At 36.0% G+C, this 144,179-nt stretch overlaps 1 protein-coding gene across 1 annotated transcript; it reads left to right on the top strand.

Annotated features, from left to right (window-relative positions):
• The first annotated feature begins 48,474 nt into the window (after positions 1-48,474).
• On the top strand, positions 48,475-51,928 carry LOC131032672 (probable serine/threonine-protein kinase PBL8). Its single transcript, XM_057963712.2, has 7 exons — positions 48,475-48,532; positions 48,600-48,659; positions 48,771-49,075; positions 49,154-49,289; positions 51,022-51,158; positions 51,297-51,420; positions 51,594-51,928. Exons 1-7 carry the CDS (start codon positions 48,475-48,477, stop codon positions 51,926-51,928), a joined length of 1,155 nt encoding a protein of 384 aa, XP_057819695.2.
• Positions 51,929-144,179: the final 92,251 nt, after the last annotated feature.

A 144,179-nucleotide genomic window follows, 5' to 3' on the forward strand; every position in this document is an offset into this window, starting at 1 on the left:
GATAAACCAATTACTAAATTACAAACCATGTCAGCTGTAGGCTGAAACAAATATTATCCAACATAGAAGACATCCCAAAAATACAACAATAGGTCCTATCCACACATTACATTAATGTCAATCCATAAAATAGATCAACCAGGACCAAGTATAGGTCCACATGCTTCAGAAATGATCTCCAAATAGCAAGTCTCGAACATGATCACCAACAAAATCTTGAAACTCCATCAGAAGCTGCACCAACACCAATTATGCAATCCATCAAACATGTCCACCAAAAGCTCTATTAGTGAAACCCTCACCAGAACCAGAAACCAATCTTCCAAGTAAAAAGGATATCATTCAATCACCAGACCAAAACCAACGAACTAAATATGAGTATGAGTATCATGAACAAGCCAATTCCATCACCAGATTATACCAGAGTCTACCAGATCATGTCAAATCCAAGTTAACCAAAAACTACTCAACCTACTGGGACCAAAAGGATGTCAGTAAAGCATCCAAATAGCTAGTGTTGACATCAATGACAAAACATCAATGCAACACATAATCAATTCCACGAAATGGACAATAACATTGATGTCAAAGGGGGAGTGATATATATGTTAAAAAGAAAAAAAGGGAGTTGTATATATTAGGGGGGGATATGGAGATCTATGGGAGTATGGAGTATTTTTCATTGATGAATATTCAGCTCAGGAGGAGCAGGCAAGATGAAATTGACAGATGAAACCATGACCATTTTTCACATGAGTGTTGCCATCAATGCCAAAGGGGGAGATTGTTTGCAATTGATATTCAATTGGTCAGTTTCATGATGTTGTCATTGATGGCAACATGGTATCTTGTTTCGGCTTCCTGTTTTGGTTCAGTTGTGTACCGATAGGCACTTCACCGACAAAAATTTCATTGACACTAGTACCAATAGGATAAAAGAATTTCTTTGGTTACCGACAATGCAGGCCGACATGGTCTAGAATATGGTTATTGGTATTGGAGGCCAACATCTCTTAGATCTGGCATTGGCAATTGATTTTGATATTTATGTATTTATGTTATCTAGCCAACATGTAATTTGATATTGTATATATCTTTGTATGCCAAAATAAGGCATGATAAGTTGTATAGGGTTTATAGGTTAGTTTGATTAGATCATTTTGAGAAGATGGTTATAATAGGAGATTATTTAATATATGTGTATGTAATATGATGTGAGATATATCAAAGAGGTCATGTATGTGAGGATATTATTGTAAAGGGTTATTTTGGCAAAAGGTTTAGGATTTCAGACCAGAACAGACAAAGCTTAACCGAAACTACATTCTGGCATAGAAGATTCTATTTTAGTAGTGCACAGACTTCTCCAAATTGTAGTTTGAATTTATATGTAGTCAGTGAGGATTCTTTTGTGATTGAGTAGTGTGCTCTAGGCTGTAAGGCTTCCTGTAGGTGTAGGCCACTTATATTTTGTAATATCTCTTCATTTGGCTAGTGGATTGATATTGTAGGTCACAAATCCCATCGTGGTTTTCCCTCTTTGAGGTTTTCCACATATAATTTTGTGTGTTATGGTTCACATTTATGTGATTTGCTTATTAGTTTCTTTACTTCTTTCAATTTTGTATGTATAGGTATACCGATTGGTGTATGCATGTTTTAATAAGGCTAAAATTGTTCTTTCTAGTATAAAACTAATTTAGCCCCTCTCTAAGTGTTATTGGATTCCAACAATGATGATCGGAAAAACTACAGAGTGAACAAATGAAGAGAATGTAGAACCAATATGTTGGTGTGATGTTATCTAGTAGGACCCCAATCAGTAAATGATATTGTACCTAGATGAAGAGAAGACTAAAGAAAGAATGTTGCATGAGGATTGTAAGGAAGTTGCATCTACCCAATAATAGGGAAGTCACACCATTGGCCAGCAGGTGACATAAATCCTCTCCCACTGATGATTGGTAGATTGTGAGCCATTGTGTATCTACCTCCACCGACCAGATGATAAGTGTGAGCCTCCAGCATGTGAGATTAGAGTTGTGCACCTTATCAATCGAATTAGCTGATGAGCTACCAGAACATATAAGGAGTGATGAGTTTGTCACTTAGACAAATTGGCTAAGAGAAGAACCTATTAGATGAAGGAGAAGGAAAGGTTTTCCATCTACATACAAGAGATTCACTTCGAAATACAGATATAGATTGGTGTAGGATAGTGAAAGATTTATGGAGTGGTGCCATCAAGAATACAACAGGTAAAAGAGCTAAGAGGAAAAGTGTAGTGCTCTCTATGAGATGAAAATACACATGGTGAGTCACCCTAGATACTTGTTGAGGATCGATATGTGTGATGATTGGGCTGACATGATTCATAGACACAAGGAAGGTGAAGGAATGAATGTTAACTAGTAAGGAAAGATATATCGATAGGATTAGAGTGATGATAAGCAAAGATGGACTAGTAGTATGAAGCATACATCGGTTGTGTATTATCGGTCAGTGACCAAGTTTGACTGACATAGTGAGATAAGGTGCATGCTGAGAAATGTAACACATGAAGTCTAGGTGGCCAACATGCATGAAGTGGTAGATGGAGCATGCATCAATGAGGTAGTTACAAAGTTAGTCAATATTAAATGTAGACCTCGTAAATCAAGGGTTGATGGTAGAAGGTTTGTGGATCAAGGTAGATCGAATAGAGGAGATCAATGAGATGCACTGATTGATGTAGAGTGTTCGGGTGCATATCGAAGTAGGTGATGCAAAAAATTGGAACATTTATGGTGATTGACCAAGTGCCAAGCCAATAGACAACCCATGTTTTCTAAGTATAGAAAACATGCTAAGGAAGAAAAGAGACATGGTGGTGAAGTTTGATTGCATTCAGGTTGTTGATCTATGTGCAAAACAAGCTCTGATTGGATCCAGTACTCCTCATGATCAGTGGAAGAAACCCTAGCACACCAAAAGATTGAAGTTGCATTTTGGTAGGAAATCTTGACTATAAATATGTAGACAAAATATTGGATTCATTGATTTTGCCAGTTGGTGTGATGCTAGTTTAAAGAAAAGAGTGCTAACAATGAGTTGATCTAACTATGAGAGTAAAGCAACTGATCATTTGGAGGTGTAATTGGTAAGAAGGTTTAACATGGGATTAACCAGTAAAGGTTTGAGATTCTGGTAAGTTGCAAGAGTGCAGCAGTCAAGACAACTGGTAGTGCTAGAACTGATAGGAAAGTAACAGTAGTAGGCAAGGGTAGAGAAGTGTTTGACTGGTACTGTAGAAGTAATCGATAACTAGGTGGAAAGGTAGGTCCAATTGGTAGAGTCTGAACCAATAAGGGAGCTGCACAGAGGAAGAGAGTGAGAAGAGAGCTGACAAGGTAAAGACAGAGTAGAGGAAGAGTTATAGAAGGTGAGAAGAGAATCGATAGTCAGAAGAACAGAGGTAGATAGATAAAGAGACATATTTGTGAGGTTATAAAATTCATTTGTAACTAGATTTTAACTAATCTATTGAATTCATATCATTTATTGTAATCACTGAGTTGGAGCTCCATGCAGGGGTTAGTGCTCCTTTGGGTTGGTGCCCATAAATCAATAAGAGTTGTTTCTCCTTGGGTTGGTACCCTAGATTAGTAGGGGTGGTGCTCCTTGGGTTGGTGCCATAAATTTTTTAACCAATGTTTTCAATGTGAGGCTAGATTAGAGTAGTAGACTCCGACATCTTTTCTCACTGAGGTTTTTCCCATCTTGGGTTTTCCTCATATATATTGGTGTCATGTGATGTACCTTTGTGTGGTTGCATTGTGAGGTCTTCTTTTATCTCACTCGTAGGTTTACTTAGTGTCTGCATTGCTAATCGGTAATCACTCTTAGGACTAAAAGGTTAAGAGTTTTGGAAATGACTAATTCACTTTCCTCTCTCAGTGGTAAATTGTGGTCACCAATTGGTACGAAAGCCTAGGTTCCTGGTTGATAAGCTTTCTCTAGCTTGGGTAGATTTTGGTATAATGATACAATGGTTTGTTTTGAGTCAATCTCTGCTCTCATGTTTAATGGGTCCAACTATTCCATTTGGTGTTGTAGAATGGAAGTTTATCTATCCTCTTTAAGCTATTACATTTCGATGTAAGTTGTTAATGGTCTCCCTAGTCACCTCAGTCCTCCCACCAGTTCAGGAGCATAAAGAAGATACTGGTGTTATAATGTAGCAATCAATGCCATACTCAATGGACTTGCTAGTAATATTTCTTCATAGGTAGATAAGTGTAGATCTGCTAAGAGCTTGTGGGATAGATTGAAGAATATTTATTGAAATGAGCCTACCACTACTGAATCATACTATCGAAGCAAGAAAAACAACAAAGAAGATACATGTGTATGTGTTGAAGGCAGATCTATTAGCAGTTGCAAAAATGGTGAAGAGAAAACTCATCTCTTCATGGCACAAGAAACTCAAAGTGAGGAGCACACATTAGAAAGTGGTAATGCAAGTGAATCCCACTAGAAAGAATTTTTTGGTAATGATGAAGAAGATGAATAATAAGTCGGCCTTGAGGGTGAGCTGGTAAGTGCACTAGAAGAACTGCAAAATGTTAGAAATAAATTTAACTACAAAAAAATTGTTCATGATGAAGGCAGTCAGTTGAGAACATATCTTAAGGTATCAAGCAAGAACATCAAAATATTGACAACTCAACTTGAAGAGGCAAAAGGAATGGTTGATGATTTGAAATCAGTCTTGGACACCAAGGTAAGAAGATGTGAGGAGTTGCAACTAGAAGTGGAGACAAAGGACAAAGAATGTCATGACCTAAAAGGTGAAATGGAGAACATCAGGAAAGACCTTGAGAAGTGTCAAGATGAGCTCAAGGTAAGGATCTGGTATGATGGAAACACTAAGGCCTTGGACAAAATGTTGAGTAAACAAAAATACTCCAAGGATACTAGAGGATTAGGATATGCTATCAATGAATGCTCCACAAGAAAGGGTGTCTCCCATAAGGAAATTATGTTTGTCTCCTCTAGTGGAGATAAAAAGGGGAAGACCTCCATAGTCTGAAGTGCACCAAGAAAGAAGGTTTACCTAACTACAACCAGTGAGGACATGAGGCTAAATATGAAGACGGTGTAAAAAAAAGAAATAATGTAGATCCAAAAGGAAAAAGAAATTTGAGAGAAGATAGGTTCACCAGAAACAAGAATACAAGAAGGCAGCCTAAAAGATCCTCTACCGATAGAAGACAAAGAGATGTTGTTGTTTCCAAGAATAATCCCTGGAGAAGTAGATGTGGAGAAGCCAAACGAGTAAGGTCACCTCATATTTAGCAGAATAAATTTGTAAATAATAAGTCTCCATTCTCTAGTTACTACTTTGCTTGTAAACAACATGGCCATAGGGCAAAGGAATGCAAAATGAGGTCTAGGAATAGAAAAAGTGTTTTTCCTAGGAATAGCAATTTAGTTTGTAACAGATATAGCATTTGGGTATCTAATATCAAAATGTAGAAACATGCATAAGCTCACTCCCAGTTATGCCAATAAGGATCCATTTTTTTCTCCTAGAAATGTAAATTATGCATGTTATAACTACAATGTATCTAGCCATAGAAGTCATAAGTGCAGGAAGAAGATGTTTCATACACATGGCAACTGGCTTCTATAGAAATGATTCTAGTCATGTTGCAAAGTCATTTAGATTGAAGGAAAATTAGAAAAATAAGACAAGACCTACTCCAAAGGTTGCAAATGAAAGGTGGGAGAACAAACAAGTATGGAGGAAGAAGGAAGAAAATATGACCATGGTCTAGCACTCTGCATTCAATGCATAGGTCATATCTCCTAAAGTTTAAAGGAGATGCATGACTTAGGGGGAGTTACATACTAACCATATCATTCACCCCCAATGTTGAAAATGAAAAGGGTAAGGACGGGTGCCACTAGTATGAGGGAGAAGTTGAGATGACAGAGTGTGTGTAATTACTATCTTGGATGTGACACAGGAAGAAGGGCTAGTGGACAAAGTATACTAACAGAGATATTGGACCAGAATAGTAAATTGACATATGCAGTATGTTGTCATTAGGGATAGTAACCACTATTACAAAATATGAGAGTCAATGTATTCTAGTAACATTACAATAGGTTGGCATTGTGGTCATAAATGAGGATGTCATAGGATTGTGATGGACGTCATAGAAGTGATAGATCATCTACAGATAATAGATACTCAGTTCTACCAGTACAAGGTGCAGATTGGAGCATTGGGTTAGGACCTGATAGGATAAGAAGACCTAAGATCTATGGATCAGTGGGAGTTCACAACCATATCCTTTGATTAGTATTAGACATACTGAACATAGTGGTAGATCAGGTAGTTGTTTGACCATATCGGTATGTTAGTGACTTTGGGAAGGTGCCTATTCATCTAAGTCACTATCAGGTTTCTCGAGAGTATAATAGAACAGGAAAAGGATGTGCTCATCTGTCATTGGGCCATTGGGTGACAGGAAGTGCAATTTGGTTTATAGGTAGAATTACCTACAAAGCAAGAGAAAAGGGCCCACTTAACCAGTTGTGAGCACAAAGAGGGAGAGCTACCTGCATAGAGGGAGAATATATCAGATTGGTACCTAATTGCTATCAATAGATTGGCGTTAGAGAAACATCCAAAAATTAAGAATGTGCCATAGGTATCAGATTAGCACCAATTGGTATTAGTGCCTGCATCAACAATTGGTATCAAATGGAGCAAATGCAATCTGACCGACAGGTAGGTAGTATTCACTAACACACCTTTCAACAATTGGGTGCTTCTACAATTGGTATCGGACTGGTATATAAAATTGGAGTCAGTTGGTGTTTGAACACTCCATCTCAAGTGTTGTTGTTTGAGATGATGCAAAGCATAGTGCTCAAAGAGGAATAAGCAACTAGTAGAAAGGGGGAGAGATAATGTGTAGTGTCCCTTAGTTTATCTTTTGATCTATGCATCACTAGACTTGTTTAGACATGATGATAATACTTGGATGGCTTCTTCTAACTTTACACTTATTGTAGATGATATTTTTTGATGTTGGACACTTTCTCATAGACATATCCTATATGATGATTATTATGGTTGATTGTCCTATCTTAGATCATTATGATAATAATGGGGATTTCTTATTATTGATTATGGGATAATATGGATATATGTGATTTCAGAAATTCTATATGTATACACATGCTTGATGGCTTTATATGCTTCATTATGTTGATGGTTTATGATTGATTAAGCACTAGATGATATTATGGATAGTTTTATATTTATTATGCATTTGACGAGATTATTGACATACTAACCCTATCTCTTGTTTACATATATGATGAGATGCTTACTTGATGTGTTTGTCATTGTTAGACTATCTTCATGGTATAATCAATGTCATATCACTCATTGTGAGAGGGATGTGCCATTGTGAAATTCTACCACATGTCTACCATTTATATATATGTAGATATATGCATCATTGCTTTGTGGTTGTAGGATTTGTAGGTACTAGGCACTTATTCCTCCTAGATTTCTAGTTGTGAGCTTCTCCTGGTTACATAGGTCTGAGTGTGTCTTGATTCCCAATGATATATGTGGTTTCGAAATTAACACAAGTTCCCTCACCAACTCTAGGTCTAAGCCATTACAATGTGTCATCAGAGTCTTGGCGTAGTTTGCCATGTTGGTCAGTCGATCCGGTGAGTATGTTAGTTATTGATGATTTATTTTATTATATGTGAGGACATGATTATTAATGTCTAGATTGATTATTTGATTTATAGTATTTTGTCTATTTGATTATTTGGTATTTAATCCTCAGTGGTTTATTTATTTAATATTGAATTATGATTTATTTAGTATTTATTATTTAATGGATATCTATTATTTATTTACCCCTTTATTTATCTGTAGCTTGCTTATGTCTATAGTTTAATTATTTATTCAGTATTAGTATTTGTTGGTTATTTAATAGTTATGAGCCTTTAATAATTTATTTATTAATGTTCCCTTTAGATTATTTAATTTAAATGATTTTTGTCTATAGTTCATCTATTTAATATAGTTGACTTTATATTCACATGGGATATGTAAATACTCCTTGGCAACATAATAATATACCCCATCAATATATCAATAAATATGTAAAATGCATTCTTATATTTATCCCACCTACCTTTTATCTTCAATGGTGGATTTTGAAATGATGGATAAAATTATATCCCATAGTGGGTAGGTAAAATATATTCCCGAAAGGAATATTTTGATTGGTTGTTGTAGAGGCTAGGGTTTTTTGTTCTTTTGTATGCTTTTTATTCCCATTTTTGAGCTTGTTAATGGGTTACTTCCTAGAAATCTTTCTTTGTAATTTTGTTTTGGAGCTTGTGTCTTGACTGTGGTTGTTTTGTTGATTGGATTTGGTTTGGAGCTCTACCTCAACTCTCATCCATCACTCAGGGTGCAGGTTGGGTTCCTTATCTTTTGTTTATTTTCATCTTTTAATTTTCTCTATGTATATGCTCTGTGTCTGAAAATGCCTTCGAGGAGATGGGTAGCAAATATTAGGTTTTATATAGTGTTATTGTAGTTTTCAGATTAATATGTGGTGGATAAAACTTTATATTATATGGGTGTTTGTATCGTTTTATTGGAGAAATATTTAGTCTCTTGTATATTGTTCTTCACAGCATTGAAAAGTTTGGATTCATGGCTGCTTGTTGTGATTTTCCTATATCATTGTGTGGATTATGTGTACAGTGTTTGTTTAATGTAGTATTGGCCTTATCTATTGTTGGTAGTGTTACATGTGTGATTCAGACTCAAATGAAGTCTTTGTGTGTGAGTTCTGGGTCTCCCAGTTGTGGGACATGTTTTGAAATTTCTCTCTCTATGTTTTATTAAACATTATTCTGATTGTTTCTTCTTACTTGTTGGGTCTAGGTGACCTCATTCATGTGTTTTTTATAAGCTTTCGATCTGAGTTTGATTTGTATTTTTCATGCAAGTTTTTTGTCTTTTCTATGCATGCGCAAAACTAGTAAATGCGCTAACCCTTAAGTCATATGCGCGAACCTGTTAAATGAAAGTGCTATCCTTTTTGATAGATGCACTAACCTGATTTATGTATGCAGGAAATCTAAGATGAAAGTATTATTTTATTAGTTAAAAGCGTGGTTTTTGGTTGCAAAGGCGATGTCTGCATCACAAAGGCACAATTCTACCTGTCTTATGTGATTTCACTATTTTGGCCAGTCAGATTTGGATTTTTGGTTTCAATTTCATTCTGGAGGCATTTTGGGATTTTTGCAGACATTTTCCAGTGATTGTTACTTATCATCTTAATGTGGTGTTTACATTTTCTATGCTGTAACATTCTTGACTTATATATTCTTGAAGATTTGTGTTTTTGTGATATTGAGATGTTGCAGTGGAAAGATGGTATTGTTGTTGAGATAATAGAATTGATATGTTTTATTAATGGAATACTTCATATTTCATATTCTATGGATTTCCACATTGAGGCTCATATTGCATTGTAATGTATTTAAGCCCTTTGCACTCTTTAGCTATGGTTTTCCTTGTATGTTTATGTGTTGTTGGGCTACATGATGATGTTATTGACCTCTTCTTGGAAATTTGAATTAGAGCCTCTTTTCATTGGTTTGTTTTTAGAACATGTAGGGAGAGTGGGCTTTCATGTGATGATTCGAGTCATGAGAGATATTCTTTTAAGTTGATAAGCCTCCCATCTATACTGCTAGGGTACATGGGGGTTTTCCTTTGTTTAAACAAGTGATAACATTAATAATGAATTAATTGGGATGGGTAATTAGGATAAGCATGAGAAGGCCATGAGGATGGTAAGTCAATTTCCCTTTGTTCTATCATAGGGGGATGACTCCACATTTCTATCGGGTGTTGTTTTTCCTCGAAGGGTTGCTTTTGGCTAGTGGTATTTGAGGATACCATGTGATTATAGTCCACTCCTACATATGTTTTGTGATGGTCATTTGAGTTAGTGTTGTGATTGTTTTGTGATGGTTGTTTAAGTTAGTCTTCTAATGTTTCTTGAGATTGAGTTCCCTTGGTAGATAAGTGTCAACCTAGGTCTAGAGTGTGTGTTGGGACCTTGTGTCATCTCCTACCATGGGGTGTGGTTCCTTGTAGGTTACACGTTGCTCAAATGGTTGGTGCTTTTCCCATTGGCATATCTTCTTGTTGGTGTTCTTCATGCGTGGATGAGGACTTATTCTCATATGAATGTATTGTAGCACTTGGATGTATCATATTCCAGATTTATGTAATTGTATCTTATGGCTATGAGATGTAAATACTTGTAATGAAAGTAGTTCAAAACTTTTAATGTATGTAAATGGAATTTTTAAGGAGTTGAGTTACTCAAGATCTAATATTTTTGTGATTGTAGATGTAGATATATGCTAGTTAATGCCTTAGATAATTTATGTAGGAACATAAGTGTTATCATGGGTTATGTGATGAGATTATCTTGTTATGATCATCGATGTGTTTACAAATTAGGTTAATGATGCTCATGTTGTAAAGTTTATATAATTTCATGGTATTATGTGCTTAAAGGGAAACATTTATGAATTTAAAGGATGAAATTGAATAATATAGGAAAATGTGAATTTATGTTCAATAGGAGTGCTTATGTGGTGATCTTGTTGTGATTTACCTTGCATTGCTTTGTAAGAGAAGTAATGTAACTTAGAATCAATATTGTGAAAGTAGAATGTATGTTCATACCTAAGTTAGGATTGGATAAGAAATCTAAGACGGTAGTTTAGATGATAAATGTAGTAAGGATATATGGTTACATATGTAGTTGAATATTGGGTCTAGTTGTATGATGAGATTTCATATGCAATGATGGTGGAAATGATTGTGATAAAATGATGTCTTTGAGATAGATATACAATGCACATGATGTATGAATGTCTTTAATAAAAGTAATGATGGTCTTGGCAATTGTTGATACTAAATCATAGTAATAAATAGGTAGTTATTAAGTTAAACAGATTAGCTTAAATCTTAATGGATGTTTTCCTATGATAGTTGTGAATGAAATATAGGTGCCTTTTGTATTATTAAGGTATTTCTTAATTAATGATAAGGGTGTATTTGGATTCAATGCTAGGAATTCTTAGTTATGTGTTTGTTGTGCTTTCTAGAGGAACTTGTGTGATATGCTTTGTAAATAATACCAAGTAATAATTTGTCTTAAACACAACATCATGGTTGCTAATCATGTTATACTTAGTTAATGATGCTATTGCATAATGAGTTACGTAGCGTGCAGATCTAAGAAAATAATAAGAATGGAATTTAGAACTTGCACTATGCATTTAGAATTCATGTTAAGGAAATGATCATAGTAGTTATAAAAGAAAATATGTAGTTTAGAAGAATGATAAAGAGTAAAAGAAGAATTTTATAATCATGCACTAAGCAATATTTTATCATGTTAGTTGCAAATTCCCATGTGTTTTGTGTTCAGTTAAGGGTTTAGGAACATTTATAGTAAGAGTTAAGAATGAGCTTAGCCAATGGTTTACTCTTTCATTTCTTGTTTTGTGGTTTAATGAAATTGATCGTTTGCATATCATCTAAGAAAGTGATCATTGTGTGTGCATATGCTAGGGTAGTAGAACATTGATAGAATAGGATGCATTGATGAAATTGTGGTTGCCTATCGTGCAAAGTAAAAGTAGAATAGAAAGAGATCCATAAATGCATGTTCATGGATTCAATGGATCGGTAGCATTTGTAGAATGGATAGAAGTGCTTGAATTTATATTGTGTATGTTATAATGGACATGTGACTGATGGATGTTGAATAGGATATCATGGTTTTGGCTGATTGAGTAAGTGATGACGTTAAGATACCCTAGGGAGCTAGATGTAATGTTGTCATGTTATTCTGCTTACATTTTGATTAAGTGAAAAGCTATTTACATGATGTTCACTTAGATTTAAGAATTATTGTATGTTAGTACATTGTTGAGATGATGTTTGTATGTTGCATTGAATGATTCTAAGATAAAATAAAATTATTGTCCTCATTAGTGAGTTAGATAACTTAATTTTATCTAGGGTATTTTGGTGAGCATTACATAATGTCTGTAGTATACCGGATCTCATTTGCGTTTTCCATTGTTGTGAAAGAGGAAGAGAGAATGCATGTAGTGTATCAGATACTACATGTGTTGACATCAATGCCAAAGGGTGAGATTGTTGGCATTGTGTTTTCATTGATGTCAACCGACATTATGGTCATTGATGTCAATGGGTATAATTATCATGGATGTCAACTAGGAGTGTCTATAGTTTAGGTCAACTAGTATGCAACCTAGAGTCACTGGTATTCAGGTTGATGTTAAAAGTGAATAAACTAGTACCTGGTGAAAAAGTGGATGAACAAGTTAGTATAACTATTAGTACTAACCAGAAAGATGATGATCAGTAAGACTAAAGAGTGAACATATGATGAGAATGCAAAACTTGTATGCTAGTGTGATGTTATCTAATAGGACCCCCACCAGTAAATGATGTTGTCCCTAGATGAAGAGAAGACTAAAGAAAGAATGTTGCCTGAAGATTGTAAGGAAGTTGCATCTACCCAATAACACGAAAATCACACCATTGGATAGAAGGTGACATAAATCCACTCCCACTGGAAATTGGCAAATTCTGAGCCACTGTGTATCTACCTCCATCAATGGGATGATAAGCGTGAGCCTCCAGCAAGTGAGATTGGAGATGTGCACCTGATGGGCATAGTAAGCTGATGAGCTACCAGAACAAACAAGGAGTGATGAGTTTGTCACTTACACAAATCGGCTAAGAGAAGAACATGTTAGATGAAGGAGAAGGAAAGGATTTCCATGTAGAGAAGAGATTCACTATGGAAGGAAGATATAGATCGGTGCAGGACAGTGGAAGATTGATAGAGTGGTGCCATCAAGGATACAACTGGTAAGAGAGACAAGAGGAAAAGTGAAGTGGTCTCTATCAGATGAAAATGCACATGGTGAGTCATCCTAGATACTTGTTGAGGGCTGATATGTGTGATCACTAGGGTGACATGATCCACCATCACAAGGAAAGTGAAGGCATGAAGGTTACCCGATAAGGCAAGGTATACTAGTAGGGTTAGAGAGCCGATAGGCAAAGATGGACTGATAGTATGAAGCATACATCACTTGTGTGTTATTGGTCAGTGACTAAGTCTGACCGATATAGTGAGCTAAGGTGGATGCCGATAAAGGTGCCACGTAGATTCGAGGTGGAGAACATGCATGAAGTGGTAGATGGAGTAAGCACCAATGAGGTAGTTACAGAGTCTATCAATATTAAATGTAGACCCCGTAAATTAAAGGTTGATGGAAGAAGGTTTGCAGCTCAAGGTAGGTCGAATATAGTAGATCGATGACATGCACTTATTGATGCAGAGTGTTCATATGCAGATCAAAGTAGGTGATGCAAATCGCCAGACCATTTATGGTGATTGACCAAGTTCTAAGCCAATAGATAGTCTGTATTTGCTAAGTATAGAAAACATGCTAAGGAAGAAGAGAGATATGGTGGTGATGTTTGACTGCTTGTACATTGTTGATCTTTGTATAGAACAAGATCTGATTGGATCTGATACTCCTCATGATCAGTTGAAGAAACCCTAGCATGCCAAAAGCTTAAAGTTGTATTTTGGCAAGAAATCTTGACTATAAGTATACAGACAAAATATCGGATTTATTAATAGTGACAGATGAAAGAAAAGAGTGCTATTAAAGAGTTGATCTAATAGTGAGAGTAAAGCAATTGAGCATTTGGAGGTGAAATTAGTAAGAGAGAATGCATGTAGTATATCAGATACAATAATTCTTAAGATAAAATTGGATGTCATTTCCATTTTCCATTGTTGTGAAAGGGGAAGAGAGAATGCATGTAGTATATCTGATACTACATGTGTTGACATCAATGCGAGATTGTTGGCATTGTGTTTTCATTGATGTCAATGGGTGTAATTATCATGGATGTCAACCAGCAGTGTCTACAGTTTAGGTCAACTAGTATGCAACCTAGAGTCACTAGCATTTAGCTTGATGTTAAAAGTGAATAAACTGATACCCGGTGAACAAGCAGATGGACAAGTTAGTATAAATGTTAGTACTAACCGGTAAGATGATGATCGATAAGACTATAGAGTGAACATATGATGAGAATGCAAAACTGGTATGCTAGTGTGATGTTATCTAACAGGACCCCCACCAGTAAATGATGTTGTCCCTAGATGAAGAGAAAATTGAAGAAAGAATGTTGCCTGAAGATTTTAAGGAAGTTGCATCTGCCCAATAAAAAGGAAATCACACCATTGGATAGCAAGTGACATAAATCCTCTCCCACCGGTAATTGGTAGATTGTGAGCCACTGTGTATCTACCTCCACTGATGGGATGATAAGTGTGAGCCTCCAGCATGTGAGATCAGAGATGTGCACCTGATGAGCATACTAAGCTGATGAGCTACTAGAACAAATAAGGAGTGATGAGTTTGTCACTTAGACAAATCAGCTAAGAGAAGAACATGTTAGATGAAGGAGAAGGAAAGGATTTCCATGTAGAGAAGAGATTCACTATGGAAGGAATATATAGATTGATGCAGGATAGTGGAAGATTGGCAGAGTGGTGCCATCAGGGATACAACTAGTAAGAGAGACAAGAGGAAAAGTGAAGTGTTCTCTATCAGATGAAAATGCACATGGTGAGTCATCCTAGATACTTCCTGAGGGTTGATATGTGTGATCACTAGGGTGACATGATCCACCATCACAAGGAAAGTGAAGGCATGAAGGTTACCTGATAAGGCAAGATATACCGGTAGGGTTAGAGAGCTGGTAGGCAAAGATGGACCGATAGTATGAAGCATACATCGCCTGTGTGTTATTGGTCAGTGACCAAGTCTAACCGATATAGTGAGCTAAGGTGGATGCTGACAAAGGTGCCACATAGATTTGAGGTGGAGAACATGCATGAAGTGGTAGATGGAGTAAGCACTGATGAGGTAGTTACAGAGTCGGTCGATATTAAATGCAGACCCCATAAATTAAAGGTTGATGGAAGAAGGTTTGGAGCTCAAGGTAGGTCGAATAGAGTAGATTGATGAGATGCACTTATTGATGCAGAGTGTTCATATGTAGATCAAAGTAGGTGATGCAAATCACCAGACCATTTATGGTGATTGACCAAGTTCTAAGCCGACAGATAGTCTATATTTGCTAAGTATAGAATACAAGCTAAGGAAGAAGAGAGATATGGTGGTGATGTTTGACTTCTTGTACATTGTTAATCTTTGTACAGAACAAGATCTGATTGGATTTAATACTCCTCGTGATCAGTTGAAGAAACCCTAGCATGCCAAAAGCTTAAAGTTGCATTTTGGTAAGAAATCTTGACTATAAGTATGCAGACAAAATATCGGATTCATTGATACTGACAGATGAAAGAAAAGAGTGCTATTAAAGAGTTGATCTAATAGTGAGAGTAAAGAAACTAAGCATTTGGTGGTGCAATCGGTAAGAAGGTTTAACATGGTATTAACCAGTAAAGGTTTAAGGTTTTGATAACCTGCAAGAGTGCATCAGCCAAGACAACTGGTAGCGCTACAATTAATAGGAAAGAAACAATAGTACGAAAGGATAGAGTTAGGTTTAACCGATACTATGGAAAGGCAAACAACTAGTAGAGTTTGAACTAGTAAGGGAGATATAGTGAGAAAAGGTGAGAAAAGGAAGAGAGTGAGAAGAGAGCAGACAAGGCAGAGGCCTAGAAGAGGAAAGATTTAGAGAAGGTGAGAACAGATAGAAGTGCTTGAATTTATATTGTGTATGTTATAATGGATATGTGTAAATGAATGATGGATGTTGAATAGGATATCATGTTTTTTGTTGATTGAGTAAGTGATTACACTAAGATACCCTAGGGAGGTAGATGTAATGTTATCATGTTATTATGCTTGCATTTTGATTAAGTGAAAATCTCTTTACATGATGTTCACTTAGATTTAAGAATTATTGTATGTTAGTATGTTGCAGAGATGATGTTTGTATGTTGCATTAAATGACTCTAAGATAAAATAAAATTAGTCTCCTCATTAGTGAGTTAGATAGCTTAATTATCTCTAGGTTATTTTGGTGGGTATTATATAATGTCTGTAGTATACTAGATGTCATGTCTGTTTTCCATTGTTGTCAAAGGGGGAGAGAGAATGCATGTAGTATATCAGATACTACATGTGTGTGACATCAATGCCAGAGTGTGAGATTCCTGGCATTGTGTTTTCGTTAGTGTCAACTGACATTATGGTCATTGAGGTCAATAGGTATAATTATTATGGATGTCAAACAACAATGTCTATAGCTGAGGTAAACTAGTATGCAAGGTAGAGTCATCGGTGTTCAAGTTGATGTTAAAAATGAATAAACCAGTACCCGATGAACAAGTGGATGAACAAGTTATTATAAATGTTAGTACTAACTAGTAAGATGATGCTCAATAAGACTCCAAAGTGAACTTATGAAGGGAATGCAAAATTGGTATGCTAGTGTGATGTTATCTAGCAGGACCCCCACCAGTAAATGATGTTGTCCCTAGAAGAAGAGAAGACTAAAGAAAGAATGCTGCTTGATGATTGTAAGGAAGTTGCATTTGCCCAGTAACAAGGAAGTCATACCATTGGATAGTAGGTGAAATAAATCATCTCTCACTAGTGATTGGCAGATTGTGAGCCATTGTGTATCTACCTTCATTGACAAGATGATAAGTGTGATCCTCCAGCATGTGAGATCAGAGATGTGCCCCTGATCAACATAGTAAGCTAATGAGCTACTAGAACAAATAAGGAGTGATGATTTTGTTAATTACACAAACTAGCTCAGACAAGAACCTTTTAGATGAAGGAGAAGGAAAGGATTTCCATCTGTATACACGAGATTCACAATGCAATGAAGATACAGATCGGTGCAGGATAGTGGAAGATTGACAAAGTGGTGCCATCAAGGATACAACTGATAACAGAGACAAGAGGAAAAGTGAAGTGCTCTCTATCAGATGAAAATGCACATGGTGAGTCACCCTGGATACTTGCTGAGGACTGATATGTGTGATGACAAGGGTGACATGATCCACCAGCACAAGGAAGGTGAAGGCATGAAGGTTAACTAGTAAGGCAAGATATACCGGTAGGGTTAGAGAGCTGGTAGAGAAAGATGAACCATTAGTATGAAGCATACACCGGTTGTGTGTTATTGGTCGGTGACCAAGTCTGACCGACATAGTGAGCTAACATGGATGCCGACTAAGGTTCCATGTGGATTTGAGGTGGAGAACATGCATGAAGTTGTATATGTAGTAAGCACCAATGAGGTATTTATAGAGTCACTCAACATTAAATGTACACCCAATAAATTAAAGGTTGATGAAAGAAGGTTTGCGGCTCGAGGCAGGTCAAATAGAGGACATTGATTGGATGCACTTATTGATGGAGAGTGTTTAGATGCAAATAAAAGTAGGTGATGCAAATCGCTAGAGCATTTATTGTGATTGACGAAGTGCCAAGCCGACAGATAGTCTGTGTTTACTAAGTATAGAAAATGTGCTAAGAAAGAAGAGAGATATGGTGGTGATGTTTGATTGCTTGTAGGTTGTTGATCTATTTGCAGAACAAGATCTGATTGGATCTAATACTCCTTGTGATCAGTTGAAGAAACCCTAGAATGCCAAAAGCTTGAAGTTGTGTTTTGGCAGGACATCTTGACTATAAGTATGCAGACAAAATACCTGATTCATTGATGTTGCCAGTTGGTGTGATGCCACTTGAAAGAAAAGAGTGCTATTAAAGAGTTGATCTAAATGTGAGAGTAAAGAAACTAAGCATTTGGAGGTGCAACCGATAAGAATATTTAACAGGGGATTGACTAGTCAAGGTTTGAGATTTTGATAACCTACAAGAGTGCATCAGTCAAGACAACTGGTAGTGCTAGAATCAAGAGGAAAGAAGCACCAGTAGGAAAGGATAGAGTCGGGTTTAACCGATACTATGGAAGTAACCAATAACTAGGTCGAAAGGTAGACAACTAGTAGAGTTTGAACCAGTAAGGGAGATACAGTGAGAAAAGGTGATAAAAGGAAGAGAGTGAGAAGAGAGAAGACAAGGTAGAGGCCTAGTAGAGGAAAGAGTTAGAGAAGGTGAGAAGAGATAGAAGTGCTTGAATTTATATTATGTATTTTATAATGGATATGTGTAAATTAATGACGGATGTTGCATAGGATATCATGGTTTTGGTTGATTGAGTAAGTGATGATGTTAAAATACCCTAGGGAGGTAGATGGAATGTTGTCATGATATTCCTCTTGCATTTTGATTAAGTGAAAAGCTATTTACATTATGTTCACTTAGATTTAAGAATTATTGTATGTTAGTATGTTGCTAAGATGTTGTTTGTATGTTGTATTAAATTATCCAAAGTTAAAATAAAATTATTGTCCTCATTAGTGAGTTAGATAACTTAATTTTTCTCTAGTGTATTTTGGCAAGCATTACATAATATCTATAGTATACTGGATGTCATTTTTTTTTTCCATTATTGTCAAAGGGGGGGAGAGAATGCATGTAGTATATTAGATACTACATGTGTCGACATCAATGCCAACAGGTGAGATTGTTGGCATTGTGTTTTCATTGATGTCAACCGGCATTATGGTCATTAAGGTCAACAGGTATAATTATCATGGATGTCAACCAACAATGTCTATAGTTGACGTCAACTAGAATGCAAGCTAGGGTCGTTAGTATTCAAGTTGATGTTAAAAGTGAATAAGCCGGCACCCGGTGAACAAGCAGATGAACAAGTTAGTATAAATGTTAGTACTAACCGGTAAGATTGCAGAGTGAATAGATGAAGAGAATGAAAAAATGGTATGCTAGTGTGATGTTATCTAGTAGGACCCCCACCACTAAATGATGTTGTCCCTAGATGAAGAGAAGACTCAAGAAAGAATGTTGCCTGAGGATTGTAAGGAAGTTGCATCTTCCCAATAACAAGGAATTCACACCATTGGATAGGAGGTGACATAAATCCTCTCCTGCCAGTGTTTGGCAGATTGTGAGCCACTATGTATCTATCTCCACCATCTGGATGATAAGTGTGAGCCTCTTGCATAGTCAGATAATGAGCTATTGGAACAAACAAGTGATGATTTTGTCACTAAGACAAACTGGCTAAGAGAAGAACCCATTATATGAAGGAGAAGGAAAGGATATCCATCTGTAGACAAGAGATTCACTCTAGAATGAAGATATAGATCAGTGCAGGACAGTGGAAGATTGACAGAGTGGTGCCATCAAGGATACAACTGGTAAGAGAGACAAGAGGAAATGTGAATTTCTCTTTATCAGATGAAAATGCACATGGTGAGTCACCCTAGATACTTGCTGATGACTGATATGTGTGATGATTGGGGTGACATGATCCACTAGCACAAGGAAGGTGAAGGCCTGAAGGTTAACCGATAAGGCAAGATATACTGACAGGGTTAGAGAGTCGGTAGACAAACATGGACTGGTAGTATGAAGCATACATCGGTTGTGTGTTATTGGTCAGTGACCAAGTCTGACCGACATAGTGAGCTAAGGTGGATGTTGACAAAGGTGCCACATGGATTCGAGGTGGAGAACATGTGTGAAGTGGTAGATGGAGTAAGCATTGATGAGGTAGTTATCGAGTCGGTTGACATTAAATGCATACCCCATAAATTAAAGGTTGATGGAAGAAGGTTTACGGTTCGAAACAGGTCGAATAGAGGAGATCGATGGGATGCACTTATTGATGCAGTGTTCATATGCAAATGAAAGTAGGTGATGCAAATCCCTAGACCATTTATGGTGATTGACCAAGTACTAAGCTGACAAATAGTCTATGTTTGCTAAGTATAGAAAATGTACTAAGGAAGAAGAGAGATATGGTGGTGATGTTTGATTGCTTGTAGGTTGTTGATCTACATGTAGAACAAGATCTGATTAGATCTGATACTCCTCTTGATCAGTTGAAGAAACACTAGCATGCCAAAATCTTGAAGTTGCATTTTGCTGAGAAATCTTGACTATAAGTATGCTGACAAAATACTGGATTCATTGATGCTACCAGTCAGTGTGATGCCAGTTGAAAGAAAAGAGTGCGATTAAAGAGTTGATCTAACTATGAGAGTAAAGCAACTGAGCATTTGGAGGTGCAACCAGTAAGAAGGTTTAATAGGGGATTAACTAGTAAAGGTTTGAGATTTTGATAATCTGCAAAAGTGCATCAGCCAAGACAACTGGTAGTGCTAGAATCAACATGAAAGAAGCTATAGTAGGAAAGGATAGAGTCACGTTTAACCGATAACTAGGTGGAAAGGCAAACAACTAGTAGAGTCTGAAGTGGTAAGGGAGACAAAGTGAGAAAAGGTAAGAAAAGGAAGAGAGTGAGAAGAGAGAAGACAAGGAAGAGGCCAAGTAGAGGAAAGAGTTAGAGAAGGTGATAAGAGACAGAAGTGCTTGAATTTATATTGTGTATGTTATAATGGATATGGGTAAATCAATGATGGATTTTGAATAGGATATCATGGTTTTGATTGATTGAGTAAGTGATGAGGTTAGGATACCCTAGGGAGGTAGATGTAATGTTTTCATGTTATTCCGCTTGTGTTTTGATTAACTGAAAAGCTATTTACATGATGTTTTCTTATATTTAAGAATTATTGTATGTTAGTACGTTGCTGAGATGATGTTTGTATGTTGCATTAAATAATTCCAAGATAAAATAAACTTATTATCCTTATTAGTGAGTTAGATAACTTAATTTTCTCTAAGGTATTTTGGTGGGCATTACATAATGTGTGCAGTATACCATATGTCATTTCCATTTTCCATTGCTGTGAAAGGGGGAGAGAGAATGCATGTAGCATATCAGATACTACATGTGTTGACATCAATGCTAAAGGGTGAGATTGTTGGCATTGTGTTTTCATTGATGTCAACCGACATTATCATCATTGAGGTAAACAGGTATAATTATCATGGATGCCAACCAATGGTGTCTATAGTTTAGGTCAACTAGTATGCAACCTAGAGTCACTGGTATTCAAGTTGATGTTAAAAGTGAATAAACCGGCACCCTGTGAACAAGCAGATGAGCAAGTTAGTATAAATGTTAGTACTAACCAGTAAGATGATGACCGGTAAGATTACAGAGTGAACAAATGAAGAGGATGCAAAACTGGTATGCTAGTGTGTTGTTATCTAGCAGGACCCTCACCAATAAATGATGTTTTCCCTGGATGAAGAGAAGGGTGAAGAAAGAATGTGGCCTGAGGATTGTAAGGAAGTTGTAGCTGCCCAATAATAGGGAAGTCACATCGTTGGATAGTAGGTGACATAAATCCTCTCCCATTAGTGATTGGTAAATTGTGAGCCATTGTGTATCGACCTCCACTAACCGGATGATAAGTGTGAGCCTCCAGCATGTGTGATCAGAGATGTGCACCTAATTAACATAGTAAGCTGACGAGCTACTAGAACAAACAAGGAGTGATGAGTTTTTCACTTAGACAAACCAACTAAGAGAAGAACCTATTAGATGAAGGAGAAGGAACGGATTTCCATTTGTAGACAAGAAATTCACTCCAGAATGAAGATATAGGTCGGTGCAGGACAATGGAAGATTGACAAAGTGGTGCCATCAAGGATACAACTGGTAAGAGAGACAAGAGGAAAAGGGAAGTGCTCTCTATCAGATGAAAATGCACATGGTGAGTCACCCTAGATACCTGTTGAGGAATGATATGTGTGATGACTGGGGTGACATGATCTACCAGCATAAGGAAGGTGAAGGCATGAAGGTTAACCGGTAAGGTAGGATATACTGGCAGGGTTAGAGAGTCAGTAGGAAAAGATGGACTAGTAGTATGAAGCATACACCAATTGTGTGTTATTGGTCAGTGACCATGTTTGACCGACATAGTGAGCTAAGGTGGATGCCGACAAAGGTGCCACATAGATTTGAGGTAGAGAACATGCGTCAAGTGGTAGATGGAGTAAAACCAATGAGGTAGTTATAGAGTCTGTCAATATTAAATGGAGACCCCATAAATTAATGGTTGATGGAAGAAGGTTTGTAGGTTGAGGTAGATCAAACAGAGGAGATCGATGGGATGCACTTATTGATGCAAAGTCTTCAGATGTAGATCAAAGTAGGTGATGCAAATCACCAGACCATTGATGGTGATTGACCAAGTGCCAAGTCGATAGATAGTTTGTGTTTTCTAAGTATAGAAAACCTGCTAAGGAAGAAGAGATATATGGTGGTGATGTCTGATTGCTTGCAGGTTGTTGATCTATGTGCATAACAAGATCTGATTAGATTTGATACTCGTCATGATCAGTTGAAGAAACCCTTGCATGCCAAAAGATTAAAGTTGCATTTTGACAAGAAATCTTGACTATAAGTATGCAAACAAATTACCGAATTCATTGATGCTGCCATTTGGTGTGATGTTAGTTGAAAGAAAATAGTGCTATTAAAGAGTTGATCTAACTATGAGAGTAAAGAAACTGAGCATTTTGAGGTGCAATTGATAAGAAGGTTTAAGAGGGGATTAACTAGTAAAGGTTGTAAATTTCAATAACCTCCAAGAGTGAATCAATCAAGATAACTGGTAGTACTAGAATCAACAAGAAAGAAGTAGCAGTAGGAAAGGATAGAGTCAAGTTTAACCGATACTGTTGAAGTAATTGGTAGAGTCTAAACTTGTAAGGGAGATACAATGAGAAAAGGTGGGAAAAGGAAGAGAGAGAAGAGAATAGACAAGGCAAAGGCCTAGTAGAGGAAAGAGTTAGAGAAGGTGAGAAGAGAACCAACAGAGAGTAGAGCAGAGGTGGACCAGTGAAGAGACATATCTGTGAGGTTACAAAATTCATTTGTAACTAGATTATAACTAATGTATTGAATTGATATCATTAATTTTAATCAAAGAGTTGGAACTCAGTGCAGGGGTTGGTGCTCCGTTGTCTTAGTGCCCATAAATCAGGAGGGGTTGGTACTATTGGCTTGATGATGATTGTAATGAATAACTTCATTATATGTTGTCATTGATGAAACACATAGACACTCATATGTTCAAATTGTCTATTGGTGTGACTTCAAAGCTGTTTATACTACAACTAGTATACTAGAAGTTTATATCTAACTGGTACATGGTGACAACTGGTATATACATGGAGACAACTAGTGGATATAATAACTCAACATCTACCTGAAGATCCAGTGGAGATTATCAAAGGAGTATCAAAGGATAAACAATTTATATGTTTAACTCCAAATGGTATTGTTGCTCCAACCGGTATTCATTGATTATGTGATGAGTTATCCTTGCCGACAATTTTTTGGCAGTATTTTTGTGATGAGTTATGATTGTTTGACCAGATATAGTGCACCTAGGAAATTGTGTTATGATTTCTAGAGGATGACATGAAATCTAAATGTCTATATATTGACATCACAATGAATTATTTTTGTATGAGCAAAGGAGATATTTTATATGCAAAGACTGAAGTATTAAGTTGCAGAGTATGTTGGTAATGAAGTATTGAGTGCACAAAAGAGGATCTATACAAGCAAGTTGTGCTACTACTAGATCACACCACCTATCATTTTCTAATCACTGCAACAGTCAAATCCTCTAACTGAGTAAGCTCTAACAAGCTTCATTGTACAAATCATCTAACCAAGTGATCCATTAGTTAGGATTCAAAAATCCTCTACTAAGGTTACTCCTTATAGGGTACTACCTTTAACAAGGTATATCTTTTAACTAAGCTTTGGGATCTTTAACAAGATTCACTCCTAGCAGAGCGGTTTGTAGATCTTAACTAGTCACTTATCTATTACTGCAGATAGTTAACTTGTGAGTCCCATCTCACCATGGTTTTTACCTATTTGGGTTTTCCATGTATAAACACTTATGTTATGGTGGATGTTGTTATATCATTTTGGATTTAATTATTATTGTTTAACAAACTTGTTAAGTTTATCTACCAGTCAGTGTTTAAAGTAGTATTATTTTTAGTGTCACTGATTCATCCCCCCTTCTCAGTGCTTTACTGGTCCATCAATTGGTATTGGAGCCTACCTTCTTTAAAGCCTAATTTCTTTGAAGGAAATCCTAAAGCTACTATTGTTCTCAAATTCTGATTTCCCCAATCTCCTCTATAAGAAAACTTGAAACCTCTATTGCATATGGAGAGGACAACAAGAAAATAGAATTCCAAAAAAACATATAACAATGTTTCTACAAAACCTTCTACACTTTAAGCTTATCCAAAGCTTAGGTGGGTATACCTCTTGTGAATACTTTCACAATTTTAATATAAGACCCATAGCAGACCAATGCTAAAAACCTATGAACCTCATCACCTCAATAATACTGAAACATTAAAAGAAAACATGTGTTCATTTTCAGTCTAGACCCCAAGAAAGATAGAAAAAAATCCACAACTGATATTAGTGCCTTATCAAGGCTACAAAGTCACCCAATTTTAAACAAGAGTTCCAAATATTGACATTGTCATATATCTCATCACTTTGGCTTTCATTAACCTAATATATGCCTGACATATATATAAGTTCTTTCCCTTTAAGCTAAAACCATTTATCAAATTTAAAGCAACAAACAATTGATTTGCTAACAGAGATATTTCACGTATATTTAATTTCTCTCCTAAAGAGAAAAGCCTAAAACATATCTCTAAGACTGCCTTGCAATCCCTATTCAATTGAATAACCCTAAATTATTCAAAAGAAATCAGTAAATTAATTAATGCACACCAGAAGACAATGAAGGTTTAGGCTCAGTAAGTTTTAATCTGTATATTAATATTCATTTTTGAAAGTATTAGATAACTCAAGGTGATTTCAGAAAGAACTAGAAAACCCTAGATATATTTCAGCAGAGTTTCTTTACAAATTCTTGTGATCCCTCTTTTTTCAAGTCCTGGTATCCATTTATAATGATATGGATGCAAACAAGATTCATACTTCCCTTGGAAAAGTTTGTTACAACCATGATTACCACTGAAAATAAATTACAATCATTTCATTCCTAATGGCTTTGAAGTTTGTTGTTCCATTGCAACATCTTCTAACTATTCTTGAACCTCCTCTTCTTGCACTGCATACTTGTTTTTCCACTCTTGGAACATGTCATCACTAGGCTAGGAGACGTTAGCAATTTTCTTCTTCATTTTATTTAACCTTTTCCATGTGTTTCTTAATTGCTTAACCTCTGTCTCCAAAAAACCATAATGTGACTTCATTTTCTCAATTTCTTTAATTGTTTGAATAAATAAAGATGTGTCATTTGTATTGATGACTTCATTTATCCATTCAGACAGGTTATATCCTAGCTCATCAAGCCACACCTTTTCATCTTTCAATTGACTTGAACTAACAAAACCCCCAAGAAACAATTCAAACTTATGGTTAGCATATTCTTTTCTATACAAGTTGGCCTTTCTCTCTATAGCGTTTCTTCCTTCTGCTAACCTGGTCATTCTTTTCACTAACTCACAAGTGGATTTAATATTTGCATCAGCCTCTGCCTCTTCATAAGATGAACACATAAGTTCCAAATCCACCTCTCTAGGCATCCACTTATTCAAAATTGGCTCCAGAGTAGCCTTGTCTTGTTTCAGATCAATCAACATATTCAAAATTCTTTTCATATAAATGTACACAATAGAAGCTCCTACTGTGTCAACAAATTTCAAGATTGTACCCCTGAGCTTTTCCTCATACTTATTTGCAAACAGGGCTTGAGCCTTCTTCAACTTTTCCACTGCATCTTGTATGGTCTTAGTTGGTTGAAAACAAGAAGTCATACGAGAAGGAGGAAATTCAATGATTGGACTGGTGGATGGAGGTTTTCCTAGAGAGGAGGAAATCATTAAAGTAGATGATTCACCTTTTTGGTACTTCCCTGCTAATTGATTCTTAAATTTGGTGATGATACTATCCCTGTGGGCTATCTCCCCTTTTGCCTCCTTATAAGCCTTTAAAATCATCTCTAGTTTTACTTGGAGGTCAACTTTTTCCTTAGCTTCCTTCTCAGCTACTGTCACACTAAATTTTGTTGATTCCAAAACCTTCTACTACCCCTGTATCCTGTGCTCTTTTCACAATCATACCTCCAAGGTAACTAGACCCTGAAGTATCCTTCCTCTTTCTGCTCTCATCCCTCCTTAGAGACCACATGACCAAAGCAGCATGGTCCTTGCTAAATCTCACTCCTTCTAAGGGCTTTGTTTCTTTCCTTACTGCTTCAATCATTAGTGCATGTACTATATCCCACTCAGAGAGAATTAGTACACCAACTTTTGCTACCATTTCTATCCTCTACTCAGGAGTAATGGTTTTGAATTCTATCATCATTTCTTGTTTTACTTCTTCGTCCATAGCAGATGCATCTTTGTGGGGCTGTTCATTTTGCCTCTTCTCACATTTGGCTTTGAATTTCTCTATATTTTGCTTCCAAACAAATTGCATGAAAGATACTGTTGTAACAAAATTATTATCAGTGAGGAATTCTTCATTGGCTTGTTTGATGATAGTGTCTAACTCTTTTCCTTTAAACTCCTCTATAGTCAAATACATTTCAGCACTTGGTGGCTCTTAAGGCATCCCTTCTTGTACTTCTTCATACGTATAGGCAATCTCCAAAAGACTTCCTAACTACAATAATTTCTCAGCCACTCCATGTTCATCTCCCACATGGATTGGGGATTGGGATGGAGAGTATAAAGGCTCACCTATTTGCACCTCTTTTCCCACCCTTTGCCTTTAGGGGAATCTTGGATTTCAACTACATCTTCTATTGCTCTTTTCCCTTTTGAAGTAGAAGGCTCACCCCTGACTGGCACTAGCACATTGTATTTTGTCCTCTTGTGCATCACATATTCACCTAGAGGGATGGCCTTAGAAAAGGTAGGCTTGGCTAGAACGAACTTAGCCTTTTTAGGATCATTTTAAAATATAACTTCCCTTTTCTCCTTTAAGGTCGGCATTAAATCTTCAAAATAAAGTATCAAGAATTTAGCCTTTTCCTCAAAGGGAGTAAACCTAGATAAAGGGTCATAACCAATATCAAATTGGTGGATAAAATCAAGAGCCCTTTTATATGCTATCCAATTTTCCTTTCTCAATTCTTGTTCATCAAGGTTGAACTCATTTCTGATCCAATCCTCAGGAAAATGGAACTAGTGTGGTCTGCCTTTACATACAGCTCTCTTCTTGAACATACCATTAAAAAAGTCTTTAGGGTCAGCAAACCTTGATACTGCAGTAGACAACCTATATGGCTGAAAAAGGTCATCAAAATGTTTCCAACCACCCTTAGTGATTACAAATTGATGTGCAATGGTGACAGTTGGGAAAATTGTCCCTTTCCCCCTATTTGTTAATTCTGCTTCTTGCAAACCTCCGATTTTCCTCAAGACCTCTGCAATTCCTATCTTCAATGGGACTTGATAGGGGAGCAAATATGGAGTTCCTCTGAAACCATAGACTCTGAACATAGTAGAGACATGGTATAAGTATATATCACCCCAGTTGTGAACAATCTTGATATCTTGAGCAAATTCATTAGGCCTAAGGAATTCAAGGATGGCTTTAGGGATCCTAGGGTTTTGTGGGCACAAGAGGATCCTAAGCCCAGATGAAAAACATCTATCAAAATTCAATTAACTTGAATCCTTTCTATCCCAAGACAAAATTATGCTCCATAATTGAACAGGCATCTCCTCATAATCCTTTTCCTTAATAAGGTCTATGTACCTTAGCATTTTTTATCCCCATCAACCCTTCATGAATGGCATCCGTGAGATAAGGTGCAAAGTCAAAAGTTACTGCCTAGGATGGGTTCAAAATTTGTGCTATCATGAGCATATAGTGGGTTGGCATAGTTGTTTCAGTATCTTCCCCAAAAATCTGACATAGGGACCAATACATCCCTTTAGCCCTCAAAGTGAATAAATTTAGAGAGAAAGGTTTTATGGTGCTAGGGCCCACAATAGTCAGTCCTCCTATTTTGATAAAAAATTATTTCAAAGGGCCACTCCTGAGGTGATCTCTCTGCATATTATAGACCTATGCAAGTGTTTCAAAATTGATGGGCTCTAAACAATTTGACACCTCACTGAGTCTAAACACTTTCGTAAACTTATCATCATTTATCTCAATTAAAGATCCCCCATTTACATTTCTAACACACCTAGCAATAGGATCATATTTATTTGCAATCTAGGTCAACAGGTCCACATCCATGAAAACCCCAAGGACTATGAGCTTTCCAACATCTAGATCCCATATACTATTTATTGGAGTAGGGGAATTTATCTAGCCAAATCACACTTTGAAGAGTCCCAGACCTGATATCCCTATCTGTGAATCCCTTAACCAGTTCCCTTTGTCATACAAACTATCACCAATTCTTAGACGGGGGGCATTGGGTACTAATTCTTTCATTTTAGCTGTGACATTAGTAGACATAGTTAATTGTTCTAAAAAGTCATCACAAATGGCTCTCTCCTGGTAATTCACCTTCCTTGTGAAATCTCTTCATGGTGCCATCTTTGAATTACAGTTATTTCAACTAAACTTAAACAGACCTCTAAGAATTCAAGCACCCAGTGATATCAATTCAAACTATAACTATCAAGCAATATGCAGAAACTTGTTAGCCTGAAGAAATTTGCTCTGTGCACCGGTTCCTCTGCAAGACTTTTTGAAATGATGCCAATTTTTCAGCTATTGTGAAGCTTATTATGGCAACTGAGCATTGAATAGAAACATTAAGCCACATGCTTCAGCAATCAATTCACAATTGAATTTGAAAAATGGCTCCAATGGACCACAAAGAATTTTCTAAGTGTCTTGCCTTTTTGCTGTTTCATGAAAGATAAAAACCTCGCATCTTCTCATTGCGAAACAACACCATCCATCAGATTTTGAAAAACATCCACGTTCTTTACCTTACCTGTATCATCCTACATAGAAATGGGCCCCGCCTTCCTTTCACTGTTTCGTGAAGCATAAATCTCATGGATCTTTTCATTGCAAAATACCACTGACCATTGGATCCTCTATCATCTGCTCGACTATTATTCTCCATGGTGACCGCTAGTCTATTTAACTAACTGCATGAAAACTTCACCGCTAATGGTTTTCGTTGTTTCCCAAAGGTTAATCACCTCGCATCTTCCCCATGTGAAACAACGTGCATTGTTGGATCAATTTTGAGATGCGCAGCTTTTAACTCCTTTAACCTTTAAAGTGGGCCCTCTACATGGAATCCACTTGTACTACTAATTTTTGGCAAAAAGCCCCCACGTGTTGGCCATTCATTCACTCAAGAACTTTGTCGGTCTCCACATCTAAACCACCACATGTCTTATCTAGCCGTGGATTTCATCAATATCACCGCTTAATCAAACATGCCCCTCATGATCCATCCAGAGCCACGTGTCTTACTGACATACCACCTTTTGCCATAGCTAGACATCCAGCTGTATTGCCACCTCATCCATCGCATAATCACCAGCTCTTTTTTGCTATCTCACAAAGAGTAAACTTCATGTTGCTTCGGGCAGCAAAACAATGCGCACTATTGGATATTCTCGGAGATTCACTTCTTTTATCTTGCAAGCCACTACTTTGCGAAAGGTAAACTTTGCACATCTTTTCCATGCGAAACAATGCTGACCATTAGATCATGAACAAGATGCATGATTTTTATCTCATTCTTTAGCTTACCTACCAGGCCCATCGATCTTTCACTACTTCGTGAAGGATAAACCTTGGCCATCTTTTCATCGCGAAACAACGTGGACCATCAAATCTACTAGAAGATATTTGTCCTTTAGCCTTCCTTGCTACCGCTTTACCCGGGCCCCCACATTTTTGCCATTTCGTGAAAGGTAAATCTCATGCAACTTCCCTTTGCGAGATCATGTGCACCATTGGATCAATTAGAACTTGCACAATCTTTACGAAGACCAACAAAGGAATAAAAACTTAGGAGAAGGCAAAAAAATAAAACATTATTAAAGACCCACCTAAGGCAAAACTAAAAGGGGGAACCTCTCCTCACGATGGACTGACCCTTCCACTTAAGTGGAAAAAATAACAAGGAAATAGAACACAGGGATTTCAAGATAGAAAAGGGTAAATTGCAAAAACCTTAAACCCTTAGACCAATAACCTTGAGAGGCAAAATGAAGTACTAAGCATAATTTTGCAGATTTTAGTAGATTAGAGAACAAAATCACCCAATAGTCAAAATAGTGATAACAACTACCATGGGGGATATGAGCTACTTTGAGATGGCTAGAGAGCTTGAGGCTAGTAGAAATGAGCTTGAAACCCTAAGGGTCAAACTGAAAGCTTCTCAAGTCAAAAGGAGAGAGCTAACTGAACAATTGTTTGAAATATCTGATAATAGTTCTTCAGATGAGGCCAATATTGATGCTTTAGCTAAGGAAGTTGAAAATCTAAACGGTGAAAAACTAAATCTGAGGAGAGAGTTAGAAAGTCTAAATATCCGCATGAGTCAGGAACTGGAATCCTGGAGGACATCTAAAGATCTTATCAAAGAAAGAGATCATAAGATTGCCAAGATCAAGCGAGAGAATGCTACTTTGCATGAGCATTGGCATACTGAAAAAGAAGAAAAAGAGACCTTATAACTAGATCTTGAATCAGCATCATCCCTGAGAGAGACTATGTCTAAGTACAATGAAGATCTTACCAGACAACTCACCAAAGAAAATGGGAAACTCGAAAAGCTCAAAAAAAGTTCTACCTTGCTAGATGAACAAATTCAATCACAAAGGATGAAAGGTCATACCTCTCAACTTGGTTTTCACACATCTAAAAAAGGAGAGTCTTCTGGTACAAAGAGTAACATTCATAAGAACACAACTGCTCCTAAGGCTAATAAGCCTACCGGTAAGAAGGTTTTCAAACCTGTTTGCTTTGTTTGCCTTAAACATGGTCACACTGCAAATGTTTGTAGAAACAAACCTAATGGAAATGCAAGCTACAATACTCACACCAAGTATGTGTCCAAGAAATTTGAAGGTCATTGCTTCACATGTAAAATGTATGGACATAGATTAGTAGAATGTAGATATGGAGCAAATATTCCAGTACCGCATATGAATCCAAGACCAAATGGCAACTAGATGAGAATTTTTGACAACTAGGTCAACATGAACTTGCAAAGACCCTATGTCAACTAGTTTAGTCCATTTGAGATGGAAAAGGTAACAAATGTCATTTGCACCATCTGTAACAACTTTGGTCATGTGACTATGAATTGTAGGAGAAGGACTGGGAGAGGTAATGCAGGACCTTGGAGATCATCTGGAATGGCCTGCTATCACTATCATAAACTGGGACACATGGCAAAGTTTTGTAGATCCAGAAATAGAAAATTGGTTAATCCTTCTCAAGATCAAAAAGGAAAGCAAAAAGTTAATGTTGAAGAAATCAGAGAAGAAATGAATCGAATATGGATGAAGAAAAGTAATGATTTACCTGGAGAAGAAACTAATCCTTCACCCAATGTGGAGAATCCTGCACTGGTGAGCTAAGCCCTTTCTATATGGCTAAGGGGAGCATAATGGTAAATCCACTTCGGGACCCCTTGAGATGAATGAGTGGTAAGAGAATTTGAATGCATGAAATTTTGATCTTTTGTCAATTGGTTATCAACTAGTTTCACACTTGTTAATACTATATGCATATTTAAGCAGTGTAATTAGGGTTTGTAACCCTAACGGGCAAGCATTTAATGCAGTAGGTTAAAAGGATAAAAGAGAGTTTTACTTTGTTATTTTTACACTAATGCATTCGAGAAAGAATTTTTTAGCACTTGCAGAGCTAAGAAAGGATTTTAGTCAAAGTTGTATTATGATTTGAGTGATCAAGCTAATTTGAAGGTTGGTGAAGACTGAACTAGTGTGCACTTGAGTATTCAACTGGTAAAGGAGGCAAATGCGTGAAATAAGGTATTTCTTTGAAAAAAAAATATTGATTCGAATCTAGTTTATGTGAAATGGCATCGTCTTCTAAACCAGTAGAGAAATTTATGATTACATCTAAACCTATGGAAGTTGTAAAGGCAAAATGAATTGTGTCTTATAATGCTTTATCACAAGTTCGTAGTGGTTTCATAGTGAAAGGAGATTTGTCCAGCTACATTGATTGCAAGATTGAGTATTTAGGATCATTTTTGATATATTCTCAGTTAAAATCTCTTTGCGATGAAAACATAAAGATTCAACCCAAATATCTTAGGGTTTATGAGAAAGGTTTTCATAATGCAGCTTATTTTCTTGAAGATTTTGGAGAGGAACATATCAGAATTGTTCTGAGTCGCATTCATGGGGAAAACATGTATCTAGAAAGGACTCATACTATAACCAAGGAAGATATTCAAGTTGTAATTGATTTTTACTCAACCGATGAAGCACCTAAGTTGAGCCGTATTTCAAAAGAGACAGTAAACACTCTAACTAGATCAACCTCTGATGGGCATGCTTTTTTTGTCATTAACATCAAGGACCCAATGGTTAAGTAGGTAGCTATGGTTATAAGCTACCAAATATTCTATTCTAGTAGAATGAATAGTGTTCCATCTACATCAGTGCATACTGCTTATAAAATGATAGCTGAAAATACTAATTATGACCTATGTGAGGCCATAAGGAGCCAATTAATGTTGAATCTTTAGTATATCAAGAATGATTGCAGTCAAAAGTTTAAATCTGGACAGTTATTGATCGGTCTATTCTTTTATTTCTAGAATTTCCTACTACGAATTGGTGATCTTGGATGGTCTAAGGATCTACCGGTAACTCCCCAGATTAAGAACAATATTAAGGTTGTGAGTAACACCTTCTCTACTGCAATGAATAAATATTTCAATGAATTTCAAAAGAAAATGAGTGTGAGAGTAAGATTGCTTGAGAATGTGGTGAAACACTTTGCTAAGGATATTATTTTCACAGTTACCACTAATTTCTATTTGATGGAGGCTATTGAGCCTAGAGAAGAAGAAATGGATGACATGAGCTATGAAGTCAACTATGACTTATTAATCAGTTATGCCAATAACCTGTTGGTATCTCCTATGGATAAAAAGAAGGCAAAATTGGATATAGTTGAATTTCAAACTACAACAGCTGAAACCAATCTAGTGTTCCATCCATAAGTGGTAAAGGTAAGAGGAAGAAGACTGAGCAAGCACCTCTGGTGATAAAAAGTACAAGAGTGACATAATGTGTCCAAACCAAAATGGAACTGGTACCAAAAGTATATGCAAAGAAGGAGACTACCTCAAAGAAAAGAGGTTAGAAACTAATTCTCTAAGAAGAATCTGAAGGTACTGATACTGAAGAGGAACCCAAGAAAATGAAAGCAACTGGTAAATCAGCCAAACCAATGAAAGAAGTACCAAAGGCAACTGTTCCTATTCATGTCTTAACTTAAAAACCTGAGACTCACTTTGAGAGAACAGTGAAGACATTACAAAGAAACATATTTGATAATGTTAAAGATTATTTGGATTCATTCAATGAAGATGAAAAAGAATAAATTATTCAACGGGTAATCAATTATTTATGTCATTATAATAGATTACCTCATGATCTTGAAAAGGATATCTCTAATTCCTTATATACTATTCTTTTCAATCAATGGGAGGAAGCAATAAAGAAAGAAAAATATATTATAGATGATGTATTTGTTTGTATTTTGATTTTGTTGGCATTTTTCATATAGATTACATATGGTATTTTGTCATTGATGTCAATTGAACCAGTAATGGTATTCATGCTATTGTTGATATTCTTGTTTTTTATATTGGCTAGTAATCGATAAGAAGAGCTTTGTGGAAGACATTGTAAACCTGTATGTAAAAGTTTGTGAGTTGAACTGGTGAACCAGTGTAAAGGGTTAAACCTTTCTATGCAATGTAACCGATAAACCCTATCAGCTGTTAAACCCTAACCAATCAAGTTTGATGGTTTATTATCTGATAAGTGGTAATGACGGAGACACGTGTGATCATTATATGAGGATAAGTTCAAATTGTTTTGGCACATTTTTTTTTATATAGGGAAGGAGAAAAGTGGATTGCATCTAATGGACAGCGTGTGATGAGTTACAAAGTCCAATGAAGCGGTGATCATGGAGCGGTTGGAATTTTTTTGAAGAATGTGTAGAGATTGCCATGATTTCCAACAGTCAAGATTGTACCAACTTGTTTGTAATCTCGATGATGAGAATTGGGTTTTTGTTGTGTTACCGACCTAACTAATTTGTATTTAAGGTCGATGAATTTGTTTGTAAAGGTTGTTGGCAAGATTGATTGAAACCTATTGAGAGTATAGTTGCCTAGCCAGTGAATGGATCTACACTTTGAGTGAAGGCAAATTGAAGCTTAGAAGGATATGTTCAAGAAAATGTATTGCTACAAAGACAGATCAATAAAACCTGTTGTTTTCTAACAATGACAGCAGAAGTTAAATCCCTTAACCAGGTAAGCTCTAACAAGCTTGGTTACTCATTAAATCCTCTAACAAGGTGGTCCATTAGCTTGGATTCTTAAATCCTCCAATGATCTTACTCCTACAGGGTATTGTGGTTTTCATCAATGCATATTTGTAAATCCCCTAACCGGGTGATTCCTAACCAGAAATAATTCTTAATAGGACTTATTGTAAAGCTTTAATAGGCTTGGCTCCTAACAGGGTGAACTTCAGAAGAGTTCAGATAGCTATCCTTATGAGTCTCATCTCACCATGGTTTTTACCTATTTGGGTTTTCCACGTATAAACATTTGTGTCAAGAGGTGAATGCTTTTGTGGTTATGATCTTATTTGTTGTTTCGATTAACTTCTGATAAGGCATGGTAAGTAGAAGCATTGGGAGATGAATATGTTGAGTTATGATTAAGCATTATTGATGTCTACAAGATTGAAGTTGTTTACTGTTAAGTTGTTATAACAATTAAATTAGTTGATATCAAGTATTTTTATGATATTGATCTTAACTAAGATATGTTTACTTTGTGTGACTGAATTTGAGTTTGGGAACTTTGTATTAGTTTTTCAATATACTAATTCACCCCCCCCCCCTCTCAGTATTCTACCAAATACTTATTCTTGTATCATATCATCAATTGGTATCAGAGCATCTCAGGTCCTCTTAATATAAAAGCCTAACATCTTGAGAAAAAGATCTTGTAGATCATGATGAAGAAAAAGGTCCGAAGTTTAACAAAGATAACTATAGAATATGGAGTGAGAAAATGAAGATTTACATTAAGATTATTGGTAGTCAGTACTGGGATCATATAGAAAATAAGTATATTACACCTACTGGACTGTTGACTGATGATTAGAAGAAAGAACAACAAGAAAATCACCAGGCATCAGAGGCTATTATTAGTTCCCTATCTGATGCCACATATGTAGAGTTTCATGGTCTTGAAACTGCATATGAAGTATGAAAGAAATTAGACTATATTTATAGCGGTGATGAACATGTCAAGATTGCTAAAGAGGAGAGTTAAAGAGGAAATTTTGATGACATGAGAATGTCTGAAGGTGAGAATATCCAACAATATTGTCAAAGGATTAAAGAGATAGTTGGTGAGATAAAGAGTGTAGGAGGGAAAGTAGAAGATGCCACAGTAATCAGTAAGGTATTGAGAACCCTACTACCGGTCTATGCTATCCGATTTGCAGCTATTCAAGAGCTGAAATCCATTGACAAGACAAAGATAACTCTTGACTCTATTATTGGCAAACATACTACTTTTGAACTAAATGGCTATGATGGTAGTGTATAGAAATCAAAATCTGCATTCAAAGCTTTTGTCTCTAACTCATCTGTGAGAAGAAATAGAGATACTGGCCATAGCTATGAATCTAGATCTAGCAGAGACACTGAAGATAAAGACAGGCTAGTGGAACTTGAATCATTGTTGGCAAAATGACTCCCTAGAAGCACTGGTAAATATAGAGGTAAGCTAGATTTAAAATGTTTTACATGCAACAAGATTGGTCATATAGCAACAAATGGGATTAATGGTGAAAATGAATACAAGAGAGACAAATTTTAGAAGTATAAGGGTAAAGGCAAGAGAGATTGTCTTGTAGCTAGTGATAGTTGTATTACTGATGAAGAATATGATGATGATGCTAGTGAAGATATTGTGTTTGTAGCTATTAAAGAAGAAATATCAGATCAGAAGGCACTGGTATCTAGAATGGATAACTCTTATGATTGGATCATTCATATTGGTTGTTCACATCACATGACCAGTGATCGGAGCAAATTTCTTTCCTTGAAGAAAGTTGATGGCGGTGTTGTCAGATTTGGCAATGACTCACCCTGTATGGTTAAAGGTAAGGGAGTTATTTCTCTTAATGAGAAGAGCAGTGTTGATGATGTCTAATGGGTTGAAGGACTAAAGCACAATCTTTTAAGTGTGGCACAACTTAATGACAAAGGATACCCACTGGAGTTTAGAAATGGAATGTGCAAAATCTTTGACAACAAAGGTGAATTGATTGCAACCAGGAAACAGACCAAAGGTAATCTATTTCATCTCAATCCTAAAGTTAGCAACTGTTTAATTGCAAAAATAAATGATAGCTGGCTTTGGCATATGAGATTTTTTCATATAAATTTTGACAATATTGTTAAAGTAAGCAAGTCTAAGATAGTAAGAGGTCTGCCTCAGCTAGACAAACCGGTTAATGCTCTTTGTAAAGAATGTCAACTAGGAAAGATGACCTCTTCAACTTTCAAGAGCAAGTCCTTCTTAGTAGAGCACTTGTTAGATTTGGTTCATACAGATTTATGTGGACCAATAAGAACAAGAAACATTCAAGGTGACAGATACTTCACGGTCTTTACTGATGATTGTTCAAGGATGATGTGGGTCATATTCTTCAAGGATAAAAATGAAGCTTTTGGTAAATTCAAGGAATTCAGAGCCTTAGCTGAGAAAGAGAGTGGCAAAAAGATAAAATATCTAAGAACAGATCAAGGTGGTGAATTCACTTTTGTGGAGTTCACTAAGTATTATGATGATAATGGTATCAAGCGACAACTTTCTACACCAAGGACACCACACCAGAATGGTATAGCAGAGAGAAACAACCAGTCAGTGGTTGAAGCTACTAGGACTATTTTCATACAAGGAGGTGTAGCAAAAATATTTTTGAAAGATGCTATAAGTACAACTATTTACACAATAAACTAATTTTTGTTGAAAAGAGGTAAGGACAAGACCCCATATGAGTATTGGTATGGGAGATCACCTGATGTTAGCTATTTTAAGATATTTGGAAGAAAATGTTTTATTAAAAGAGGTGATTACATAAGAAACTTTGAAGATAAGAGTGATGAAGGTATATTTCTTAGCTATTCTAGAAGTAGTAAGGCCTATAAATGCTTCAACAATAGGACACAAAAAATTATTGAGAGTGTTGATGTTCATGTAGATCAATGTCCTGAAGTTTCAGAAGGAACTGGTTCTGAGAAGAAGGATGAAGATCCTTGCATTTTGCTTTTGGTACTTGAAACAGTTAAATCAGAAACCAGTAAAGAAAATCCTGATGTACTTGTTCAAGTGGAACAAATGAATTCAGAGGAAGATGATAATGAAGAAGCTGAACCTGAAGAGAATGATCATGTTATTCCTAGGTATGTGAGACTAAATCATAGTCCTAAATAGATAATTGGAGATAAGGATGCCAGTGTACTATCTAGAAGGAGAATAAGAGAGAACTCTTGCATGATCTCCACCTTTGAACCTAGAAGTTCTAAGGAGGCATTTGTTGATGATCATCGGGTGAAAGCTATGGAGGAGGAGTTGGATCAAATCGAGAAAAACAACACTTGGACCCTGGTACCCCGACTGGTAAACAAGAATGTTATAGGTACTAAATAGGTGTTCAGAAAGAAATTAAATGAAGATGGTGTTGTAGTTCGCAACAAGGCAAGATTAGTATGCAAAATTTATGCGCAAGGAGAGGATTATGGAGAAAAAATTTCACCAGTAGCAAGATTGGAAGGTGTCATAACATTGCTTGCATTTGCAACTCATAAAAAGTTCAAGCTATATGAGATGGATGTTAAGTTTGCATTCTTGAATGGGATACTGGAAGAATAGGTTTATATATAGCAGCCTGATGGTTATGCATTGACAGAAAAGGAAGACATGGAATGCGAATTGCATAAATCTTTGTATGGATTAAAGAAGGCAACCAGAGCATGGTATGAATGGATTCATACTCATCTGATGAAGATAGGCTTTCCTTGAACCAATGATGACAACAACATTTATCTCAAGTCTGAAGGAGATGAAATACTAGTCAATGAAGTATTTGTAGATGACATTATATTTGGAGGTAATGATGACATGAGTAATTGTTTTGCAGATGAAATGAAGAATGTATTTGAGATGTCATTAGTAGGAGAAATAAAAAATTTCATAGGCTTATAGATACAATAGATGAAGAATGGTATTTTCATTACTCTATCCAAGTATGTGAAAGAGATTTTGAAGACTTTCGGTATGAGTGATTGTAAACCAGTTGGAACTCCAATGGTTACAGGTTGTAAATTGTCCAATGAAGATGCATCTAAGTTTGTAAATGAAAAAGAATATAGGTCAATGATTGGCAAATTACACTATGTTGTTCATAATTGAATGGATATTGCCCATGCAGTTGGTATTATTGCCAGATTTCAAAAGAATCCAAAGATTTCAAAAGAATCCAAAGGAGGCACATCTAATGACAACCAAAAGGATTTTTAGATATCTAAAAGGTATTATTGACTATGAGTTATGGTATCCATATGGTGTAAATTTTGACTTGAAGGCATACACAGATGTTGATTAGGCAGGTAATATTGATGACCAGAAGAGTACTACCAATGGCACATTATTTCTAGGAGGAAGGCTAGTTTCATGGAGTAGTAAAAACTAGAGTTGTACTTCACAATCTACTCCTGAAGCTGAGTAAGTAGCAACTTATATGAATTGCACACAAGCTATGTGGATGAGGCACATTTTGGAAGGTTTGAAGATGGAAATTTCAGAACCAACAAAGATTTTGTGTGATGATACAAGTGCAATAAACATTTCAAAAAATCATGTTTTGCATGCAAGGACTAAGAACATTGAATTGAAATATCACTTCTTGAGGGAAAAAGTTGAAAGCAAAGATGTTATCTTGGAGCATGTTTCTACCAAGGAGCAGCTTGCAGATATCTTTACCAAACCTCTGCCTAAGACCACTTTTGAGTATCTTAGAAGTCAATTGGGGGTTGTCCTTCTTCGTGAAGTTAGTTGAGCATGATGTTGATTGCATCAGTCCCTAAACCACTTGTGGAATTTTAGATGGACTGATGAAGAAGTGGATGTATTCGATAGGGGTAGCATCAAGTTGTAGAATGAGGTTGATGCATAGTGAGAGCAGAATTACATGTTTTACTTTCACTTTGGCATTGTTGTCAAAGGGGGAGAAGAATTATGTGATTGAGGAAAAGAATTATGTGTTTGATTAGGTGAACCAACGGCAAGCTGAAGACAAAAAGCAACAAGGTGAATACTTGGTAATGTAAACCAGGATTCCTATTCACCAATCAAAGGCATTGATATTTGTATTTCCATCAATGACAAAGGGGGAGATTGTTGGCATTTTTCATATGTATTACATTAATGATATGTTGTCATTTATGTCAATTGAACCGGTAGTGGTATTCATGCTATTGCTGATATTGTTGTTTTTTATATTGGCTAGTAACAGGTAGGAAAAGCTTTGTGGAAGATGTTGTAAACCGGTATGTAAAATTTTGTGAGTTGAACTGGTGTAAAGGGTTAAACCTTTCTATTCAATGTAACCAGTAAACCCTATCAGTTGTTAAACCCTAACCGATCAAGTTTGATGGTTTATTATCTGATAAGCGATAATGATGGAGACACGTGTGATCATTATATGAGGATAAGTTCAAATTGTTTTGGTGCATTTGTTTTTTGTCTAGGGAAGGAGAAAAGTGGATTGCATCTAATGCACAATGCGTGATGAGTTACAAAGTACAATAAAGCGATGATCATGGAGCGGTTGGAGTTTCACTGAAGAATGTGAAGATATTGTCATGATTTCTAACGGTCAAGATTATACCAACTTGTTTGTAATATTGATGATGAGAATTAGGTTTTTGTTGTATTATCAACCTAACTAAGTTATATTTAAGGTTGATGAAGTTGTTTGTAAAGGTTGTTGGAAACATTGATTCAAACCTGTTGAGTTTGTAGTTCCCTAACCAGTGAATGGATCTGCACTTTGAGTGAAGGCAGATTGAAGCTTAGAAGGGTCATATCAAGCAAATGTAGTGGTACTCAAACAAATCAAGAAAACCTATTGTTTTCTAATAATTATAGAAGAAGTTAAATCCCTTAACCGGGTAAGCTCTAACAAGCTTGGTTACTCATTAAATCCTCTAACAAGGTGGTCCATTAGCTTGGATTCTTAAATTGTCTAGCAAGGTTACTCCTAATAGGGTATTGTGCTTTTCATCAAGGCATATTTGTAAATCCCCTAACTGGGTGATTCCTAACTAGAATTAGTTCTTAACAAGACTTATTGTAAAGCTTTAACAGACTTGGCTCCTAACAGGGAGAACTTTAGAAGAGTTCAAATAGCTATCCTTGTGAGTCTCATCTCATCGTGGTTTTTACCTATTTGGGTTTTCCACGTATAAACATTTGTGTCAAGAGGTGACTGCTTTTGTGGATATGATCTTATTTGTTGATTTGATTAACTTCTGATAAGGCATGGTAAGTAGAAGTATTAAGAGATGAATATGTTGAATTATGATTAAGCATTGTTGATGTTTACAAGATTGAAGTTATTTACTATTAAGTTGTTATAACTGTTAAACTGGTTGATGTCAAGTATTCTTATGAATATTAATCTTAACTGAGATATTTTGACTTTGTGTGAATGAATTTGATTTTGGGAAATTTGTATCAGTTTTTCAATATACTTATTCACTCCCCCTCTTAGTATTCTATCAGATACTTATTCTTTCATCATACCATCAGTATTTGTGCAATATTTTCCTAATTTTTCAAAGGATGAGTTGAATGAAATGGTTGATAAGTACAAAGCTCATTTTTCTTACAAGACAAGAAGATTGAAGCTAATCAGTGGAAAGATGCAACCTATTGAGATTGAGACTCATCACATTGCTCGTACTATCCAATGGATGGAAGAAATTATACATTCTTCTAAGGATTGGCAAGATACTGTTGATCGACCTGAAATGGATGAGGACGAAATTGTGCAAGCTGATATTGTCTATCATGTAAAGAAGAAGGATGACACTATTATCCAATGAGTCATACTTATTGATGATATTTAGGATACTTGTTGATGTATCTGGAGACATTACTACACTAGATATGCTGCCATCAATAATTTCAGAATCACATGTTACTAAAGTTGAGAAACCAACAACTCAACTAGGAGTGGATATTCCACCTGAAAAGGAACATCCAGTTAAACCACAACTCCCACCCATTTCATAGGACACTCAGAAGGAATCTAATGAAAAATTTGATGCACAGATTTCCGAACAAGAGAAGGAAAAGGGACAAAAGAAAGAAGAGATTGTTAAGGTAACATCTTCTTAACCGGTAACATCATTAGTCTTACAACATACTGATGAAGATGATGATGACTCATTAGGCATCTCAGGGCCTATAATTGTTGACAATATGAGTGCATCTGAAATGATGAAGATTACAAATGTCATGCAATCTAGGGAACACAAGAAAATACTTAAACATCAAAGAATGGGAGCAGAAACCATTCAGAATACTATGGATATTTTGACAAGCCTACTACCGAAAACTGCTACAGGGCATCTGACAACACCTATTAGCAAACTTGGTCAATTAGTTGCTAATGCATCTGGCCAAATTAAAACCCTAGAAGAGGCAACACAAACTTATGCTAAGAAGAGTTATAGGAAGAAGCATGGGGAGAAGCTTATGAAAGAGATTCATACATGAAAATTGCTCTATCTCTTAATAAAGATTTATTAAGAAAAGCTATTGAAATAGTAGGGAAATATCTTGCATCTACTTCTAATGTTTCATTCTTTTATTCTAATATCAATAACAGACGAACTGAAACAGAGCAAGAGCTCAAAAGGATATGCAATGCACATGTTCCACTTCAAGATTCTATTTTTTCTTTTACTAAATATGTGGATGATTTGTAAAAAAGGTTAGATACCAATGATCTTGAAAAAGAAAAAAGACTCTGGTCACTAAAGTAATTGAAGAATCTACTCACATCCCAAGTGGACATACTACAGAGAGCTTACAAGAATGCAAAATCTATTTTGGCTATTCCAGAAACATGTACACTTGATTCAATGGAAGAGTTCCATACTCAGATTATGTCTAAACTTGAGTTCATTAAGAACTTGTTGGAGACATGGGAACATGGTCTCTCTCAATTGAAAATAAACTTTAATGCTATTTTTATGAGGCTAGCAATACATGAATCTTAATTCAGTTTTTCAAGTTTTGTATATGTAAAAAATTTTGATACAAATTTTCTATATATATATGTATTTTTCTTTTTAATTTGGCATTTTTGTCAAAGAGGGAGTAGAAATATGTATGTGTGTTGTGAAAAATTTGTATGTTGTATGTATTAAGGGGGATTATATGTATATATGTGTATTTTTTTTTAAGCACACTTAGCGGTATTACTGTAAAAAAATTTAAGTGTTGCCATCAATACCAAAGGGGGAGACTGTTGGCTTGATGATGATTGTAATGAATAACTTCATCATATGTTGTCATTGATGAAACACATACACACACATATGTTCATATTGTCTACCAGTGTGACTTCAAAGTTGTTTATACTACAACTCGTATACTAGAAGTTTATATTGAACTGGTACATGGTGACAACTGGTATATACATGGAGACAACTAGTGGATATACATAACTTAGCATCTACCTGAAGATCCAGTAGAGATTATCAGAGGAGCATCAAAGGATAAATGGTATATATGTTTAACTCCAACCGGTATTGTTGTTCCAACTGGTATTCATTGATTATGTGATGAGTTATCACTAGTCATGATGAGTTATCCTTACCGACAATTTTTGGGTGGTACCCTAAATCATTAGGGGTGGTGCTCCTTGGGTTGGTGTCATAAACGTTGTAACCAGTGTTTTTAGTGTGAGGCTAGATTGGAGAAGTAGACTCCGGGAGCTTTTTTCAATGGGTTTTTCTTATCTTGGGTTTTCCTCATATATACCGGTGTTATGTGATGTTCCTTTATGTGGTTGCATTGTGAGGTCTTCTTTTATCTCACCAGTAGGTTTACTTAGTGTCTGTATTGCTAACCACTACTCACTCTTAGGACTAAAAGGTTAAGGGCTTTGGAAGTCATTGATTCACCCCCGCTCTTAATGGTACATTGTGTTCAACACTTGAGAATTTGTAAATTTGAATTAGGTCCATGTTATGTCATGTAAATCATTATACTGGTCAGGTGGTCGATCTTTGTATCATGTGATATAATTTTGTAATTGTGAGTTGAGGGTTTAGTCGACCTTGTTGTCAAAGTTGATGATTCGTATATATAGGTGATATTGCCATGTAATTTAGGTGTCGTGGTTGTGTTCAGATTTTTAGAGAGTGGTATATGCATGAGAAAGTGATTATTGCTTTGACATTATGTTTGAATACAGATTGATGTTGCAAAGAAGACATTTGTGCTTAACCAGAACTATTATTAGGCATTCGGCGATGCTACTCTTTCAATTCATTTCTTTCAGATTGTAGTCTGAATCTTGTTGTAAGTCAATGAGACTTCCTTAAGGGTTGTAGCCTTCCGAGTCACTATCTATTGAGCAGTGAGGTCTAGGCAATGTGCCTGGATGCATCTACATTCCCCATTGTAATATTTTCACATACTACTACGGAGAATCATCTTACTATGGGTAAGTTCTCACCATTTTTTTCCCCTTAACCAGGTTTTCCATGTCAAAATATTGGTGTTATGTGTTGTGCCTTCAATTTTGTTATCTTTACTATAGCTGCAGTTTATCATATATTTTTTTGTGGTTAAGGTAGTAGATCTGGTGAAGACTGATAGGCACTCTAACTGAGATAGTTGATGAGGTGTTTACAAAGCCATCCCATGACTCATTTTCAACAAATAAATATCTCTACTAATCACTATTTTGCTAGTGACGAGGTTATACATCCTATATTCTTTGGAAATTTCAGTGTAGACCACAATGATACACTTTTCACCCTTTTCATTAAGGTTTTGACTCTTCTCGTTTGGCACATACCACACACCCAAATACTCTCAATTGCCTAATCATCCACTTGCATTTTGTTCATACCTCTTGTGTAAATTTTTAATGTACAACCTTTGTAGGACTTCTATTTATCAAAGAAATTATTATTTTTATAGCCTTACCCCAATAATTGTTCGGGAATTCTTTGCCTTTCAACATACTTCTTTCTATCTCCATAATGGTTTTATTCCTCCTTAGCCACTTCATTTTTCTCTAGAGTATATCTTATTGTCAATTCCTCCTTGATGCCATTATACCTGCAAAAATTCACAAATTGATTGGAGGTATACTCTCCCCATCTAGTTAGCCTTAGGACCTTGATGAAATGTCCACTCTCTTTCTCAGTATAGGTATTTAACACTTTAAAAGTTATAAATGCTTCAAAATTATACTCAAATAGATCTATATCTTACAACTGTAATCATTTATCATGGCCATGAGATATTGACTATTTCCAATAGAAATCCTTTGCATAGGACCACATGAATTAGTGTACACTTGCTCCAATGGGGACATTTCCCTTATACAGTTTCCTGATTAAAATGGATTCCTATATTTCTTTACTAAAATATAAGTTTCACATCTACCACTAGTTTTTACAATAGACAGAAAACCTCTAACGTTGTCCTTCTCAAACAAAATACAAACCAAAATAGCCTAGATGTCTATACCTTAGATGCCAGTATTTGGAGGATTCTTGAATGACAGTCTTAAAGATTGATTATTCTTTTATTGCAATACATATTCAATGTCTAGGAGGTGCACAATTATGGACTGATATGAGAAACATGTCTCTATCCTCAAGGAAATCATTTAGTTCTTATTCATTGGAACTACTACACCAATGGTCTTTCTCCAATTCTTTTTAAAAAATGACACATTCATGCATCTCTATCAGTATTTTGTAACCTCTTTGGATCAGTTGTCCAACGCTAAAGATATCGTGCTTAATGCAAAGGAAAAAAAAAGATATTTTCTATCTCTTGGGTCTTAACTTTCTTGATGTGGATCATTGTAGACCCTTTCCCCACAACTAGAACTATTACATTCTTCCCCATTTTAATCTCAAATTTGACATTTTTACTAACAAAAGAAAATAAAATCTCATTTCTAATCATGCAGTTGTTGCTACCGCTATAAATTACAATACTTTAGTACTACCTTGCTCACAACATTTCAAATAATGAACATTGTCAACTGATCACATTTATCTACCTTTTCATTAGCCACATTTGAACTTTGTTTTGAGTAATTACACTACTTTTTCTAGCATTTACTTGCAAAATGGTCAAATTTAAGACAATAATTATATTCAACAATACTCTTATCATACCTTTGATTCAAGTTATCATTCTTCTTAGTTTCTCTGGAGCTAGATTGTGAGTTTATTACTTTGTCAGAGTTATTTGCTCGTCTCGAGCTATCTACTCCAAAATATCCTCATCTAGAGTTTCCTCTACCTCAGCTTCTTGAGCTCTATTTAAAAATATTTTTATCTGTCCATTTGACTCTTGCATTGGCATGAGCTATGAAAGCTTTTTCTTTAGAAGAAATTGTAGAATTATTTAGGTGCTACTCATGGGTTTGTAGGGAACCCATCAACTCATTCACCATCAATGTTGAGAGGTCCTTCTCCACTTCAATGGCAATCACCATTGCATCAAACTTAAAGGACAAACTTCTCAAAATTTTCTCCACAATCCTTTACTCTTCCATTGTCTCACCATCTGTCTTCAACTAGTTTACCAAAATAGAGACTCTTGTGTGAAAATCTAAAATGGATTCACTTTCCTTTATTTGGAGAGTCTCAAAATCTCTATGAAGCATCTAGAGCTTCACCAATTTGACTTTATCATTCCCTTTGTAAGTGGTTTGGAGGAACTTCCTTTGCATAGTTAGTTACCACTATTCTACAAAAAAATGTTATTTGTCAACGCTATCTCCATTAAACTCCATTCCTTAGTACCTTTCCTCCTTGTCTCCTTCATTGCTTCTTCCCATTGCTTGTGACTTGTCTACAAAGTGAGCTGGGTCAGTCACATTTGTGAACCCTATGACTACTAGCTCCCACAAATCATTTTCAAATACAATAGTCTTCATTTTCTTTACATGTACATCATAATTTTATCCATTAATTAATGATGGTTGCCGCCAACTCTTATTATATTCTTCAGCCATAGTTTGAACTCAACAAAAGTTCAATACCAAAAAAATAAAGACCCAACTCACTTAAGACTTAAGACCTACTAGCTGTGATACAAACTATTAATATTTAATATCCCAAAATAAAGTACAAACCAGTATGCCTGTCAACTGACAATGCGCGCACACACAGAATAAAAAATAAAAAAATATATCAAACGCAACATTTATTCTAATAAAATATTTTAAAAACAATTTATAATTGATTACTAATTAGAATTATGAGATTTAATACAAACAAATTATATTCAGCGATATGGAGCTACAACCAATCTTACATAGTCTAGAGCTCAGAACTCCTTGCTTCTATTTATCTAGAGCTCCACTAAACTCCCTTACTCAACTTCAACCGGTGCTCATAATTGTCATTCACACACACAACATTCTTTTTCCCTGCTGCTGCCATGTCACGTGAGGAAGGATAAAAATCCGAAGGAGATTTTCAACGGAAGTTTCTGACAAGGTAGATAGCTACAGGAGAAGTTAGAGCAATTAATTATTCAGCCATTACAAAATCCTCGTTTTCTTGGAAAGGTTCAACTAGTTAAGAACAATAAAATTCCAACAGTATAAACGCAAGACCTTGACAATCTCAAAGCCTCTAACTTCTACAGAATTCTAGACCTTAAATATTAAAAAAAAAAATCCCCACAAAGAACCTGACGTAAGGAAATCCAAACATTCAGACGTAAGAGTATGATCTGTTCCCCACAAAGAACCTGACGTAAGAAAATCCAAACATTCAGACGTAAGAATATGATCTGTCGATATGAAGACACATGTTTTCAATACCACATCAAATGTTTTCTATTGACAATTAGTCCATTATATAATAGAATTAAAAATAAGGTTTCGAGTGCTTTTTACGTCAAAGATAGTTTAAATTATGATTTAGTTAATTATTTGACCCAAAATTAGAATAATTGATCAGCCCTACTTTCCTCGAAATGACTTCGTCACTCCACGGAATATTTTTTTATTGTCCAATTTCCGTTATTTATATTGAGAAATAATTTTTCGTTTTCTCAATCTTTCCATTTTTAATGAATATGTTTGCTTAAGTATATGGGCGGTTCAATCGAATCTTTTGTACTGTTGTTTTCTTTTTTCCTTTTTATATTGATAATTTTTTGTTTTGTCAATCTTCTTACTTTTAAGTAGATTTTTAAGGAAGTATTCTTAAAATATTTCATAGTTGAACTGTATCTTTGAATAGATTTAAATATTTGGATAGTTTGAATAGATTTCCTGCATTAAATATGTGGATAGTTAGATTTAACTTTGTTTAGAGATTTAATATTCTTAAATATCATCAAATTGATGACTTTTTGAGTAATAAAAATACATAATATTTATCATGTATGAAATTGCTACCCACTGTCTGACCATTGAAGAACATGTTTAAATCAACTTGGCCCGATCCTACTGTTGACTGGCAGCCCTTGACAATCATGTTCAACCGATTATAACTTTTAATCACATAAGGTCATTTAACATGGGTGAATTTTTTCAGGGAAGACGCACAGGAGGATAGAATTATTTATTATATAAGAACTCTGATTAAGCAGAGTCCTGATAAAGTATCAGCGTAAGCTCTGACATCTAATTGTACAGAAAACATTAATTGAGGATTGAATAATGAAATTCTTACAGAGTTTAGCTAAAGGCTGTTGGACACAGGATCAACAGCGCATGTGTAATAACTTTAGCAAACATGAGTTTTCTTTTCTAATGCTTATTAATTAGCTTTTCTTGTTTTGCAGGTTATGATTTTTGGAAATACTTGAATTTCAGTGGTTTCCTGATTGCAGTTTATGTATTAGGCAATGAGGCTTATGGGTGTTGATTCTTTCTTGTTTTTGTATCTGGGCAGTAATCAACGTGGATGCTGATCTATATAACGTAATTTATGCGATTTTGTGCTTGTTTATCAGCCCTACCAGCTCCAATTGAAAAGAAAGCTACAATAGACAGCAGTGTGCGCGGTAATCCCTTGCCAGCCAAAGATAAGATTGAAGTCTGGAGAGAGAATTTTGATTCTAATGTGTATGTTTTCACTTTGAATGACCTTAAAACGATTACAAAAAACTTTAGATTGGAATCTCTATTGGGAAATGGAGGATTTGGCAAAGTTTATAAAGGTTTCATTGACGAGGACATGAAAATAGGGCTTAAAGCCCAGCCGGTTGCTGTTAAGGTCCTTGATCTAGAAGGTTGCCAGGGCCACAAAGAATGGATGGTAAACATTAAACCCTTCTTAATTAAACTGGTTTTGGGTATCCAAGTGCAGAGATTAATCATATTTGGTTGGTGGCAGGCAGAAGTTGTGTTTCTAAGGCAGTTGACTCATCCTCATTTGGTGAAACTTATTGGGTATTGCTCTGAAGGTAAACACAGACTGCTGGTTTATGAGTTTATGGCTAAAGGATGTCTTCAAAATCATCTATTTCGAAGTAAGTTTTTCTTTCCTATTTCTTTAAACACATTCGTCTTCCTTGTTTGTTTCCTGGAGCAATGTAAGGCGTGGACTAGGGAGTAATATTGTGGTTAAAACTTGAAACCCTTCGCACACCTGAAAAGTCTTGAAGTCTACATAGAAACTATTGAGTAATTCCGAGATTTCGCTGATAGAATAATCAAAGGGTTTGTATTGATTCATTATATTTCGATATAGATGATGAAATTGTACGGATTGATGCATTTTAATTTTTTTAGTTTTTTATTTTTCTGGGGTGCCGTGGTATAATTTTGTACCCTTTTTTGGATGTCAAACCTATTTGATTTCATCTGCTGGTTTTATAATTTTTTTTAATGATGCTAGATCAACTTGGCTTGATCCGATTGTTGACTGGTACCACTTGACAATCATGTTAGAACTTTGAATCGCATCATTTAACTTGGACCAAATTTTTAAGGGAAGAGGCACAGGAGGATATAAAAAAAAACAGAGAGCAGAAAACAAATAGATCAAACTGAAAGTAATTTAAAGTAACTTCTATTTCATATATTTCTAAATACAATGGTTTATCCATAAATTACAGGCACAGAGCTGCTTCTCTTTTCATTACACTCAGAAAAATAGAGTTCCTACTTAATTGATAGCTACTGAACTCTTACCACACGAAATTTTTTTTTCTTAGCCTTCTATTTCCTTGCGCCTCTCAATACATTAAAAAAAGGGAAAGTGTCTTCATACAACGCATATCGCCATCAAAGAAATTAATTACATTTAATTTTTCCTCCTTCCATATAGGGAAAATCTGTAAATGGAAATAATGCATGTAAATTCACATTTAAGTCTAGAAATGGAAAGAATGCATAACTATACCCCTAAACTATGCCCCCCACAACTCATTTAACTCCGCCCTCCGCCCACACACGGAACTGCAGCTCTTAATTTATCAGTTCATGCAAGCCATTCATTAATAAACCAGCAATTATAGTACTAAAATCGAGCACCACTTCAACTAGTCTACCGTGAAACATTTGAGAATTTGTCAAAGAAACAGAAACATCTATGTGGGAGATCGTATTCTTATTGCCTACAGAGAACAATTACAATTTTGACGGCTACTGCCATAGCAATTACAACTAAACAATAGAGATATATAGAATATCTTCAACATAATATGCAACCTCAAACATAAAGAAACCTAATTCTATTTTTTTAATAAAATTAAAATAGTTCTCTCAAGGGAAAAAGACTATTTTCTTAAAATGATAAAATTAACTAAGATTCTTTTATTGTTTTCTTTATTCAACATTATTCAGACCTTTAAACTAAACAACAAGAAAAACTGCAGAAAAAAATGCTATCTTAATGCTATGAGACAATCCATGCTGTAATTCTTTTAATTTTTTCTGGATTTGATGATAAAAAATTGTGCGAAAAACATTTAGAAAATGCAATCTACTAAAAAATATCAAAAATACTAAAAATTAATTTTGAATTTCTCTCGAAAATACTTGGCATTACTTATCTTCAATTGCAGTCTTCGCATCAGTATGCAACAGTCAAGCTGTCGTTTGATATACAGAAATCCGTTCCGTTTAGTTATTGAACAAATCAAGAAATATTTTGCGATGATGGAGTCTGAATTCCGAAGCTTTAGATCACCGTAGTTGTTCAGCAGTTTGGTAATATTACATTTTCTTTATTCGGTTGTTTGTTTTCTGATCTTACAGGGATGTCTATTTCACTATCCTGGTCAAAAAGAGTGAAGATTTTACTTGGGGCAGCCAAAGGATTAGATTTTCTTCATTGTGCTGAGAAACCAGTTATCTATCGTGATTTGAAGCCATCAAATATTCTCCTCGATAATGTTAGTATTTTCAAAAACATTTTAACTAAGGAAAGCTGTACTTTATTCTCTTGCAATGTTTTCTCTAATCACTATGTTTCAATGTGATACCCAATACCAACGAAAACTTCTACTTATTTTGCTACCTTTCTTGTGTAGAATTATATGGCAAAACTTTCAGACTTTGGTCTTGCAAAAGATGGGCCAGAAGGTAGCCAGTCTCATGTTTCGACTCTTGCCATGGGTACACACGGTTATGCAGATCCTTTGTATATATCTAGCGGTAAGCTTGTAGGATAAGCTAATCTTTTAGATTCAGGTATACAATATAGATATCTTATCTACAAAGTGTTTATTTATATTACTACTTATCATGGCAACCGAATTTTGCAGACTAGTTGTTTTAATTTCTTAGCCAGTACACAAGTGATTTATCTATTTTATTTATTTGAACAGGTCATCTCACAACCAAAAGTGACGTATACAGCTTTGGCGTGGTATTACTTGAAATGCTCACTGGTAGACCGTCTCTTGATTTGACAAGGCCTGGAAGAGAACGCAACTTGGTCGAGTGGGCTTATCCACTTCTTAACAACAAAAGGATGCTGTTACGGATACTTGATCCTACACTAGAGAAAGAAAGCTGTTTTAAAGAAGCTCAGAAAGCCGCAAACTTAGCCTATCAATGCCTTGGCCAAAAACATCAGTCTAGGCCACTCATGAAGGATGTGGTTGAAATATTGGAGTCTCTTCAAATTGTGGATGATATGACAAGTACATCTTTCATGTAGACTGAGGGTAGTGGCTGAATTAGGGAAGATGAAGTTTATGGTCAGCCAACCGAAAATAATAATTTGGCAAGTGACTCTTAGAATTATCATATTGAATAATTCATCAAAATGCTAACTTGGTAAATGAGTCTTGAAATTCATATAGTCATTGACTCATGAAAATGGTCATTTGGGAAATGATTTTTTAAAACTATCATAGTCATTGACTCATCAAATGATAGTCTGGATACTGATTTTTAGAATTGTCATAATCACTAATTCATGAAAATGGGAATGTAGAAAATTATTCTCATAGGAATAATCTTATCAGGGTCGATATTAAGGACAAAAAAAATCTTACCAAGTCGATTTTGGAAGAGAATAATATTTGTATCCAAGATATATATGTATTTGTGTTTTTATCATTGTTAGATAATTGTGTATCAATTTGTATTTATGTTATTAGTATCGATTAAAAAGAAATTTTTCTTTTGATATTTTTTTATAATTTTTGAAAAGTTAAGATGCATTATTTTTAAATTTTTAAATTATAAAAAAATATTTTTTCCAATCTAATTGGCTAACAATTTTACATCTTATTACCGGATTTAATTTATACATTTGCAAAAATAGTAATTAAATATTTATTTATTTATTTTCCATATAAACTTTAAAAGTATTCGATCTTATCATAATTTAACATATTATATAAAATCATGTATACATTTGCAAAAATAGTAATTACAAACATGCTTATACATTTTAAGTAATAATGATTTATAAAGATCACTTAATTTATTATTATTTTAAAAATTCAAATAATTATGCAATAACTATAAATGTTTAAACAATAAAACGCCTTTAATTTTGAATATCAATTTATTAATTATATACTACAATTGATACGTTATAATTCATCTATTAAATAAATATTTTTTTACTAAAAAGGCAAGTATTAGCCACTACGTGCCACTTGTTTACACTATGCATTTAAATATTTTAAAGATTTATATCAACAAATAAACACACACACGCACATATATAGTAATTGGTTTATTATTTTAAATTTGATCATGTAATTAGTTATTTATCAATTTTTTGTGATCATACTCTATGATTCAACATCAAGATGAGTTGGCTAGAGAAGGGAGTATATCTAAATAATAAGATTATGTTTCAAATAATTTTAAATTTTAAAGTTGACAAATCTTTATTCACATTTTTAGGATTAATTCAATGCATTAGAAACTGTGACTTGGAATATTTAATTTTGTTAGATTAGTCTTTTTTTTTTGACTTTATGTCTTGCAATTTTTCATTAGAGTAATATCTAAATGATATAATATAATTAACTAAAAAATTAACTTAAGACTTACCTAATACCAATTTTAAAGATAACAATAACTTAACCCTAATCTTGTCTCGAGATTAATTAAATATTTAGTTATAATAATTTATTAAATAAATTAAAATTTTTAATTTAATCTAAATCTTTCAAAACTCTTAAAAATATATATAATATTATAATATATCCTACTATTTATAATACAATCTCATTTCTCAAAATAAAAATTGAAATCAAATTTGAATACATATAATTTTAACATACAATGCATATCTTTCTAAATTTCAATTATAATTGAAATGATATTTGACTAAGTGGCACTTGTTTTATTATTACATTGAATATATTTACATGTTTCTATGCATTTACATGTTTCTATATGAGTCACACATAATGATATAATTGAATTGTTTTATGATCTATATATTTTATATGTTTTCATATTAGTCATTTTATTTTAATGTTTCAATGTTATTTATTGATTGATGATTAAGTATTGCCACACTATTCACCTTGTAGTCTTGATTATATTATAATTAAATGATCATGTTTGAGATATGATTTATATAAAATTATTTACAAGATACATGTGTCTTATGTGAGTGTATTCACGCATTAGTTAATTATAATAATGTGATTTGGTTATTATTATGCAAATATGTCTGATATATACTTAAGTGTTCATGATATGAAGTAAATTTATGTTGGTAAAATTCAAAGGTTTGTGGATAGATTTGTTTGAGTTCATACATGCATTTAGCTTTACAATAGGGTAATAAGACATGTGATGTTTTTTATTAAAGTAAAATAGGTTTTAAAGGTACCCCAAAACCCTTTACAAAAAAATGACCACTAGCATTAGGAGAGAACCCGATGCAAACCAACAACTAGTCAACAATAAAACAAATGGAAACCGAATGATCAACTTACCCGAAAGCCTACTAAACATTCTTTAACATTTTTTTAGCTTCTACATTCTTGCGAATCACACCTTCATTGATATTAAGAACATCATGGAGAATATGGGTTGAAAATATGGGTTTGATCAATCTTACCTTTATCATAGTTGTGTGTTCTAGTAGATGGGCCAAGAATAGGTCTTGGACCCATTCTATGATGATTTACCACAACTTTATTTCCTTTATCCTCTACAAAAGAAAAATGAGAGTCAAAGTTACCCTTTGTCAAACCTTTAAGGGTTCACACCTTATCATTCAATTGCTTGAGACTATTCTTTGTAGTAGCTCTACTCATAGACACAACAGTCTTAATATTATTATGAACCTTATCGATGGTCTCTTCTAGAAACGTAATCTTCTCCTCATGGTCCATCCTTGGCTATAATTTTGATAAGAGAGTTGTCCAAAGAAGGGATCACGTTCAAACTATTCTACTCCAAGCCCAGATTATCATTAAGGGTTTTAACCCTATCCTTAAGAAAGTTGATTTTAGACACCATCCATTTGAAAAAGTTGTTTTATCCCTCTGTCACATCCTTGGCCACCAGTAACATGTCCCTTGTTTCAGTGGCAAAGGACCCCTTATGCATTCCTTTGGAGGTACCTTTCCTTGTTTCAATAGGGATATCAATTTTGATTTCCATCCATTGCGGGTCCATCACAAAATCAAGGATGTTAACCTTTTCCCCTACCTTCTAATCCATTTTATTTTGGACACATAGTTCAATTCTCTAAATTATTCTTGACATGGGGGGGAACTATTCTTCCATTTTTCCATGATCACAAAATGAGACAAAATAGGGATCTTTTTCTTCTCTTTATTTTTTTTATACTTTGAAGATTTAGAAGAAACCTCCACCTAGGATTTACCCTTCTTAGTAGAGCCTAAGGTGAGGGAGTCCAAAACATACTCCACCAAGGGCACATAATCAAAGCCTTATTTATTAGTTTCATACCCACGGGGCCAATTTAATGCAAAATTGATGCAGGAGCATCCCTGGTTCTTGGATATCTTGCATCAACAATTTTTTTTTCCCTTTTAGTTTGTTTCCTGTTTTGTAGTTTCAACATTTCTATTTGTGTTTCATTTCTTTTACTGACCAAATCTTGCAGAGATGGATTTTTTTCATGGACATATTCATCTACCTTATCCTAAGTCTGCAATACGTTTGGATTCATTTCATGCAAGTTATCGCTTCTAGAATCTAAGATAATTTTCTGGCTTAGAATACTGGAATTGCTTGGACCTATTTTCCTAATGGAAAATTTTGTGGATCCTATGCCTAGCTTGCGAAGCTTCATTTCTCTATTTCCAGGTTGCTTGGCATGTGGCCGAGCTTCCCTTTGGTCTGAACTTCATTCTTTGGATTTTCTAAAGGAATCTCTTTGGTAATGACCGACCTAGTGGTTTGACATGTTTCATCTTGCTCATCGATATTTGATTCATCTTGGGCTGATGTGGATCTCTCTTGATCATATAAATCAGTTAAATTTAGCATGTAGAGATTGTCTTTAGAGTATAGAAGATAGGTCTTAATGCTAAGAGGTCTGAAGTTGATCAATATTGTATTTGAGCATGTATCTACTTTGGCCTATGAGTCAAATCTGATAAGCCTGTATATTGCTAACAGATTGTAATTGATTTTAATGACATAATTTAGTCTGTTTAGCGTTACCTCCATCACATTGTGTTGCTTCTATTATGTTTACTCTTGATGCATGGTCCAAATTGTTCTCTTTGAGAACCCTCCTTGCCATGACTGCACCAAGTGGTATCAGAGAAAAAATTCATTTCAGAGATTGCATTGTTTTGTAAGATTTTATTGTAAGGTGGTGGATTGAATATCCAACCAATAGTTGTACAAGAATGGCATGAAGATGACACGAAGAGAAAATAGAAATGGTGGAAATGTAGACCCTATTGTGATGGAAATATTGAGAGGAATTGTAGCCTGGTTATAAGTTGTTGAAATGAACTAGAGAAGAGATCGTCATATTGAAGATGTGAGCAATGACGAAGAAGAAGAAGTTTTAGAAGAACAAGGAGTAAATCCACCAGAAAATGATCTAGATGAAGAAATTTTATTAATAGCATTGTCAAGAGAGAATATTTGACCGCATTTTACCCCACCAGATTATGATGGCAAGTTGGATTTGAATGAATTGTTGGATTGTATCATGGAGATAGAAAAGCATTTTGATTTTGAAGGGACTATTGAAGACAAGAAGGTAAGATATGTTTACACTATGTTGAAAGGTTATGCATTTCTTTGGTGAGAACATTTGCAGGTAGATAGATAGAGAAGAGGTAAAGAGAAGATCAAATCATGGGAGCAGATGGTTAACAAGTTGAAATAAAAGTTTATGCTAGTGGATTATCAAGTAAATCTATTCTGGAAGTTGCAGAACCTGAAACAAAAGGAATCTATTGTGAATGAGTATACTGAAGCATTCTAGAAGTTGAACATTAGATCCACACATACTGATGAGGAGATTGAACAAGTTGCTAAATATTTGAATGAGTTATGGATCTCTATACAAGATGAACTTAGTTTAATCAAGTTGTAGAGTCTTGAAGAATCTTATCAATATGCTTTGAAAGAATATGAGAAATTGAACAAAATACATGAGTAGAGACAAAGAGGTAAAGATTGAAGGTTTTCCGGAGGAAGATTTCAAGGAGGAAGAAGTTATTTTGGAGGAAGAGGGCCCTATACAGATCATAACAAAGACAAGGAAGTCAACAAAGATGGTAGTTCATACCAGAAGAATGACATAATTTTATACCACAGAAGAGAACCTAATGGTCATCGAAATGAAGCTTATGGAAAGGATGACAAAAGTGTTGGAATCCAAGAACACTCAGAGGGGGGGTGAATCAATGTTCTACCGGAAAGATCAATTTTAACCTAACTAAAATATGCATTCACCAACTGGTAAACCAGTACATATATAAATGAAAGAAGTAAAGAAATCAATAAGTCAATCACATAAATGAATACCATAGCACAAAGAATTATGCATGGAAAACCTCAAAGAGGAAAAACCATGGTGGGATTTGTGACCCACAATATCAATCCACTGTCCATATGAAAAGATATTACAAAATATGGGGGCATGCACATGTAGGAAGGCTTATAGACTAGAGCACATTGCTCATCACAAAAGAGTCTCACTAACTACAATCACTCTGAATAAGAAAACATAAAATTAAACTCATATAATACATCTATTATGCCTGATAGAGGTCTAGTTCAAGCTCTGTCTGTTCTGGTTCTGATACCCTAAACCCTTAACGAAATAAAATCTTACATAATCAATATTCCTCGCATCACAATTATCTCTGTAATATATCTCATAACATCACATATCTATCATATCACAAAATGATCTAATCAACTGACATATATACCCTTACAATCCTTCATGCCTTATGTCGGCTTACATAGACAATTACAAAGTGAATATACATGTCGGCTCAATTACATATATACATAAATATCAAAATCAATTGCTGATTGTTGGTTCTCCCAAATGATGTCAGCCTCCAATACCTGTAACCTGATGAAGTCATGTCGTCCTGCAATGCCGGTACTCATAGAATTCCTCCTATTGGTGAAGATACCTATCGGTGTCGGTGAAGTGTCTGCCATTAAACAACCAAACCAAAATATGAAAGCCAAAAACTGTTTGCATCAATGACAACATATTGAAACCAATCAAAAGAGTGTAAATTACCATCAATCTCCCCCTTTGGCATTGATGGCAACAGTCATGTGAAAAATGATAATGGTTTCCATCTACCAATTTTCATGCTGAGACTCCTCCCCCTTAGCTGAATATCCATCTATGATCATGACCTGAACAAAATACTCCATACCTCCGGATGTCAAGAATATATTTTTCACCTATACCTCCCCCTTTGACAATAATGCCAAAAAAAAAAAAAATCAGGATGAAGAATGAAAGACTGTACAAAGAATGTCCCAAAACACCTTATCGGAGTTGAATATATTAATATATTTGAAAATTTTCGGATAGGGTTTCTCGAAAAGCTCTAGATTTCAACAATATATTTGTCACCTATACCTCTCCCTTTGACATCAAGGCAAAAAAAAAAAAAAATCAGTATGAAGAATGAAAGAATGTACAAAGAATCTCCCAAAACACCTTACTAGAGTTGAATATATTTGAAAATTTCATGATAGGGTTTCTCCAAAAGCTCTAGACAAGTATCCCAACTTTATTTGAATGTGCCGGAAATAGATATAAGTCCATTAATCATGTGAGTATATGACTCTTTATCCTTAAGTTCTATCGGTGTGGGCTTACCAACCATATCAATACACTCCTTCTTGTGTACACTTAATGAGTCCAATCAGGGACTCACCAATCCTCTAAGACCTCTATCTCTTATAATTTTCTCTTTGTCCCTCTCAAGAGTTGAAACTTGAGCTTCCAATACCAAAATTTTACCATCAATAGATGTAGTCAAAGAATTTGAACCATCAAAAGAATTGACTATACCTACAATCTTCGCATGAGTATCCTTAATCCCTTTATCTAAATCTATTGTAAGTAAACCTATGTTACAACATACTCTATAAAAATTAGAACTTTGTCTTAAGGCATTATCAATCAACTTCAGCTAGTGCAATTTCTGGTGGCATTTCAGGATGCTATTGGTGATCATGTTTGATACTTGGTGGATGGAGATCATTACTGCAGCGTATGGACCTATATTGGGTCCCATTTGATCTAGGTTATGGACCGGATTTAATGTAACCTATGGATTGGACCTCTCAATGTATTTTCAGGATGTCCTATGTGTTGGATATTTTCATTTGGTCTAAGGCTGACATGGTTTATAATTATGTAATTCATTTATTTTCTGCTGGCCGACCTGATTGTTTATGGTCAAGGGTTTGTATATATAGATCTAAGATCTCATTGTCGATCATCATGGTTATGTTAGAGGTCATGGTCAAGGAATTTAATGTGCAAATAATGTAATATCATTCAGGAAAAGGATTTGATCGGCCATTGGAGATCAAATTGGGTTAAAGAAAGAGGATTTAGTCCTCCGCTATTGAGCTTAACCAGAACTCTACTCAGGCATAAGAGATGCAATCTTTTGTATTTCAACACTTCTCCGGATTGTAGTTAGTGAGGCTCCTTTTGTGATGAGAAGTGTGCTCTAGGTTGTTGGCCTTCCTTCAAGTGCAAGCCCCTCAATTGTAGTTCACATACTTATAGTAAAAGTATTATCTAACTGTGGGTAGGCTTCCCACCGTGGTTTTTCCCTTTACCAGTTTTCCATATACAAATCTTGGTGTCATGTGGATGGTATTTATTTTGTGATTATTGTTTATGCTTAATTGGTTTAACTGCTATTCTGATATTAATGTTTTGGGTTTCGGTATTAAAGTTTAAATTGCTAATAATTTTGGTAATCTATAATGAGTGATTCACCCCCCCCCTCAGTTGTCTTTCGGTTATTTGAAGTGTCTAATAATTATCAAAGCTTTGGTCCTCTATGCAGAAAGGTTAATCGCTTGAGGAAGATGCTATGGCATCTAATAGTTCAAGTTCATCCAGTTCTTCTGGAGCTATCTTTCAGAGGGATATTCTAAGGCTTGATAGAACAAATTACACAATATGGAAGATTCAGATGGAGACTCATCTGAGATGTCTTGGCAAGTAGATTTGGGAGATCACACAGAATGGTGTCACACCTTATATTCTAGGATCGGGCAATCCTCATCTGACAAACGTGGACAAGGAGGTTGAGAATGATTGTAGAGCAAGAGAAGCCTTCTTATGTGGACTTTCTGATCAGCAAATAATGGGATTAACCGACAAATCATCTGAAAAGGTTATATGGGATAAGTTGGGGACTCTAAATGAAGGTGACCCTACAGTGAATATTGGTAAACTTGATGGTTACCGGGTGAGATATGAAAACCTCAAGATGGAAGAAGATGAAAGGATTACTGCATTCATGGAAAGGGTAAATGAGATTGTTATGGGAATTCAATATTGTGGTGGATTTCTGAGCGAAGATGAAATTGTTTCTAAAGTCCTGAGAGCCCTACCAGCGGCTTACAAGATCAAAGCTATTGCTATTAATAAGTTGAGAGCAATGCCTAATACATATATCAACAAAGATACTTTGGTTGACAATCTATCTGCCTTTGAGCTTGAAGAATTTGGACCTTCTGGAGTTGTGAAGTCTAAACCTACTTTTCATGCATCTACATCTACAATGGGTAAGAAAGATTGGAAAGCTTTGTATGCAAAGGAAATAGAATATATGAAGAGATAAGATGATGATTTTAAGCAACTTGAAGCACTATTTGCTAGAAGAGTACCTAAAGGACTGATAGGAAGTAAGTATGAAGGAAAATAACCTTTTAAATGTTTTGCATGTAATAAGATTGGTTATTTTGCATCTAGATGTCCTAAAAGGAATTCAATATTTGAAGAAAGAGTTAGAAGATCATTTAAGCCTAAGCCTAGATATCAGAACAAGTATAAGTACAAGAAAAACATAGACAAATCATGTTACATAGTGGATGAGGAAGGCATTACAGATTTCAATGATGAACCGGCAAAAGACTTTGCTAGTGGTTATGGCAATGGGAAGGAATGGGTGTTCTTGGCTATCAAAGAAGATGATTCAACACTAGAAGTGAATGTACCTGAAGAGAAGGCACTTGCTGCTAACATTGAAGACAAGGATGAATGGGTAATTAACAGTGGTTGTTCACATCATATGATTGGAGATAAAGGGAAGTTTCTATATTTGCAAGAATTTGATGGTGGTCTAGTTAGATTTGGAGATGACAAAGCATGTATGATCAAAGGAAAAGGAACTATATCATTGGATGGTAAGAACAATACTGGCAATGTTTATTATGTTGAAGGTTTGAGGCATAATATTTTGAGTGTAGGAAAATTGGTAGATAAGGGATTTCAATTATAGTTCAAGGATGGAAAATGCAAAATCATTAACAGATCTAGTTTGGAGAGTACAATCGGTACACAAACAAAAGGTAATATATTTCATTTGAACTCTGGTGAGAAGACATGTTTGATTAAACAGATTGATGAGAGTTGGCTATGGCATAAAAGGTTGTGTCATTTGAATTTTGATTGCATTGTGAAAATTAGATCAACTAAGGTCGTTAGGGATATACCTAAGATTATGAATCCCTATAATCCGGTGTGTAAAGAATAACAAATGGGTGAATAGGTCAGAACCTCTTTTAGGAGTATACAAGATAAATCAAATGATGTTCTTGATCTTATTCATACTAATTTGTGTGGCCCTACCAGAGCTAAAAGTTTTCAAGGTGATAGATATTTCATGCTAATCATTGATGATTATTCTAGAATGATGTGGGCTACTTTTTTAAAGGAGAAATATGAAGCATTTTAAAATTTTAAAATCTTTAAGGCTAAAGTGGAAACAGAGATAGGATTGAAGATTAAATGTTTGAGATCAGATCATGGTGGAGAATTCACATCCGGTGAGTTTAATAACTTTTGTGAGAAGCATGGTATAAGAAAACAATTTTCTGCTCTCTGGATACCTCAGTAGCATGGAGTTGTGGAAAGGAAGAACAAAACTATCTTGGATGCTACTAGAGCAATGATGATGGAAGCTATTCTACCTCATATCTACTGGAGAGAAGAAGTGAGCACAACATTTTATGCATTCAATAGAGTACATAACAAAGGAGAAATCAGTAAGATGCCTTATGAATTATGGTTTGGCAATACACCTACAATTAAGTATTTCAGAATTTTTTGTAGTAAATGTTATATGAGGAGACATGATATCATTAGGAAATTTGATCCTAAATGTTATGAAGGCATATATCTAGGTTATTCTAATGAAATAAAAGCATATAGATGTTATAACAAGAGATTGCATAGAACTGTGGAGAGTGCTAATGTCAAAGTAGATGAGATGAATAGAAGTCAAATTAGAGTTTATGAGAAGGAACCGCTAGTGTAAATGATTATATCTGAACAATAGCACCTTTATCGAAACAAAATGTTGAACTAGTTACTCTGGGAGTATCAGAGAATTCTACAGTAATTGAAGAACATTGAAGAGGAATAGAAAGTCAGAAGACTCCTAGGTATGTGAGATTGAATCATTCAAAAAATTAGATCATTGGGGATAAGAGCAATGGGGTGATGACAAGAAGAAGACTAGAAATTGACAAGGTATGTTTAATTTCACAAGTTGAACAGGTATCGGTAATTGAGGCATGTAAAGATGAATATTGGTTGAAAGCTATGGAAGAAGAATTAGATCAAATTGAGAAAAATAAAACATGGACCTTGATTCCCCGGCCTAAAAATAAAAATGTTATTGGAACTAAATGGGTTTTTAGGAATAAATTGAATGAGGATGGTCAAGTTATAAGGAATAAGGCTAGATTGGTTTGTAAAGGATATTCTCAGAAGTAAGGAATTGGTTATGGGGAGACATTTGCACCTGTAGCTAGGATTGAAGCTATAAGATTGTTTCTTGCCTATGCTACTTATAAAAACTACAAGGTTTATCAAATGGATGTTAAATGTGCATTTTTGAATGGGGATCTTGATCAGGAAGTTTATATTGAGCAACCTAATGTTTTTTCACTATCAGAAAATACAAATATGGTTTGCAAGTTAAAGAAAGCTTTATATGGATTGAAACAAGCACCTAGAGCTTGGTATGCATGGTTGGATAAATATCTTTTGAAGCTTGGTTTTACTAAGGGTAATGCTGATAGTAATTTATATAATAAGATCACTAATGATGATATACTGATTATTGAAGTATTTGTTGATGACATTATTTTTGCAGGTGAAGATAAGATGCATATAGTTTTCTAAGAATATGGAGAAATAATTTGAGATGTCTATGATTGGTGAGATGCAATTTTTCCTAGGTTTGTAGATTACATATACTGACAAAGGTATTTTCATCTGTCAAACTAAATATGCTAAGGAATTGTTGAAGAAATTTGGTATGGGAGATTCTAAACCGGTAAGTACTCCTATGGTTACAAGTGCAAAATTGACAAGAAAAGATGTTTATGCACTGGTAAATCCTACAAGATAAAAATCTATGATTGGAGGCTTGCTTTATTTGACTCAAACTAGGCCTGACATTATGAATGTTGTTTGTATTCTTTCAAGATTTTAGAGTGATCCTAGAGAAAACCATGAGATTGTGGTGGAAAGGATTTTTAGATACTTGCAAGGTACATTAGAATATGGTTTGTGGTACCCTAAGCATGATAACTTTACTTTATGTGCATATACAGATGTTGATTGGGCTGGAGATACTGGTCACCGAAAAAGTACTTCTAGTGGAACTTTGTTTCTTGGAAAGAAGTTGGTTTCATGGATCAACAAGAAATAGGCATGTACTTCTTTATCTACTATTGAAGCTGGTTGTTGTTGCTACTAACTGTACACAAGTTTTATGGATAAAGCAAATGTTGAAGGATATAAAGGGAGATTATGATACACCAGTAGTTATTCACTGTGATAACTCTACTACTATTGATATATAAAAGAATCCAGTATTTCATTTTAAAACAAAGCACATATCTATCAAGTATAACTTTTTGAAGGAAAAAGTGGAAGCAAATGAAGTTGAACTGGTTTATGTGAACACCAAAGAGAAAATTGCATATATTTTCACTAAACCTTTGCCCAAGGAATCATTTGAGTTCCTGAGAGATAGATTGGGAGTTTCTACCCCTCTGATAGAGACTTGACTGATGCAGTTTGGCATCAATTCGGCATGCATTATCAGAGATACTATTCATTTCGGCACTGATGTGGGATGCTACTACTGAGGGGGAGTAATCAAGTTTGTGATTCAATGGTTTATGTTTTTGCTTTGATATTTTTGTCAGATTTATGGGATTGATGTAAAAGGGGGAGAGATATTCATGTGAAAAAGACAAAGATAGAAAAAGAAAAAGTCAAATGGGGAGAGATATTGACATTCAGAGCTATATGTGGGAGATTATTAGTTGTGTTCCATTGGGGGGAGACTTGTTTGACATTTCTTGGTACTTAGATGTTTTTCACATCTAGTGTTACCATCAATGCCAAAGGGGGAGATTCTTGGCCATTTGGTGGAATTAATTTTGTGTTGCATTGATGTTTTATCATTGATTCCAATACTAGTTGTTTGGATTCTTTATCGACACCCTTCTGGTCCTGATATGTTAAGTGGTTCCTGGTTGATATGGATCTGACGTGATCTGGTAGGCTCCGGTATAGTTTGGTGATGGAATTGGCTTGTTCATGATACTTCTGTTCATATTTGGTTAGTTGATTTTGGTCTGGCGATCAGATGCTATCCTTCTTGCTTAGATGCTTTGTTTTTGTTCCGGGGAGGGTTTCACCAGTAGAGCTTTTGATGAAGATCTTTGATGAATTGAATAAGTGGTGTTAGTGAAGTTTCCAGTGGAGTTTTAGGATGTTTTTGGTGATCATGTTCGAGACTTGGTGGATGGAGATCTTTGCTATAGCATATGGACCTATACTGGGTCCTGGTTGATCTAGTTTATGGACCAGATTTAATGTAACGTGTGGATTGGCCCTCTCAATGTATTTCTAGGATTTCCTATGTGTTGGATATTATTTATTTGGTCTAAGGCTAACATGGTTTGTAATTATGTAATTGGTTTATTATCTAGTGGTCGACCTGATTGTTTATGGTTGAGGGTTTGTATATATAGATGTAAGATCTCATTGTAGATCATCATGGTTATGTTAGAGGTCATGGTCAAGGAATGCAATGTGAGAATATTGTAATATCATTTAGGTAAAAGAGTTGATCGATCATTGGACATCGAATTGGGTTTATGAAAGAGGATTTAGTCCTCCGATATTGAGCTTAATTGGAACTCTACTCACGCATAGGAGATGTTATCTTTTTTAGTTCAACCCTTCTCTAGATTGTAATCTGGATTTCTACATAGTCAGTGAGGCTCCTTTTGTGATGAGTAGTGTGCTCTAGGTTGTTGGCCTTCCTACAAGTGCATGCCCCTTAATTGTAATTTACATACTTACTACAAATGTATTATAAGGTTGTAGGTATGATTCCCACTGTGTTTTTTCCCTTTACCTGGTTTTTCACATAAAATTCTAGGTGTCATGTGGATCATATTTATTATGCAATTATTGTTTATGCTTAACTAGTTTAACTATTATTTTTGTATTAATGTTTTGGGTTCCAGTATTAAAGTTTAAATTGCTAATACTTCTGGTAATCTATGATAACTGATTCACCCCCCGTCTCAGCTATCTTCTGGTTATTTGAACTGTCTAATGATAAGTACCTAAGAAATAGTTGCCAGTGAAACCCTAAAGAACTCTTTCAATTGTTGGTGAAATCGCTGAAGAAGATATTGGATTGCACTGAATTGCCTTAGACTTGCTCTAAATCGGTCTGAATGCAAGGTGATAAAAAATGAAGTGGATTCAACCTTTTAATCTCCAAGAAACCCTAATCCGTCATTGATATGAATGACTTCTGGTGAAAGATACTAGACTTGGGTCGAACAACTCCATGTGGGATAAGAATTTCTAATGTCTGGAACATCTTCCAGAACCTCTTCTCAGGGCTTAAGAAGTATTATCATGAATTTTACCTACCCCTAAGGCATCTGCCTCAGTTATCAGATTAGCTTCTTGTCGGTGCAGGAGCAACCTCCTCTGCCAGTTGAGTAACCAGTGCATTTCCATCTACTAATTGATCATCTGACTTCCTGACCCATTTCTTGATATGATCTTTTTGAATTTCATTGAGCTTCTCTTTTCCTTTATCATTTGATTCATCATTGTTAATTGGTGGATTTCTTCTTCTATAGAACTTGGCTATGTGACCAACCTTATTGCGTGCATAGCATGCAACATTTTTCTTTTGAATTGCTTTGCTAAAACCAGTATAATTGCTTGACCTACACTGATTATCCATATATCCAAATTTTCCACATGCATAACATTTAACATTCATTCCGTAATATTTTGTCTTATGACTATACTCATTGTATTTAGAACATTGACCAGGAGCAAAATTATAGTTCTGATTTGCTCTATTTCTACATTGCCTAGCTATGTGACAAAATTTATTACAAACAAAGCATATACCATTAAATTTGTAAGCATTAAGCTTCCTTACCAATTCCTTCTGCTTTTGATCTTCATTTGCAGTACCGAAGCTCTGACCTTGTTCAAATATGAGTCCACTGGAATCTCCATTTTGTCTTTGACTTTTCAATAATTCATCAAGCTGTGCTAAACAAGCCTTGAATTTGTCCTTCTACTCCCTTGCATCAATCATATCATCTCTCAGAATTATCATTTATCTCTCAAGTTCTTGTTCATTACTTTGGGATTGTACTAAATCAGTTTATCAACATATCGTTTTCATAAACCAACTGGATGAATTCTTTAGATCTATCTTTCAGGGATCTCCCAAGATTTTCTTCATTCATCTTTCGGTCTTCAATGTCCTTTGACATCCTCATACTTAGGGCTTGCATTTCATTCCTCATGACCATGTTCTCTTGATTCATCTTTTGACATCTTTCATTAAGGGAATCTTTCTCATCATTATCCTAATTTTACAGAAGTTCCTTCCTCCTAGCTTGAACAGATGACAACATCTCCTATAGGATAAGAATTAATTCTTGAGTAGAATTAATTTCATCTTGTAACTTCAAGTTCTTCATCCTTTTAGCATCAAAATCTTCAAGTGCTACATCAAGTTGTCTCTGGAAATGCATATCCCTGGAGTTTGGATTTAGGATCTTTCTCAAGATGTTAAACTTCCTCTAAGGCATAAGGCTTTGATACCAATTGTTGGAATCCAAGAACACTAAGAGGGGGGGTGAATCAGTGTTTTAACCTTATTAAAACATGCATTCACCAACTGGTAAACTGATACATATATAAATGAAAGAATTAAATCAATCAATAAGTCAATCACACAAATGAATACCATAACACAAAGAGTTATATGTGGAAAATATCAAAAAGGAAAAACCATGGTGGGATTTGTGACCCACAATATCAATCCATTGGCCATATGAAAAGATATTACAAAATATGGGGGCCTGCACATGCAGGAAGGCTTACAAACTAGAGCACACTACTCATCACAAAAGAGTCTCACTAACTACAGTCACTTTGAATAAGAAAACATAAAATTGAACTCATATAATGCATCTTGTATGCCTGATAGAGTTCTGGTTTTGATACCCTAAAACCTTACCGGAATAACCTCTTACATAATCAACATTCCTCACATTACAATTATCTCTCTCATATATCTCATAGCCTCACATATCTCTCATATCACAAAATGATCTAATCAACTAACCTATATACCCTTAAAATCCTCCATGCCTTATGTCGGCTTACATAAATAATTACAAAGTGAATATACATGTCGACTCAATTATATATAGACATAAATATCAAAATCAATTACCGATTGTCAGATCTCCCAAATGAGGACATAAATATGAAAGTCGAAACATGTTACCATCAATGACAACATACTGAAACCAATCAAATGAGTGTTAATTACCAACAAGAAGACAAGATAAGAGAGTATTTAGAGGAACTTTCTTATCTTGAAGGAGAAGGACATTGCTCTTTTGAATGTAGGAAGGCAGAGAACACTGGAAGAGCAGTACTGGTAGAAGAAGAACCTATCGGATCATATATTGAACCAGAAGATGGAGAATTGTTGGTAATGAGGGGTAATTTGTGTCATAACAAAGATGATTGAGAGCCTTTGTAGAGGAGGAATTTGTTTAAGACAAGATGTAAAGTATTCGGTAAGTGTTGTAAGGTCATTATTGATAGTGGTAGTTTAGATAATCTTGTTTCAGAGGACATGGTGAGTAAGTTGAAGTTGGAAAGATTGAAACACCCTAAGCCTTATCAAATAGTATGGATTCGGGATGATCATAAGATACTAGTATGTAAACAATGTCTCATGAAATTGAAAATTGGAAACTATCATGATGAAGTTTTGTGTGACATTATGCCTATGGATATTTGTCATATCTTGTTGGGAAGACCTTGGTAGTTTGATAGACAAGCAATACATGATGGAAGAGAGATCATATACACTATTGTTGAAAATGGGATGAAGAAGACTTTTTTACCATTAGAGGAACCTCTAAAGAGTGAAGTGTGTACAAGTGCTAGAATTTGTTTTCTAGATGGAAGGATATTCCTAGATGGGATGAGACATGAAAATGTGTTTTTTTCTTTAAATCCTAAGAAGACTGAAGATCCAAAGCATGAAGAAGAGAAACTAAAAGAAATTAGATAGTTTCTGATAGAGTATGGAGACAACATTTCATATAACATACTTGATGGATTACCCACTATGATAAGTATCAGTCATTGTATGGACTTGATTCCAGGAGCTAGTTTGCCTAATAAAGAAGCACACCAGATGACATCGACAAAGAATGAGGAATTGAATAGACAAGTGCAAGAATTATTGAGGAAAGGTTTGATCAAATAAAGTTTTATTCCTTGTGCATGTTGGCAATATGATAGATTTGGTTAAGTGTTGTCATTGATGTCAACACTATATCTTGGTTGGATATGGTTCTACTATCCCGGTTAGACTTGGTGATTGTCTTGGTGTTGGCTATGATTGTGATCTAGTATGATCAGATCCTTGGATTCATTTTTAGATGGTTAGTCAAGATGGCTATATGATTTTTATATTCTATTGGTTCATGATTTGGTGCTCTAGAAGCTATCACTTATGTGCTCGGTTGGTATTTCCTGGTACCGGTTAGCTTTACCGATTAGCAATATTTGATGATATGGTTCAGTGATTTTGGTCCGGCTTAAGGAAATGATTTCTAAAATTCTTCTTGATCATGTCCAAATTGTTTGGTGGCTTTGCATTGGCTGGCATGTTGATTTGATGGTCCTATTTGGATACAGTTATATATTATGTGTTATTATATGGAGAATTTCTACCGGTTGGTGAAACGTGTTGGATATTGGTCTTAGGGTGATTTTTGGGAGATGTAATGGTTTGGTAATTTGAATTAGGTCCATGCTATGTAATGTAAATCATAATATTGGTCTAGTGATATCACTTGATGTAATTTTTGTAATTATGGGTTCATAGGTTTAGGTTTTAGCCGACCTTATCATTAAGGTTGATGAATTGTATTTATAGGTGAATTATTCATGTAATCTTGGTATCGATGGTTATGTCTGTATTATTAGAGAAAGGGTTATGTGCAAATAGTGATGTATCATTCGGTGGAAGATTGTAAGGGATTCGGTGTTGCAAGGAAGACATCTGTGGTTAATCAGAATTGTATCAGGCATTAGGAGATGCTACTTCCATAATTCATTCTTTTTGGATTGTTGTTAGATTATTTTGTAAGTCAGTGAGACTTTCTTTTGTGAGGAGCAGTGCACTCTAGGAGGTTCACCTGATTGCAAGTGCAATCCCCATTGTAATTATTTCACATACTGCTGCAGAAGTATTATCTGATTATGGGTAGGGTTTCCCATCGTGGTTTTTCCCTTTTTCGGGTTTTTCACGTCAAAAATATTGGTGTTATGTGTATTTTGCTTTCATGGTTTATCTTTCACCGTGTTGGTTTCTTTCTACTCTAGTATAAAGGTTATAATCTACATTAACTGTTATACCTATAAGTAAACTGATTCAACCCTTCTCTCAGTTTTCTCTTGGTATAAAAACTATCTAACAATTGGTATCAGAGCTCTTGGTCCTCTCTGCAGAAGCTTAATCTCTTGAGCAAATCCAATGGCATCAACATCAAGTTCTACATTTAATCACTAGTAGAAGAAGAATCCTAGATTTGATGGTACTAATTACAAAATATGGAAGGATCGAATGAAAATTCATCTGAGATGTCTTAGAGATAAAGTTTGGAAGATAGTGGAGAAATGGTATATACCTCATGATCCTAATTCTGGAACACCAACACCTGCTGATGAACAAAAGAGAGATAAAAATTATGTTAGAGTGAAATAAGCATTGTTAAGTGCCCTATCTGATGAGAAGCTATTGAACGTCATAGAGTTGGAGAATGCAAAGAAGATCTGGCTAAAGCATGAAACTCTTTATGAAGGCGACCAAGCAATAAACATTGCAAAACATGAAGGTTTTCGGGTCAGATATGAAAACTTGAAGATGGAAGAAGATAAGTTCTTTCATGGATGGAGTGAATGAGATTGTCATAGGATTCAAATGTCGTGGTGTACCATTTATGAGGATGAGTTTGTGTCAAAATTCTGAGAGTTCTACCTTTGACTTACAAGATGAAGGCAACTGCAATTAATGAACTCTAGACATTGTCAAGTACCCCTATTACCAGAGATACATTACCTAGGAAATTGACTACTTTTGAGCATGAGGAACTTGGAGATCAGAGTACTACTAAGACAAAAACTACATTTAAATCATCTACCTTTGGTAAGCAAAAGATAGATTGGAAAGAGTTATATGCTAAAGAGTTGGAAGACATTGAGAGAGAAGACAAAAAAAATGAAGAGTTGAAAGCCCCGATTTCTAGAAGAATCCCTAAAGGACCGATTGGAAGTAAGTATGAAGGAAAAGTAATTTTTAAATGTTTTTCATGCAATAGGATTGGTAATTTTGCTTCTAGATGTCCTGAAAGAGCTGCTAGGAATCATGAAAGATTTATGAGAAATTATAAGCCTAATTCAAAAAATTAGAGCAGATCTATATTTAGAAGGAATAAGGATAAATCATGTTACTATTCTAGTGATCATTGTTTTGGTATTACTGATGATGATTATGATGAACCTCTAAGTGGATCCAGTAATGGAAGCTCCGGTAAAGATTGGATCTTTATTGCTATCAAGGATGATTCTCCAGAACCTATCATTGATACAACTCATACCTCGGAGAAGGATTTAACTACTAAAATTGAAGAGAATGATGAATGGGTTATAGATAGTGATTACTCACATCATATGATGAGTGACAAGAGGAAATTCCTAACTGTGCAAGAATTTGATGGTGGACTAGTCTGATTTGGAGATAACAAGGAATGCATGATCAAAGGAAAAGGAACAATATCCTTGGAAGGTAAGACAAATACTAACAATTTTTATTATCTTGCATGATTAAAGATAATATTTTGAGTGTAGGTCAACTGGCAGACAAAGGATTTCATTTTCAATTTAAAGATGAAAAATGCAAGATTATCTATAGATTTGGATTGGAGATTGCATCTAGAACTCTGACCAAAGGAAATATCCTTCATTTGAGCTTCAGTGAGAGGGCCTACTTGATTACTCAGATTGATGAAAGTTGGTGTCATGTAAATTTTGATTGCATAGTGAAGATCAATTCACCACAAGCTGCTAGATATTTGCACAAGATTGTTAAATGTCATAATTCAATATGTAGAGAATGTCAAATGGCTAAGCAAGTTAGAACTTATTTCATAACCATACATGATAGATCTAATGAAATTCTTGATCTTATGCATAATGATCTATGTGGACTGTAAAGGACTAAAAGTTGTCAAGGTGATAGATACTTTACGTTGATTATTGATGAGTATTCTACAATGATGTGGGTTGCATTTTTGAGAGAAAATCAAAAGCTCTTTAGAAATTCAAACTTTTCAAAGCTATGGTTGAGATAGAAATAGGATTGAAGATTAAATGTTTAAGATCAGATCAAGGTGATGAGTTTACATCCGACGAGTTCAACAACTTTTGTGAGAAAAATGGAATCAAAAGACAATTTTCTGCACCTAGAACCCCACAACAGAATGGAATAGTGGAAAGGGAGAACAAAACTATCTTGGATGTTGCAAGGACAATGATGCTGGTAGCCAAATTGCCCAATATCTATTGGAGAGAACTTGTTAATACCATAGTATACACTTTCAACCGAGTACACATAAAAGGTGATACCAGTAAGACTCTTTATGAGTTATGGTTTGGTCATACTTGTAATGTTAGATATTTCAAAAATTTTGAAAGTAAATGCTACATTAGAAGAGATGATGCATGAGGAAAATTTGATCCTAGAAGTGATCAAGTTATATTTTTGGGTTATTCTACTAAGAGAAAAGCATGCATATGTTACAATAAAAGATTGAATAGGATTATGGAAAGCATAAATATCAAGGTGGATGAGGAAGGTAATAAGCATATTAGATCATATGACTATGGACCAAAAGATGAATTTGTCAAATTAGAACTAAGAATGCAAGAATGAGTTCAGAGCATAGATCCAATTGCTCCAGTAACATCAAAAAATACCTCAATGACTAATGAAGGACAGAAAGAATCAGATAGTCAAGAAAATCCAAAAACTCCTCGATATGTGAAGTTGAATCATTCTGAAGATCAGATCATTGGAGATAAAAAGAAAGGTGTGATGATAAGAAGAAGGCTCACTGCTGAGGAGGTATCTTGAATTTCTCAAATTGAACCGGAATATTTTATTGAAGGAAGTAAAGATGAGAATTAGATGAAAGCAATGGAAGAGGAACTAGATCAGATTTAAAAGAAGAATACTTGGGAATCAATTCCTAGGCCTAAAGATAATAATGTTATTAGAACTAAATGGGTTTTTAGGAATAAACTAAATGATGAAGCTCAAGTTGTGAGAAATAAAGTTAGATTGGTTTGAAAATTTTACTCACAGGAAGGAGTCAATTATGATGAAACTTATGCTCCGATTGCAAGAATTGTAGCGGTAAGACTATTTATTGCCTATGTTGCACACAAGGACTACAAGGTATACCAAATGAATTTCAAATATGCATTTCTAAATGGAGATCTTGAAGAAGAAGTCTACATTGAGCAATCTGATGGATTTTCTTTATCAGAAGACAAAGACATGGTTTGCAGATTTAATAAATATTTATATGGATTAAAGCAAGCCTCTAGAGCATGGTATGCTAGATTAGATAAATATCTTTCAAAGCTTGGTTTTAGAAAAGGTAATGCTAATAGTAAATTATATTATAAGATCTTGAGCATGATGACATGATGATCATTGAAGTCTTTGTGGATGATATCATTTCTGGAGGATAAGTAAGTTTATGCATGAAATTTGCTGATGATATGAAGAATGAATTTTAAATGTCTATGATTGGTGATGAATTGCAGATTACTCAGACTGATAAAGGTGTTTTTATTTGTTAAATTAAGTATGTGAAGGAATTTCTTAATAAATTTGGATTAGAAAATTCTAAATGTGTGGCTACTCCTATGATAACTGTTTGCAAATTGTCCAAGGAAGATGAATCCCCTAAAATGAATCATAGTAGATACAAATAAATGATTGGTGGATTACTATACTCAACTCAGACTAGACCTGATATAATGAATGTTCTGTGTATTACTTCTAGATTTCAGTAAGTCCTAGAGGATCTCATGATATTGCTATTAAAAGGATATTCATATATTTGGCAGGTACAATAGATTATGGGTTATGCTATCCAAACGATGGTGATTTCAGACTATGTGCCTATATAGACTCTAATTGGGCATGAGATGTGCATGACTAGAAGAGCACTACAGGTGGTGGAATATTTCTTGGGAAGAAATTGGTTTCATGGCTTAGCAAGAAATAATCATGAAGTTCATTATCTATTTCTAAAGTTGAATATGTAGCTGTTGCAACTAACTGTACTCAGATTTTATGGATGAAACAAATGTTAAAGGATATAGGAGTAAGTTATGATGAGCCTATTGTTATTCAGTGTGATAATACTACTGCTATTGATATGGAAAAGAATCTAGTATTTCATTCCAAGTCAAAACACATTTGGACAAGTTATAATTTCCTAAAAGAAAAGCTTGAAGCAAAGGAAGTCAGATTGGTTTATGTGACTACTAAGGAACAGATTGTAGATATTCTAACAAAACCATTGCCTAATACTTTTGAATATCTTAGAGATTAGTTGGGGGTCACCACCCATCTGGAAGAGACTCAAAGATGTAGGGTTGCATCAATCTGGTGAGCCTATCAGACAAACTTTCTGATCTGGGTTGATGAGATGATGTTGCAGCTCAGGGGGAGTAGTCAACTGTTTGGTTTAGATATTTTTGGTTTGGTATCCATCCTAGTGCTCAAAAGATAATGAATCAGAAGGCTACAACCCTCAAGGAATTCTCACTAACTTACAAAAATATCTAAACTACAATCCAGAACAAATGAACTGAAATAATAGCATCTCCAAATGCCTGATTAGAGTTCTAGTTAAGACCAAATGTCTGCTCTGCAACACCAATCTCTTCTCAATCACAATTGTCAAAGGATGAATCCTTGTTTGCACATAAAACTCTCTCTGATAATGTAGACACACCCTCTATATCTAAATTACATGAATATGATAGCTATCTATCCAAATCATCATCCTTGACAACAAAGTTGGTGATGTAGAGGGGATGCTCACTCCTTCAGGGTTTGCTTATTCTTGATGTCTCCTTAGGTTGTCTCTTGAACCATCCAATGGTTCCACTCTTTCCAACCTTCCAAAGGTTGTAAGGCCCACCCTTACTAACCTTCCCTAGGTCTTTAGGCTAAGGTGACCTCCTCTTATTTAGTGAGTGTCCAACAGTCCTTATTAGAGACCTTCCTACTCAACACTTTAACCAAGAGCCAACCCTGTCTACCATAGGATCTTCACTACACATGAACACCACACTTAGGGATGATTTTACTTAGCTATCCAACCCTATCCCTTCATTTATGGACTTTGATGTTTACCGGTTCCAAGCTTTACGACCATTCTTCTCTTTTAGGCCTACCAGGAGACCTAGTTCAATTAGCCCTATTGGTGAGGTATTTTGTAGTTATCTGTCAAAAATACTGAATAGCAGTATGAAATCTTTATCTTTTTAGATACCCTTTTGAAGGTTCATACAATATCACAAAATTGGACATGGGTTTGGTCGCTAACAATCCTTATCGATTTTTGGCCTAATTCCCTCTTTTTAAGCCTACAAAAGAGGGTTTTGCTCAAATGCCTTCACCAGTCCAAATGGCCAAGGATTCTAATGATTTTTTTAGGTCTGTACACCCATGAGGATGTCCAATCCAACCTAGAATCAAATCCATCCAATGGATTTACCCATCTAGGGCCTGTTGTCCATGATCCCCATTGCTTGCCAACTCAACGTGCCAAGCCTAGTGTATGGTGGCAAATCTAGAGTTTAGCCTCCCTTGTCTTAAAAAACAATTTAAAAGCATACTTTTCAAGGCCTCCTAGCATTCCACAAGGTTTCAGTATAGAGTTCCACCATGGAATGCTAGGTATGAGCCATAGAGTCTTCAAATCCCTTGTTTTAAGGTCTTTAGGACCCGCCTACAACAAAAATTGATAAAACTTACAAACTATAACACTTCAAAACCTGAAATCACAATGAAATGAAAGGTATGTCTCTTCTCTAACAATTAATGCCTTGTTATATCTTGGAAATCCATATAGACCATAATATGTCAATGAAACTCACCTCAACTCGCTAAAAACACAATTTTTGAAAGGCTAAACTTGCTTTTATTCATTCAAATATTCAACCCACATTCTCACTGGTTTTCCCAAGCCTTATATCAGCCTTGGGCTATTTACAAATGTCTTTAACTAAAAATACAACCAACTAGCCATTGGTGTTTGGAAAATGCAAATGTTGCAAAGTTGCTATGAGCCTCTTTTGCAACTTTGTACAACTTTTACATAGTTGAGCAACTTTTGCCCAAACCAAACCTAGGTCACTTATAAAGGTTCAAATGACCTTAAAACCTCATAAACTACATCATTCCAACCTACTCTAACTCAAAATAAACTTATTCTACCAAGTACTCTACCTGGCACCCTTAAGAGCCCATAGGCCAACATTGGCCAAATAGTAACTCCTAGGGTCCTTACATCATCTGAGCACTTATTCAAAATCCTATTGAACTTATTTCAAACCAAAATCAACTGATTTCAAACTTCTACAACCTACACAACAAAATTCCTCAAGTGCTCCTGCACCATGCTCCGAGGGTAAGAAGAACTGAAGTCTCTTGAGTGGATGAAGCTTGGACAGTGGTACCATGTTGCAAGATGTCTCTCTCTGAAATCCATGTAGCTTCTAACTCTAGTAGCCCTACCCATTTAGTCAGATAGTCTTTATAGACTGCTCTCTGAGACTTTTTCACAACCTTAGAATCTAAAATGTAGTCCAATGTGACTGGTGGGATTGGAGGTAATTCTTGTAACCAGTCTACATCTTCTATAGCAATAAGTTCTTCTTTATTTATAGCTGTCTGAGACCCTTTGTATGGATACAAATCACATACATTAAATATTGGGGATATGCCTAAGTTTGGAGGTAACTCTAACTCATATGCATTATTGCCAAATTTATGCATCACCTTAAGAGGTCCAATCTTCTTCATGCATAGCTTACTAGGTTGTCCCTTGGGTAGCCTCTCCTTCCTCAAGTAGGCGAACACTATGTCACCAACCTTATAGTGTACTTCTCCTCTTTTCTTATTTGCTAGTGCCTTGTACTTCTCATTGTGTTGCTACAATGTCTTCTTGACCTGCTCATGTACCTCTTTTATATTCTTTGCAAAGTTTTCCCAATGTGCACTTCTATGGTCAATAGGACTGAGGTCTCTTAGTTCCAAGATGCCCCTAGGATGACATTCATAAACAATTTCAAAGGGACTCCAACCTATCCTTCTATTAACTAAGTCATTGTAGGCATACTCTGCTTGACCCAATACTAGATCCCAAGCTTGTTCATGTTGTTTGGTGAGACATCTCAACAAGTTACCTAAGGAGGATCTGTTAACCACTTCAGTTTGACCATCTAATTGTGGATGGTATGCTAATGAAAAGGAAATTTTTGTGCCTAGTTTCTTCCATAAGGTTTGCCAAAAGTGACTTACAAACTTAGTGTCTCTGTCACTCACAATGCTAAGCGGTAAGCCATGAATTCTCACAACTTCCTTGAAGAATAGCCCCTCTATGTAAGAGGCATCATTTGTCCATTTGCAAGGCACAAAGTGTGCCATCTTTCTGAATCTATCCACTATGACAAAAACACTATCATACCCTTTTGGAGTCCTAGGCAAACCAAGTACAAAGTCCATTCTCAAACATTCCCAAGGTCTAGGTGGTATGGCCAATGGCTGATATAAACCTGAATTGTTGGAGGTTCCCTTAGGTCTATGACATATGGGCCATTTCTCCACAAACCTTCTAACATCTTACTAAAGTTTAGGCCAGTGATAAAACCATCCAACCTGCTCTAAGGTCTTGTCAAGACCAAAATGTCCTGCTAATCTGCCTTGATGCTTCTCCTTGATAATATTGTCTCTCATAGAGCACTTTGGTATGCAAAGTAAGTGTCCTTTAAAAAAAAGGCCTTCCTACAATATAAAATCAGAATAGGCAACATGACAAACATTAGTAAACTTGGTGCAAACATCATATGCTTCACCAAAATCCTTGTCAGCTTGGTATAGGCCATTGAGATCATTTAACCCCACACTTTGGAGCTACACTTCTTGGATGGTAATAAATCTTCTACTTAAGGCATCTACTACCTTATTGGTGACTCCTTTCTTCTATTTGATGGAAAAGGTATAGGCCTGCAAGTGCTTAACCCAATTGATGTGTCTTTGATGTAACTTCTCTTGTCCATTCAAGAAGCTAAGTGCATGGTTGTCGGTATATACTATGAATTCCTTGGGAAGTAGATAATGCCACCATTTCTCAAGGGCTTGTACCATCACACACAACTCTAGATCATAGGTAGAATACTTTTGTTTTGCCTCATTGATCTTCTTAGAGAAAAATGCTACCTGATGACCTTCTTGGCTCAAAACTGCCCCTATTGCCGACTTGCTAGCATCACACTCCACTGTAAAGACTTGATTGAAATCTGGGAGCCTAAGATAAGGTAGTTCTGCTACTTTTTGTTTAAACAACTCAAACCCCTTGTCTGCTACACTAGTCCACTTAAACTGACATTTCATTCCTCATTTGATGGTGTTCAATATGGGTGCACATACATGGCTACACCCTCTAATAAACTTCCTATAGAATGAAGCTAACCCGTGAAAACTTCTCATATCTCCTATTGACTTAGGAGTAGGCAAATTAATAATTTCATCTACCTTTGTTGGATCCATTTTCAAACAACCTTGAGAAACTACAAAACCAAGATATACTAGTTCAATTTTGAAGAACTCACACTTGTCTAAGTCGATCATCAACTTTTCTTGATGTAGCTTCCTCAGGACCTGATCCAAATGTACGATATACTCCTCCCTTAACCTACTTAAAATCGGAATATCATCAAAATAAACAATCACAAATTTACCAATAAACTCTACAAGCACTTCATTCATGAGTCTCATGAAGATTCTAGGTGCATTTGTGAGCCCAAAGGGCATCACCAACCATTCATAGAGCCCCTCATTGGTCTTAAAGGTTGTTTTCCACTCATCTCTAGGTTTGATCCTTATTTGATGATAACCTGATTTCAAATCCACCTTTGTAAATTAACAAGCTCCTCCTAGGTAGTCCATTAGGTCCTCAATTCTTGGCATTGGAAACTAATATCTGATGGTAATCTTGTTGATGGCTCTCAAGTCAATGCACATTCTCCATTCACCATCTTTCTTAGGTACCAAAATAGTAGGTATTGCACATGAGCTTAAACTTTTCTTTATCAACCCGTTATCTATCAATTCTTGCACTTGTCTTGCTCTTTCTTCATTTTGAGTAGGTGTCATTTTGTAAGCAGCTTTGTTTGGCAAGGTAGCTCTAGGTATGAGGTCTATCTGATGGTTCACATCTCTTTATGGGGGTAAATTATCTGGTATCTCATTTACAACAATTCTTTGTACTGGTCCAACAAGATCTTCACTTCTTGAGGTACTATCGGTTTGGGTTCAGTCTTTGCCTCTTCTTTTGGTTTCATTATGATGGCATATCCTTGGTTCCCTTCATGCTTCAACTCTTTTAGGAAATCCTTCCCACTAAGTAACATAACACTTGAACCTACATGTCTTTCTTCTCCCTAAACAACCAAAGCATCCATTTGGAACTTCCTCCCTTCCTTGGTGATAACATAAGAGTTGTTCTCCCCATCATGTATGGCTTTGACATCATATTGCCAAGGGCATCCAAGAAACAAAAGACATGCATCCATGGGTAGTATATCACATAGTACTTTATCCTTATACTCTCCAATTTCAAAGTCTATTTAAGCTTTCTCATCAACTAACACATGTTGTCCTTTACTCAACCATGATACCTTATAAGGATTGGTATGTGGCAAGCTTTTCAGCTTGAGTTTGTCAACCATCTGAACTGCTACAATGTTGTCAGTAGATCCCGAATCCTCTATGACCTTACAAATCTTACCATATGATCCACAAGTGGTTTTAAAGAGTGTATTTCTTTGAGTAGGTTCTTTTCCCTGTGGTACCCTCAACAAAGTTCTTCTTAGAATTAGATTCTCTCCATCTAAAACTGGTCCAACTTTGTTGATTGGTGAGCTAACACTTTGATTGTCTTCCTCCTACACCAACTGATTTCTTCTTTCACCTACATAAGAACTTGAAGTTTTTTCACAACACTGGTTTATTGTGTGGCCCACTTGATGATAATGAAAGAATTTATCGGTGAGGACTGTGGGTCCTCTTCCTTATGTGCCAAATCTGCCTCTAAAGTTGTTTCTTCCTCTAGAATTACCTCTAAACTGACCATTCTTGCTGAAGTTATCCCCACTATTTTCAGTTTGATTGCCTTCTTCATTCTTGCCAAATCTATGACTGTTAGGATTCCTAAAGATACTGAGAGGGGGGCAGTGTTGAATCAGTATCTAACTGGTAAAGGAATTTATTTCACTTAAAACATGAAAAGAATATTAAACCTGTTTACGGGTAAATCAGAAATAATGCAACAAATAAGAACAACAACCACAACATGAAAATCAAACCATAACATAGTAATTTTAACGAGGAAACCCGATGTGGGAAAAACCTTGGTGGGATTTGTGACCCACAATATTCACTTACTAGCCAGTAAGAGAATATTACTGCTTACAATAGGGGCCTACACATGCAGGAAGGCCAAGTGCCTAGAGCTCACTACTCAATTACAAAATAAGTCACACTGACTTACAAAAATGGATTATACAAATCCAATGTCTTGTACTACTTCAAATTAGCATCTGCTATGCCAGATCCAGTACCAGTTTAAGCTCTGTTACATATATAAACCCTTATCCAATAATTTGTATATTAGGTCTGGTATTATCTTTTCATACTTCACTTATTAAATGATCTACAATGATCTCATACTTATATTAGTCATATTATAATCCGCTAAGTCGGCTTACAAAATATTTTACAATTAATTAAAAAATATAAATACACAAAATTCCTGTCCTCTAGGGTGTCGGTATTCTTCCTTTCTGGTGTTGGTGTTCTGTATGCCAGTGTAAAGTCTGCTAGTGCCGGTGCCTGCCAGTATCATATGATTGCAAGGTTGCCATGAATGAAAATACCTTCAATCACTTACAATTTCTCATTGGAGTGTGCATTTGCCAACAATCTCCCCCTTTGGCATTGATGGAAACACTCATGAGAAAAATCCAAAAATGTATATCCAAAAATGGTTTGCCAAAATTGTTTTACCAAAACTGTATGCTCAAAATTGAGTGCTCCCCCTGAGCATATGATGTCTATTTTTATCATCTCCACTATGCCCCCATTGAAATCAATGACAAAGGTTGTCATTCACTATCAGTGGAGTGTGGGTCCTCCCTGTATGCTTGTAACCAGTGGGTTACAATTTGAAAAGGTCTACTAGTACCAGATTTAAACTATCACTGAATCTTTTTCTATTTGTTAATGCTACTTCTGTTCTATGAACTATAGTGGTGAGTATGTGCATTTTCTCTTTCGGTGTCTTGAGTCCAGGAACCAGAGCCTCAAAAATTTCTTTTCTCAAAGAAATGAGGTATTCTAGTTTAGGACCTAGTTTGCTTTTTAAGCTCTTTGCCTTATGCTTAACTTTCTCTTTATCCTTCTCTAACTTCTCTATTTTCTCTTCAAGATCTACAATTTTCTATTCTATCTCAAAAAATACATCTGACTTACCTATCAAATTGTCAGCAATATTGTCAATCTCATCTTGTGTTTTGCTAATTTCTTTGTCTAGGTCTTCTCTCAAAATATTTGTTTTACAAGTGTCTCTATACAATTTCTTGAAATCCAAAATTGTCTCTCTTAGTTCCAGTAATAAGGTTGCCATTTTCTCCTTATTCTTCTTCACTATTTCCTCAAAGATTTTTCCTTTTTCTTTATTCATTCTCTCTTTAAATGTATCCTCATTTATTTGCTCAACTGTCATAATGTTGCCAGTAATGAACTTAGACAATGTGTCTATTTAACCTAAAGAATCTTTGTTACCCACAATGCACTTGGGTGCTATCAATTTAAGAATGGGAATTGTGTCATCAATAGCCTTATAGGCTTGTGCATTACATTTTGTGATCTTCTTTATGGAGTCCAGTAAGACCTTAGTCACATTTGTAGGCCAGAATTCTATCATTGAAGTGCCTGATGTCTACCCAACTATTTTCACAATTTCCATGCTGCCGGTTGTGGTGATAGCCTTGCTGGTTTTGACCTCTGGTAGGTCAGTTTGTGTCTGTATTTCAACTAGCAAGGGTTTAGGCTTTTTAGTTTGTGTCGGTGGCACTGTCTCGATCTAAACCTATGTCTCAACCTATTTTTGTTTTGGTTTCTCCATCTGTTTCTCAGAAGGTTTCTCTGAGCTCTCAACTATCGATTTCTCTGATGTAGTCTTTGTATTTACTTCCGGTTTCTTAGTTTGTACCTTTGCATTGACCATTGCCGGTTCTCCTTATTGTTTTTCAATTTTATCTATCGGTTCTTCTAATGGTTTACCAGTGGTATCCTCTACCGATTGCTTTGTCTGAGTAGGTCTTTCTATGTTTATATTTACAGTTTCATTTATCTCAATCTCAGCATCTGCAGTCGGTGACTCAGTAGTCACATCTTTCTTTTTTTCCTCAGTGGTCTCTCTGTCAACCACAAAATTTAGTTCTTGAGTATCTATATTCATGGTATACAAAATCCCAGACTCGAGATTTGTATCCTCTAGTGGAGTCTCCATACTCTTTTTGGCCGGTTGATATTAGAAAGAGGTGGGGGTACATTATCAGTTATTTTAAGGCTTGGAGGACCACCTGCCTTACTTTTCCCCTTATCCTTGTCCTTTTGATATACTTTAATAGTCTTGGGTCTTTTTAGTTCTTCCTATTCCTCTTTTGCAACAAAGAATATATCCCATCCATCTGTTGTTTCTTCAGAAACTTATTTTACTCTGCCAGCCATTAGTGCTACATGTTGGTGAGCGGTTGAAAATACAGTCTGGTTTCCTTCACTGATTAATTGATCAATCTCTTCCAGTGAGTTAACTGGATGAACTCCTAGTAGTTTCTCAATCTTAATTTTCTTATCTAGCTCAACAGTGGCTACCCTTCTAGCTTCTAGTCTTCTATACAACTCGTTGGTTATCTCATCAACAATTTCCATCAAAAATTTCTTATAAATATCCAAGTGTAAAATTACACTATTTTCAATGCTTTCTTTGTCATTAGCAAAAAGTGTATTGTACAGTTTGCTAATGTTCTTCAACTTACCATCCTCTATTATTTCACTAAGAAGTTTATCTAGTGGAGCAATATCTTTCTTTACCTTTTTCTTCTTAGGAGTCAACTTCTTTACTAGAGGCCTCACTGCCTATTGTTTTTATCTAGTTCTCTTGGGTGCAGGTGAGGGTACCAGTGAGGGTTTTCTTTTCCTTTCTACCTTTTTAAACACCACCGGTACATCACTCTTAGAGGAAGTTCCAACTGGTGGAAGATAAGCTTTCGGTTGAGGTCCTTCCACCTCACTTTCCTTGATACCAGTTTGTTTCAATACATCTTCCTTAATTTCCTTTGCCTATCGGGTTTCATTCCTTACTATTGCTTCAACTTTCTTACATCTTTTCGTTGACTAAATTCCATTCTCAATTGCTTCAGCATTGCCAAATACTTCTTTAGTGGGTTCCTTTGGTGCTTCAAAGAGGGCTTTTGCATAATTTTCTATGATGTTGTCATCTATTTCATCTCCCATTTTAGTTACCCAGATAGTTCTAGGGATAATTGCCTCCATCCATGTTTCATCTTTATTGATTACAAAAAATATTTCCTTCTGATATTTATCTACAATTTCCTCTGACAATCTTATTCTGGTCTTCATTCGAGCTTTTAGTGCTTGAAAATATTCATTTAAGTTTTTCTCCCTGTTATATCCCATGTTGTTCAATAGATCCAATAATTGCTTTCCTACCGGTATGTCAAAACCAAAATCTCTTGCACCAATACTGGGTACTTGTTTTGTAATGTACAGTATTAAACACACAAGTAAATTTCCAAATCTAAAGGTTCCTTTCTTATCTCCTTTAATATTCTTTAGATTTTCTATCAATTCATCTTTGAGCCATTCACATATATCTATTCTAGCATTATCATTAACCATGTCATATGCACTTTTGATACATGGGCTAGAAATTGAGTTCAACCTATTTGCATGTGTAGCTTTGTAGCCTAAAATCATACTAACAAATCTGACATTGATGTCCTTCAGATCATTTACCCTTAGAGACCTTTTGTAAAAATTTGCACCGGTTAGTTTCATCACTGTGTCATTTGGGACCTTCTTTGTCCTGTCAGGCCTACTACCGGTGGAAGGTAACCATGTTACTACCTTAACCACTTCCTTGGTGATTTTATGGATTGAATCCAACCAAAATAATTCCCCATGAAATCTTCTTAGCACAATCCTTATAATATCCTTGGGAAAATCTGGGATACTAAGGATTTCAGTAAAACCTAGGGTTTCTACTATCTTTTGTTCCGGCTTGATATTTCCATATTCATCACAAATCCTAGTCCTATACATATTTTTTATCTCATCATCACCTAATTCCTCTATATGATAATGTATGTATAACCTAGGGTTTTTAGCATATAGTAATCCCTTAGGCATTTGAGAAAATGCACCTATGGTATCTTCTTTCTTTGCAATTTTGGGAACAAGCTTGAATACAGGTCTACGACACTTGATTACTTCAGTCACAGTAGGGTTTGGAATAAATTCAGGAGTGGAGGAGGATGCCATGATTATAAATACCTCAATCTGCCTTAAGGATGAATGCTTGGATGAATTGCTTCGCTTCTTCACTAAGGATGCCTTCACTCAGGAATTTTCGCGCTCTCGAAGATTTGAATGCTCGGTGAATGAAAAAGGAGCCAAAACACTTTCTTTATAATGTTATTCTCTCCAACTACCACATTTAATGCTTGCCGGTTAAGTCACAACTTAAACTCATCTGCCGGTATAGAAGTAATTCAACTTCTTACCATAAACCGAGGGTATTATAGCATGTTTTTCAATCTATTGCTAAACCCCCAAACGATTTTCCTTCAATTAGATGAAGAGTCTCCTACTGGTGGAGTGATACTCTGTTCTTCCGGTGGAGGAGTATTCCCATCAACATTCTGATCTGACTTTTTGATCCACTGTTTTGAGAATTCTTGTTTTACCTCTTCAACCTTTTCTTTACCTTTCAAGCTAGGACCTTTGTTGTTTGTCAGTGATGCCTTACTTCTACAAATTTTGCAATATGTCCAATCTTGTTACAAGCATAACAAGTTACATTGTTCTTCTGAATAGCTTTTCCATATCCTATGCCGGTTTGTGTTCTGCATTGATTAGATAAGTGTCCAAATCTTCCACAAACATAACATCTTACAGTCATTCTGCAATTTTCTCAATTATGACCAATTTTTTTGCACTTAGAACATTGACTAGTGGGTGTATTAGTGTTCTGATAGTTTCTAGATCTACACTGATTTGCTCTATGACCATACTTGTTATAGTTAAAGCATTTCCCATTAAATTTGTAAGAATTAGGCTATCTTATTGGTTTGCTATGATCATGATTGTTTGCAGTACTGGAGCTTTCACCAACTTCAAAGCCAAGGCCATTTGTATCTCCATTAGGTTTCGGGTTTTTCAGCATGTCATCAAGTTCTTCTGAGCTTTTCTTGAATTTCTCCTTGTGTTGATTTGTAGCAGCCAGTTCTCTCTCAAAGATTCCTTTATGTCTTATGAGTTCATTTGTGTCATTTTGTGTATGCATCAAATCTATCTTCAACATATCATTTTCATGACTAAGTCTTGTATTTTCATTTCTAGCATCATTCAGTCTTCTAACCAAGTCATCTTCATTCTTCTTTCTATCTTCAATTTATTTACAAAATCTCATAGTCATATCTTGCATCTCATTCTTCATTGTAGTATTTTCTTGTCTCAAATTTTTCACCAGATCATTAAGAGTTTCTTTTTCATCATCATTGTTTTGCATCTTTTCACAAAGTTCTTTTCTCTTATTCCTTGCAATAGTAAGATTTTCTTGAAGTCCTTGAATAATATCCTGTGCAGCCTTCAAATCATCTTCAAGTTTGATACTTTTCACTTTTTCTACATCATAGTCTGAAAGAGCTATTTCCAATTGCTTCCTTAGGTTTTCCATCTCTACCGGTGTCAAGATCTTCCTCAAGCTATTAGGCTTTTGAAAATAGAGGACCAAGCTCTGATACCAATTGTTAGGATTCCCAAAGATACTGAGAGGGGGTGGTGAATTAGTATCTGACCGGTAAAGGAATTTATTTAACTTATAACATGAAAAGAATATTAAAATTGTGTACCGGTAAACTAGAAATAATGCAGAAAATAAGAACAACAACCACAACATGAAAATCACACCATAACATAGTAATTTTAACAAGGAAACCCAGTGTGGGAAAAGCCTCAGTGGGATTTGTGACCAACAATATTCACTTACTGGCCAATAAGAGAATATTACTGCTTACAATAGGGGCTTGCACATGCAGGAAGGCCAAGTGCCTAGAGTTCACTACTCAATTACAAAAGAAGTCACACTGACTTACAAAAATGGATTATACAAATCCAATGTCTTGTACTGCTTCAAATTAGCATTTGCTATGCCAGATCTAGTACCGATTTAAGCTCTGTTACATACATAAACCCTTATCCAATAATTCACATATTTGGTCTGGTATTACCTTTTCACACTTTAGTTATTAAATGATCTACAATGATCTCATACTTATATGAGTCATATTACAATCTGCCAAGTCGGCTTACAAAATATTTTACAATTAATTACAAAATATAAATACACAAAATTCTTGTCAACCAAGGTGCTGGTATTCTTCCTTTTCAGTGTCGGTGTTTTGTATGCCAGTGTAAAGTCTATCGGTGCTAGTGCCTGCTAGTATCATATGATTGCAAGGTTTCCATCAATGACAATACCTTCAATCACTTACAATTTCTCATTGGAGTGTGCATTTGCCAACAATGACCCCTTCCAAAGGTGTCTCTTCCTCTGAATCCTTTACCACCTCTGCCTCTTTGATTAAACTCACTTTTCCTATTGAACTTGTCCTCTGCCTTCAAAGCCGACTGAAAACTCTTATGAACTGTCTCAAATGCCATCATGCTAATTTCATCTTGAATTTTTTGTCTAAGGCCATTTAGGTATCTTTCTACCTTCTTTACTTCTTCCTATTGTTTCCTTGCTCTTAGAGTTAGGTTGTTGAACTCCTCTGTGTAAGCACTCACATTCATTCCCCTTTGCTTCAAACTCATCAACTTCTTGTGTAACTACACCTCATAATCTAGAGGTAGGAATTGAGTTTTGATTCTGATCTTCATTCTCTCCCAAGAGTTGATCTTCTTTCTTTCAGTTTCTTCCCTCTCTTCTTGCATCATGTTCCACCATACTAGAGCTGATCCTTTCAACTTGGTCTTAGCCATATTGACCCTCTTCTCTTCTGCAACCTCCTTGTATTCAAAATAATTGTTCAAAGCTTATATCCAGTCCAATAACTCTTCTCAATTTAGGCTTCCACTATAAACCGGTAATCAATCTAGGCTATCCTTGTTGAGTGATTTAAGAGCATCCAAGAAGATTTGTTGATCTTTCTCAAACTCCTTCTTATCTTTCACCACTCCTATCACATCTACATCTTCATCATCAGTTTCATCACCCCACTTTGTGATCTTTCCCTTACCTTTCTTGGTGTCTTTCTCCCGAGCTTTACTAAGCATGTCTTGGACCAACTTCCTAATGGCCTCTTGACTCATTGCCTTAGGTGGCATGCTACTAGCTTCTGATTCTACCTCTTTGTCTAACATACACCACTTTGTTTAATCAAGTGGCTCTGATACCAATCTGATGTAGAGGGGATGCTCACTCCTTCAGGGTTTGCTTATTCGTGTTGTCTTCCTAGGTTGTCTCTTGAACCATCAAATGGTTCCACTCTTTCCAGCCTTCCAAAGGTTGTAGGGCCAACCCTTACTGACCTTCGCTAGGTCCTTAGGCTAAGGTGTAATCCTCTTGTTTAGTGAGTGTCCAACACTCCTTATTAGAGACCTTCCTACTCAACACTATAACCAAGAGCCAACCCTCTCTACTATAGGATCTTCATTACACATGACCAACACACTTAGGGATGATTTACCTTAGTTGTGCAACCCTATCCCTTCATTTATGGACTTTTGTGTTTACCGGTTTCAAGCTTTAGGGTTGTTCTGCTCTTTTAGGCCTACTAGGAGACCTAGTTCAATTAGCCCTACCAGTGAGGTATTTTGTAGTTATATGTCAGAAATCCTAAACATCCATATGAACTCTTTAGCTTTTTCGATACCCTTTTGGAAGCTTCATACTATATCACAAAATTGGACACGGGTTTGGTCGCTAACCATCCTAACCCTTTTTAGGCCTAATTCCCTCCTTTTAAGCCTACAAAATAAGGTTTTGCTCAAATGCCTTCACTAGTCCAAATGGCCAAGGATTTTGATGATTTTCTATTGGCAGTGGGCCAGTGTCCCTTATGGGGATTCACAACATGGTTTAACAGCCTCCTTTGGATTCTATAAGTCTAGCGGTTGTATCAAACATTGACAGGTCGATCTTTTGGTGCAACGGCAACCCTAGCTTGTAATTGATTTAATTGTAATATTCTTAAGTTAGCCGACCTACACATTTGTTCTTAGGTTTTTGTGTATATGCAAGATGTCATTTGTGAGATGATGTAATAGGAAGAAGACCAGAATATTGTAAGTAAGGTTATGGTATGTGAGAATATTGAAGATCATATGAGCAGACCATAGAGAAGGTTCAAGGAAGGTTTGAAGGTGATTATCAGAGCTTAACCGGTACTGAATCCAGCATTGGACATGCTACTTTGAACAGTACATTATGATTGTATTTATCCATCCAATTGTAGTTAGTGTGACTCCTATTTTGTGATTGAGCAGTGAGCTCTAGGTGATTGGCCTTTTTGCATGTGCAGACCCCATTTTTATACACATACTATCTGTAGTAGTATCATCTGATTGTGGGTAAGGTTTCCCACCATGGTTTTTCCCCTTAAAGGGTTTCCACATACAAATATCTATGTTATGTGTTGTGGATGTTGTTTCCCTTTCTATTCTATGAATTAAGTTTTACCGATATTAATATTAATTGCTAATCTGTCAACTTGCATTAAGTTTGGTTTACTGGTGTTAAGTATCAATTTTGATTAAGTTATATTTGGGTTGAAATTAATTGACAACTGATTCAACCCCCCCTCTTAGTTTCCTCCAAGTCCTACCATTGTCTTAGGTCTGTACGCCCATGAGGATGTCCAATCCAACCTGTAATCAAATCCATCCAACAGATTTACCCATCTACGGCCTCTTGTCCATGATCCCCATTGCTTGCCAACTCAACGTACCAAGCCTAGGGTATGGTGGAAAATGTGGAGTTTAGCCTCCCTTTTCTTGAAAACAAATTTAAACCATACTTTACAAGGCCTCCTATAATTCCACAAGGTTTCAATATGGAGTTCCACCATGGAATGCTAGGTATGAGCCATAGAGTCTTCAAAACCCTTTTTTTAAGGTCTTTAGGACCTGCCTGCAACAAAAATTGATAAAAATAAAAAACTATAACACTTCAAAACCTCAAATCATAATGAAATGAAAGGTATGTCTCTTCTCTAACAACTCATGCCTTGGTATAGCTTGCAAATCCATACAGACCATACAATGTCAATGAAACTCAACTCAACTCGCTAAAAACACAATTTTTGAAAGGCTAAACTTGCTTTTATTCATTCAAATATTCAACCTGCATTATCATCGGTTGTCCCAAGCCTTATATAAGCCTTGGGTTGGTTACAAATATATTTAACTGAAAAGGCAACCAACTAGCCATTGGTGTTTGGAAAATGCAAATGTTGTGAAGTTGCTATGAGCAACTTTTGCAATGTTTTAGAACTTTTACATAGTTGATCAACTTTTGGCCAAATTAAACCTAGGTCACTTCTAAAGGTTCAAATGAACTTAAAACCTCCTAAAATAAATCATACCAACCTATTATATATTAAAATCAACTTATTCTACCAGGTACTCTACCTGGCACCCTTAAGAGCCCATAGGCCAGCATTGGCCAAACACTAACTCCTAGGGTCCTTACATCATCTAAGCACTTATTCAAAATCCTATTGACCTTATTTAAAAACAAAATCACATAATTCCAAACTCCTAGAACCTACACAACAAAATTCCTCAAGTGCTCTTGCACCAGTTGGCTAAACCCTCAACTCACAATTACAAAATTACATCACATGATACAAAGATCAACCAAAATATAGTAATTTTCTAGACATAACATGAACGTAATTGAAATTCACAAATGCTAAACTCCACCAAAAACCACACCAAGATCAACTACAACATGCTACTATTGGCATTGTGTTATCATTGATGTGAACTAGTATACGATGTTATCGATATCACTGACATTAATGGCAGCTAGTGAACGAGAGGCTGTTGGCATTAGAGTTTGATGACAACCAGAATAGAAAATGGATCGGTATGGGAAAAGAGTTGATGTGTTGTGATTGGTGACAAATAGGTGACCATGTTCATGCAGAAGGAAGAATCAGAATGTACTAGTATGATTGATGTGCAATACTGTGACCACTTTGTAAAAATGTTGTTTATATGATGTTGCATACAACTGAGGTGAAGATATTATATGATGAGAATTGGTCATGCTGAAGTGGTAGAATACTATTTGGTTCACATCAACACTAGAGGAGAAGTAGAAGTATGAACAAGCCCCCTCATTGATAGTATAAGGATAACTAGCAACACTTCCACCAAATGAAGAACCCATCATAGGCTAGGTGATCAGTTGATAGAGTATGTTCACTCTATTTGTGGGATGACATATGTCATGAGGATGATGTATCCTCCCCCCAAAAAAGTCTCACTTGGACAAGCAGAATGATTCCCTGAGATAGATAAGTGATTGAATGCAGAGACCAGTTAAACCAATGAAGGAAGAATGAGGTGTTGAGATGGTGTGTTTGTCATCTTGACAAACCATATCAGAATAGAACCAGTTTAATGAAGAAGGATTCTAATTAGTCTATAGGAATAGACATGGGATACCGGGATACCGAAGGAAGGTTGATGCAGAAAATTTGGAGTGGGATGACCTGGTGTCATCTATGTGTCTCTCAGTCAAGAAGGAAAGTATGTTGTCCACTGCTAGACATATCCACTGGAATCTATATTGATGTTAGTTGACATGTTGCCAACTGGTGAATCATCAGAGAAGAAACAAGGAAGATAAGGTTCTCACCTGATAAAGATGAGTGCAACTGAGTGAGCAGAATGTGAAAGAGTTGAAAACCTTCATCTCATGGAGTTACACATGATGTGATACTACTAATAGTTATTGTGGACCAACATGGTTGTTGCTTAGTTGATGTAATACACCAACAAGATTAAAATGGTGTAGGCATGAAGGTTTACCAACAAGGTGTTATATGTCGATAGGGTTTGTTTACCTGTAGATGAAACTGGTCATTTGGGTGTTCAGCGACTAGGCAAGAACCGACAGAACAGTGTGATGAGGTGGATACCGACAATGATGCCACATGAGGATGAAATGGAAAACATACATGAAGTGGTAGATGAAACATGCACAGGTTGGTGAAGTAAGGTCAGGAAGGTAGTTGTGATTGGTTCAACATTAATGGTGTCTGCAAAGCTTGAGGTAGAGTTGTAGAGTTGTGTGGCTTGAGATATAGGACAGATTGATTGTGTGGATTGAAGTAGGTGAAAGAGATAGCTGGGCTATTTATGGCGATCGACTAAGCAAAGACAAAAGATTGATTATAGGCTGCTAAAGAAGGAAGGCATTTTGTGCAAGACACGATATTGGCAGGAATGTGCAGGTAGTCATCTTAGATTTGTGATCCGATCAGATCTAATTAGATTTGATGTGCCTTGTGATTAGTGGAGAAAACCATAAGGCACCACTTAGTTTGAATTGTTTTTTGGCGGGAAGTCTGGGTTACAAATATGCAAGCCAAAGAGATAGTGAAGTGCTATTGAGGAGAAGAGTTTAGTGCTGCAGTGAAATGACTAAGTGATACTTCAACAAGTTAGATGAAATTAGTCAAGTGCACAATGCATAATTAAGAAAGGGCTAAGTGTGAGGGAGAACCAGGCTGAAGTGCTCAGTCGATAGCAGAGAAAAACCAGTAATGTTTATACTTACAGAAAAGTGAAGGTAGCACTGTAGGTTAGGCAGGCATAGAACCGGCTAAATATAGTACTAGTGGAGAGCAGCAGAGAGCTGAAGGAAGTGAGAACCAACAGAGGAGAAGGTGAACCGGTAAGTAGTAGCAGTGAGAAGACAGAGCAGTGAGTAAGAGAGAAGATCCAACAAGATAGTGACTAAGTTGATGAAGATTCAGTCAGAGTGAGGAGAGAACTGGTAAACCTGAGGAGATACCTTACCAACAGGGAAGTTTGTATTGAGTTGTTATAATATTCACATGCAACTATATTACTACCTTTGTATTTGATGTTTTTATTTTGAACACTGAGTTGTAGATCGGTGTAGGGGTTGTTGCTCCTTTGCGTTGTAGCTTATAAACAAGTTAGAGGTTGGTGCTACTTCGGTTGGTGCCCTAAATCAGGGGTTGGTGCTCCTTGGATTGGTACCCTAAATCAGGGGTTGGTGCTCCTTGGGTTGGTACCCTAAATTAGGGGTTGGTGCCCTAAACATTGTAATAGTTTTCATTGTGAGGCTTGATTGCAGCAGTAGACTCCAGCAGTATTGCTCACCGAGATTTTTGCCATCTTGGGTTTTCCTTGTACATACTGGTGTTATGTGATGTTTCATTATGTGTGTTTGTATTTATGTTGGTCTCCCCACTAACTAGTAAGTTTGCATTGTGCTTGGTCCCATAACTAGTATTCACACATAGGATAGGATAAAAGTAAAGTTTGAGAACCATTGATTCACCCCCTCTCACTTGTGAATTGTGTCTAACAATTGGTATCAGAGCATAGGTTCGTAGCTAGATGAGATTTCTCTAGCTTAGGTAGATTTTGGCATAAGGACACAATGGTTTGTTGAGTGTCAATCCTTGCTCCAATGTTTGATGATTCAAACTATGCTTTTTGGAGTTGTAGAATGGAAGTCTTCCTTTCCTCCCTAGGTTGTGATGTCTAGATGGAAATCCTAAATGGTATTCCTAGAAATGTATGTCCTCCCACCAGCACTGAAGAAGAAAAAAGTTGCATATGTAATGAAGAATCCATGAAGGCTATTTTCAGTGCGCTCATCAGAAATATCTCCTCATAGGTTGACAGATACAAAACAAAAAAGAGTCTATGGGATAGACTAAAGAAGTTATATGGAAATGAACCCTACACTACTGATTTAGTTTGTGTGAGTGAGAGGAACTGTGTAGCAGACACATGCATAGATGATAGGGGTAGATTAGACTGTTGCAGTAGCAATAATGATGATGAGGAGACTCATCTTTTCATGGCCCATGAGACAAACATTGAGAGTCACACATCAAAAAAGGGTAATGTAAATAGATCCCACCAATATGATGTGTTTGACAATGACATTGAAGAGGAAGGAGATAAAGTAGATAGATCTAGCTGGCAAGATCTATTTGGAAGAAGTGATGAAGAAGAGGAAGATGCAGAAGTAGATCTTGAGTGTGAACTAGTAAGTGCTCTAGAAGAGATTCAAAATGTTAGAAATGATTTCAAAAACTTCTAAAGATCAGTTCACAAGGATTGGAGCTAGTTGAGAACCTACCTTGAAGTGTCAAACCAAAAGGTTGGTTTATTGACCACTCAACTAGAAGAGACAAAAAGATTGACTGATGATTTGAAATCAATCTTGAACTCCAAGGAAAGTGAAATGGACAATCTGAGAAATCAATACAAGCTATTTAAGAATGTTGCAATTGTTAAGAAAAACTAGCTAATCAGATGCCTTGAAGACTTTGAGGAATGCATCTAAGAGTTAAAGACTCAACAAGAGGACACCAAGGAATGCAGATGCAAAGATCTAAGGGTTGAGCTAGAGAAAAAGGATAAAGGGCATGAGGAGGTAACAGTGGAAATGGAGTTCCTCAGGAAATAACTTGAGAAATGTCAAGATGAGCTCAAGCTAAGGATGAAGAATGATGCTGAATGGAGAAACAATGTAGATCTAAAAGGAAAAGGAAAGATGAGGGAAGACAGTGTTATCAGTAGAATGAATAGGGGAAGACCTCCTACTAGTAGAAGACAAATAAATGTTGTTGCCACCAAGTAAAGACAACAATGGGAAAAGAAGAGAACAGATGAAAGATTTGCAAAGAATCAACAACCCTGGATCCATTCTCGGAGAAGGAAAAATGTAGATGCCAAACCGGTAAGAACACCTCATGTTTGGAAAAATAAATTTGTAAGTAATATGCCTCCTCTGTCTGGTTATTGTTTTGGATGCAAAGGTTATGGCCATAGGGTAGAAGAATGTAAAATAAGGTCTAGGAATAAACAAAGTGTTCTTCCTAGGCATAATAAATCATATGGCTATAGATTTTATGTAAAATGTCAATGAAACTCAACTCAACTCGCTAAAAACATAATTTTTGAAAGGCTAAACTTACTTTTCTTCATTCAAATATTCAACCTGTATTTTCATCGGTTGTCCCAAGCCTTATATCGGCCTTGGGCTGGTTACAAATATCTTTAACTAAAAAGACAACCAACTATCCGTTGGTGTTTGGAAAATGCAAATGTTGCAAAGTTGCTATGAGCAACTTTTACAACTTCTTACAACTTTTACATAGTTGAGAAACTTTCAGCCAAATTAAACCTAGGTCACTTTTAAAGGCTCAAATGACCTTAAAACATCCTAAAATACATCATACCAACCTATTCTAACTCAAAATCAACTTATTCTACCAAGTACTCTACCTAGAACCCTTAAGAGCCCATAGGCCAGCATTGGCCAAACAGTAACTCCTAGTGTCCTTACAACATCTAAGCACTTATTCAAAATCCTATTGACCTTATTTAAAACCAAAATCACATAATTCCAAACTCCTAGAACCTACACAACAAAATTCCTCAAGTGCTCCTGCACCAGTTGGCCTAACCCTGAACTCACAATTACAAAATTACATCACAGGATACAAAGATCAACCAAAATATAGTAATTTTCTTCACATAACATGAACATAATTGAAATTCACAAATGCTAAACTCCACGAGAAACCACACCAAGATCAACCACAACATGCTACTATTGGCATTGTGTTGTCATTGATGTCAACTGGTATATGATGTTATCAGTATCACTGACATTAATGGCGACTATTGAACAAGAGGCTATTGGCATTAGAGTTTGAAGACAACCGGAATAGAAAATGGATCGGTATGGGAGAGGAGTTGGTGTGTTGCCATTGGTGACAACTAGATGACCATCTTCATGTAGAAGGAAGAACAAGAATACACTGGTATGATTGATGTGCACTACTGTGACCACTCTAGAAAAATGTTGTTGATATGATGTTGCATAGAATCGAGGTGAAGAGATTACATGATGAGCATTGGTTATGCTGAAGTGGCAAAATACTATTTGGTTCACATCAACAGTAGAGGAGAAGTAGAAGTATGAATAGGCCACCTCATTTCTAGTATAAGGATAACTAGCAAGACTTCCACCAAATGAAGAACCCATCATAGACTAGGTGATAGGTTGACAGAGTATGTTCGCTCTATTTGCGGGATGACATATGTCATGAGGATGATGTATTATTACCCCAAAAATTTCTCACTTGGACTAGCAGAATGATTTTCTAAGATAGATAAGTGATTGAATGCAGAGAGCAGTTATACTAGTGAAGGAAGAATGAGGTGTTGAGATGGTGTGTTTGTCATCTTGACAAACTAGATGAGAATAGAACTAGTTTGATGAAGAAGGATGCTAGTTAGTCTGCATTAGTAGACATAGGATGCCGAGATACTGAAGGAAGGTTGATGCAGAACATTTGGAGTGGGATGACCTGGTGTCATTAATGTGTCTCTCTGGAAAGAAGGAAAGTATGTTTTCCACTGCCAGAAACATCTACTAGAATCTATATTGATGTTAGTTGACATGTTATGTCAATCGGTGAATTATCAAAGAAGAAACAAGGAAGATAAGGTTCTCACCTGATAAAGATGAGTGCAGTTGAGTGAGCAAAATGTGAAAGAGTGGAAGAGCTTTATCTGATGGAGTTACACATGATGTGTTACTACTGATAGTTATTGTGGACCGGCATGGTTGTTGCCCGATTGATGTACTACACCAGCAAGATTAAAATGGTGTAGGCATGAAGGTTTACCAGCAAGGTGTTATATGTCGGTAGGGTTTGTTTACCGGTAGATGAAACCAGTCATTTTGGTGTTTGGTGACTACGCATGAACCGACAAAATAGTGTGATGAGGTGGATACCGACAATGATGCCATGTGAGGATGAAATGGAAAACATGCATGAAGTGGTAGATGAAACATGCATAGTTCGGTGAAGTAAGGTCAGGAAGGTAGTTGTGATTGGTCCGACATTAATAGTCTCTGCAAAGCTCGAGGTAGAGTTGCAGAGTTGTGCGGCTCGAGATACAGGACAAATTGATTGTGTGGATTGAAGTAGGTGAAGGAGACAGATGGACTATTTATGGCTATCAACTGAGCAAAGATGAAAGATTGATTACAGGCTACTGAAGAAGGAAGGTGTGTTGTGGAAGACATGATATTGGTGGGAATGTGTAGGTAGTCATCTCAGAGTTGTGATCCGATCAGATCTGATTGGATTTGATGTGCCTTGTGATCAATGGAGAAAACCTTAAGGCACCAGTTAGTTTGAATTGTTTTTTGGTGGGAAGTCTGGGTTATAAATATGTAAGCCAAAGAGATAGTGAAGTGCTGCTAAGGAGAAAAGTTTAGTGTTGCTATGAAGTGACTAAGTGTTACTTATGCAAGTTAGATAAAATTAGTCAAGTGCACAATGGAAAATTGAGGAAGGACTAAGTGTGAGGGAGAACCAAGTTGAAGTGCTCAACGGATAGCAGAGAAAAACCAATAATGTCCATACTTACAGAAAAGTGAAGGTAGCACTGTAGGTTAGGCAGGCATACAACCGGCTAAATATAGTACTGGTGGAGAGTAGTAGAGAGCTGAAGGAAGTGAGAGCTAGCAGAGAGGAAGGTGAACCAGTAAGCACTAGCAGTGAGAAGAGAGAGCAGTGAGTAAGAGAGAAGATCCAACAAGATAGTGACTAAGTTGGTGAAGATTCAATTAGAGTGAGCAGAGAACTTGTAAACCTAAGGAGATACCTTACCGACAGGGAAGTTTGTATTGAGTTGTTACAAGATTTACTTGCAACTAGATTACTACCTTTGTATTTGATGTTTTTATTGTGAACACTAAGTTGTAGCTCGGTGCAGGGGTTGTAGATCCTTTGAGTTGTAGCCCATAAACAAGTTAGGTTGGTGCCCTAAATCAGGGGTTGGTGCTCCTTGGGTCATTACCCTAAATCAGGGGTCGATGCTCCTTGGGTTGGTGCCCTAAACATTGTAACAATTTTTATTGTGAGGCTAGATTGGAGTAGTAGACTCCAGCAGCATTGCTCACTGAGATTTTTCCCATCTTGGGTTTTCCTTGTACATACTGGTGTTATGTGATGTTCCATTATGTGTGTTTGTATTTATGTTGGTCTCCCCACTAACTAGTTAGTTTACATTGTGTTAGATCCCATAACTGGTATGCAGACATAGGATAGGATAAAAGGAAAGTTTGAGAACCACTAATTCACCCCCTCTCAGTGGTGCATTGTGTCTAACAATTGGTATCAGAGCATAGGTTCCTAGCTAGGCAAGCTTTCTATAGCTTGGGTAGATTCTAGCCTAAGGACACAATGGTTTGTTTAGTGTCAATCCCTACTCCAATGTTTGATGGTTCAAACTATGCTTTTTGAAGTTGTCGAATGGAAGTCTTCTTGTCCTCCCTAGGTTATGATGTATGGATGACAGTCCTAAATGATCTTTCTAGAAATGTATGTCCTACCACCAGCACTAATGAAGAAAAAAGTTGCATATGTAATGAAGAAGCCATGAAGGCTATTTTCAGTGTGCTCATTGGTGATATCTCCTCATAGGTTGACAGATACAAAACAACAAAGAGTCTATGGGATAGACTGAAGAAGTTATATCGAAATGAACCCTGCACTATTGATTGAGTTTGTGTGAGTGAGAGGAACTATGCAGCACATAGATGCACAGATGACAAGGGCAGATCAGATTGCTACAGTAGCAATAATGATGATGAGGAAACTCATCTTTTCATGGTCCATGAGATAGACATTGAGAGTCACACATCAAAAAGGGATAATGCAGATAGATCCCACTAGTATGATGTGTTTGACAACTACATTGAAGAGGAATAAGAGGAAGGAGATAAAGTAGATAGATCTAGCTAGAAAGATCAATTTGGAAGAAATGAAGAAGAAGAAGAAGTTGCAAAAGTAGATCTTGAGTGTGAACTGGTAAGTGCTCTAGAAGGGATTAAAAATGTTAGAAATGATTTCAAAGACTTCCAAAGATCAGTTCATGAGGATTGTAGCTAGTTGAGAACCTACCTTGAAGTGTCAAACCAAAAGGTTCATTTATTGACAACTCAACTAGAAGAGAAAAAAAGATTGACTGATGATTTCAAATCAGTCTTGGACTCCAAGGAAAGTGAAATGGAGAATCGGAGAAATGAATACAAACTATTTAAGAATGTTGTAGTTATTGAGCAAAACCGGCTAATCTGATGCCTTGAAGATTTTGAGGAATGTATCTTAGAGTTAAAGACTCAACAAGAGGACACCAAGGAATGCAAATGAAAAGATCTAAGGGTTGAGTTAGAGACAAAAGATAAAGGGCATCAAGAGGTAATAGTGAAAATGGAGTTCCTCAGGAAATAACTTGATAAATGTTAAGATGAGCTCAAGCCTAGGATGAAGAATGATGTTGCATGGAGAAACAATGCAGATCTGAAAGGAAAAGGAAAGACGAGGGAAGATAGTGTTACTGATAGAGTGAATAGGGGAAGACCTCCTACCGGTAGAAGACAAAGAAGTTTTGCTGCCACCAAGTAAAGACAAGCATGGAAGAAGAAGAGAACAAATGAAAGATCTATAGAGAATGGACAACCCTGGATCCATTCCCAGAGAAAGAAAAATGCAGATGCCAAACTGGTAAGAACACCTCATGTTTGGAAAAATAAATTTGTAAGTAATATGCCTCCTCTCTCTAGTTATTTTTTTGGATGCAAAGGTTATGGCCATAGGGTAGAAGAATGTAAAATAAGGTCTAGGAATAGACAGAGTATTCTTCCTAGGCATAATAATTCATATGGCTATAATAATGCATCTAGGGGAAGAAGCATGCATACCCCCTCTTTTGGCATTGCTAATGTTGTATGTTTAAACTGAAATAGACCTGGTAATAGAAGTTATGATTGCAAGAGGAAGAACTTGCAGTCCTACAAAAACCATTTGAATAGTTATGCTCAATATGGAAGCACTTATAGAGGATACAAGTAGAAAAGACCTGCATGGAACAAGATGAGTGTTGTTCCTACTCAAGCAAGGTATGCAAGGAAATCGATAGATGGCTACAATGACATGATAACAAAAAGAAGATTGAACCAGTAAAATAGAAGGCTCCCATGTCATGAGGTTAGCATGGATGCTATGTGCTTCTACATCACTACCTCCTATCTTGGTATTGAATCCGGAATTGTTAGTGTCAATCAGCAGGAGAAGATGAAACCTTCTCCTTGGGCTGAAAAGGGGAAGAAGAGTGAGACCAAACAGGCATGGAGGAAGAAGCAGAAAAAGAGGACCATGGACCGACACTATGAATTTAATGCATAAGTGATATCTCCTATAGTTTAAAGGAGATGTGGGACTTAGGGGGTGTTACATATTGATCAGATCATTCACCCCTAGTTGAAAGTGGTCAAGGAGATGAACAAGCTACTACTGGTAAGAGGAAGAAAATAAGATGGCAGTGTGTGTGTAGTTACCACCATGACTATAGATGGAAGATGGTCTACTACTACAGGTGAAATGAATGGTAGTAGAGGAAACTAGAACTAGGAAACAAAAGTAAATAGGAAAGTGACTCGATAGAGACAAGAGACCAGTATGTGAAGTGTATTACCGACATGGATGTTGATTACTGTTGCTAAGTTATGTAAGTCAATGAGTTGAGAGATCATTGCGGTAACTCCGATGGCCTAGATGGATATGGTTATGTCTCAGGTGTTATTGGAAAGGACCTGAATGACATGGATGGGTCTTGTCACTGATCTCATGTGGATGCATCTTTATGAGTCAACCAATTAGATAGTTGGCATTATGGTCATGATGATAGAGGTTAGAGGTACTAAGGTGAGTACCATTTTGAAATCTGGCAGATGAGAAATGAAGACCAAAATTCTATGGTTCAAGGGGAGTTCAAAGCTATATCCTCAGATTGATATCAGATAGACTGAATAAAGAAGTAGATTAAGTAGATGCCCAAAGAAGGAGAGAGAATGGTGTTTGATGTAAAGGGTTGTTTGGTACCTGATCTTTCCATCTCAAGTGTTGATGTTTCAAATGATGTTGTGCATAATCTGCAAAGAAGGAGATGCACCCGGTAATAAGGGGAGAAAGATTCCTATCAATTCTCGGTAGATGCAAGGAGAAATGTTATGCTAACAGTGTCCTTTGCCATTGTTGTCAAAGTGGGAGAAAGTTATTGTAGTATATCAGATACTACATGAGTTGACATCAATGCCAAAGGGAGAGATTGTTGGCATTGTGTTGTCATTGATGTCAACAAGTATAGGATGTTACCAGTATCACTAATATTGATGGCAGCTAATGAACAAGAGGGTGTTGGCATTAGAGTTTGATGACAACCAGAAAAGAAGATGGATTGGTATGGGAGAAGAGTTGATGTGTTGTCATTGGTGACAACCAGGTGACCATCTTCATGCAAAAGGAAGAACTGAAATGTATCATTATGATTGATGTGCATTAATGTGACCACTCTAGAAAAAGGTTGTTGATATGATGTTGCATACAACCAAGGTGAAGAGATTATATGATGAGCATTAGTCATGCTGAAGTGGAAGAATATTGTCTGGTTCACATCAACACCGGAGGAGAAGTAGAAGTATGAACAGGCCACCTGATTGCTAGAATAAGGATAACTAGCAGGACTTCCACTAGATGAAGAAGCCATCACAGGCTAGGTCACAAGTTGACAGAGCATGTTCCCTCTATTTACAGGATGACATATGTCATGAGGATGATGTATCCTCCCCTCTGGAAAAGAATCACTTGGACTAGTAGAATGATTCTCTGAGATAGATAAGTGATTGAATGCAAAGACCAGTTATACCAGTGAAGGAAGAATGAGGTGTTGAGATGGTGTGTTTTTCATCTTGACAAACCAAATGAGAATAGAACCAGTTTGATGAAGAAGGATGCTAGTGAGTCTATAGGAATGGACATGGGATACCAGGATACTAACGGAAGGTTTATGCAGAACAGTTGGAGTGGGATGACTTGGTGTCATTAATGTGTCACTCCGGCAAGAAGGAAAGTATGTTGTCCACTGGCAGACACATCTACCAAAATCTATATCGATGTTAGTTGACATGTTATGTCAACCGGTGAATCATCAGAGAAGAAACAAGGAAGATAAGGTTCTCACTTGATAAATATGAGTGCAGCTGAGTGAGCAAAATGCGAAAGAGTGTAAGACCTTCATCTAATGGAGTTACACATGATGTGTTACTACTGATAGCTATTGTGGACCGGCATGGTTGTTCCCCAATTGATGTAATACACCAACAAGACTAAAATGGTGTAAGCATGAAGATTTACCAGGAAGGTGTGATATGCTGGTAGAGTTTTTTTACTAATAGATTAAACCGGTTATTTGGTTTTTCGGTGACTAGGCATGAACCGACAGAACAGTGTGATCAGGTGGATACCGAAAGTGATACCATGTGAGGATGAGATGGAAAATGTGCATGAAGTGGCGGATGAAACATGCACAGGTCAATGAAGTAAGGTCAGTAAGGTAGTTGTGATTTATCCAACATTAATGATGTCTGGAAAGCTCGAGCTAGAGTTACAGAGTTGTGTGGCTTGAGATCCAGGACAGAGTGATTATGCAGATCAAAGTAGGCAAAGGAGATAGCTAGGCAATTTATTGCAATTGACTGAGCAAAGTCGAAAGATAAATTCTAGGCTACTAAAGAAGGAGGGTGTGTTGTGGAAGACATGATATTGGTGGAAATGTGTAGGCAGTCATCTCAGAGTTGTGATCCGATTAGATCTGATTGGATTTGATGTGCCTTGTGATCAATGGAGAAAACCCTAAGGCACCAAGTTTAAATTGGTTTTTGGCAGGAAGTCTAGGCTATAAATATGCAAGCCAAAGAGATAGTGAAGTACTACTGAGGAGAAGAGTTTAGTGCTGCTGTGAAGTGACTAAGTGTTACTTCTGCAAGTTAAAGAAAATCAGTCAAGTGTACAACGCATATTTGAGAAAAGAGTGAGTGTGAGGGAGAACCAGGTTGAAGTGCTCAATTGGCAACAGAGTAGAACCAGTATTGTTTAGACTGGTAGAAAAGTGAAGGTAGCACTGCAGGTTAGCCAGGAATAGAACCGACTAAGTATAGTACTAGTGGAGAGCAGCAGAGAGCTAAAGGAAGTGAGAACCGGCAAAGGGGAAGGTGAACCAATAAGCAGTAGCAATGAGAAGAGAGATTAATGAGTAAGAGAGAAGATCCAACAAGATAGTGACTGAGTTGGTGAAGATTCAGTCAGAGTAAGAAGAGAACTAGTAAGGCTGAGGAGATACCTTACCGGCAGGGAAGTTTGTATTGAGTTGTTACAAGATTCAATTGTAACTAGATTACTACCTTTGTATTTGATGTTTTTATTATGACAACTGAGTTGTACCTTGGTGTAGGCGTTGTATCTCATTTGGGTTGTAGTCCATAAACAAGTTAGGGGTTGGTGCTCCTTGGGTTGGTGCCCTAAATTAGGGATTGGTGCTCCTTGGGTTGGGGCCCTAAACATTGTAACAGTTTTCATTGCGAGGTTGGATTGGAGTAGTAGACTCGAGTAGCATTGCTCACTGAGGTTTTCCCCATATTAGGTTTTCCTTGTACATACTGGTGTTATGTGATTTTCCATTATGTGTGTTTGTATTTATGTTGGTCTCCCTGCTAATCGATAAGTCTGCATTGTGTTAGATCCCATAACCGGTATGCACACATAAGATAGGATAAAAGGAAAGTTTGAGAACCACTAATTCAGCCCCCTCTTAGTGGTGCATTGTGTCTAACAGCTACACCACCAGAAATATCGTATAACATGAAAATCATCACAAGTTCATGAAAACCACTAATAACTTACACAACGGTCAATGTGGATCATCAAAAAAATAGGACATGACTAGGAAACACTAGGAAGCATGTTAGAATCATTAGTAATAGCTACACCAATACCACTTATCAAATCTTCATTGATCAACATCTGAGAACTCAAGAACACGACCAGTCAACAATTGTCATGAAGAAAGATAACTTGGGGAATAGCAAATCATGAACCAGCTAAAATGAAGATATAGAAGGCCATCCTAGATAATATCCCAAAAACTCAGCTCAAGATTTGATCACACCAGAATATACTGGAGGAAATACTCAACTTTGTAAAGCACCAATTCAATAAAACAAAACTGCAAAACCAAATCATCTAGTATGATCAAGTAAGCTTCTCAAATCACCAAGACCAACACAAAAAATAATAATGATACTATAAATACTCCATACACCAAACTATAATCCCAATAAACCAATTTGCAATCACCAAAGCAGGAATATATTGACATCAATGATAACACCATATCCTAGTAGCACCAATGTCCAATACCTGAGGCACTAGGCTTTTCTTTAAGTATAGCTTTGAGCTTGTTAATCTTATTCATCACCACCTTAAATTGGCCTAGTATTCAATACAAAACCAACTCATGTTTACTGAACATCTCACATAGTCCATTAACCTTAGCAAAAAACACAATAAATTCATCCTCAAACAAAGCACTATGAGGAGAGGATTTAGGTGAATCATAGTGGGAATGGGAGGATAGGGGATTATCCTCTTTACTCTCTAAATTATCTAGGGCCCAATCAGACCTAGTACACCAAGAACAAGTTGTATCCTCCAATTCCTCTTCAACAATGACCATTTTCTAAGCTAAGGTTTCACCAATAGGGTGGCCAAAGGGGCCTTGGATTTAGAATTTCATGTGGGATTATCCCTAGTAGGCACCTTTTGAGGTTTAGTGTTAGGATAACCGGTGGACAATTGAGAGGTGGGGGTGAATCCATTGTCAAAAAATCATAAAACTTTAAGCATACAAAACCTTTTACCATAATGCATAAACCAAATACCAGAAGAGAAGATATAATAATTAAGCACAAACATAAATCACAGAACAATTACCATCCATCCATAACACATAACACTAAGATTTGTACATGAAAAACCTGGTAAAGGGACAAACCACAGTCGGAAGCCTACCCATAGTCAGATAATACTTCTGATGTAAGAATGTGATTAAAATAAGAGGGGCCTGCACATGCAAGAAGACATGTTGCCTAGAGCACACTTCTCATCACAAAGGGAACCTCACTGAATACAAAAGAAATCTAGACTACAATCCGGAAAGATGAGTGAACTACAAAAATAGCATCTCCTATGCTTGAGTGCAGTTCTAGTTAATCTCAATACCAGTGGTCTCAAACCTCTTACACAAAACCAATTTGATCACCTATGATCGATCAAACCCTCTGCATGTGATTACAAGTTTATTCACACATAGATAATCACATAAACATATCCCATACCACGATCTACAAAGAGATCTTACATCATATTTATACCAACCCAAGACCTAAACAAATAGGTCAGCCACTTAAAAGATAATACAATAGATCCATAACATAATCCCACAACCTAATGATAAACCAAGTTGACCTAAGAATGAAATAACATAAACCAATCAATAAACCCAATCGGTACACATCGAGGGCGTCAATCAACACATTACATAAACCGGTCCATAACCTAGCAGAAAAAAACTGGACCTAAAATAGGTCACCATAAGCCAAATGAAATACCATGATCAACTAGAACATGAATATCATAACCATCAGCATCCTGATTACCTTCTAGAAGCCCCACCAACACCACTTATTGGATTCATCAAAAGATCTTCAACAACGTGTTGTCGGTAAAACCCTTGTCGGTGACCAAAAGGCTTACTAGAACAAATTATAGCATCCATATCATCAAATCTTGAACCAACTGAATGTGATATGCATCAGCAACACATGAATAACCAATCCAAACCCATTCCACAAGCCAAAACATATGCAGAGAAGATCTCCAGATCAACATCATAATCCAGCCACTCTACTGAAAGTCGCTAGGTAGCAAAATAGCTAGTGTTGACATCAATCAAAAACATCAATGCAACACATAATCAATTCCTCCAAATTGCCAACAATCTCCCCCTTTAGCATTAATGGAAACACTAGATGTGAAAAATATCGAAGTGATAAGAAACACTAAACAAGTCTCCCCCAATGGAAGACATATAACAATCTCCCCAAAATGATATGATAATGAAGTTTTGAAGCAAAGACTAAACTCCCCTTGTGAATGATATCCCTCTTAAGCTCTATTTTTCACATATATCTCTCCCCCTTTAATATCAATGCCAAAAATCTGACATAAACATCAAAGCAAAATCATAAATCCTCTGAAGCACACATCTGACTACTCCCCTTGAGTAGTAGCACCAACACATCAATCCAGAATGAATGATAGCACTGATAAATGCATACCGAACTAATGCCAATCAACATCACTCAAGTCTCTACCAAAGGGGCAAAGCCCCCCAATCTATCTCTAAAGTACTCAAATGATTCCTTACACAAGGGTTAAGAGAAGATATCTACAATCTTCTCTTTAGTATTCACATAAACCGGTCTAACTTCATTTGCTTCCACCTTCTCCTTACAAAATTAATACTTTATAGAAATATGCTTACTCTTAGAATGAAATACCAGATTCTTTGATATGTCAATAGCAACAAAGTTATCATACTGAACAACTACCAGTTTAGTACAATCAACCCTTATATCCTTCAACATTTTCTTCATTCATAAAACTTGTGTACAGTTAGTAGCAGCAACAACATACTCAACTTCTACAGTAGATAAAGAAGTACATGATTGTTTCTTATTGATCCATGAAACAAGTTTATTTCCAAGAAAGAAATCTCCACCGAACATTCTCTTTTGGTCATCAACATCTCCAACCCAGTGAGCATCTATATATGCACATAGTGTAAAGTCATCATTTTTAGGGTACCACAAACCATACTTAGTTTTTCCTTGGAAATACCTGAAAAATCCTTTTCACCGCACTCATGATTCTCTCTAGGATCACTCTGGTATCTTGATACAATACAAACTACATTCATTATATCCAATCTAGTCTGAGTTAGATATAACAAACCACCAATCATAGATTTATACCTTGTAGGATATACCAGTTCTTTGTGAATTTCTCACTTGTAACCATACGAGTACTAATCGGTGTAGAATTTTCCATACCAAATTTATTCAACAATTCTCTAGCATACTTAGTTTGATAGATGAAAATACCTTTATCATTCTGAGTAATATGCAAACCTAAGAAAAATTTTATCTCCCCAATCATATACATCTCAAATTCATTCTTCATATTATTAGAGAATTCCATAGATAACTTATCCTCACCTCCAAAAATGATATCATCAACAAAGAATTCAACAATCAATATGTCATCATCAGTAATCTTATAATATAAGTTGTTGTCACCATTACCTTTAGTGAGACCAATCTTCAAAAGATATTTGTACAATCTAGCATACCAAGCTCTAGGGGCTTGTTTCAATCCATATAAAGCTTTCCTTAACCTACAAACCATGTTTTTGTCATCTGAAAGTGAAAATCCATCAGGCTGCTCAATATAAACTTCCTCTTCAAGATCTCCATTCAAAAATGCACACTTTGTTAGAGAATTTAAATAACCAAACGATAGTTGAGAGGGGGGGGTGAATCAGTTGTCACAGATTACAAGAACATTCAATAATTAAAACTTTAATACAGGAACCCAAAACAATAATACTGGAATCATAGTTAATTAATTAAGAATGAATAATAATCATAGAGAAAAAGCCATCCACACAAAACCAAGATTTGTATGTGGAAAACTTGATAAAGGGAAAACCATGGTGGGAAGCCTACCCATAGTCAGATAATACTTCTACACTAAGTATGTGAATTACAATGAAGGGGCCTACACTTGCACGAAGGCCAATAGCCTAGAGCACACTGCACATCACAAAAGGAGTTTCACTAACTACATATAAATCCAGACTAAAATCCAGAGAAGTGTTGAACTACAAAAGATAGCATCTCCTATGGATGAGTACAGTTCCGGTTAAGCTGAATACAAGAGGACTAGATTCTCTTACATAAACCCAATTCAATCTCCAATGATCTACCAACTCCTCTACCTTAATGATATTATATTATCACACATTACATTTCTTGACCATGACCTCTTCCATATAACCATGATGATCTACAATGAGATCTTACACCTATATATACAAACCCTCGACCATAAACAATCAAGTTGGCCACCAGACAATAAACTGATTACATAAATATAAACCATGTCGGTATTAGGCTAAACAAATAATATCAACACATAAGACATCCCAAAAGTACATCAATAGGTCCTATCCACAGATTATATTAAAGTCGGTCCATAACCTAGATCAACCAGGACAAAGTATAGGTCCACACGCTTCAGTAATGAACTCCAACTGCAAAGTCTCGAACATGATCACTAACAAAATCTTGAAACTCCATCAGAAGCTGCACCAACACTACATATGCAATTCATCAAAGATCTCCATCAAAAGCTCTATCTGTGAAACCCTCACTAGAACCAGAAATCAATCCTCTAAGCAAGCAGGATAGCATCCGATCTCCAGATCAAAACCAACTGACCAAATATGAGTATATGTATCATGAATTATGAATACTAAGAGGGGGGGTGAATTAGTATGACAAAAATCTTTTCACTAAAACACTTACATAGTCTAGAGATAAACCGGTAAAGTAGTCTGACAATCAAACTGGTTATCACACATGCAAACCAAAATGCGAATAAACCATTCACCCACAAAAGCAATGCAACCATAACACAAGATATTTGACGTGGAAACCCAACTGGGAAAAAACACGATGAGATGGAACTCACAAGTCACTATCTATAGAATAGAAACCAGATTGGTTAAGGTCAAACCGGTTAAGGTCTTACAATGTTCTTCACCACAACAGATCCTGTTAGGAATCTCAATCTTTGTTAGGAGATAAGTCTGATTAAAGACTACCTTGTTAGAGGATTTTAGATTCACATGTGTGAACCACCTTGTTAGAGGATTTTACAAAGGCTTTGAGGCCTACCTGGTTATGGGCTACAAACTTTTCAAAGAGGTGAGTAATCAACAAGTGTTTGATCTATCTACTAGCACAAACTACTTGGTTAGATCTAGTATTGCTCACAGCTAATGCATTCTAGCATTACTTCAGTCTTCTCTATCTCACTCTTAGTTACAACTCAATCTTCTCTAATAAGATCGCTTTGCTCTTCCACCTTAAACCCTAGCTCAACATAAACCCTATTCATAGCTCTTTCAACAACTTTAAAACCCTAGACATGATGTCCTTTTAAAGGAATCTGATTTCATGTCGGTCCAATAGGATTACATTACAATTTCCTAGGTTTAGTGAATCTAGACATACTCAGTAACATGACACAAGAATCACCATCAATGTGTCAGCACCGTCAAACAATCGGTGGATTGGTAACTCATCACAAAATGTCAGTTGGTAACTCATCACAGAGTGTTACCGGTTCATACAAAATGCCGGTTGCCAGTTTGACAAAAATGAAGATTGGTAAGAATGTGTTGTGCCACTTTTCTTCCTCGTGCCGCTTGTGATCTACGAACTGCTTGGGGTCAACATGCTGCTTCAGACCGGGAAACACATTCTTCAAACTCACCACTAGTCAAAAGACTAGAGTACAACATACCGTTTGGAACAAATACCGGTTGAGCATGAGCTCATACATATAAAGGGGATCTCAATACAAGTGTGTGTCCATCAATGACAATCACAACATAAACATAAAAAATGCCTACAATCTCCCCCTTTGGCATTGATGGCAACACTTAGGAAAATAAAATTTTGACATCTAAGTGTTTTACAACAAAAACTTGCCATTAACAAAATTGCTCCCCCTAAGCATATACACTATCCTTTAATCAATAGAGTGTATAGCAATTTTGCATTTAGAGCATATAGCATATATCACAGCATATATCAAAATGTCAAAAACAGATACTTCTCCCTCTGATATACTTCTCCCCCTGATATATCAAAATTTCAAAATTTAAGACCATCAAAATTTTAAAACCATGTACTTCTCCCCCTTTTCCAACAATGACAAAGTACCACTACAAAAACCTATTTCCATATATATATAAAAGAGTTTATGACAATAATGAATAATACTTGTCAAAAACCTCTTTGTAGTCCTGCAAAAATTGTTTCATGGAGAGAGACCAGGACTCAAGTAGGGAGGTCGCCACTTCCTTCTCTGTCTACATTTGTCATACCTATTCCTCCATGGCATCTATTGTCCTCAGTTCTTGGATAACTGTTAGTGCTTCTAGGTTTAGATAGCATTTCTGAAGAATTTGCAGTCGTGGAAGTAATACCAGTTGAAGTTCCTACAAATCCCTAGATCTTGTGCTGATCTCTTGCTCTATCTTGGCCGACTGGATCTGGAATCAGTGAACGGTTTGCCCATATGCCGCAAAGGAGTCATAAGGAGTCTTGAATGTGCTTAAGTAGGACTGTAAGTCCATTTGAAGTTGTTGCTTCTTAGTTAGCACATCATAACAAAATAGATGAGGTTGACAAATTTTGCTGAGTAGCAAGTTTCCCTCATCCAAAGCACTCCTTATGTCCTTTTGATCCTTTGACAGTTTAGTCCTAAGCTCATTCAGTTTCTTCACCAAAGCAACATTAAGAGCCTTTTGGTGCTCTTTCTTTACATTGGCCTCAGCTGCTTCTTCTAGGCTCTGCACCTGATCATCCACTACAGTACACAGAAGTTTGAGTTGTGCAAGTGATGAATCAGTGTCAGGAAGATTAGTACCAAGGATTAAACTGGTGAGTGTGTCTACAGCTGCCTAAATGATGTCTTGTTCCTTTTTCCTGCGGATGATCTCAAGGCGCTCTTGAGCAACCTTGATGCTCTATATAAGTTTTGACTCACGTGCAGATTGGAGATCAATAGGACTAGAGAGATCAACCGGTGAGGGTTGACTTCTAGTTGCCTTCAAAGTCTCCACCTGAGAGCATTTTGCCACTTCACGTTCCTTGGCTTCTTCAGCTTTCTTCTTTTCGACTTCTCTTCTCTTCTTTTCTTCCTTGTCTTCTTCTACCTTTTTCTTCTCCTCTGCTCTCCTCTTCTGCTCTTCCTTTTCTTCTTCTTCCCTCTTCTTCTTCTCTTCCTCTTCCTTTTTCTTCTTTTCTTCCTCTTCCTTCTTTTCTTCCTCTTCCTTCTTCCTCTTCTCCTCTTCTTTCTTCTTCTTTTCTTCTTCTTCCTTCTTCCTCTTCTCCTCTTCTTTCTTCTTCTTTTCTTCTTCTTCCTTCTTCCTCTTTTCTTCCTTGTCCTCTTCTTCTTTCTTTTTCCTTTCTTCTTCTTGCTTCTTTTCCTCTTCATCTTTTCTTTTCTCCTCTTCCTCTTTCTTTTTCTCTTCCTCCTTTCTTTGTTTCTCATCTTCATCCTTCTTCTTTTTCTTTTCTTCTTTGTCTTTTGCCACTTGCTATGTGTCCACAGCTTGTTCACCACCCTGATCACCCTGTTGCCCTTGTTCAGTTCCCTCAGATGGTATATCCTAAGTGGTATCTTCTGTATCTAGGGCATTGACATCTATGGTGTTGATTGGTTCCTCCACCATGTTTCCTTCTTCATCAAAAACTTCATCTGGTTTGGAAATAACCGGTTCCTTTTCTGCTTGGAGGTTGGCCATTTGAGCTTTGTGTGAACTGATAGCCATGTGTTGATGTGTATCCTTATCTACATCATCAACTCTCCCTTCCAACAACTAGAGTCTTCTTCTCCTTGTGAAGAAGAGACCTTTATTTTGATCTAATACATCAAACAATTCTGAATTTGAGAGTTCAGGGAAGTAATGTGCAAACACTTTCTCCCTAATCTCTCGTTCTTTTTCAATGGCAATGCGCCATTTTTTATCCAATTCTTTATACAATGAATCTGGTGTCTGAGATTTAATCTTTGATGGTGACTGGTCATTTCTACATAAATAAAGAATAATCTCCTACAATACTTCATCTTTTTCCTCACTATTGAAATCATCATAATAATCAATTAAATCATGAAGTAAATTTCTCCTAATATTCTTTACTTTTCTTTGACAATGTGTCAAAGGTTTGTAAGAAGAGATATCTATATTTACCGGTGCAGATATTGTCGGTTCATTCTTCTTCACCTTCTTGGTCTGTCTAGCCTTCTTTGGCTTTTCATCAGACTCAGTTTCTTCAGAGTCTGGTTCATTTGCCTTAGTCTTCCTCTTTCTTTCGAAGACTTTTGCTGGTGTTACCTCCGGTTTCTTCTTTGCCGGTGACTGCTTGGTCACTCTTGGAGTCTCAGTGGTAGCTGGTGCTGATGCCACAGGCATTGCCTTAGCTTTCTTGGCTGCCGGTTCTTTTCCCTTCTTCACCGATGGTTCTTCAACCGGTGTGATCCTCTCCAAGTAGGTTCCAGTTCGCTTCACCTTTGGATCAAGAGGCAAGACAATAAGGGTTGAAGCATACCCTTCCAGCATGTCATACATGACTTCATAGCCCATAGGCTCCACTTCCTCCATTCTAGGCTCAACAACCTCCATTAGACATTTGTCCACCTGAATAGTGAAACAGATGTTGTCTTCATACTTCTTCACTATGTCACCTGAGATTCGCATCCTCTAACTCATTTTTCTTTTGAACTCATCAAAGTATTTGTTCAGGATCTCAGGGTAGCCTGTTCTAATGGCTTCAACACTTTCCTTTATCTTCTTGGTTACCGGTTGGTTAGGGGACCACTGGACATCTCCTACACCTGGAAAGTAGCCTTGGAAATAGAAAAATAATCCTACAAGTAGTTGTCCAAATTTAAATCTCAGGAAATTGTCCTTTTTGATTGCCTTGAGATTTGATAGGAGTTGCCTCTGCATACCGATGCATAGGTCAAATGATTTATCCTCTATAACCATCCGGTAAGTGGCATTTACTGCTGCAGCAGATACAAAATTAATCCTACTGGCTGAGAATGTCTTGTAGCCTACCACCATGCAGGCATATTTTACCAGTTCATCCTTGATAGAATTAACTGTCATACCTCATGAATCACTTGTCGAACCGGTGAGCTTGGTCATTTCCGTGTTGCATACCATTCTCAGGGCTGGTACTTCCCCTGTGTTGTAGAAACTGGTGACTACATGAATTGCCTCAGGCGTGATATCATGCGTTCTCTCCATGTACATCTTGTCACCATGGACTCTACTCAGGATGATTCTGATGTGATCCTCTGTGAAATCTTCTAGAAAATACACCGCATTATGGAGTTTCTTCTTCTCTAAGATACTGAACTCTGGTTTGATCCTTTTGTCCTTATCGCAAAATAGACCTAATTGAGTATGAATGGCTAAGGACCCTAGGTCTTCTATCTTACAATCAATATAGTCTAAAATTCCTTCTTCGACTATGACTCCAGCTGGGACTTGTGACAAAGCATTATACTTGGACTTCCTCTGAGTGAAATTTTCTGACTCGATGGATGTGCTTGAACTGGTATGAGATGTAGAAGCCATTGAAGAGTATTTCAAGAATACGAAAAATACCTTTCACATGCGAATTGAGGGCTTCCTGATTCTGCTTTGCTTCACTCTCCGTCGGATGCCAAATCACCGCTTTGAGTTCTCCACTGCCGATTGCAAACTATATTTGAATCTCTTTCAAATCTCTCCAATTCCTTGACATCTAAGCTCAAATCACCTTCTCTTCACTCTGCACTTGAAAACTTTTCTTTGCTCAAAAAACAGATAGTGAGAAATGACTTGAAAATTGTATTTATACATGTCTCTCACCTACCATCATTAATGCTCCTATATTAGGGCGTAAACCCTAATTTGCCTTTTTACCATTTTCGGTCTTCTGCCAAGTGATAGGTGTAGCATACCGGTTAAGGTCTTTTACTAGTGTTAACTGGGGGTTCGAAAGCATTTTGCCGTTTGCTCCCCCTAAGCCTTTGAGGCTCAGTTTGCCAGTTTAGTCATTTCCACACTAGGAGTAGAAGCTGGTTCCTCCTCCAATAATACTGGTTTCTCCTTCCATACTTTCTTCATGTCTGTTTGAACTTTTTCAACATCTATTTCTCCTTCCTGAGTGACCGGTATATCATCAAATATACTTTTTCTGCTTCTGCATAATCTTGCAATGTGACCCAATTTGTTGTAGTGATAGAAAACAAGTCCAGGTGTTCTCCAAGGTCCATTGTACATGTTTCCATTCTTCCTTTTGCATATTGCAGCAGTGTGACCATGACCATGACAGATCATACAACTTTATCTCCATCCAGTTGCCACTTGATGACCACCATTTCTTGACTGATGATTGAAGACATTAAACTAGTTGTGGTTCCAGTTCATAAAAGATTCAGGACCAATTCCTTTGGTCCTCTGAGGATATCTTCTGGTGTTATCCATTACAGACCTGCATTCAAATGCTCTATGCCCAAACTTTTTGCATGCATAACAATGACCATTGAACTTATTGGATCTAGGTATATTGTTGATTAAATATGGAAAATTATTGTAGGCTTTGCTCCTACACACATTGGCAGTGTGTCCTTCTTTAAGACAGTTAAAGCAAAAAGGTTTGAATTTTTGCTTACCTTTTCCTTTGAGTGTCAGTTGCTTCTTTGATGCTTCAGCATTTGTCCTTGAGGATTCTCCTTCTTCATGTCTAGAAAAACCAAGACCATTGGTATTCTTTGCCGGTCTAGATGACTCAAGCTTTTGCTCTAGCCTGACTGTACTTTTGCCAAACTTAGCTAGTATTTCCTTTGATTCAAAGAGTTCTTTGGAAATAGCAGTGTTTGTCTCCATAAGACTTTCATTTTCTAAGATGGCAATGTTCAGTTCTCCTTGCATGTCTTCTTTCTCCATTTTGCTCTCATGAAGGCGAGCAGTTAGTGCACTAGTCTCTTGTTTCAACTTGGAGATCTCATGATCTCTATCTTTTACCAGATCTTCAGCATTTCTCCGATTCTCAAGCTCTTGGCTAAAATGAATAGTCAGTCCTTCCAACTCCTTTCTCAGATTGGAGCTTGAATCATTCATCTTATTCACTTCAGCAATCATAGCTTCCATGTTAGCTTCATCTTCAGAACTACTTTCAGATAGTTCCATTAGCCTCAATGCATGTTATCTTCTTTTTGCTTGAGATGCCTTGTATTTGACCATAACATCATCATAGGTTTGCTCAGACTTAGTGAGCCATTTAGGAAGTTCCCTCAATGTGTATTCTCCCATATCTCTTTCCAAGTGGTTAAACTTATAGAAAGGTTGGCTCTGATACCAATTGATGAATACTAAGAGGGGGGGTGAATTAGTATGCCAAAAATCTTTGCACTAAAACACTTACACAGTCTAGAGATAAACCGGTAAAGCAATCTGACAATCAAATCGGTTATCACACATACAAACCAAAATGTGAATAAACCATTCACCCACAAAAGCAATGCAACCATAACACAAGATATTTGACGTGGAAACCCAACTGGGAAAAACCATGGTGAGATGGAACTCACAAGTCACTATCTGTAGAATAGAAACCAGACCGGTTAAGGTCTTACAATGTTCTTCACCATAATAGATCTTGTTAGGAATCTCAATCTCTGTTAGGAGATAAGTCTGATTAAAGACTACCTTGTTAGAGGATTTTAGATTCACATGTGTGAACCACCTTGTTAGAGGATTTTACAAAGGCTTTGAGGCCTACCCGGTTAAGGGCTACAAACTTGTCAAAGAGGTGAGTAATCAACAAGTGTTTGATCTATCTACTAGCACAAACTGCTTGGTTAGATCCAGTATTGCTCATAGCTAATGCATTCCAGCATTACTTCAGTCTTCTCTATCTCACTCTCAGTTACAACTCGATCTTCTCTAATAAGATCACTCTGCTCTTCCACCTTAAACCCTAGCTCAACATAAACCCTATTCGCAGCTCTTTCAACAACTTAAAAACCCTAGACATGATGTCCTTTTAAAGGAATCTGATTTCATGTCGGTCCAATAGGATTACATTACAATTTCCTAGGTTTAGTGAATCTAGACATACTCAGTAACACGACACAAGAATCACCGTCAATGTGTCGGTATTGTCAAACAATTGGTGGATTGGTAACTCATCACAAAATGCCAATTGGTAACTCATCACAGAGTGTTACTGGTTCATACAAAATGTCGGTTGCCGGTTTGACAAAAATGTTGGTTGCTGGTTTGACAAAAATGAAGACTGGTAAGAATGTGTTGTGCCACTTTTCTTCCTCGTGCCGCTTGTGATCTACGAACTGCTTGGGGTCAACATGCTGCTTCAAACCGGGAAACACATTCTTCAAACTCACCACTAGTCAAAAGACTAGAGTACAACATATCGGTTGGAACAAATACCGATTGAGCATGAGCTCATACATATAAAGGGGATCTCAATACAAGTGTGTGTCCATCAATGACAATGACAACATAAACATCAAATATGCCAACACAGGCCAATTCTATCACCAAATTATATTAGATCCTACCGGATCATACCAAATCCAAGTTAACCAGAAATCACTTAACCAACCAGGACCAAAAGGGTGTCGGTAAAGCATCCAAATAGCTAGTGTTTGCACCAATGACAAAACATCAATGGAACACATAATCAATTCCACCAATGGCCAACAATCTCCCCCTTTTGCATTGATGGCAACAGAAGATGTAAAAAACATATAAGTACCAAGAAATGCCAAACATGTCTCCCCCTATGGAAGACAACCAACAACCTCCCACATATAGCTTTGAATAACTCTGGCTTTTACTTTTCATAAATTTTCATAACTCTCCAGCTTTGATTTTTTCTTTTTCTTTCTTTATCTTTTTCACATCAATATCTCTCCCTCTTTGACATCAATGCTAGAAATGTGATATAAATATCAAAGAAAAAACATAAAACTCTAAATCTAAAAGGTGACTACTCCCCCTGAGTAGTAGCATCCCACATTAGTGCCATAATGAAAGGTATTTCTGATAGTGCACGCTGGAATGATGCCAAACCACATCAATCAAGTCTCTACCGTGGGGTAGAAACTCCCATTTTGTCTCTCAGGTATTGAACTGAATCCTTGGATAAAGGTTTAGTGAAAATATCTGCAATCTGCTCTTTTGTGTTCACATAAACCAGTCTAACTTCATTTGCTTCCACCTTCTCCTTCAAAAAGTTATACTTGATAGATATGTGCTTTGTTTTAGAATGAAATACCAGATTCTTTGATATATCAATAGCAGTAGAGTTATCACAGTGAATAACTATCGGTGCATCACAATCCACGTTTATATCCCTCAATATTTTCTTCATCCATAAAACTTGTGTATAGTTAGTAGCAGCAACAATATACTCATCTTCAATAATAGATAGAGAAGTACATGACTATTTCTTGCTGATCCATGAAACCAACTACTTTTCAAGAAAGAAAACTCCACTAGAAGTACTTTTCTGGTCATCAACATCTCCAGCCTAATCAACATCTATATATGCACATAAAGTAAAGCTATCATCCTTAGGGTACCACAAGCCATATTCTGAGGTACCTTGCAAGTATCTAAAAATCCTTTTCACCACCATCTCATAACTTTCTCTAGGATCAATCTGAAATCTTGAAACAATAAAAACAACATTCACAATGTTAGGCCTAGTCTGAGTCAAATAAAGCAGACCTTCAATCATATATTTGTATCTTGTAGGATTTACTAGTGCAAAAACATCTTTTCTTGTCAATTTGTCACTTGTAACCATAAGAGTACTTACCAGTTTAGAATCTCCCATACAAAATTTCTTCAACCATTCCTTAGCATATTTAGTTTGACAGATAAAAATGCCTTTGTCAGTCTAAGTAATCTGCAAACCTGAGAAAAATTTCATCTCACCAATCATAGACATCTCAAATTCTTTCTCCATATTCTTAGGAAATTCAATGCATAACTTATCTTCACCTCAAAAAATAATGTCATCAACAAATACTTCAATAATCAGTATATCCTCATCATTGATTTTATAATATAAACTATTGTCAGCACTACCCTTAGTAAAACCAAGCTTCAAAAGATATTTATCCAACCTTGCATACCAAGCTCTAGGTGCTTGTTTCAATCCATATAAGGATTTCCTTAACCTGCATACCATATATGTATCATCTGATAGTGAAAAACCATCAGGTTGGTCAATATAAACTTCCTCATAAGGATCCCCATTAAAAAATGCACATTTAACTTTCATCTGATAAATCTTATAGTTTTATAAGCAGCATAGGCAAGAAATAATCTCACAGCTTCAATCCTAGCTATAGGTGCAAAACTCTCTCCATAATCAATTCCTTCCTTTTGAGAATATCCTTTACAAACCAATCTAGCCTTATTTCTTATAACTTGACCATCCTCATTCAATTTATTCCTAAAAATGCATTTAGTTCTAATAACATTTTTATTTTTAGGCCGGGGAACCAAAGTCCATGTATTATTTATATCAATCTGATCTAATTATTCTTCCATAGCTTTCAACCAATATTCATCTTTACATGCTTCAATTACTGATATAGGTTCAATTTGTGAAATTAAACATACCTCATTAGTTGTCAGAGTCCTTCTTGTCATCACTCCATTTCTCTTATCCCCAATTATTTGATCTTCGGAATGATTCAATCTCACATACCTAGGAGTCTTCTGACATTCTGTTCCTCTTCCCTGTTCTTTAGTTACTATAGAATTCTCTGATGTTTCCAAAGTAACTAGTTCAAATCTCTATTCTGGTAAAGGTGCTACCAATTGAGATATAATCATTTCCACTGTCGATTCCTTCTCATAAACTCTGATTTGACTTCTATTTAGCCCATCTACTTTGACATTAGCACTCTCCACAATTCTCTGCAATCTCTTGTTATAACATCTATATGCTTTGCTTTCATTATAATAACCAATAAATATGCCTTCATCACATCTAGGATCAAATTTCTCAATAGTATCATATCTCCTGATATAGAATTTACTACCAAAACTTCTGAAATACTTAATTGTAGGTGTATTGCCAAACCATAATTCATAAGGTGTCTTACCGGTTTCTCCTTTGATATGTACTCTATTGAATGTAACTTCTCTCTAGTAGATATGAGGTAGACTAGCTTCCATCATCATTGTTCTAGCAACATCCAAGATAGTTATGGTCTTCCTTTCCACAACTCCATTCTGTTGAGCTATCTGGGGAGAAGAAAATTGTCTTCTTATACCATGATTTTTACAAAAGTTATTACTCACCAGATGTGAATTCTCCACCATGATCTGATCTTAAACATTTAATCTTCAATCCTATCTTAGTTTCCACTTTAGCCTTAAAGATTTTAAACTTTTCAAATGCTTCATATTTTTCTCTCAAAAAAGTAACCCACATCATTCTAGAATAATCATCAATGATTAGCATGAAATATCTATCACCATGAAAACTTTTAACTCTAGTACGGCCACACAAATCAGCATGAATAAGATCAAGAACATAATTTGATTTATCTTGTATACTCCTAAAAGAGGTTCTGACTTGTTTACCCATTTGACATTCTTTACATATCAGATTGTAGGGCTTCATAATCTTAAGTATATCCCTAACTTCCCTAGTTGAACTAGTCTTCACAATGCAATCAAAATTCACATGACACAACCTTTTATGCCATAGACAACTCTCATCAATATGTGTAATCAAACGTGTCTTCTCATTGGAGTACAAATGAAATAAATTACCTTTTGTCTGTGTACCAATTGCAATTTCCAAGCCTGATCTATTAATGATTTTGCATTTTCCATCCTTGAATTGTAATTGAAATCCCTTATCTACCAATTGTCCTACACTCAAAAGATTATTCTTCAAACCTTCAACATAATAAACATTGTCAGTATTGTTCTTACCATCCACTGATATATTTCCTTTTCCTTTGATCGTACATGCCTTGTCATCTCCAAATCTAACTAGTCCACCATCAAATTCTTGCAAACATAGAAACTTCCTTTTATCTCTAGTCATATGATGTGAACAACCACTATCAATTACCCATTCATCCTTGTCTCCAATTTTAGCAGCAAGTGCCTTTTCCTCAAGTACATTCTCTTCTAGTGCTGGATCATCTTCCTTGATAGCTAGGAACACCCATTCCTTTCCATTGCCAGATCCACTAGCACTCTTGTGTCGGTTCACCATCTAAATCAGTAATGCCTTCCTCATTCTCTTTGTAGCATGATTTGTCTTTATTTTTCTTGTGCTTATACTTATTCTGATATCCAGGGTTAGGCTTAAATGATCATTTAACTCTTTCTTTAATTCTTGAATTCCTTTTAGGACATCTAGATGCAAAATGACCAATCTTATTACATGCAAAACATTTAAAAGGTTCTTTTCCTTCATACTTACTTCCTACCTATCCTTTAGGTACTCTTCTAGAAAATAGTGCTTCAAGTTTCTCAAAATCATAATCTTATTTCTTCATATCTTCTAGCTCCTTTGCATATAAAGCTTTTGAGTCTTGCTTACTAGTTGTAGATGTAGACGCATGAGAAGAAGGTTCAGTCTTCATAACTCCAGAAGGTCCAAATTCCTCAAGCTAAAAAGCAAATAGTTTCCCAACCAAGGTATCTCTGTTGACAGATGTATTAGCCATTGTTCTCAGCTCATTAATAGTAGTAGCCTTGATTTTCTAAGTTGGTGGTAGGGCTCTCAGGACTTTAGCAATAATTTCATCTTCGCTTAGAGTTCCACCACAATATTGAATTCCCATAACAATCTCATTTACCCTTTCCATGAATGTAGTAATCCTTTCATCTTCTTCCATCTTTGGGTTTTCATATCTCACCCAATAACCATCAAGTTTACCAATCTTCACTATAGGGTCACCTTTGTTAAGACTCTCCAACTTATCCCATATAGCCTTTCCAGATGATTTGTCTGTTAATATCATTATTTGTTGATCAGAAAGTGCACACAAGAGGGCTTCTCTTGCTCTATAATCATTCTCAAACTCCTTGTCCAGGTTAGCCAGAGGAAGATTTCCAGATCTTGGATTATAGGGTGTGACACCATTCTGTGTGATCTCCCAAATCTCCTTGCCAAGATATCCTAGATGAGTCTCCATCTCAATTTTCCATACTGTGTAATTTTTTCCATCAAGCCTCAGAATATCCCTTCAAAAGATAGCTCTAGAGGAACTGGATGAACTTGAATTGTTAGTCTCCATAGGATCTACCTCAAGCAATTAAGCTTTCTGTAGAGAGGACCAAAGCTTTGATAAAAATTGTTAGATAGTTCAGATAACTAGAAGACAAGTGAGAAGGGGGAAGGTGAATCAGTTGTCATAGATTATGGGAACATTCAACAATTAAAATATTAATATCAAAACCCAAAATAATAATATGAGAATACCAGTTAATCAATTAAGCATAAACAATAATCATAGAATAAAAGCCATCCACAGAACACTAAGATTTGTACATGGAAAACCCAATAAAGCAAAAAACCATAGTGGGAAGCCTACCCACAGTTAGATAATAGTTATGCAATAAGTATGTGAATGACAATGAAGGGGTCTGCACTTGTAGGAAGGAAAACAATCTAGAGCACATTTCTCATCACAAAAGGAGTCTCACTGACTACATATAAATCCATACTACAATCTGAGGAGGTGTTGAACTGCAAAAGATAGCATCACCTATGCTTGAGTACAACTCTGGCTAAGCTAAATACCGGATGACTAAATCCTCTTACATAAACCCAATTTGATCTTCAACGATTGACCAACTCCTCTACCTAAATGATATTACATTATTCGCACATTACATTCCTTTACCATGACCTCTTACATATAACCATGATGATCTACAATGACATCTTACATCTATATATACAAACCCTCGACTATAAACATAAACTATGTTGGCCTAAGGCCTAAAAAATAATATCAACACATAAGACATCCTAAAAATACATCAATAGATCCTATCCACATGTTACATTAAAGTCGATCCATAACCTAGATCAACCGGGACCAAGTATAGGTCCACACGCTTCAACAATGAACTCCAACAAGCAAGTCTTGAACATGATCACCAACAGCATCCTGAAACTCCATCAGAAGCTGCACCAATACCACTTATGAAATTCATCAAAGATCTCCATCAAAAGCTCTGCCTGTGAAACCCTCGCCGGAACCAGAAATCAATCATCTAAGCAAGCAGGAGAGCATCTGATCTCCAGACCAAAACCAACTGACCAAATACGAGTATAAGTATGATGAACAAGCTAATTCCATCACCGGATTATACCAAAGCCTACCAAATCATATCGGATCCAAGCTAGCTAGAAACCACTTAACCTACTAGGACCAGAAGGGTGTCGGTAAAGCATCCAAACAACTAGTGTTGGCATCAATGACAAAACATCAATTCAACACATAGTAACTTACAACAAATGGCCAACATACTTAACATCCATATGACAAACCTTGTATTTCTTATGGGCAACATAAGAAAGAAATAATCTCACAACTTCAATCCTAGCTACGGGAGAAAATTTCTTATTTTAATCAATTCTTTCTTTCTGAGAATATCATTTACATACCAATCTAGCCTTATTCCTCAGAACTTGTCCATCCTCATATTGGTTCCCAAATGGTTTTACGCCGCTACAAGGGAGAAACCAAGTTGATTCCTCAAAATACATATGGAAAGCCACTTTCAACTATCAATATCCTTCAGACTTGGACAAACTGTGACAAGGATTTACAAATCCTTCTACACTTTGGGCTCTGCAAGACCCGGGAGAGTAATCCCTTATTTACTTTTATGATCTCTACACCATACTCAAAGATTCACTAAAACAAATCAGATAATCTCATATACATGCTCAACAATAGGGAGAATGCTCAAGGATGGTGATTCCTTCAGTGATCCTCAGCCTAATTGGAGCATGAGATGGGTAGAACACACAATAATAGACATAAATTGAAATACATTCTAATAATCAACCATTTTATATAAACAATAGATGAATGGAGCATAAAATTAACTGCAAAGACTAAGACAAGTTAATGACCAGTGTCTTATTCCATTGGCGAGTAAAATTCATGAAATATAAGGTGAATTGCAGTAGAAATAATCTGATAGCACATTGATTTAAGAATATATTTCCTTACAATACATCTTAACTATAACCTAAGCCCAAACTACTTATCAAAATCCCAACACAAGCCCTACCACTCTACAATTTTGTTTAAGAATTTAATTGACCCCTTGGATCAAATCATAAACACAAATCACATACATCATAACAATGCACTGAAAGAAATAAACCCTTGATTTATTTCATTCAAATTATAGTAAGATCATACAATGGAGAGAAATAAGCTTGAATTCGATTTCATTTATTCAAATGCTATATCTTCCATAAAATAGTATATAATTCAATCCTTCAAAACCTGCATAAAATATGACACAAGACTCATTCTATTTTTCTCTACAAAAGACTCTACACTTTGCTCGTTTGCATTTGAAACTTGCAAAAGGAAAAAAAATTCAAAACCATTTCTAATGGCCTTTATTTCCCTTTTGTAGAAGAAAAGGGATAAAAAAACTTCAGGCCAAGAGATACATGTCATCAAAAGATTAAATCTCAGCAATTAGGCCTAAAAGGCCAGATGTGATTCTATTACAAAAATATTCCTTATCCATATGCTGGCACCCATGATGAAATAGAATCAAAATTTTCAACTAAAACTTGGTAGAAACAAAAGTGCTTGAACTGTGCCATTATCACCCTGATGCCTTCGGATGGAGTGTGAGATGTTATATTCTGTCCAATAGAGCATTTCCCTTCCCAGAAGGGAAACTAGATCTTGGCAAGAAGTAAAGTCACCCCTTAACTAGAGGAGGAGCTCCAACCTTTATGCCCAGGATAAGAGAAAGTGGAAGGAGGAGCTTATACGGAAACACAATATGTTGGGAAGGGGTCATAACTTCCATGCTATCATAGCGATGACTAGCTGCCACTCCCCACTAAAACAAATCCTTCTTTCATTCCCTTTCGGGCTCCTTCCTCAAACCCCCTGCCAACGAGTGGAAAAGTAAAACTGGAGAATATATGATGAGTGACTTTTTCTAATAAGAAATGGCTTTCACACCCCCTCTGACAATCCTTCTAACTTTCACAACCCCTCTGACAATAAGTAAGCTCACACAAGAGAAAGAACATCCATCTGGTATCACAAAGCACATAACAATTCCTTGCACGATCCTATTCAAACACCATCTTCTTCACTGATGAAAAACCACTCTCAGAAAATGAAGAGGTTTGTGTTCTTTTATACCCACTAATTTACCACCCCACTATATCTATAATCCAAATTTAATTCAAATGGTGGTGCTCATTCATGTGAAAAAATATCATTCTGGAGCTTTCTACTCATCCTGCCAGCTATGAACCCTAGAAGTCATGCCTATCAAATCCACTGCCTCCTGCGAAGGCTCATCTTACGTGAACAATTTTTTTCTGATCTTATTCTTCCTTGATTATACAATTTCCAATTCAGAATCCCTAACAACAAGCAACCTCTAATTTTATCGAGCAATCTGTGATCCTTCACCTCCAACTCAAAATTTATCCAAATCCTCTTATGCCTCTAAAATTGTCTTTCTTTCTTGTTGAATCAGCCTCAACTTAATAGAAACCTTCAAAAAAGGTCCCTCAGGAATGAGTCGGCATCCAATTATCCCAACTTGTCGCTATCTATTCCATGTAGACAAGCATGCATTTTGTTTGTTCTAACTTTCCTGCATGGGTGACAAGCAATGCTTTTAATTATCCTTTTAAAATTCTGTTTGAAACTCCATCGTATATCTTCCCTAGCCTAGCAAATCATATGATCACCAATGGTCAATCTGACATTGACCTTCTATCTTGGCATGTGGACCCATCAGATCATGTGATGTAGCAACTCCAACTTCTCTTCTAGCCTAATGCTGTCAATGGCTCCATCGTCAGTCTTCTCGGTCAACCCGGGACATGTGGCATCGTCTCATGATGCTACGGTCCATAACTATTTTTGCATCTTCCTTCATGGAGATGTGAGGATCATTGGATCTGTTTCTCTTTAATTGCAGTCATGGTGATCACTTAACAATGGCCTCTAACTCTTGAGCATTTCTTGGACTGGGATTAAAAGATCATCATCAAATTTTACCACATGCAGAAACATGCACCTTTAGTAGCTCGAACTTTACCCGTTGGGAATTGGTAACATCAAATGTTGCAAATGTTTAACTGTTAGCTTAACCGCCCTATGTAGGACACATGGCATCATCTCATGATGATGTGGTCCTTATCTTCCTTGCACTTTCAAACTGCAAGGCTGCACAAACCATAAAATCTACTCGCGGTTTACCATAAAGTCACCGACAAAAGTATTAAAGACCTTAAACTTAGGAAAAATTAAGGTGCTGGCAGAAAAATGTTCAACGAGACCCACCTAGGATAATTTTACGTGCAAATTGAGGAAAATATACAACTTAGTGCCTAGGAAAGACAATGGTCCCACCAACAGTAATTGACCCTTGGCGTAAGTGAAAGAAGGTAACACCAAATTATAATAGGATTGGGTTTTTTCAAAAAAAAATTAATTTTAAATGATCAAAAAATTGACCAGAGCATGAAAATATTTTGCATAGTGATTTTTTAGCACTATCAGTGGCTCTAGTTGGGGGCAATCATTACTCAGTAATCATGCAAAAAATCTAGAATCTTTGGTGGAGCAGACCAATGGAGAGTAGACCAAAAGGAAATTACCTAGACAGGGCAACTTCAACAAAAAGGAAAACTACACTAATATGTACAAGACCTAATCTAATGTTCATGGAAAAAGGCTACTTTAAGAAAAGTAGAGCTTCAAGAATTGTCCATGAAGAGGCAATTCAAGAAGAAAATGATTACTAGTCCATTGGGCATAGAGTCAAAAAGGTTTACTCTACCCCAAGCTACTTGTGGCCTGGAGGTCAAGCCACAAGTGATGACCCCAGGCCATCTGAAAAGATTAGCCAATGCTTTCCTTGATCAAATATGTAGTTGTGATCACATTACATCATGAAAAATCTAGGAGTACCACTATCATAAACATGTTCATGATCAACAAGCTCTTCATCGTTCAGCATGTCATAAAAACCCTTTATCTCAATATACTTCACCGATCTAAACTTTATCATTAGGCATTACTTGAAACAGAAAATAACCATGCTCAATGTCTGAAATAAAAACATGTTGAAAACAACATTCATCAAGTTTCATAATAGCCCCATCAAGCTGAAAAAGGAAAGTGAAACACTTCATACTATGTTCTACAACTAGCATCATAAAAGTTGGTCTCCTCATTTGTTTGCACCTCCATAACATATTCATCATTGAAGCACTCTTCCAAACATAATAAAAATTCATTACAGATGTCAAAGGAAATGCTCTCGTATGTTGGTCCATCCAACATAGAAACGGGTTTACAAATATCCATATCTGAACAATCAACATTTGAAAACCATTCTAATTCACTTTTGTTTCCCATTGACATAGTCACTGATTCTTTATCAACATTTTGTACATTCAGATCACTGTATGATGAAAAAGCATCATCTTTCACCTTCTCAACAAAACTATCCTCATGCACAACAAAAAATACCAAATCTGATTTCAAGATGTCATTTGGAGCAACAAGGCAATAATCTTCTTCATCCACTTCACAGTCTTGGACCATATCAATGAAATCCACACTCTTATATTCAATGTCAATACTTTTAACATCAAAAGAAAAATCACCCTCATATTCACTAGTTACAAATATTTCTAAATCAAATTTAAAGAAATCCTCAAAATCATCAGGTTAACAAGTTTCATCACACCCCATTTCATCCTCTTCACTTTCAAATTCTTCACATGAAGTAGACTCTTCACATAAAGAAGACTCGCTATATGGCTGATCAATAGATTTGTATGATGTAACCTCTTTATTATTCATAAATTTTTTACTCTCTTCATGCATAGTTGTTTGTAATGGAACAACTGGTGCACAACTACTTGTTATATTAATTTTAGGTATACATGTCTTAACTAACTCTTCATACACATTACATTGAATAAATTCATGAGGCACAGGTGCAAGCTGAAGCATGATTTCTTCATTGGAACACACCATGAAGCGTTCTATCTCGATAGCATCATCAACCAAAAATGGTTGTATCTCATCATTCAAATTCTCATCATCGCACATAACTGATTCATGTGAGAATGAATCTGTCATCCAAATCTTGCACATTATCATTGTCTTCATCAAATGTACAACTTTTCAATTATTTATACATGTTGTTAGATTCATTTGAAACATAAGACTGTGGATGAACCTCTTGTGGGATATCCTTGCTAGAACAACTATTGTTGTTGTCATATGGTGTAGTAACTAAAATTATCTCCATCTCTATATCAGTTGTGTCACCTAATTTCTCACTAACCTTTCCTTCACTAACATGATGAATAACCACTATCTGAGACAAGTTCTCTTCCCTCATTATTTTGTTTGAATCATAATTCATAACATGGTTAGTGTGATTAGTAGGGGTGCAAATGCTTTGACATTGGTCTTCACTTCTTGACTCACACCTTTCTTCGACATCGATCATATTAGGACAACATATTCTTGTAGATAGATAACCCTTAGGGATTCTATATTTCAAATTATTCTCAATATCAATTGGTATCCTATAAACCTGATGCATGGTTTTGGGATCCTTGTCTCTCAGCAAATAACTCATTTCCTCATCAACTGCAATTAGGTAAACAAATAAACAAACTGCATCATTTGGCCTATAGCTACTAGGAATGTCATCCAATGTTCTTGCAAATCTAAGATTGAAAATAGGGACTAACTCATCTTCTTTCTTTTGAATATCCATGAATATTTTTATAACTAAACCTGGATCAACTCTTTCACCAAATTGTTCCACGAATGTTGCCTTTAGTTTATCCCATGAAGAGATAAAACATGCTTGTAAATAAGTGAACCAATCTATGGCATCCTCCTTTAAAAATTGAACAAAAGACTTCATGAGAACATCTTCTTGACTTATCCCAAAATCTCCCATCAACTTAAAAAAACTCTTTCAAATGTTGATGTGTTGATTCTGAGCTTTTCCCATTGAACTCTGGTAGATGTTTCCTAACCTTGGTAGGAATAGGGTTTGGGAAACCGTGAATACCATTAAAACTTAATGGTTTATATCTTCCCATAGAGAACAACCTACTGTGACTTGACAGAGGTTGCATAATTTGCACATTTACATTCAATATTTCATAGGGATGTATAGGAAAACAATACATCTTCTCACTCATTTCCCTACTTCTTTCCTCTGTCTCAATCTTAAAATATTACAATGCATAGCTCAAAACATACTTCATCGAACTCAATACAAAATCTGAAAATTGTATCACAGAAGTATGTAAAATAATCATTACCATTCCCTTTCTTAATTCTTTACTCACTTAATAGGGAAATATTTTCTATGCATTATTTTCATGGAAACACATTTGACTGATGAAAATAAAAATACTTGGAAATGTTTTAGTGACTGCAAATCATTTTTCTGGTTTGAAATATTGGTAGATCTGAAGCTATCTTCACATCTTCATTAGGATCTTTTGTAGGGTTGCCACCTCATTAAAGAGGACAAATACTTTGAAACTACTAGAATCTCTTCATAGGTCAAATTTCTTCAGAAACTAGCATAGCAACACCTCCTTATCATCATATGACATCATATAGATTCCATCCTCAACTTGTCAAGGTACTTCATCACAAGAGCTCAAATCCGCTTCATCTCTTCTACAAATTATTAGGTTCTTCTTAGTTCTTCTTCAAATAATACACATTGGTGCAAAGATCTCAGAGTCACCACTCTCAACTTGTGAGGTATTGAAATAATCATGAAATACGGACAAATCTAGATAGAAATTACATTGAAAAATGAATTACAACAGATTTTTTAGGCAACAATTATGAGAATTGACTCAACTGACAAGGGATGGACTTAACAAACTTATGACTCTATAAGGCAAAATATTCGAGTCCCATGACATAGGAACATAGCTCAACCATCAAATCATAGAAAGACATGGAAAACTTTATACAATGTTCCCTAGCAGAGTCACCATTTTGTTGGTTCCCAAACGGGTTTACACTACTACAAGGTAGAAACCAAATTGATTCCTCAAAATACCTATGGAAAACCACTTCCAACCATCAATATCTTTCAGACTTGGACCAACTGTGACAAGGATCTGCAAATCCTTCTGCACTTTGGGCTATGCAAGACCCTAGAGGGTAATTCCTTAGTGAATTTTATGATCTCTACACCATACTCAAAGATTCACTAAAACAAAGCAGATAATATCATATACAGGCTCAACAATAGGGAGAATTCTCAAGGATGGGAAATCCTTCAGTGATCCTCAACCTAATTGAAGCATGAGATGGGTAGAACACACAATAAGAAACATAAATTAAAATATATTCCTATAATCAACCATTTATAACAAGGACAAATGAATGGAGCACAAAACTAATTGTAAAGACTAAGACAAGTTAATGACCAGTGCCTTATTCCATTGGGGGGTTAAATTCATGAAATATAAGGCAAATTATAGTAGAAACAATCTGATAGCATATTGGTCTAAGAATATATTTCCTTACAATACATCTTAACTATAAACCAAGCCCAAACTACTTATCAAAATCCCTGCACAAGCCCTACCACTCTGCACTTTTGTTTAAGCATTTAATTGACCCCTTGGATCAAAACATAAACACAAATCACATACATCATAACAATGCACTGAAAGAAATAAATCCTTTATTTATTTCATTCAAAAGATACTAAAATCATACATTGGAGAGAAACAAGCCTAAATTCGCTTTCATTTATTCAAATACAATATCTGCCATAAAATAGTATACAATTCAGCCCTTCAAAACTAGCATAAAATATGACACAAGACTCATTCTATTTTTCTTTGCAAAAGACTATAGTTTGCTCTTTTACATCTGAAACCTGCTAAAGGAACCAAAATTAGGAACCATTTCTAATGGCCTTGATTTCCCTTTTATAGAAGAAAAGGGAGAAACAAGCTTCAAACCAAGAGACACATGTCATCAGGAGATTAAATCTCAGCAATTAGGCCTAAAAGGCCATATGCAATTCTGTTACAAAAATATTCCTTATCCATATGCTAGCACCTTTGATGAAATAGAATCAAAAGTTTCAAATGAAAAATTTGTAGAAACAAAAGTGCTTGAGCCATGCCATTATCACCCTGGTACCTTCAGATGGACTGTGAGATGTTACGTTCTATCCAACAGAGCGTTTCCCTTCCTGGAAGGGAAACTGGATCTTGGCAAGAAGTAAAGGCATCCATGAACTACAGGAGGAGCTCCAACCTTTATGCCCATGATTAGAGAAAGTGGAAAGAGGATCTTATAGGGAAATATAATATGTTGGGAAGGGGTCGCAGCTTCCATGTCATCGTAGAGATGAATGGTTACATCTTCCCACTCAAACAAATACTTCTTTCATTCCCTTTTGGGCTCCTTCCTCAAACACCTTGCCAGGTAGTGGAAAATTAGAAGAAAATGATGTATCATGAGTGGATTTTTCTGATAAGATATGGCTTTCACATCACCTCTAACAATAATAAAACTCACACAAGAGAAAGAACATCCATCCGATATCACAAAGCACACAACAACTCCATGCATGATCCTGATCAAACACCATCTTCTTCGCTGATGTAAAACCGCTCTTAGAAAATGAAGAGTTTTGTGTTCTTTTATACTCAGTGAGTTACCACCCCACTATATTTATAATCAAAATTTTATTGAAATGGTAGTGCTCATTCATGTGAAAAATCATCATTCAGGTTCTTTTTACTCATCTTGCCAGCTATGGACCCTAGAAGTCATGCCTATCAAATCCATTGCCTCCTACTAAGACTCATCTTACGTGAATGATTATGTTATGATCTTATTCTTCCTTAATTGTACAATTGCTACTTCAGAATCCCTAACAACAAGCAACCTCTAATTTTACCGAGGAATCAGTGATCCTTCACCTCCAACTCAAAAGTTATATAAATCCTCTTACGCCTCTAAAAATGTTGTCCATGCTTGTTGAATCAACCTCGACTTAATAGAAACATTCAAAAAAGGTCCCTCAGGAATGAGTCGACATCCAAGTGTTTTGACTTGTTGCTATCTGTTCCATGTAGACAAGCCTACATTATGTCTATTATGACTTTCCCACGCGGGTGCCAAACAATGCCTATAATTACCTTTTTAAAATTTGGTTTGAAACTCCACCATAGGTCTTGCCCAACCTAGAGAATCATACAATCACCAATGGTCAATCTGACATTGACCTTCCATTGTAGTATGTGGACCCATCAAATCATGTGATGTAGCAAACCCAACTCATCTTATAGCCTAATGCTATCACTGGCTCCACAATCGATCTTCTCCATTGGCCTGAGACACATGGTATCATCTCGTGATGTCACATTCCATAAACTTCTTGCATCTTCCTTGATGGGGATGCAAGGACCATTGGATCTGCTAGCTCTATACCCGTAGTCGCGGTGATAACTTAAAAATGGCCACTAACTCTCTAGCACTTCTTGGATTGGGATTAAAACACCATCATCAAATTTTACCACGTGTAGAAACATGCACCTTTAGTAGCTCAGACTTTACCTACTGGGAACTAATAACATCAAATGTTGCAAAGGTTTAATTGCTAGTTTAACCACCCCACCTTGGACATGTGGCATCATCTCCTGATGTCGCAGTCCTTATCTTCCTTGCACTTTTAAACTATGGGGCTATGCAAACCATAGGATCTACTCGTAGTTTACTATAAAGTCACTAACAAAATTATTAAAGACCTTAGACTTAGTAAAAATTAAGGCGCTAGCAGAAAAATGTTAAATGGGACCCGCCTAGGATAATTTTACATTGAGATCTAGAAAAATATAAAGGGGCTAGCCAAAAAAACTTAGTGCCTAGGAAAAACAATGGCCTTGCCAATGGTAACTGACCCTTGGCCTAAGTGAAAAAAGCTAATGCCAAATTATAAAAGGCTTAGAGTTTTAAAAAAAAAATGTAATAAAAAATGCATAAACCCTAAACTCCAAGGGTAGGAACAGAGAACAAAAATAGTTCTGAATGATCGTAACATTTACTAGGGCATGAAAATATTTTGCACAGTGATTTTTTGGGACTATCACCTCATTCAATTTATTCCTAAAGACCCATTTACTTCCAATAACATTCTTATTTTTAGGCCAGGGAACTAAAGTCCATGTATTGTTCTTTTCTATCTAATGTAATTCTTCTTTCATAGCTCTCATCCAACATTCATCTTTACAAGCTTCAATAACTTATGCCGGTTCAACTTGAGAAAGTAAACATACCTTATCAGCTGCCAACATTCTTCTTATCATTACTCCTTTGTTCTTGTCTCCAATGATCTAATCTTTTGAATGATTTAACCTTACATACCAAGGAGTCTTCTGAATTTTTGTTTCTCTTCTCTGATCTTCACTTACTATTGAATTTTCTGATACTGCTGGCGTAATTGGTTCAACATTCTGTTTCAGTACAGATGCTACTGGTTTAGTTAAGATCAACTCCACTTCTGTCTCTCTCTCATAAGTTCTAATTTGACCTTTGTACAGCTCATCCACATTAACATTAGCACTCTCCACAATTCTCTGCAATCATTTATTATAACATCTGTTGGCATTTGCATGAAGATTGAATTAATGATATGTTTATGTTGTCTTTGATGTCAATTAACCGGTAATGATATTGTTCATATTTTTGTAATATCGTTTTGTAACCAATAGGAAGAGTTAAGTGAAGGAGACTGTAACCGATATTGCTATGTATTGGAGAATTGAACCGGTAACCAGTAAACCCTATCTATTGATGTAACTGTTAAACCCTAACCAATTAAGTTTGGCGAATTGGTTATATTGGTTTATGATCTTTTGATGAGCGGTAATGATTATGACACGTGTGATCATTGTATGAATACAATTTCAAGTGATTTTGGTGCATTGATGTAACAATTTTTGTCTAGGGAATGAACAAAGTATATTGCATATAATGCAAAGCGCGTGATGAGTTACTAAGTTCGATGGAGTGGTGATCAAGGAGTGGTTGAGGCTTTCTTGATTGATGTGTAGAGATTGTTATGTAATCTAATGGTCATACTTGAACTAACTTGTTTGCAATCTATATGAGAATTATATTTTTATTGTGTTACTAACCTAATTGATTTGTATGGGTGAACTCACAAAGCTGGTTCCCACTTTCACCAACGAAGGAATTTGGTGATAGTGGGAAGTTTATTTTTTGAGGGGTTCGAGCGAAGTGGGGGTGTTCGAACGAAATACCCTTTGGGGTTCGAACGAATCCCCCACTTCACTTGAACCCCCTTTTTCAAGCGAAGCACCTTTAATGCTTGTTTATGTCATTTTTCAATTATAGCGTGGGGGTTCAATCGAACCCCCCTTCATTCGAACCCCCCTAAAAATGGGGGGTTTGCTCGAACCCCTTTTTTGACACTTCTCTAAAGATTTCTACATTTTTTTGCAAATTTTTGGCCTTGAAACCTCTAGTTGAAGGCTCAAATGGAATGATCTTGACAACCCAAAATGAATTATTGTAGTCCTCTAAGAAAGATTTCCAATGACTATAATTTTATTACATATTGAGTTTATTATGAACTTGTTTTTTTTAATTTTACCAAACATAGGTTTTTCATCGAACATGAACTTCTCTGTCCAGTGCATTGGGAAAAATAGGAAAAAAATTCAAAAAAATTCTAAAAACTATCTAAGCCCTAGGTATTAATTTCTTCTTTCTAACAAAAAAAAAAAAAAGAATTTTGATATATATAGAACAAGTTATGTGTTCAAACTTAAACGTATTTCTGAATTATGACTAGTCGGACTTCAAAACTTAATAAAATGAAAGATATTGACCATATCACTATCAAACCAATTGCAAGCCCTATATATTGATGTTACAAACCAAAATTCGAAAGAATTGAGTTTTTATCATCTATAGAAAAAAAGTTATGGATTTTGGGAGGCACATCACTCTTAAAAAATGTAGTTTGTTGTAAAAAACTACTTTTCGAGGGAGATGGAAAAATTAAAAAAAAATCCTTCAAAAAAATTTGAAAAAAATATATATAGAATCTACAGACAAAATGCTACAGATCAAAAATATATATAGAATCTACAAACAAAATGCTACAGATCACTAATTTACATCATCTTCAAATTCTTAATAGTTTAAAAGTTATAGTTGTTGGAAGTTGAAGATTATTTTAAAATTGTTCATCTCAGTGTCAAAAGTGACAAAAAAGTGGGTACCATTATTGTGAGTTCACCTGTATATAAGGTCAATGAATTTGTTTAGTTTAAGTGTTGGCAGAGATTAGTTGAGTGTGTGGTTACCGAACTAGATGATGTATCTGTAGTATGAGTAAAGGTAGATAAGGAACATGAAAAGGATCTGATCAAGCAAGTGTAGTGCTATTTAGACAGATCAGCAAACTCCTATTGTTTTCTAACAATCACACCAAAATTAAAATCGTCTAACCAGGTAAGCTCTAGCAAGCTTGGTGCTATTAAAATCCTCTAACAAGGTGATCCATTAGCTTGGATTTTCAAATCCTCTACCGAGGTTACTCCTTACAGGTTATTGCTTCTAACAAGGCATTATAGTCAATCCCTTAACTGGGTGGTCCCTAATAGGATCTTTTCTTAATAGGACTTTTGTGAAGCTTTAATAGGATAGGCTCCTAACAGGGCAAACTTCAGAAGAGTTTGGATATTTATCTTGCGAGTCTCATCTCACTGTGTTTTTTCTCATTTGGGTTTCCACATCAAAAATATTTGTGTCAAGTGGTGAATGTTTTTGTGGTTATGTTCTTATGATTGATTTACTTAACTACTTTATACATTTTGATAAGTCGTGATAACTGGAAGTATTAAGAAATGAAGTTTTACTGACATATGAAAAAGTATCTGGATGTTTAGGAGTTTGAAGTTGTTTACTATTAATTTGTTGTAGTAGTCAACCGATTTATCTTGAGAGTTTTTATCTTGATACTGATATTACATTGATAGTTCTAATTTTACTTTGAGAGATTGATTTTGAGATTGGTGAACTTAGTATTAGTTTTTCTATCTACTGATTCACCCCGCCCTTTCAGTAGTTGACCGGATTATTATTCTTTCATCATACCATCAATTGGTATTAGAGAACATCAGGTCCTTTAAGGTCTAAGCCTTACAGCTTGAGGTAAAGATCTTGCAAATCATGATGAAGAAGGAAGGTCCAAAGTTTAATAGAGAGAACTATAGGATATAGAGCAACAGAATGAAATTTTATATCAAGAGTCTTGGAAGCCAATATTGGGAACATGTTAATACTTAATATGTTGCACCTACTAGGATTATGACTCATGATCAGAAGAAAGAGCAAAAACAAAACCATCAAGCATTAGAGGCCATTACCAGTTATTTATCTGATGCAGAGTATGTAGATGTTCATGGTCTAGATACTGCACATGAGGTATGGAAAAAACTTGAAGATATTTATAGCGGTGATGAACATGTTAAGATTGCTAAAGAAGAGAGTTTAAAAGGAAAGTTTGATGACATGTGGATGGTTGAAGGTGAGAATATCCAGCAGTATGGTCAAAGGATAAAAGAGATAGTTGGTGAGATTAAGAGTGCAGGAGGTAAAGTGCAAGATGCCACAGTGATCAGTAAGGTACTTAGAACCCTTCTACCAGTCTATACTATCCACGTTGCAGCCATTCAGGAGATAAAGTGTATGGAGAAAACTAAGGTAACCCTTGAGTCTATCATTGGCAAGCTTACTACTTTTGAACTAAATGGTTATTATGGTAGTGTACATAAATCTTAGTCTATATTTAGAGCTTCTATTTCTAACCCATCTGTGAGGAAAAGTAGAGATTCCAGTCACAGTTATGAATCCATATCTAGCAAAGAAGCTGATGATGAAGACATTTTAGTTGAGCTGGAAGCATCGTTGGCCAAGCGGTTTCCCAGAGGCATTGGTAAATAAGGAGGTAAACTACCTTTGAAATATTTTGCATGTAACAAGATTCAACACATAGCTACTAATTGTCCTAATGGTGATAATGAGGCCAAACGAGAGAAATTCAAGAAGTATAAGGGTAAAGGCAAGAGAGATTGTCTTATTATTGTTGATGGTGGTATCATTGATCAAGAATCTGATGGTGATGCTAATGAAGATTATTGTGTTTGTAGCCATTAAAGAAGGGATATTAGATCAGAAGGTTTTAGTATCCCAGATGGATAGCTCTGATGATTGGATCATTGATAGTGGTTTTTCACATCACATGATGAGTGACCAGAGAAAATTTCCTTCTTTGAAGGAATTTCCTGACAGAGTTGTAAGATTTGGTAATGACTGAGACCCTGCATGGTTAAAGGTAAGAGAACTATTTCTCTTAATCAAAAGAGAAGTGCAGATGATGTTTACTGGGTTGTTATAAAGAACAATCTTTTGAGTGTGGCACAACTCAATGACAGAGGATACCCATTGGAGTTTAAAAATGGTATGTGCAAAATCTATGGAAGAAAAGGTGAACTAATTGCAACTGGGAAGCAAACTAAAGGTAACTTGTTTCATCTTAATCCTAAAGTTAGCAACTGTTTAATTGCAAAAATAGATGATAGTTGGCTTTGGCATAGGATATTTTGTCATATAAACTTTGATAACATTGTGAAAGTGAGTAAGTCCCAGAGAGTGAGAGGTTTTCCTCAATTGGACAAACAAGTTAATTCTCTATATAAGGAATGTCAGTTGGCAAAGATGACATCCTCAACTTGCAAGAGAAAATCTTTTTCAGTGTAATATCTGTTAGATTTGGTTCATACAAATTTTTGTGGACCAATAAGGACAAAAAGTATTCAAGGTGACAATTATTTTTTGATTTTCACTAATGACTGCTCAAGGATGATGTGGGTCACATTTTTGAAGGATAAGGTTGAAGCTTTTGGTAAGTTCAAGGCATTCACTTCAACTTTCTGCACCAAGGACACCACAACAGATCAAGGCGGTTAATTTACTTATGAGGAATTCACTAGGTATTGTGAAGAAAATGGAATGAAAAGACAACTTTCTGCATGAAGGACACCACAACAGAATGGTATTCAAGAGAGAAATAATCGGTCAGTTGTTGAAGCTGCTAGAATGATGTTGATTCAAGGAGGTGTAGTGAAACCTTTTAGGAGAGAAGCTGTCAGCACAACTATCTACATAATGAATCGAGTTCTAGTAAAAAGAGGTAAGGACAAGACTCCTTATGAATACTCATATGGAAGATCACTTGATGTTAATTATTTCAAGATATTTGGAAGCAAAATTTTTATTAAGAGAGGTTATTATGTTAGCAAATTTGAGGCTAAAAGTAATGAAGGTGTATTTCTTGGCTATTCCACCAAGAGTAAGGCCTGCAAGTATTTTAACAACCGGACATAGAGAATTATTGAGAGTGTTGATGTTAGAGTGGATGAATATCCTGAAGTCTCAGAGGAAACTAGTTTGGAGAAAAGGATGAAGATCCTTGCATTTTGTTTTTGGAACTAGAAACTGTGAAATCTAAAACTGGTAAAGAAAATACTGATGAACCAGTTCAACTGGTACAAATAAATTCAAAAGAAGATGATGATCATGTTATTCCAAAATATGTAAGACTAAATCACAATCCTTAATAGATTACTGGGGATAAGGATGCTAGAGTACTAACCAGAAGAAGAATCAGAGAGAATTATTGCATGATTTCAACTATTGAACCAAGAACTACTAAGGAAGCATTTGGTGATGATCATTAGGTTAAAGCTATGGAGGAGGAATGAGATCAAATTGAAAAGAACAACACATGGACCCTAGTACCCCGGCTGGTAAATAAAAATGCTATAGGTACTAAGTGTATTTTCAGGAACCAGTTCAATGAAGATGGTGTCGTAGTTCGCAACAAAGCTAGGTTGGTTTGCAAAGGTTATGCACAAGAGGAAGGAGAAGATTATGGTGAGACTTTTGCACTAGTGGCAAGAATGGAAGGTGTCAGAAATTTACTTGTATTTGTAGCATATAAGAAATTCAAGGTATACCAGATGATGTAATATCAGCATTTTTGAATGCGATACTGGAAGAAGAAGTATATATTGAGCAGCCAAATGGTTATACTTTGACTGAAGAGAAAGACATGGTATGCAGATTGCATAAGGCTTTATATGGATTAAAGAAGGCACCCATAGAATGGTATGAAAGGCTTCATACACATTTGATGAATATAGGATTTCTGAGAAGTAGTGAAGATAGCAACATTTATCTCAAATCTAAAGGAGATAAAATACTATTCAGCGAGGTATTTGTAGATGATATCATATTTGGAGGTAATGATGTCATGAGAAATGATTTTGCAGATGAAATGAAAAATGAGTTTGAAATGTCTTTAGTGGGGGAAATAAAAAATTTCATAGGCTTGCAAATACAACAAATGAAGAATGGTATTTTTATCACATAGTCTAAGTATGTCAAAGAGGGCTTGAAGACATTTGGTATGAGTGATTGTAAACCAGTTGGCATGCCAATGGTTACAAGTTCTAAGTTGTCTAAGGAAGATAAATCTAAGTTTGTTGATGAGAAGGAATACAGGTCAATGATTGGAAAATCGCACACTGTTGTTCACAGTAGACCAGATATAGCTCATGTAGTTGGCATAGCTGCTAGATTCTAGAAGAATCCTAAGGAAACACATTTAATAGCAACCAAGAGGATTTTTAGATATTTGAAAGGTATTGTTGACTATGGATTATGGTATCCATATGGAGGAAGCTTTGACTTGAAGGTGTACACAGATGTAGATTGGGGAGGAAATGCGGATGACTAGAAAAGAACAACCGATGGAGCATTTTTTCTTGGAGGAAGACTTGTTTCATGGAGTAGTAAGAAGTAGAGTTGTACATCAGAATCTACTATTGAAGCTAAGTATGTCGTAGCTTACATGAATCGTACCCGAGCTATCTGTAAATATTTTATGTGATAATACAAGTGCCATAAATACTTGCAAGAATCCTATTTTGCACACACGAACCAAGCATATTGAATTGAAGTATCATTCCTTAAAGGAAAAAGTATAGAGTAAAGATATGATCTTAGACCATGTTTCTACCAAGGAGCATCTTGTAGATATCTTTACTAAACCTCTCCCTAAGATTACTTTTGAGTATCTTAGAAGTTAGCTAGGGGTTGTACCCCTTCATGAGGTTAGTTAAGCATGATGTAGATTACATCAATCCCGTAGCTACTTGCAGAATTTTACAGAAGGATTGGTGTAGAAGTGGAGTTATTCCACAAGGGGAGAATCAAGTTGTAGGTTGTTGATGCTGAATGGTGAAATTTGACAATTACATGTTTTACTTTCAATTTTGCATTTCTATCAAAGGGGGAGAAGAAATTTGTGATTATGGGGAGAAGAACCCGTGACAAGTTGAAGACATGGCGAGAAATGAATTGTATTGACATTTGTATTGCCACCAATGTCAAAGGGGGAGATTGTTGGCATTTGCATGAGCATCGAATTAATGATATGTTATGTTGTCATTGATGTCAATTAACCGGTAATGATATTGTTGATATTGTTATAATATTGTTTTGTAACCAATAGGAAGAGTTCAGTGAAGGAGACTGTAACTAGTATTGCTATGTATTAGAGAGTTGAACTGGTAACCGGTAAACCCTATCTATTCATGCAACTGGTAAACCCTACCTATTCTTTTGATAAACCCTAACCGATTAAGTTTGGCAAATTGGTTATATTGGTTTATCATATTTTGATGAGCGGTAAAGATTATGACACATATGATCATTGTATGAAGACAATTTCAAGTGATTTTGGTATGTTGATGTAACAATTTTTTTCTAGGGAATGAACTGAATAAATTGCATATAATGCAAAGTGCATGATGAGTTACTAAGTTCGATGGAGCGGTGATCAAGGAGCGATCGAGGCTTTCTTGATTGATGTGCAGAAATTCCTATGTAATCTAATGGTCATACTCGAACCGACTTGTTTGTAATCTCTATGAGAATTATTTTTTTCTTGTGTTACAGACCTAATTGATTTGTATATAAGGTCGATGAAGTTATTTAGTTTAAGTGTTGGCAGAGATTAGTTGAGTGTGTGGTTGCTGAACCAGATGATGTATCTACAGTTTTAGTAAAGGAAGATAAGGAACATGAAAAGGATCTGATCAAGCAAGTGTAGTGCTATTTAGATAAATTAGCAAACTCCTGTTGTTTTCTAACAATCATAATAGAATGTAAATACCCTAACTGGGTAAGCTCAAACAAGCTTGGTGCTATTGAAATCCTCTAACAAGGTGATCCATTAGTTTGGATTTTCAAATCCTCTACCAAGGTTACTCCTTACAAGGTATTGCTTCTAACAAGGCATTATAGTCAATCCATTAACCAGGTGATCCCTAACAAGATCTGTTCTTAACAAGACTTTTGTAAAGCTTTAACAAGCTAGGCTCCTAATAGGGCAAACTTTAAAAGAGTTCAGATATTTATCTTGTGAGTCTCATCTCACTGTGGTTTTTCCCATTTGGGTTTCCATGTCAAAAATATTTGTGTCAAGTGGTGAATGTTTTTGTGGTTATGTTCTTATGATTGATTTACTTAACTACTTAATACATTTTGATAAGTCATGATAACCGGAAGCATTGAGAAATGAATTTTTACTGACATATGAAAAATCATTTGGATGTTTATGAGTTTGGAGTTTTTTACTATTAATTAGTTGTAACAGTCAACTAGTTTATCTTGAGAGTTTTTATCTTGACAGTGATATTACCTTGATAGTTCTAAGTTTACTTTGAGAGATTGATTTTGAGGTTGGTGAAGTTAGTATCTATTTTTCTATCTACTGATTCACCTCCCCCTCTCAGTAGTTGACTAGATTTTTATTCTTTCATCATACCATAAAAATCTATATGCTTTACTTTAATTAGAATAACCAAGAAATATCCCTTCATCACATCTAGGATCAAACTTTCGAATGTAATCATCTCTTTTGATATAGCATTTACTACCAAAGATTTTGAAATACTTAACTGAAGGTGTATGAGCAAACCATAACTCATAAGATCTCTTACTAGTGTCTCCTTTGATATGAACTTTGTTGAATGTGTATACCACCATGCTCACAGCTTCTCTTTAGTAGATATGAGGCATATTAGCTTCTATCATCATAGTTTTGGCTGCATCCAAGATAGTTTAGTTCTTTCTTTTCAAAAAACCATTTTGTTGAGGTGTCCCGGGTGCAGACAATTGTCTTCTTATCCCATGGTTCTCACAATAACTGTTAAATTCACAGGATGTGAATTCACCACCATGATCTGACCTTGAGAATTTAATCTTCAAGACTGTCTCTGTCTCAACTTTAGCTTTAAATATCTTAAACTTTTTAAAAGCTTTAGATTTCTCCCTTAGAAAAGTAACCCACATCATTTTAGAATAGTCATCAATGATTAGCATAGAATATCTATAACCCTGAAAACTTTTTATTCTAGTAGGATCACAAAAATTAGTATGAATAAGATCAAGAACATCATTATATTTATCTTGTATACTCTTAAAAGAAGTTCTTACCTTCTTTCCCATTTGACATTCCTTACATATCGGATTATAGGGCTTCACAATCTTAGGTATCTCTAATATCCTTAGTTGAACTGATATTTACAATGCAATCAAAATTCACATGACACAACGTCTTATGCCATAGCCAACTTTCATCAATTTGTGCAATCAAACATGTCTTCTCACTGGAGTTCAAATGAAAAATGTTACCTTTAGTCTATGTACCAGTTGCAATCTCCAATCCAGATCTATAAATGATTTTGCATTTTCCATCCTTGATCTGTAATTGAAATCCCTTATCTACCAACTGTCCTACACTCAAAATATTATTCCTTAAACCTTCAAAATAAGAAACATTATGAGTGTTATGCTTACCATCCAATGATATAGTTCCTCTTCCTCTAACCATGCATGCTTTGTATTCTCCAGATCTAACCAGACCACCATCAAATTCTTGCAATGATAGAAATTTCCTTTTATCTCCAATCATATGATGTGAAAATCCAATATCTATCACCCATTCATCCTTGTATTTAATTTGAGCAGCAAGGGCCTTTTCCTCATTTTGAATGACAGGTTCCAAAGCATCTTCCTTAATAGCCAAAAATACCCATTCCATTTCACTGCTAGATCCTCTAACTGAATCTTGTGTCGGTTCATCATCATAATTACACACACCTTCCTCGTCCACATAGTAACATGATTTGTCTTTGTTCCTCCTATACTTATTCTTGTTCTGATAATCATGGTTACACCTAAAAGATCTTCTAGCTTTCTCCTCAAATCTTGAATTCCTCTCAGGACAGCTAGATGCAAAATGACCTATCTTATTACATGCCAAATATTTAAACGGTGATTTTCGTTCATACTTACTTCCTATCGGACGTTTAGGTACTCTTCTAGCAAATAGGGCTTCAAGTTTCTCAAACTCTTCAACTTCTTTCTTACTTTACTCTATTTCCTTAGCATATAAAGCTTTCCAATCACTCTTGCCAGTTGATGATGTAGGTGCATGAAAAATAGATTCAGTCTTGTAGCTCCTTGAGGACTAAATTGTTCAAGCTCAAAAGAAGATAATTTTACAACCAAAGTATTCCTATTAATAGAAGTGTTAGCCATTGTTCTCAGCTCATTAATTGTAGTAGCCGTCATCTTGTAAGCCGGTGGCAAAGCTCTCAATACTTTGGAAAAAATCTCATCTTCACTCAGAGATCCACCACGACACTGAATTCCCATAACAATTCACGAACTATTTCGATAAAAGGAGTCATCCTTTCATCTTCTTCTAGCTACATGTTCTCATACCTCACCCGATAACCATCAAGTTTAGAATTTTATTAGTAGGGTCACCTTCATTCAAAGCCTCCAACTTATCCCATATAGCCTTCATAGATGATTGGTCAGTTAATCCCATTATTTGCTGATTAGAAAGTGCACTCAAGAGGGCTTCTCTAGCTCTATAATCATTTTCAATGGTCTTATCTGTAATAGTGGAAAATGGTCAATGATAGATCAAGAGGAAAACTACCCTTTCCCTCAAAGAGATATGAGAGTCTCACTATTGATTACCCTTCAAACACTTTTCATCATGCTACATTTAGAAGAGGAGAGGATGATACACTATATTTAATCTCTCCACACGAAGATGGTAGATTGAATTCTGAATGAAATGGGAATGATAAGTTAATCCCCTCTTCCTTGTTTCAGATGAAAAAGAATTGATTGAATTATGTAATGCAAAAGTGATAAAGAAATGACTATAACTTGAGATCAAAATATGGGATGAATTTGTGCACCTGGATCTGGCAGTAATATGTCGATATGAAGTCGTCCTACAAATTTGAGGAAAAGTTATCCGGGCCCTGGTGGGAATGTACACAGTCGTCCGAAAAATCCCTGAAATGAAAAGGGTTTTCTTGCCTCTGCAAATAAAGCCCGAATCCAAAAGTACAGTTGCATACCTACAACCTACACACACAAAAGAGATGAAAATGGGTTGGGATTAGGGGTTTACCTTTAGTTCAAACCCCATTTTTGGAATTAACCAAGTAATGAAAGAAAGTACTTGCAAGTAGCTGTAAATGAAAGATTGAATTGTAAATCACCCCAAGGGAGGTTGTGATAGCAATGTTGATAGAAATTATTGTGTAGAATTGAATGTTGGAATCAATCTCCTCTTCAATGGTTCAATCCTTGACTTGAATGCAACACCTAGCCTTGAAGGGAGACTTGAGAATGCTCAATGTTAGAAAAGAAGGCTTGAATGCTTGATCGCTTGTAGCCTTCCACCCATCCAAATTATGCAAATGAAAGGAAGAATTACCCCTTAAATACATGTTAATGGATTTGATTTTCATCACGGGCCGACATCGAGGGAGTTTTCCCGCCCAATGTACAACCAAAAATGCAACCCTAGGAAGGGTCCTGCCCCAAAATATGGCAAGGACAGGGGTGCTATGCCCCTGTCTTGGGAGGACAAGGGTGCCACGCCCTATCCAAGGGGGAATAGTGGTGCCACACCCCTTTCCTACCCCTTTCTCCAGGGCAGAGTGTGGACAAGATAATGCAGAGGCCAAAGAAGAAGTTGTTTCTGAGGGCTGAGCAATCTCTAGTCTCTTATCAAACTAGAGAATTCGATCTAGCATGTGTGAGGACCATAATGCAATAAAAAATTGCTAGGGTTTCAATTTCATGACACTACATTAAGCCCCCACTTTAGTGAGAGTATAAGCATAGGCCAATACTATCGATAAAGGAAACAAGATGGAAAGACTTTTACCACATCAAGGAGGCAAGATATGCCAAGCCCCCAGTGGACCTAGGATCTTACAACTTCAATTGACAAAGTAAAAGGGAAGATCAAGAAGGGGAGAAC

Source organism: Cryptomeria japonica, chromosome 11 (genome assembly GCF_030272615.1).
Source record: "Cryptomeria japonica chromosome 11, Sugi_1.0, whole genome shotgun sequence".
NCBI classification, from domain to species: Eukaryota; Viridiplantae; Streptophyta; class Pinopsida; order Cupressales; family Cupressaceae; genus Cryptomeria; species Cryptomeria japonica.

Bases quoted from the DNA above. Each gene is read 5' to 3' on its own strand.
- LOC131032672 (XM_057963712.2), top strand. From the start codon at position 48,475: ATGAAATTCTTACAGAGTTTAGCTAAAGGCTGTTGGACACAGGATCAA. The intron at 48,533-48,599 runs GTAATAACTTTA...CTTGTTTTGCAG, and splicing joins ACAGGATCAACAGCGCATGT to GTTATGATTTTTGGAAATAC. The intron at 48,660-48,770 runs GCAATGAGGCTT...CTTGTTTATCAG, and splicing joins GATTGCAGTTTATGTATTAG to CCCTACCAGCTCCAATTGAA.